Source organism: Mustela erminea, chromosome 5 (genome assembly GCF_009829155.1).
Source record: "Mustela erminea isolate mMusErm1 chromosome 5, mMusErm1.Pri, whole genome shotgun sequence".
Lineage (NCBI taxonomy): Eukaryota > Metazoa > Chordata > Mammalia > Carnivora > Mustelidae > Mustela > Mustela erminea.
The window spans coordinates 28,440,887-28,585,065 of record NC_045618.1 but is presented as its reverse complement, the minus strand read 5'-3'; the positions used below and the strand labels follow the sequence as shown (position 1 = coordinate 28,585,065).

At 38.5% G+C, this 144,179-nt stretch overlaps 2 protein-coding genes across 10 annotated transcripts; both read left to right on the top strand.

Moving 5' to 3' along the window:
• The first annotated feature begins 33,896 nt into the window (after positions 1-33,896).
• UBE2Q2 (ubiquitin conjugating enzyme E2 Q2) lies at positions 33,897-107,581 on the top strand. Of its 5 annotated transcripts, none has more exons than XR_004285632.1 (13): positions 33,897-34,411; positions 44,033-44,134; positions 48,140-48,244; positions 55,989-56,045; positions 60,697-60,837; positions 64,128-64,212; positions 65,717-65,777; positions 66,528-66,618; positions 72,992-73,071; positions 73,628-73,686; positions 97,943-97,991; positions 98,456-98,551; positions 103,847-103,913. XR_004285632.1 is itself a non-coding variant. In XM_032342339.1 (13 exons), the coding sequence occupies exons 1-13, from the start codon at positions 34,223-34,225 to the stop codon at positions 106,009-106,011; spliced, it is 1,134 nt and encodes a 377-aa protein (XP_032198230.1). In that variant the 5' UTR covers positions 33,900-34,222; the 3' UTR covers positions 106,012-107,581. The 5 variants fall into 5 exon arrangements, 4 of the variants coding, with proteins under 4 accessions (XP_032198232.1, XP_032198231.1, XP_032198233.1 ...); XM_032342339.1 differs by lacking the exon at positions 72,992-73,071 and adding an exon at positions 105,980-107,581 and having other exon boundaries at positions 33,900-34,411; XM_032342340.1 differs by lacking the exons at positions 48,140-48,244; positions 72,992-73,071 and adding an exon at positions 105,980-107,581 and having other exon boundaries at positions 33,898-34,411.
• A 3,917-nt stretch (positions 107,582-111,498) lies between these two features.
• FBXO22 (F-box protein 22) lies at positions 111,499-143,823 on the top strand. Of its 5 annotated transcripts, none has more exons than XM_032342334.1 (7): positions 111,499-111,752; positions 112,131-112,269; positions 117,147-117,234; positions 118,122-118,217; positions 121,971-122,135; positions 137,862-138,027; positions 141,116-143,823. In XM_032342334.1, exons 1-7 carry the CDS (start codon positions 111,598-111,600, stop codon positions 141,531-141,533), a joined length of 1,227 nt encoding a protein of 408 aa, XP_032198225.1. In that variant the 5' UTR covers positions 111,499-111,597; the 3' UTR covers positions 141,534-143,823. The 5 variants fall into 5 exon arrangements, with proteins under 5 accessions (XP_032198225.1, XP_032198224.1, XP_032198226.1 ...); XM_032342333.1 differs by having other exon boundaries at positions 117,144-117,234; XM_032342337.1 differs by lacking the exon at positions 111,499-111,752 and adding an exon at positions 111,759-111,948.
• The last annotated feature ends 356 nt before the right edge of the window (positions 143,824-144,179 follow it).

Below are 144,179 nucleotides of genomic sequence, written 5' to 3'. Positions count from 1 at the left end.
CTATCCTCATTACTGGTTGATTCATTGATTGCTGTTCATCTTTGGTGCTTTCAACTACCTGTCTTCCATATTGCTGATCCATTCTTATGCATCCTCCAGTCTACTATTGATTCCTTGTAGTGTGTTTTTCATTTCAGTTATTGTATTATTCAGCTCTGAATTGTTCTTTGTTTATATTTTCTATCTACTTTTTAAAAGTTCTTACCGAGTTAATCCGCTATTCTTTCAAGTGTGGTAAATATCTTTATAATCATTATTTTGAACTCTTCATATAGTTCTCTTATATAGTTCTTTTGTCTTGTTCTTTTCATTTGGAACAATCTAGTTCTAAGAGTAACACTCTATTCAGCAACTATAAGAAAAACATTATAGCCATTGCAACTTTGTTTTTCTCCATTTGTCTTTTAATTTGTTTTTCTGGTGTCTCACCACATACAGAATTCTGCATAACGAAATATATCAAAATGTGGGTATTCTCACTAGTAAAAGTGCTTGTCAACTAAGGAGAAAAAGGCAAGCATGGTAATAAGAAAAATGGGTCCAGGAAATGAAATATAATTCAGAAAAGAAGAAATACAAATGGCTAATGAACACATAAAACAATATTCAATATCACTGAATAAAAAATGCAGACCTAGTGTTAATAGGGTTTAGGAAAATGGGCCTTTCTTACACTGCTGAGAATGTAAATTGGAACAGCTTTTCTGGAGGCAATTTCTATGTGAAGATAGGAGATCTGGAGAAATACCTATCGAAATATCTATCAAAAGCCTTAAATCTGACTGGTAATTTCTAGTAGTTAATTTTAAAGAGCTAATACTGTAAGCCATCAGGGAGATTCAAATCATAACCTCATTGAGATGCCACTTTACACCAGTTCGAATGGCCAAAATTAACAAGACAGTAAACAACATGTGTTGGAGAGGATGTGGAGAAAGGGGAACTCTCTTACACTGTTGGTGGGAATACAAGTTGGTGCAGCACCTTTGGAAAACTGTGTGGAGATTCCTTAAGAAATTAAAAATAGTGCTACCCTATGACCCTGCAAATATACTACTGGGTATTTACCCCAAAGATACAGATGTAGTGAAAAGAAGGACCATCTGTAAATGTTCATAGCAGCTATGGCCACAGTCACCAAACTGTACAAAGAACCAAGAAGCCATTCAGGGGACAAATGGATAAGGAAGATGTGGTCCATATACACTATGGGGTATTATGCCTCCATCAGAAAGGATGAATACCCGACTTTTGTATCAACATGCATGGGACTGCAAGAGATTATGCTGAGTGAAGTAAGTCAAGCAGACAGAGTCAATTATCATATGGTTTCACTTATTTGTGGAGCATAAGAAATAACATGGAGGACATGGGGAGATGGAGAGGAGAAGGGGGTTGGGGGAAATTGGAGGGAGATGAACCATGAGAGACTATGGACTCTGAGGGTTTCGAAGGGGTGAGGGGTGGGAGGTTGGGTGAGCCTGGTGGTGGGTATTATGGAGGGCACGTATTGCATGGAACACTGGGTGTGGTACATAAACAATGAATTCTGGTACACTGAAAATAAATTTAAAAAATAAAAATAAATTAATTTTTAAAAAGAGATAATATTGTATATAAACTACGACTTAACTAAGGAATATTTGTTACAATGTAGTTGATAATATTTTAAAAGCTAAAAACAACAAAAATATTCACAAATAAACTTGGTTTGAGTTATTAAGCAACATTCCCATTATGAAACACCTTCAGAAGAGCCTCAGCTTGAAGCTATAGGACTTATAGCATTCCCTGGTTTCCTACATTTTCCAAATTTGTATAATTTTCCTATGTATAATAAGGTATATAATATATATAACATGGTATAAAGCCCTATAAAATAAATACTTTATTTTAAACATTATATGCAAAGTCTTCTTTTCTAGATGTAGACCAGGGAGCTAGAAGTAATACCTTATCATAGACTAGATTTATAAAAATAGCTACTACCAAGTAGCTTGAGAACATTTTATTCACTTAAGAGGATTCCATATTCCCCACAAAAAATGAAAGTCCCCCACCAACACTTTACTATAATCTATTTGCTTACCCAGGACTTTCCTTGGAAGTATCAAAATAAAATATACTTCTACCTTACTCTGGGATTGTAAAAATCCACATAGAAGTGGTTTGACTCTATGTAGCCTGGGCTACATAGAGTATGGGCTATGTAGCCTGGACTCTATGAGTCCAGTGATCCAGAGAGTATCAGGAAGGAAGGCCTAGGCTCTCAACTGATGTGGGTTCAAATGTCATACCCAAATTCTTCTAAGGAGGTCTCTTAGACAAGTTACTTACTATCTCTGAGCCTCTATGTTATCCATGAAAAAGGTCTAAATCACCTAGACTTGTTGAGAAGCTTAAGAGATAAACACATCTGTAAGGTGACTGCACCATGCTGGGCACCAAGCCAGTTCCAGTCCCTTGCCTGTGTCAACTTCACTCTCCAGTTGCAAAGTTCTCTGATTTTATTTAGTCACCAGCAGCAGTATGTTCCCCATTGAGACTAGACTTCAGTTGTGAGTTTCTTTGCTTTCTTTGATTTGTTCCTCTCTCAGGGCAGCAATATCCCCGATAGCCAAAATACGGAAAGAGCCCAGATGTCCTTCAAAAGATGAATGGATAAAGAAGAGGTAGTGTATATATACACGATGGAATATTACTCAACCATCAAAAACAATGAAATTGTGCCATTTGCAATGAGCTGGATGGAACTAGAGCGTATTATGCTAAATGAAACAAGTCAGACAGAGAAAGACAAATACCATATCGTTGATTGCACTCATATGTGGAATTTGAGAAACCAAACAGATGGACATAGAAGAAGGGAAGGAAAAATAAAATAGGATAAAAATAGAGAGGGAGATAAACTATAAGAGACTCTTAACTATAGGAAACAAACTGAGGATTGCAGGAAGGGAGACGGGTGGCAGGATGGGGTAACAGGGTGATGGGCATTAAGGGGGGCACTTGATAGAATGAGCACTGGGTGTTATGTGCAACTGATGAATCATTAAGCTATACTTCTGAAACTATTAATTAATTAATTGAAATAAAATGAGATGTTTGGACCAATTATCTCCAAAGCTTTTTCTGTGGCTTTAAGGCAATGTATTTCTTTTCAGCTGGAAGAGGGGCTGGCAAAACTACTTCTAGTTTATTTCTAATGTAGGCAACTTAGCCAATGTTGTAAAATGTCCTCACATATTTGAAGGCAGATGATGTCCTCACATATTTGAAGGCAGATGATACCCTGCCTGCTACTGGCACCTCTTTTAGAGGAACAGGCCTTTCTGCCACCATTTTGTGGCACTTCAGAGGGAAAGATCCTTAGCTGCTACCTGCCTTTCTTCAGCTCCATTAAGCATCCTAATTAAGGCCAATTTCAGAAGGCACCAAATGTTCTTTAATTCTGTTTCCACAGATAATTCACATGGGATGTGGCCAGCTTACCTGTTCCCACAATTTCATCACCATTTTATCTGTCCAACAATTTAGAATTTGTAAGTTTTCTCAGAGAAATAATTCCTGGCCATTTGTGGGGTGGGGGTAGAGCAGATAAAGGGTTATGGAGGGGAAAATTATCTCAGGCCATAAAGGGTACCTACACCACGTTGAAAAAACTGTCTTGAAAGAGAGGTATCCCTGCTGGGTGACATCTCTGATGGATTATATTCATCCAGCTGGTGGTGGTGTTCATAAAGGCTTGGCTTGGAGAGATGCCTGAGGAACTGCATAGAAGGTAAGAAGGGTACTTTCTTTTCTGTGGAAGGTTTTTCCAACAGCAGAACAGCTGAAAGGACAGGGAGTAGGAGAAAGTCCTACAAGTCCCAGAAAGAAAATGGTCTGTGGCTGCATAATTGGGGCTGGATTAATCTCATTAGAGCAGGAGAGACTGAAATTCCTGTGATAACAGAACTTCCAGTTTCTGTCAGAGCTCCAAAAGAAAGGATGACTCAAGGGTAGTGGAAATGGCACTGGATTTGTTTTTGACCTTGGAGAGTCACCACCTTTACTACATTTCTCCATCTGTACAAGCAAAGGGTTTGAACTAGATCAAAGTGGCCATATAGGTTTAATCCCATACAGCTGCCTGGAAGGCAGGCAGAAAGGATTTTGAGGTAGATCAGGCAAAGTGTGCCACAGTCAATTAGCAATGTCTGTCATGGGCATGGGTTTGGAGAGTAGTGGCATATGTGCTAGCTGTCTACCATCTCTAGACAAGATGATCTCTACAGTTATTTCAGTTCTAAAATCTATTTTGTTATACCCAATGACATAAACAGACCTGGAGAAAGCCTTGTTAAGTCGGCATCCTATAAAAAACTTGGGTCAGAAGAAGTCAACTATAAATTTATTATGGGTTAATTTTGTAGAAAAATTAGAATGCTGACTGGACAATTTGCACCTAAATTCTCACTTGGGTTAATTAATAAATTAGCATTCTGCTGAATTGCTTTAAAATATAGCTTTCTATAAAGGCAAGCTTCCTTTCTTGTTTGCCTCTTCTGGGTGCCAGAATTTTGAGTGAAATTGCCAGGTGGAGGTCCGCCTGGTCAAGCTTCTGTCTTCAGTAATACCTGGAAGCATTCTTTCTTTCTTTTTTCTTTTTCTGTCTACACCAAATTACCATTTATTTTATTTTTATTATTTTTTATTATGTTATCTTAATCACCATAGAGTATGTCATTAGTTTTTGAAGTAGTGTCCAGGATTCATTGTTTACATAGAAAACCCTGTGCTCCATGTAATACATGTCCTCCTTAATACTCATCACAATAGCCAAACTGTGGAAGGAGCTGAGATGCCCTTCAACAGATGAATGGATAATATATACATTGTAATAGATTCATATATACAATGGAATATCACTCAGCCAACAGAAATGATGACTACCCAACTTTTACATCAACCTGGATAGAACTGGAAGAGTTCTTTAAATCAAGACTTCATGAAAATGACAGCTGGAAGATATTAGCAAATGAAGTTTAAACTTTCATTGCAAATTTAAAAACCGTCTATAATTTACTATAGAGAACCTTGAGAATGAATGTTTCTCCACTTTGGGTGTAGAGAATTGGTCTGATCTAACCCCTGGTTTATGACAAGCTCTCATTATTGGTGCACTTAAAAAAAAAGATTTTATTTATTTATTTGACAGACAGAGATCACAAGTAGGCAGAGAGAAGGGCAGGTGGGGGGGTGCGGAAGCAGAGAGCCCGATGTGGGTCTGGATCCCAGGAACCTGGGATCATGACCTGAACTGAAGGCAGAGGCTTTAACCCACTGAGCCACCCAGGCACACGTATTGGTGTACTTTTATACATTTGTTTATTTTTTAATGCAACTAGCATTGCATTAAATTAGCATTTTTTGAGTATTCACCACTGAAAATGAAAGTAAGGGTCTTTTTTTTTTTTTTAAAGATTTTATTTATTTATTTGGGAGAGAAAGAGAGAATGAGAGAGAGAGAGAGAGAGCATGAGAAGAGAGAGGTCAGTGGGAGAAGCAGACTGTCTGCCGAGCAGGGAGCCTGATGTGGGACTTGATCCCACGACTCCAGGATCATGACCTGTGCTGAAGGCTGTCACTTAACCAACTGAGCCACCCGGGCACACAGAAGGTAGGGTCTTGACAACAACTTGGAGCTACATGGTACTTCCCCATATCCTATCTTCCCATCATTAACCTTGCTTCACACACACACAGGTCATCACTTTCCTGAACCTCATGTTCCTGATCCTCTTTACTTCCTTTTTGTTTGTTTGATTGTGGTATAATGCACATAACAGAAAATTTACTCTCTTAACCATTTCTAAGGTTTAGACAGTTTAGTATTGTTGAGTACATTCACATTATTGTGCAACCAATCCCTAGAACTCCTTTCATCTTGCAAAACAGAAACTCTGAACTCATTAAACAACTCCCCATTTCCACCCACATCCACTCTTCTACTTTCTGTCTACGAATTTTGACTACTCTAGTTACTTCATAAAGGTCATCATGTAAGATTTATGGCTGGCTTATTTACTTAGCATAATGACCTAAAGGGTCATCCATATTGGAGCATGTGTCAGGATTTTTTTTCCTTTTAAAGCCAAACAATATTCCATGGTATGTATATACCATACTTTATTCATCCTTTCATCCATAGTTGGACATGGGTTCCTTTCACCTTTTGCCTGTTGTGAATATGGCTGCTATAAACCTGGATTACAGATATCCCTTCCCCTTGAGTTGTTTTTGATATAGCTTTATTTTATCTTTATATAGTCCTAATATATACATAATTTCCAAGCTATGTAAAATATACTGTATGCATCCTTCTGGGATTTGCTCTTTTCAGTTAAATTATAATTTAATTATAATTCTAATATATTGCTAAAATTCACATGACAACAATGTTTATATCTGGTGTTTATTCTTTTTGACTGTCACTTGACGACACCAAAGGATAAAGATCCCAGGATCTCTTATGCACTGTTTGCTAAGAGTGTAAAATGATACAGCCACTTTGGAAAACAGTTTGGCTTTATCTTATAAGGTTGAATATTCGTATGCCTCACAACTCAACAATTGAATTCTATATCAAAGAGAAATTCTTGCTTATGTAAAATAGAAGATATATACAAGGAATGTTCTAAAAATTCTTCACAATATCCAAAACCTGCCCATCAATTGAAGAGAAGATGAATAAACTGTGGTTCAGTATTAACGTTTTTAATTCTCTTTGAGTTCCTGTAACCATATGATGCAAGTGGCTTACTTGTGATTAGCTTGGGAAGAGGGGAGACTCTTGCAGCAATCAAGCTTATAGTGGCAGTCCTGTCATCCCTAGGTCAACTGCTTCAGCCCAAACCAGGAGTGAAGAGGATGAAGGGCCCCACGGAGCAAACAATGGTCTCTGGGGATGTGGTTAGGTGATTATCTGCATCTTAAGAAATAGCCATCATTTAAGTCAGTCTTTTCAAATGCTTTTGTCTTTGGGCTAAATCCAAGATACACCCTCCCCTACAGCACTGTAGAATTTATTGGGACTACCATTCATAGAATACCTACAATGTGCCTGTTATGTACTAAGCTCTTCATAGGTGTCATTTCACATAATTGTCACCGTCATCCTATAAGAATGCCTGGTGGTAGATGTTTCATACATATAGCTGTTATTATCACTCTGTTCACAGATGAGAAAGCCAAGAATCAACATAGTCAAGCAACTTCATGAAGGCTGTACAGCTGGAGAGCGGCTGAGCTAGGATTAAAAGCTGGGACTACAAAACTGGCACTCCAGTAAAAGAGAAAAACCTCTTGAGGGCTCAGACTAGCTTCCTCCCAACAAATCTTTCTTCAAATGTTCTGACAGTTCAGCCACAGCTCTGCTTTTCATAAGGCAAACAGAACTAGTAGTCCCTTTATTTTAGAGAGAAAAGAATTGTTAGCTAAGCTCTAGGGCATCCCGTTTCAATTCTACATATGTAGAAGGTAACTGCTAGGGCAGCTCCCCAAATCAAAAGTACACTACACAGCTGTCTATGCAGGCACAGTGTGTCTATGTATGGAAAGAGTCTCTAAGAGTGCTTAAGGGCCAGACATCAGCCTCAGTTACAAGGGAAGCTAGGCCTGATGTGGTAGGCACCATTGCAGGAATCTGCCTGGTTTTCCAAAGAGTATATTATTTTGTGTGGTCAAATATGCCCTGAGTAGAAAGGAGTGTGGGTGGGCAGTCTTCTGATTTGAGGTCTCCTGATCTGGGCAAAATCTCCAATCTCCATCTCAGGAAACAAGAGATTCAAATCATGCTCTCCCCACCCTACCCCTGCCCTTCCAACCAGATGTTCACCCCTCTGCTCCTCTTTCATAGACAGCCTAGAGCTGCTGGCAGTCTCTTAGGACCTGTGGCCTGGGGCCTGGCTTAGTCTCTTCTCCAAAGAGCCATCTGCAGGACCAGAGGATGACTGGTTTTGTCCTAACTCATTACCTTTTTCTCATCTTCAATGATTCCTACCAGGACTGTTTATTTTCCTTATCTATCACCAGAATTTCTCATTCTCCAAACATTGCTCACTTGAGCTGACTGAAGCATGCTATTCCTCTTGACACAGATAGCTCTAGGTCCATGGCTGGTGCTTAGAAAAAAATAAAAATTAAAAATTAAAGAAAAATAAAGCATTATGTCAGTTTCATTGATCTGCAGAAGTAAAGAGATCAGCTCAACAGTAAAGTAACTTGATACTATCTGAATCGAGAACCTCACTAGACTAGGGGCTCTGAGTTAAAATACCAGCATGAAGTGTCTATTCATGTCTTCACAGACACTTCTCCAAAGAAGGCATACAAATGGCTAACACACACATGAAAAAATGTTCATCTTCACTAGCCATCAGGGAGATTCAAATCAAAACCACATTGAGATACCACCTTACACCAGAAAGGCCAGAATTAACAAGACAGTAAACAACACATGTTAGAGAGGATGTGGAGAAAGGGGAACCCTCTTACACTGTTGGTGGGAATGAAAGTTGGTACATCCACTTTGGAAAACAGTGTGAAGATTCCTTAAGAAATTAAAAATAGAGCTTCCCTATGACACTGCAATTGCACTACTGATTATTTACCCCAAAGATATAGCTGTAGTGAAAAGAAGGACCATCTGTACCCCTATGTTCATAGCAGCAATGGCCACAGTCACCAAACTGTGGAAAGAACCAAGATGCCCTTCAACGGACGAATGGATAAAGAAGATGTGGTCCATATACACTATGGAGTATTATGCCTCCATCAGAAAGGATGAATACCCAACTTTTGTATCAACATGGATGTGACTTTAAGAGATTATGCTGAATGAAATAATTCAAGCAGAGAGAGACAATTATCATATGGTTTAGCTTATTTGTGGAACATAAGGAATAACATGGAGGACATGCGGAGAGGGAGAGAAGAAGGAGGTTGGGGGAAATCGGAGGGAGAGACTGTGGACTCTGAAGAACTAACTGAGGTTTTGGAGGGGAGGAGTGGTGGGAGGTTGTGTGAGCCTGGTGGTGGGTATTATGGAGGGCACATATTGCATGGAGCACTGGGTGTGGTTCATAAACAGTGAATTCTGGAACACTGAAAAGAAATTTTAAAAAATAAATAAAAATTGTAAAAAAAAAAAATTAACAGCATGCACACACATGCATCTCTCCTGGTCTGAGAAAATGGGGATGCTTGGGTGTTGATCTTGGGTACTTTCCTGACTCATTAATGCAAGTGTAGTTGGCATGATATTAATTACAGCTAATAATGCCTCGCCCTGAGTGAGGCAGTATGCTGAAGATTTCCCATAGACTATCTGGTTTAAAAATTTCTGTTTTTCAGAAGAAGAAACTGAGGTTTAAAGCTGTTAAGTTTTTTACAGCTAACAAGTGGTTAAGTTGGGATTTGAACCCAGGCAGTCTAGCTCCACAATCCTGTGTCCTTATCTATTATAATATCCAGCATTAGCAACACACAATTAATGTGACTTTATTTTCAATTATATTTTAAAGGGGTGACTTTGTGTTTGGGGATCATTCTACTTACAAAATCCATTGAACTAGAGATTAACTGAGGATACATAAAAACTAATAAACTCTGAAAAACATAAAGCATGAGTAACATAACATCACTGCAATAGATATAACAGTAAATCGCTTCTTGTGAACATATTTTGCTGACAAACCATGAGCTAATGATCAGCCTTCTTCCCTTGGGATACATACACACACACACACACACACACACACACACACGCACCAAGTTGCTTGTTTGTGCCACCAATAGAAACCCAGGAACTACCGTGGACAAATAGAGGATGAAGCACTACATAAGCAACCCAGATTAGAAAAGCAAGTGTCTGTAGTCAGAAACCAATAGTAATACTATAGCTATCAATCATCAAAATGTCCAAAATGGGAATGAATGTGGCAAAGACAGCAAATTTGTGTCAGATTGTGCAAAAAGACCAAAGGGGAACCACTGTAAGAAGGAAAATTGCTCCATGGGAAAAATTGCTTCAGACTGGGACTTGAGTCTAAGTCTCCCAACTCATTTTCTTACGATTTTATCATAAGCAAAATGGCAATGAGAAAAGCTCATCTAACACAGATGATAGGTCCGGGCATCTTAGGAGTGTGGGTAAGAAAAAACAAAGTATTGAGAAATAGCCAATTTGGAAGATGGAAGTAGCCTGTTTTTTTTTTTTAATTTTTTAAAATTTATTTTAAGCATAACAGTATTCATTATTTTTTCACCACACCCAGTGCTCCATGCAATCCGTGCCCTCTAAAATACCCACCACCTGGTACCCCAACCTTCCACCCCCCCACCACTTCAAACCCCTCAGATTGTTTTTTAGAGTCCATAGTCTAGTCTTTTTACAGTTATTTATCCACACCAAATTCAGCTTTACATAAACTTCTCAAATCATTCAAATTTGCTTTTATGGTAATAACTCCCTTTTCCATTTATAGTTCATCAGTTTATATAATGATTAAATTATCAATTTAATAAGTACAACTCTTTATAAACAAACCTGGAAACAAGCTCAACAACTCAACCCATAGGAACACAAATGTGTTGGCTTACTAAAAGTATAGCTTTTGTTTTTCATAAGTATAACATGCCATCAGCATCAGTATGAAAGTTTTACAGTAGAAATGATGAATATAGTTCAGGCCATCAGGGTAGTTAAAGGGAGGTCAATTAAGAGATCTCCTATATCAACAAATCTCTGTTGAGATGTAGATTTCCTAATGGAAATCTGAATTCAACATATAAAAAGTAAACTATTTTCCCTGTTAAATTCCCAATTCTTTATTTTTTTTAATTTTTTTGCCACTTTTATCCACCCACACTTACCCATGAAATAATTCAGAAATTATCTTTAACTTCTCATGTTCCTTCATTTTTCCTCTTAAGAATAACCCCAATCTATCTCTGTGTTTGCTATCCTACTCTTTTTTTTTTTTCCTGGTTTTTATGCTTTTCGGGCTCTCCACAGAGGAAACAGTGGGAAAGCAAATGTTAGTCTTAGTCCCTTATAGCCCTCATCCCCATTTTCCCAACTCTGGCTTGCTCCCCTACTACTAACAGTGGTTAAGAGCACGGATGCTGGAGACAGACTGCCTGGGTTCCAGCTATTCCCCAAACTCTCTGTACTTCAGTTTCCTCATCTATAAAGTGGGAATAGCAACAGCATCTCTTTGGTAATGTTGCTGGAAGTACTAAATGAATTAATACATATCAAGGACTTAGAACAATGTATGGCACCTCCCTGAGGCTTAACTATTACTCATTATCTCTACTTCTTTCTCTTTCTCTCTCTCTCTCTCTCTCTCTCTATTTCTTTCAGATAGGGAGAGTACATGAGAGTGAGGATGGTGGGTGAGGAGGGGTAGTAAAAGAGGGAGAGAGAGTATCTTAAGCAGGCTCCATGCTCAGTGTGGAGCTGGACACAGGGCTTGGTATGATCCTGAGATCATGACCTGAACTGAAATCAAGAGTCAGGGGCTTAGATGACTGAACCACCCAAGCTGCCTTTCTGCTCCTCTCTTAATCCAGACTTTGGTATTTTCTGCTTTTCTCTGGTGGTTTTTCTCTTTCTCTTCCTTTTTATTTGTTTCAAGCTTTTAAAGTCTAGCTATCATAGTGTAACATTGGTTTCGGAAGTAGAATTTAGTGATGCACCACTTACACATAACACCCAGTGCTCATCACAAGTGCCCTCCTTACGACCCATCACCCATTTAGCCCATCCCCCACCCACCTTCTTCCATCAACCCTCAGTTTTTTCTCTATAGTTAATAGTCTCTTGTAGTTTGTCTCTGTCTCTTTTTTATCTTCCTTCTCCTATGCTCATCTGTTTTGTTTCTTAAATTCCACATATGAATGAACTCATAAGGTATTTGTTTTTCTCTGACTTATTTCACTTAGCATAATAAGCTCTAGCTCCATCCACATCACTGCAAATGGCAAGATTTCATTCTTTGTTATGGCCAAGTAATATTCCATTGTGTTTATATACTACATATTCTTTATCCATTCATCAGTCAATGGACATTTGGGCTCTTTCCATAATTTGACTGTTGTTGATAATGCTGCTATAAACATCAGAGTGCATGTGCTCCTTTGAATCAGTATTTTTGTATTCTTTGGTAAATACCTAATAAAGCAGTTGCTGGATTGTAAGATAGCTGCATTTTTAATTTTGGGGGGAATCTCCATATTGTTTTCCAGAGAGGCTGCACCAGTTTGCATCCCCACCAACAGTGCAAGAGCGTTCCCCTTTCTTCACATTCTCCCCAATATCTGTTCTTTCCTGTGTTGTTAATTTTAGCTATCCTGACAGGTAAGGGGTGGTATCTCATCATAGTTTTGATTTGTATTTCCCTGATTGAGCATCTTTTCATGTCTATGTTAACCATTTGTATGTCTTCTTCAGAAAACTATTCAAGTCTTCTCCCCATTTCTTAACTGGATTATTTGTTTTGGGGATGTTGACTTTGATACATTCTTTATAGGCTTTGGATCCTCCCCATGACTTTTTTTTTAATTTAAATTCAGTTATGCAAGTAGAGTATATCTTTAGTTTCAGATGTAGTGTTCAGTGATTCATCAGTTGCATATAACACCCAGTGCTCATCATATTACATGTTCTCCTTAAAGTTCATCACCCAGTTACCCCATCCCCCCACTCATCTTCCCATCTGCAACCCTCACTTTGTTTCCCAGAGTCAAGAATCTCTCATGGTTTGTCTCCCTCTTTGATTTCTTCTTAGTTTTCCCTCCATTCTCCTATGATCTTCTGTGCTGTTTCTTATATTTCACATATGAGTGAAACCACATGATAATTGTCTTTCTCTGATTGATGTAGCATAATACTCCAGTGCCATCCACATCAATGTAAATAGTAGGTATTCATCCTTTCAAATGGCTGAGTAATATTCTATTATAGATATGAACCACATCTTCACATCTTCTTTATCCATTCATCTGTTGAAGGACATCTTGGCTCCTTCAACAGTTTGGCTATTGTGGGCATTGCTGCTATGAACATTGCGGTTCTATGAACATGGGGGTGCCCCTTTGTTTCACTAGATCTGTATCTTTGGGGTAAATACCTAGTAGTGCAATTGCTGGATCATAGGGTAGCTCTATTTTTGATGTCTTGAGGAACCTCCATAGTGTTTTACAGAGTGGCTGTACCAGCTTGCATTCCCACCAACAGTGTAAGAGGGCTCCCCTTTCTCCACATCCTAACCAACATTTGTTGTTTCCTGTCTTGTTAATTTTAGTCATTCTGACTGGTGTAAGGTGGTATCTCATTGTGGTTTTGACTTGTATTTCCATGATAAGAAATGTTGTGGAGCATTTTTTCACGTGTCTATTGGCAATTTGTATGCAGACAAACTAGATATTTTATTTTATTTTAATTTTAAGTTTTTGATGTAGTGTTCAGTGATTGACTAGTTCATTAGTTGCATATAACACCAAGTGCTCATCACAGCACATGCCCTCCTTAATACCCACCACCCAGCTACCTCATTCCTCCATCCTTCCCCTCTAAAACCCTCTGAAAATTCTGTTTGTTTCCTGGAGTCCAGGGTCTCTCATGGTTTGTCTCTCTCTCTCTGATTTACTCCACCTTCCCCTATGGGCCTCCGTGTTATTCCTTATGTTCCACATGTGAGTGAAACCATATGATAATTGTCTTTCTCTGCTTGACTTATATCACTTAGCATAATACCCTCCAGTTCTATCCATGTCAATGTAAATGGTGGGTATTAACAGAGACTGTAAAAAGAGACCAAGAAGGACACTATTTCATAATTAAAGGGTCTAACAATTGTAATATTTATGTACCCAACATGAGAGCAGCCAATTATATAAACCAAATAATAACCAAAGTAAAGAAGCACATTGATAATAATACATTAACAGTAGGGGACTTAAGCACCTCACTCACAGCAATGGACAGATCATTTAAGCAGAAGATCAACAAAGAAACAAGAGCTTTCAATGACATGCTGCCAGATGGACTTCCAGAGGTATACAGAACCTTCCATCCTAAAACAACAGAATACTCATTCTTCTGGAATGCACATGAAACTTTCTCCAGAACAGATCATATTCTGGGTCACAAATCAGGTCTCAATAGATACCAAAAGACTGAGATTATTCCCTCATATGGGATAACCACATATCCCAAATATGTGATATTTCAGATCACATACTGGGTCATAAATCAGGTCTTAATATATACCAAAAGATTGATAATTTTCCCTGCATATTTTTAGACCACAGTGCTTTGAAACTTGAGCTCTCAATCACTAGAGAAAATTTGGAAGGAATTCTAACAGTTGGAGGTTAAAGAGCATCCTACTAAAGAATGAATGGAGGTTAAAGAGCATACTACTAAAGAATGGATGGGTCAATCAGGAAATTAAAGAAAAATTTAAGAAATTCGTGGAAACTAATGAAAAAGGAAAACACATCTGTTCAAAACCTGATACATCAAAGGTGGTCCTAAAAGGGAAGTACATTGCAATACAAGCCTCTCTCAAAAAATTAGAAAAATCCCTGTGGCTTTTCAGTTCAAGTCTTTCTCAGTCTTTGCTTCTGTAGCATAAATCTAATACCTTTTTTTTTCACAATAAAGTCAAATTCCTTACCCCAGAGTAAGATGCCCCATGACCTGAAGAGTCCCACCTCTCCTACCTCGCCCCTCCATTTTATGTTCCTGTCATTCAGCATATACACCTTTGAATGGGCTGTTCTCTTTGGGCACACTTACCCTCATTCCCTGAGGCCTGACTCCTGGCTAACTGTTGTGCTTTCTTCATTCTTCAGCTCAGACGTCCCATTTCCTAGAAAGCCACTCCATACCTAACTACTACTGGCCCCAAACTAACACCTAGGCTGGGTTAGAAGGACCTTAGATTAGATGTGTGTTCTAATAGGATACCAGTTTTCCTTATATCTTGACACTGATTACACTGCCTTTTGGCTGTGTGTTTGCCTATTACCCCCACAAAGACAATCCACACTTTGAGACACAAACTGTGGCTTTTATCTTTGATCTCAGTGCCCCCCAAAATGTACCTCCCCTGTCCTCCATTTTGCCTTCTGCCCTGGAGGCTGACCTGGAAGGACCACTACTCTAGGGTTCCTTGCCCTCTGGGTTCTGGTTGGTTTGGGTCAATGGGAGAGGCCCCAGCAGGAGACTGGAGGGCAGGGAGTGAGGTCTTGGTGTTTGTTCCTGGCTTCCTCCTTAAAAGATGGCTTCAGGCTGGCTGTACCACTGAAGCTCACAGTCCTCTTCTTTCTCCTCAAACTATCTGGGGTGAAGATTCAGCTTATTTTGCTTCCAGTCAAGTGCATAAAGTTATATTTTAAAAATATAATTGGAATAGACATGGGGGAAAAGATTACAAAACTTAGACATGTTGTTCATTGGGAGTTTGCATTCAGGTAATTAACAGAGAATTAACATGCATAGATTTATTCTGTAATGGTATCTAAACCCAAAATTAGGAAGGATATAGTAACTGTCCATGCTAAATGTTTACACACACTTTGAAATAACAATGTGTATACCAATTTTGAGCTTTTAATGTGACAAACATCTAGCTTTTTGCTTGTTAATTCACCTAATTTAGGTTGGATGGACATCACTGAAACTAACAAGACATGATATGTATATAAACTGTTTCAATGTTGTTTTTTTAAATTGCACTATAGCAGAGAAATCAATCTGAAAAATGTATGTTGACAGGAATAGAAGAAGAGATTCTCAATCTCAATAGGCTCAGGCTATTTCATATTTATTTCTATATGAAATGAGGCAAGTGATGCTATGTTTCAAAAGTCACCAATTCTTTATCAATAGCCATGAACTGTTTATCCCATTAAGTTATAGTTCTGGATCTATAACTTTAACTTTAAGTTTATCTTCACCCCAGATAGTTTGAGGAGAAAGAAGAGGACTGTGAGCTTCAGTGGTACAGCCAGCCTGAAGCCATCTCTAAAGTTTCTTTAACTTTCTTATGTAAGCAGGGCTCTTCTTTTGATGAAAAATAAAACTGAAAATGTTCTATCAAATTTGTAAGACATTTGGTGTTAACCTTTTACGTTTATGAAATATCAGGATTTTAGCAACTCCATTGATCATTGTTAATACAATGTACTATCGTAATTTGTACAAACTCTGTTTTTCCAAGCTAGTATTCCTTCCTTCCGTGAAACTGTTAGGATCGCTAAAAATACTCAGGATACCAACGAAACAACAGGTCTGGCTGATCAGTTCACAATCTGCAAAGGTTGGAACTAAACTGGTGCTTTATTTTACAGAAATGCTAAGACTTCATTCTGTAGATCAAACATTCTTTTTTGAGAGAGAAAGAGAGAGGGAAAGAGAGAAATTGCACACATGTGTGTGAGAGCAGTGGAGGAGGGGCAGAGGGAGAGAGAGAGGGAATCTTAAGTAGGCTCCACACTCAGCATGGAACATGATGCAGGGCTCAATCTCAGGACCCTGAAATCATGACCTGCACCAAAATCATGAGTCAGATGCTTAACTGACTGAGCCATTCAGGTACCCTGTAGTGCAAACATTCTTTTTTTTTTTTTTTTTAAGATTTTATTTATTTGAGGGAGAATGATAATGAGAGAGACAGAGCATGAGAGGGGGAGGGTCAGAGAGAGAAGCAGACTCCCTGCTGAGCAGGGAGCCAGATGTGGGACTGGATCCTGGGGCTGTGGGGACTCTATCCCATCGAGTGGGAACTCGATCTTGGGGCTGCGGGATTATGACATGAGCTGAAGGCAGTCTCTCTACCAACTGAGCCACCCAGGCACCCAATTCAAACATTCTTGACAGAACTTTTCCCTTTGCTAACTGTCATACTTTAGCATATAATTACAGTTGTCCATGATCAGCTTATCATATAGTAAGGAAAATAATCTCAAATTGAAAGCATCAGCTAGTCTTTAGAGAATTAACATTTTTACCATGTCACCTAGCTAGAGTTTGGCTGACTTTACTAATTTACGTATTTCACTTTCTTTATTTAATTAGTTAAATAACAATTAACATTTTTTTTTCATTTTTTAAATTTATTTTCAGCGTAACAGTATTCATTGTTTTTGCACCACACCTAGTGCTCCATGCAATCCGTGTCCTCTCTAATACACACCACCTGGTTCCCCCAATCTCCCACCCCCCGCCCCTTCAAACCCCTCAGATTGTTTTTCAGAGTCCATAGTCTCTCATGGTTCACCTCCCCTTCCAATTTCCCTCTTATAACAATTTATATTGTTATATATCGTGTATATAACAATTATACATATATTATAACAAATGAAAGCAAACAAATTACTATGCTATGTGAGAAGAAATAAAATATTAGCTGTTTAACTTTCTCTAGATAGAATAAAAGCATTTTGACAAATGCCTACACAATATTTATCTATTATCTATCTATCTATCTATCTATCTATCTATCTACCTATCTATGGGAGGAGGAGCATGACTTTCTCCATGAAGGAAGCAGCATGTTGATTTACATTCTGGCACAAGCTTTTTAATCTGAATAAATACCCCAAAATATTTCCTCATCATTTCTGCTGCATCATAGAACATATTCCTACACAAAAGTAAAGTTTCTTTCTTTTTTTTTTAAAAGATTTTATTTATTTGAGAGACAGTAAGTGAAAGAGAGAGAACAGGTTGGAGGAGGGGCAGAGGAAGAGGGAGAAGCAGGCACCCCTCTAAGCAGAGAGCCTCGTTCAGGGCTTGGTCCCAGGACCCTGGGATCATGACCTGAGCCAAAGGCAGCTACTTAACGATTTAGCCATCAAGGCGTCCCTAAAGTTTAGTTTCATATTATAACTTCTGACACTAATCATGTACTTTGATATTATGGCAATGTCAAATTGTTATAAAATTTTCTAAGCATCTACTTTTTAAAATTGCCATACATATCTCTTCGTCAACTAATAGTGTGTGGACCTGCACAGTTCTTCAAATCACATTTTGAGTAATACTGCATATTCTGTCGATTCTAACTTGCAGTAATCGCTGCATCCCTTTGTCTCTTCAATCTAGGTGTGGTAACAGCATAGCTGCTCTAGTTTACTGCACTATTCTGTGTGATTTCCCCCAACTACACCTTCACAAATTATTATTTTGTTAATAAACTTCCTCCTTGAATTATCCTAATCTAAGAATGTCATCTATTTTTCTTGGGAATGTTTTCTGATATACCTCCTAACATAGTACTCTGCCCAAGACAGAGAATATGGATGATACAAGTCATAAATAAATGACCAGATACTGCTTGGGAAAATAAGGTAATGTTTTGCAGGAAGTTGCAAAAAGGTGAGATCCAAAGACACAACATGAACTATGTCTTTTCCTGGGGTATTCTCTCTAGTTCTGGAGGCCTCAGCCAGAGCCATCACTAGCTCATACTGGGCCTTTGTGTGAATTAGGAAAAGGTGCAGGGTCTGGAAGGAAGCAACCACCAAAACACAGGGCTTGAAGCATTGAGGGTGGGCTGGTTTTCAGCTCCCCACAAACCAAGCTTTCTTCACTTGAACGAAACACAAAATCTTTGAAGTTTTTAATTCCAGTTAATTAACATATCGTTACATTAGTTTCAGTTGTAAAATATGTTTCTTAATTTGTCTCTTTCTTTTTCTTTTCCCTTTGCTTATTTCTTAAATTCCACATAGGAGTGAAATCATATGGTATTTGTCTTTCTCTGACTGACTTATTTCACTTGGCATTATACTCTCTGCTTCCACCCATGTTGTTGCAAATGGCAAAATTTCATTTTTCTAAGGCTGAATAATATTCTATTGTAGATAATGCTTCTATAAACTTGGGTGTGCATATATACCCTTGAATTAATATTTTGTATTTTTGTGGTAAAGACCCAGTAGTGCAATTGCTGGGTTGTAAGGTAGTTCTATTTTTAACTTTTTGAGGAACCTCCATACTGTCTTCCAGAATGGCTGCACCAGTTTGCATTCCCACCAGCAGTGCAGAGAATGTTCCCCCTTCTCCACATCCTCACCAATACCTGTTTTTTCTCACCTTGTGATTTTAGCCATTCTTACAGTTGTGAGGTTATATCTCACTGCAGCTGTGTTTTACCTTTCCTTGATGATATGATGTTGAGCATGTTTCTATGTGTCTGTTGGCTATCTGTATGTCTTCTTTGGAGAAATGTCTGTTCATGTCTTCTGCCCACATTTTAAACTAGATTTCTTGTTTTTGGGGTGTTAAGTTTACTAAGTTCTTGATATATTTTGGGTCCAAACCCTTTATTGGATATGTCATTTCCAAATATCTTCTTCCAGTCCACAGGCTGCCTTTTAGTTTTGAGTTGAGTTTCCTTCGTTGAGTTGAGTTGAGTTAGTTGAGTTTCCTTTGCTGTGCAGAAGCTTTTTATTTTTATGTAGTCCCAATAGTTTAGTTTTGCTTTTATTTCCCTTGCCTCAGGAGACATATCTAGAAAAAAGTTGCTGTGGCCCATGTCAGAGATGTTACTGCCCATGTTGTCTTCCAGAGAACAAAGTCTTAATGCAGCTGGTCTACCCTGGGCTGAGCAAGCCCTCAGGTCACTCCATCTTAGAAATGTGATCTATTAAGCATGGTTCTCTGAGAGTGCTTATTACAACTCAGATTTTGTGGGCATGTGATATTTTTGTTGGCAGGGTGATCCTTTTCACACGTTTCCTCCTTAGTTTCCTTAATGTGAGAGGGGAGCCCTTGCTGGCTTAATTCAAATAGGTAGCATTATAGTCCAACTGGGTCAAGGATCTCTCAGGGAATATGCTTGTAGATAGAACTATCTTGCCCCTGAGAGGCATTTGTAACCTCAAACTGCATGGTTTATGACTGAGAGTAGCTCCAGGGAGTGGGATGGGGTGGTATTATGAATGAGCTCTTTCTGGCTAGAACTGGGTACCACTTACAGAGAGGGTGCACTTATCCCTGGGGTGGGTTGGGAAGCAGGGAAGAAATCATTCCAGAGGCAGTGTAGGGAAACTGTACAATTATCAGTGTCTTGTACTTTCAGTCCTTCTTCTTGTAGAGAAGTAATTTTGTTTTTCCCAGAATGCCTGATACACCCACATGCAAGTGAGCCCAAACCTATCTCAGAGTCTCGTGAGAATGAGCCAAAGGTTTGAACTCATTTCTACCATCAGCACCATCCCTTGTTCCCACCTGAGTGGACTTCCCCCTCATGAATGTGTTAGTGGGAATTAGGGGTTTGGGAAGATTTCAGGAATTTGCATTAAATTTTCTCCATAATTCTCAAGTGGGAGAAGGAACATTGTCTAAGGGGAACCAGTTTCCTGTCTTGGCTTGAGGCTTGACACATCTTAAGCTTTCTTCTTGTTTCTCAATTTCCCAAACAGAGCAGTCAGGTGTTGATTTGTGGTGATGACAGTGATACTTATGCTGTGATCAAACCAAAAGTGCTGAATTGGGAGGACCTGGGAAAGGTGATTGGGGAACCTGGGGAAAGGTATTGCTATATCTTTGCAGAGCTCGAGTCAATACAGAGTATGTGGTCACCAAAATTATCACTAGAGAGTAAGACTCACTGGTTTAGAAACTGAAAAAAACCATAGAGATTTCTCTTCATTTTAAAGATTAGGACCCTGAGGTTCAAAGAAACTTATTATTGCTAAAGATTATCCAGGAAATGATGAAACCAGATTCAGAACCCAGGTCTTGTGGCTATCAGTCCAGTGTGATTTCTGCTATGCTATGCTGCTTCTCAAAGTAGCTTTCTTATAATCCACTCATCCGTTTAGTCATCAAACATATGACTGTGCCTAGAACAGTGATATGTAGTTAGGACCACATGCAGTGAACAAAGCAGACATTGTACTCATGGAGCATAAGTGTAGTGAGAAGACATATTAAAATAATTATTAACATTTTTTGGGGGGGTGCCTGGGTGGCTCAGTCATTAAGCATCTGCCTTCAGCTCAGGTCATGATCCCAGGGTCCTGGGATTGAGCCCTGCATCAGGTTCCCTGTGTGGCAGGAAGGCTGCTTCTTCCTCTCCCACTCCCCCTGCTTGTGTTCCCTCTTCTGCTATCTCTCTGTCAAAAAATAAATAAAATCTTTAAAATAATAAATAAAACTAATAAAAATTATTATTAACATTTTTAAAGATTATTTATTTGAGGGGGAGACAGATTGAGAGAGCACAGCAGGGAAGAGAGAGGGAGAGGGAGAGAGAGTCTTAAGCAGTGACCATGCTAAACCTGGAGCCCAGCCTGGGGCTTGATATCACAACTCTGAGATCATTAACTGAGCCCAAACCAAGGGTTGGATGCTTAAGCAACTGTGCCACCCAGGTGCCCCTTAACAAATAATTATTATAAGGTGATCAATGCCAAGAAGAATTAGAGGATGCTATTAAAGCTCATAAACACAGACCTTTCTTAGCACAGATGACAGGGATAGTGGTTAGATCTTGGTTCTTCTTCCCTGGGGAAGTGATATTTAAGCTAAGTCTTAAAAAATGACTAGAGGATAGTGAGGTGAAAAGCCCAGGATATAGGAAGGAAATCCGGGCAGATAGATGTACAAAGGTCCTAAGGCAGTACCAAGAAGGGGTTCTGAAATGACTGAAAGTGGGATGGTAGGCAGAGTTTGACCTTTCAGAGCCTTGTAAGCCATGGTCAGAATTCTAGACTTTAACCTGAGGATAATGGGAAACCAGCAAAGGGCTTTAAACATAGAAGTATTATGATCATATTTGTAAGGGATCACTGAGAAGTCTGCACTGGTGGGGACCAAAAGTGGATCCAAGGAATTGCTTAGAAGACTACTGTGACAGCTCAGGTAAGAGAAGATGGTGGCTGGGACCAAGGCAGTTATAGTGAATGTAGAGAAAAGTGAAGACATCCAAAGATATTGAGAAGGTAGGCCCACAGAATTTGGCATTAAAGGGATGTGAAAAATGAGGAAGAGGTGAAGTATTACAAGTTTGGACACAGGGTGCCTGGGTGGCTCAGTCGCTTGAGCATCAGATTCTTGGTGGCTCAGGTCATGATCTCGTGGGCTGTGGGATTAAGCCCCATGACAGGTTCCATACTCAGCAGGGAGTGTACTTGAAGATTCTTGCCTTCGGCCCTTCCCCCCACACACCTGTACACTCTCTCTCTGTCCTTTCGCTCTCTCTAAAATAAACAAATCATTAAAAAAAAAGAGTTTAGACACATTAAGTTTTAGGGGTCTGAGAGACAAAGGGGAGAAGATACAGAGAAGGCAGCTGGATATACAAGACTATAGTGCAGGAAAAAAACGTCTGCCTTAGAAATAGAAAATTGGGGCTGAGGTCATAGAGACAATAGCTGGAACCCTGGAAGAGATCATTGAGTTTATTCCATTGATCAAGAGTTTATTTCATTGATCAAGAGTTTATTCCATTGCAAAAAATAACCTACAGCTAACATATAACAACTTTTATTTTTGAGGTCTGTTTCTTAGCTTCAAATCCACCCTTCAATACTCTGCTTGGGGTGTTGTGCTTTGGACCATATTTCTCTTTGCCTACAGGGCAGTAGGGGTTGCTTGATGGAGAAGGAAAGGCTGGAGAAAGGAAGAAGGGTTTGTTCTTTTCTTGTTTTTTCCTTCTTATTCCTGTCAGCATTACCCCAGCAGCATTCCTCCATCCCGGTGGTGGCAGTTGGTCTCAAGGGCAGCAAACAATTCCTTTTACAGTATGTATATACTCTCAAATGCAGTCTTGCCACATGCCCTCAAAGACATCAGGCTTCTACTCCCAAATACCAATATCTTCCTCACCATTCTTACCCAAAGGTCATTTTCCCTGAGACTGGTCTCCTTATCGTGTTCCTCATCTATCCATTCAAGGGTATAGCAAAACCGTGGCCAAATGCCTGCACCCTAACTTCTAAAGATGTGAGTTCCCACTCCTATCCTGAAGATGTGGGATTCATACTGAGAGAACTGAGAACTACGGAACCACTCATCACAAACACTCATTCAATCCCCTGCACTAAGAGAGTTGACCAAAATTTTACATGGCTTCAACAGTCTATGGCTGCATCTCTGGGACAACCCAGTCCCCTCTTGAGTTCCTGTCTGGAAAAGCTTAGGGCTGTCAAAGGAATTTACTGTCAATACTAGCCAACAGATGAGGGTCTCTGATCTCCCTTTCCTAGAGGATTTATTAAAAGGCTTGCAGTTGTAAATTCTTCCTCTGTCCCTTCAAGATGCATGTGTATCTCCTACAATTCAGAAGTGTCTTTCATTCCTTTAAAAAGTCATCATTAGGAGGGATAGAGCCTCTGTCTCCCAGCCTATGCGGGAGAAGAGAATCCTAACTTCCACAATTGCCAGCCAAGAGACACAGCTGGTCTAATTAGGTTTATGCTGAACAACCTTTATAATTTTTCAGGAGTCCCTTGCTCTCTCCCTCTTCCTGTTACTTTATTCTCCCTTTAAAATGCCCAGTCAACTCTGCACAAATAGGAGTGGAGCTCAGTATTTTCCCATGCTGTCAGCAGTTACTTAATAAAATCTGTTTAATATCTAGCTGTATTTGCATTTGACATAAACTTCCCAAATATAGAGAGAGGATTTAAGGCATGATTGCAGCAATGAGTAGGGCAAATATCAAAAACAGGGTTTGATGGTTCTTCATTTTTTAAATTGCTTGTTCCTTTTCAGGAAATATACAAAATGACATAATCCAATAAAAGTTATAAAACAAGACTAAAAAGGAAAAATAAAAAAAAAAGTCTTAAGAGGGAGGGAGTGTATTGTTTAAGATATAGGCTAAGCTGATAAAGCAAAGAGACACCAAAATACAATGTTTAAACCAGAATCTTTATTTCTTTGTTATGTAATAGAAGATACATTCAAGAGCTGGAAGAGTGGCTCAGTGTCTTTTGGCTTAGACTCAGTGATAGCTGAGTCTATCACTGAGTCCAAGCTGGATGCCTTGATCTCAGCATCCCCACTAGAGGGAAATGGGAAATGGGGGCGGGGAAGTAGTAGAGTACCTGCCCCATCCTTTTAAGAGTAAGACTTGGAGGTGGCATCTTGGAAGGATGTTTCTTCTCGGCACACCCCGTTGTCCATAACCAGGTTATTTGGCCACACTTACCTAGGAGGAAAGTTGGAAAGATGGTCTCTAGTTAGGTGACTCTATGTCCAAATAAAACTCTTATTTTGAAAGACGGGAATGAATTGGGGTTAGGGTGGTGGGACAGCTAATAATCTGCCACAGAGGGAACATGAATATCCAAAAATAAGAAACCTGCAAACATTTGCAACTCTCTGTCGTGGAGTGTGTTCTGTTGCTCCCAATGTAAGCTGGATGTGCTGGAGTGAGCGCCTCCAGAAGCAGCCCATAACCAATAATGAATGAGGAGCTGGTGAATAGATACACCAGCTTCCTCTCCCCCAGTTGGGATAACTTTGAGGCATATTCTATGTTCCCAGACTAACCTGGAAGGGATAGTACTACAGTTCCCCACGTGGTAACCTGTTTTTCTTCCATGTCTTATTGCCCCAATCCTCTATTAGCACTTCCTGGGATCCCCTTCAAAACAAATTGCCTGCACTGGAATCTTTGTCTCAGAGTTTACTTCTGGGAGAACTCAAGACCAGCTCTGGACTTCCTCGAAATCTAGAGGGAAGCTAAATAATGTAACTGTTATATTTAGAAAGTAGAAAACAGGGAGGCCTGGGTCTCTCAGTTGGTTGGAGGTCTACCTTCAGCTCAGGTAATGGTCTTGGGGTCCGGGGTCCTGGGTTCTGGGTCCTGGAATTGAGCCCCATGTACTTAGGCTCCCTGCTCAGTGGGGAGCCTGCTTCTCCCTTCTCGCTGCTTCCCAATCGTGCTCTCTCTTGCTGTCTTTGTCTTTCTCTTTCTCAAATAAGTGAATAAAATCTTAAAAAAAAATTAGAAAACAAATCAGTCCCTCAATCAAGACGAAATTTTTCTCTCTGTCTGGCTCATCCCTCTCATTCCCCCCCACCACAACCACCAAAAAAACAGTTTTTACCATCCTATTCTCACACTGTCTGGTCTTTTACCATGTTCCTGTTTGTACTGCTTTAAGGAGTAAAAGTTCCTTGACACTTTATTCCTCTAGAGCTAGCAAACTGTCTTGCACAAAGTTGAAATTAAGTGAGTGTTTGAATAACAAAACTCTGAATCTTGTCAAACACATAAAGAACCCCAGACACAGGGTACATGACTGGCCAAATGTTCCATGGAGAGTAACCAGGGAAGCCAGAACTGGCTTCCAGATCTCCTGACCACTCCTCTGATTTTCTACCACAAACACTCATTCTCCTCCCAGGTTTCCTTTTCATCATCCCTGTGTGGAGCCCAAGGCTTTTAGCAGGAGAAACATGTTTGTAAATGTTAAAATTATACCTGTCCTGAGTGAGCTGGGGCCTCGTCTCCTTGGCCCATCAGTTCTTGAAAGACTGTGCTTGTTGCTACTTAATTTTTCATCTTGCAAAATGCACCTAATTGTAACCAAGAAGACAACTATAGATTCTAGGCATTTTGGCGATGCCAAGTCCTAGTATAATTGATTACAGAAAACCCAAACATAGAATCAAATCTGTGTTTCCATAAATTCCTTCTGGAAATAGCACCAGCTCGAAGCACTGGATTGTGGGCAGTGCTCAATTTACCCAGAAGTTACTCTGTAGAAAGGACTAAAGGCTCACTAAAAGACCTGACAGCAAACACTTAAGGCATAAAAAGCTTTCACTCACCTTGGTCTAGGGAGGAGGAATTCATATAAAAGAGGATAAAATAAAAGTGTCAGTTAAATTGATTGTTTGTATCACCTTCTGAGCTGCCTCTATGCCAGGTGTCTTTTTGTGATCAAAAGAAGAGCAGCCACATAGTCACTGGCCCTTTAAAATTTCTTTGCAAAATCCTTCTCTGACTTACCTCTCTCTACCTTAAACATCAGTAAATTAATTTAAAATGATTTCATTACATAAATAACACGTTCAATGAAAATATTTCAGAAAATATAAATAAGCAGTAAGAAAATTGAAGTTGTTTGAAAAGTCACCAAGATATGACCATTGTTAGCATTTTGGTGTGTCCTTCCATATCTGTATACAACTTCATTTTGATAGCAGCATGTTATTCCATTGTGTGGATATACCAACCTTACAGCATATCCAGTTCTAAAACCGTTGGTTCTTTCTTGTCTTTTACTACTATGAAAGAGGTGGAATAAATATTTTATTCAAATCTTTGTTCTTTATTTCATCAATAAATAGCTCTAAAAGGTAAAGATGCTCATTTAAATAATAAATAATAATGTTATTGTAATAACATTGTAATAAATAATAATAATATTATTGTAACACTTAATAAAATTAAGTAATAATTCTATAGTATCATCAAATATTTAATGTTAGATTTCTCTGATTGTCTTATCAATGTATTATGCTTTTAGTTATATTCCTTCAGTTTTGGTAACTAAGTCTTGATAAACATGCTTAATTAGTCCATTAAAAAAAATAAGGTTATTTTGTCTTTTCTCTTTTTTAAGATTTTATTTTTTATTTGACAGAGAGAGGGAGAGATCACAAGTAGGCAGAGAGGCAGGCAGAGAGGAGGGGGGGAAGCAGGCTCCCTGCTGAGCAGAGAGCCCTATGTGGGCCTCAATCCCAGGACCCTGGGATCACGATCTGAGCCAAAGTCAGAGGCTTAACCCACCGAGCCATCCAGGCGCCCCATGCTTAATTAGTTCTTTAGAATAAATGCTGAGATTTGAAATTACTGGATCAAAAGTATGTTATGCCTACATCTAGAAAAATGTTCTTTCCCATCAACCTTAAATATTCTAAAAGAACATTTTGTAGGAATGTGACTGTAGAAGGCATGAGGAGGAAATTTTCTTTTTCTTTTTTTAAATTATTTTTTATTAAAATACAATGTATTAGTTGCTTCAGAGGTACAGGACTGTGACTCATCAGTCACAATTCACAATTCACAGAGCTCACCATAGCACATACTCTCCCCAATGTCCATCACCCAGGCACCCTATCCTTTTCACCTTCCCTCCACTCCAGCAACCCTCAGTTTATTTCCTGAGATTAAGTCTCTTATGGTTTATCTCCTGAGGAGGAAATTTTTCTATTTGAAGCTTTCCTATGCTAGTGACAGAGGGAAGATAATACTCAAAGGCTTCTGGGTATTCATTATGGTAAATTCCAGGCTGATTTCTTTCCTGCCTCCCTTTGTCAGTTTCATCGAGGTCAGGAGGGCTTAACAGCACCTGCTCCTTCTCAATAACTCAGGTGTTCTTAAAGAGTTGGCATCTCTCACCCAGGAGTCAAGAATCTACCTGTAAGATGAGGGAAATCCTGAGGAATCAAGAATCTACCTGTAGAATGAAATAGAGACCTAAAAGGAAGGTCTGTATTTCAATCCAGTATAGTTTCTGTGCCACCCTGCGCTCTCAGTGCTAAGTCATTTTATATTATCTAAAATATTTACATTTATAATTTATATAGAAGCAAAAAAAAAGAAAAGCTGTTTATATAGAAACAGCTATATAGACCTGAGTTCAAATTCTGACATTGTCAGTTATTGGCTATATGAGCTCGGACAAATTATTTCCCTTCTCTGAAAGTCAGTTTTTTGGGCAGTATAATGACAGTTTCCTAAAACTGCTACAGTGATAAAGTTACTTGGCACACAGTAAGTGCTCAATAGGTATTTGTTGTATGAATGAATATTTCCTTATGAGAGTCTTTTTTTTTTTTGAGCTAGAAGAAATCTAAGTGTATATCTTTTTTATTTTAGAAATGTAAAACCTAAGTTCAGAGAAAATATGAAATTTGGCCTTCCAGTCATTCATTCAACAAACATTTATTAAGCACTAAGTCTGTGTCAGGCACAGAAGATATAATAGTAACAGATGGTCATTGTTCTCAAGGTGTAGGGATGACATGTTTTTAAAAGTGCTATACTGAGCTATATGTGTTTTTATAGTTATCTAGCAGTGTGATGTCCAATATGGTAGCCATTAGCCACATGTGGCTCTTTAAATTTAAGTTAGTTACAATGAAATAAAATTAAAATCCAGTTCCTCAGTCACATTAAGCACTTTTCAAGTACTCAGTGGCCACACATGGCTAGTGGCTACTCTATTGGACAGCAAAAGGATCAAACTTTCCATCATTGTAGAAAGTTCTACTAGACAGAACTGCTTTAGACCTTCTCCCCAGAATCACATTCATATGCAGTGTAGTTGCAACTTAGTCTGAAAGCCCCTTATATACAAGCAAGAGGGAAATGATGGGTGTTAGGAATGAAGTTAAAATCAAAGGTAGTTTTAATATAAGCCAGGGTCCAAACTTATGAAAATTTTAGCTTAGAACAGTTTCTCACTGAGTTGGCTGCAGCAGAATAATGAGTCACTTGTTCATTTTAACAGGGATGGGCTCCATATCCTGTGCCTTGTGGGGAGCTCTGTGGTTGTCTGGGCCTATGTGACCACATGCTGATGTGTGCACAATTCAGACAGGGAGATGTCTTCATAGATTCCCTGAGATTTCAGTGAAACTAGATCACTTTTCTCGTTTACGTGTCTTGAATTGAAGACATTTCATGGATTTCACTTCTCACAGGCTATGTCTGCTCAATGATCACTTATTGGGTAGTTTCTATGTCCCAGGAACTGCACTATGTGTTATGGATATGAAGATGCTTAGACAAGTTTATAATCTAGTAGAGGAGACAAAGATGAAACCAGGTAGTCAGAGTCAAGGTGAAACCAAAAAGTAAGTGCTGGGACAGATGAGATACTGGGAAATTGGAGAAAAAGAGATATTAAATTTAATTTAGGAAGTAGAAGAGGTAGATAAAAGAGATGGCATTTGAGAGCAGCCCTGCAGTATATGCTGGGACAGAATAGCATGAAATATGCTATCACTAAGAGTTAATCCATGTTGAAGTCCTTGAAATTAAAATTCTTCCAAAAAAAATTCTTCCATACAAGTTGTGATTTCTCCCACTCCTTCTTTCATACTGAACCTGCTCTGCCTTTCTGGAGTCTTCCACTCTTTTTTTTTTTTTAAACATATTTTTAAAAGATTTTTTATGTATTGACAGAGAGAGATCCCAAGTAGGCAGAGAGGCAGGCAGAGAGAGGAGGAAGCAGGATCCCCTAGCCGGATGCAGGGCTAGATCCCAGGACCCTGGGATCATGACCTGAGCCGAAGGCAGAGGCTTTAACCCACTGAGCCACCCAGGTGCCCTGGGACTTTCATTCTTACGCCATCTGATTCTCATGGTCCTTCATGCACATCTAAGTGGGATTCCTCAGTCAGAGTACTCAAACTATTTTTGTTAGCACTCCCTCGTACTCAGGCTTCTGTATTTCTGTCTTGCCCATCTCCGTCCTTGCCTTGCTGAAATCAAGGTCATTCAGTTTGAGGCCTCTCAACAATCTTTCATTACAACTCAACATTTCTCGGTCTTTCCTTCATTCTCCAGCGAGTAACTCCTTATCCTGTCCTTTCCCTCCTCTTCCAGGACCTAGTTCTTGGTCTTAACTCACCCCTTGGATCTTCAGTTTTCATTGCCTATAAATGACTCTCTTTTTAGGGGCAGATACAGGTTTTGTATTCAGTCTCTGGAGCCCTCTTCAAGAAAAAGAACACAAAATTACAAATACCAACTTAGGAACAAAAGTTAACAGTTGACCCTTCAACAATGTGGGGTTAGAGGTCCTGATCCACCGCACAGTCAAAAATCTGTATACAACAATTTACTCCCCCAAACTTAACTACTAATAACCTATGATTGACCAGATGCCTTACTGATAACATACAAAATTAACAGATATTTTATGTCATATGTATTATACACTGTATTGTTATAATAAAGTAAGACAGAAGAAAGAAAATGTTACTAAGAAAATCCTAAGGAAGAAAAAAATACATTTACAATGCTGTACTGTATTTATCAGAAAAAAATCTGCATGTTTAAAAAACCTGCACAGTTTAAACCTGCATTGTTCAAGATTGAAATTTAATTAGAAGAGGCTTGTGCAAGTGTAAGGGCCCTTGAAGTTTAAGCTTCACAGTAAATCTACCTCTGTCTGCATTATAAACGAAACAAAACAAAACCCTAAAGCCCACCTTCTCTTTTTCTCATCACACTGAAACCTCTCCAAGTAGTAGTCTACATACAGTGTCTGCTCCTATTTCTATTGCAATGGTTTTCTCTAAAACACCACTGACCTTCTAATCGCTAAGGGCCAAAGATTTTTCTTAGTCGTGATCTTTCTTGGTCTTTCCACAGATAACCTGACACACAGGTCATCCTCTTACTTCTCCAATGATTCCTTTATCATTAAATTAATAGTGGTGAGCCTTACTCAATGGCCTGAGTTGACTTCCCTCCCCTGTGACTCAATGGTCATACCCATTACCTATGGCTTCTACTATCATTCTGTGTGGCTGATCTGCAGTTGTATCACTTGTGCTGACTTCTCTTATAAACTCAAGGCCTATAATATAAATTCTCTACCTGAGTTTCCACCATCATCTCAATTTCATCTTCTTCTGGGTGTATCAACAGCATTACTCTCTCCCAGCCACCTGCTCAAGAAATCTCAAAATCACTTTAAACAAAACACCTATCTCTCCCTCTCTTCCTGCATCAACTCTAACATCTATCAGTTCTCTCATGGAAATATCCATAGCATCAGTGTAGTCCTTTCTATTTCCACTGCCACGTTTCCTACTTCAGTGTTTCTCCCTATTGACTTGGACCAATCCAAAAGACTCTAATGTTTGGAGTGGAAGGAACTCAGAGCTGGATGTGACTTGCCCTACTGAATTAATGGCAGGTCAGATCTGGAATCTGGGTTTCCTGCTTTTTCTTGGGGCTACTTCACAGTCCTAAACCTACTGAAATCTGTTTTGTATACATTAATGCCAGGTTAATCTTCTTAAAAGTGATGATTTACCACATGTAATTGTAGTCCCTAGCATGGTATTTCAGGGCCCTGAAATCAGGTATCAGATAATATCTCAACTTTATCTTCTTCTTTCATTGTACTGATATATATATATATAATGTTATACATCAACTGGGCTCTTGGATATTCTCTGAACATGACCATACTTTTATTCAAGTAATTTATGGAATTAATTTCTTCCTTGCTATGTAGTAGGTCAGTAGTTTGATCTAATCAATTATGGTCTGACGTTGTCTTTATTTGTGTGTTTGTAGTAGCATTGTGGTTTTCTCAAAATCCATCCCACACCAGATGATTGAATTACTCCCTCTTCAAGAAAAAGAACACAAAATTACGAATACCAACTTAGGAACAAAAGTTAACAAAAGTTAACAGTTGGCCCTTCAACAATGTGGGGTTAGAGGTCCTGATCCACCACACAGTCAAAAATCTGTATACAACATTTTACTCCCCAAAACTTAACTACTAATAGCCTATGATTGACCAGATGCCTTCCTGATAACACATAAAATTAACAGATGAAAGATCCTATCCATTTACCATGACTGGCTTAGGGATGGGCATGCGATACATTTCTGGCCAATGACACAGAAGGGAAGTCAGTTGGGCAGAATCTTGGGACGGTCCCCATGTCTTAGGAGATATTGAAGAGATAGTCTTTTCTGACTCTGGATATTGACATAGCTGGATGTGACCCACAAGAACAGCTATAGCTACCTTGCTTTCAGACTGACAAAGAAGATGGAGAGAATCTGCGCTATTGATATTATTAAAAATCTAATCAACCAATCCTGGAGCCTGCCCTGACTCTGAACTTCTTATTATGTGAAGTAATACATTTCCTTATTGTCCAAGCCATTTTAAGTCACAGTCTTCTGTTCTCTGGAACAATGTTTTATTTCCAATGCTAGATCTTAAACTTCTTGAATTCAGATTCTATTTCTGACTAGCTCTCTTATGGCTTGACACACAGCAGATGCTCAAAAAATGAGTTTGGGGGCAACTTGGTGGCTCAGTTGGTTACGCATCTGCCTCCGGCTCTGGTCATGATCCCAAGGTCCTGGGATGGAGTCCCACATTGGGATCTCTGTTCAGCAGGGAGACTGTTTCTCTCTCTCCCTCTGCCTGCCCCTCCCCGTTTGTGTGCATGCTTTCTCTGTCAAATAAGTAAATAAGATCTTTTTAAAAAGAAGTTTAAAAAATGATTGTGATTTTGATATTTATGTATTTATTTCTGATAAAACTAGTAAAAGCATTTGCAACTTATAAAGCTCTTTATTTACTCAAAGCAATTTAGAGATAAACAAAAGAAGCTTAGATTAAATAACATGTTCAGGGCATTTTACTTCTCAAAGTCATATAGGCTGAACAGGTTGTTCCCCTTTGTCTGAAATCCTTATCCATGACTACCATGCCTGTTAGGGTCCCAAGAGTACGGGGGGGGGCTGATGGAAAAAGCAAGCAGCAGGCCACTCCAGTGTTTAATCCAGCATTAATGCCAGTATACTACTCTAGTTATTTCTGACTTGGAGCTCAGGCCTGGAACCTGGAACCCCTTCTCCTCTCAGTCCCAATTCATAATGCTATCTCTAGTCCCAGGACCATGAATCCCCATAAATACATCACTTTATATGCAGAGGTGTTTTCCCGGGAAAAAGGATCATGGCTTTTTATTAAATTCTCAGGAAGGTCTGTGACTTCCTTAAAGGTTAAGAAGCACTATGATACAATATCTCAGAAGTAAATGAAAAAAGCTTTAAAAATATTCCTCATTCAGTGGACCTAATAGCTCCCCCTGTTGTTCTATATTATGTCATCCAAGGACCAGTAGATCAGGAACCACTTGTAGATCTTGAAGCAGGAGACATATAGGAAGAGAGAACGCAATACCTCCAATCAAGGCCAGTGCAAAAGGAAAATGCAGAGCCCTTTGTTGAAATGTTATTAAGCGATGTGCCACAGGTTGTATTAAAAGCTGGGCCTTCCTGATAGGAGCATCCATTCAATAACACTGGGTATCTTCAAAAGGCCTCGTTCTAGATGCTGAGGAAACAACTCTGAATAATTCAGACGTTCGTCTTGGGCAGAGACAATTAACAAATAAGAAAAATATCAGACAGTGATAGGTGCTGAGTGAAAAATTTAACATAGGATTATGCGATATAGGGTGACTGGTTGGCTATTTTAGATTGGTGGTCTGGGAGGACCTCTCTAAGATGACATTTGAGCTTAAGACTTTACTTAAAATAGTCCTGCCTCCATGGGAGGTGGAGAGGATTTCCTTAAGCTTGGGAAAGGGGACAAAAGCTCAAGGCAGGAAGGGAAGAGAACCCATGCTTGTGAACCGGTGGCTAGGTGCGGGGTTAGCGAAGATGAAAGTAAGTGAGCCGATTTGCGTCCAAAGCGCTGCCAGCTCTCTGCCACCTCCCATTAGGGCGCCACCCGGGTCAGGTGAGTGGGTGGCTCGCTCAGAGCCCAGCAGAGGAGCCGCCCCCAGGGACTGGCCGGCGTCCGCAGGCGCGCCGACGTGGCTAGCGCAATAGGCCGCGCACGTGGCCAGCTCTCAGACTTGGAGGCGGAGGCGCGCAGGGCGTCTCCGGATTCTCCAGGTGATCAGGCCGCCGGGCGCCAAGCGCCCCGAGCCTCGGGTCCGAGGGCCGAGGAAAGAAGCAGATGGGCGGGGCGGAAGAGGGCTGGGTCAAGGCGAGGAGGGGGCGGCCAGGCGGGCCCGCGCGCAGGCCGCGTGCACGCGCCGGAACCGGGGCGCGCCGGGGCGGGGAGGGGATGGGGGCGGGGTGGGGGCAGCCCTTTCCCAGGCTGTAGCGGGGGCGGCGTCGCTGTTGCCCTTTTAAGCCGCGGGGCCGTGGTCTCCTGCCGGCGGAGTCGGTTACGAAGAGAGCAGCCGCCGCCCCCGCCGCTGCCCAGGCCGCCGCACAGCCGCCCGCCGAGGCCTCAGTGCCCCTAGCCATTTTTCAGCCGCGATACGACGCGGGCCTCGGCGGCGGGGAGAGGCGGAGCCGCGAGAGTGCGGCCCCAAGCCGGCCCTGTGGGGCGGTAGCGGCCGTGACGGCGTCTCTGGGCCCGGCTCCCCTTTCGCACCCCTCCTGCCGGAGATGAGGGGAAGATGTCCGTGTCAGGGCTCAAGGCCGAGTTGAAGTTCCTGGCGTCCATCTTCGACAAGAACCACGAGCGATTCCGCATCGTCAGCTGGAAGCTGGACGAGCTGCATTGCCAGTTCCTGCTGCCGCCTCCGGCACCGCCCGGCAGCCCGCACTCGCCGTCTCCGCCGCTTACACTCCACTGCAACATCACGGTGAGGCGCCCGGCCTCAGACCCTCGAAGCCAGACGAGGGCTGAAAGGGGCGCCCGAGTCTCGGGACAAAAGGGAATCGGTCCGGTAGGGGCCCCTTGGCTCCCGGGGCCCCGGGCGGGGCGGATCCGCCCCTTTCCTGGGCTTGGGGCCCTGCCCAGGCCCAGCCTTGCTAGCGCGAGGCTCGGGTGGGAGGAGGCAGGCGGTGCCTTTCTCCGCTCTCCCGCGGGGCTGGGTTTGGGGCTGCTGGCCCTCTCAGCCGCCTTCTCCGGGCTTCGGTGTGGGAGACCGTGGCGGCCCTTGCCCTCGCTAGGTCGCCACGGCTGCCCACAGCCGACCTGCCCCCGGCCGCGGCGAGGCATGTCGTATCTGGCTTTGGAACCCCGGCTGGGAATTAGGAAGGCCCTCAAGTTTTAACGCCTTACTCTTCAGTGAGGTTTCCTTCCTCTTGCTTATTCACCCAGTTGTTTTTAAATTTGTGTTTAAGGAAAAACTGATATTGAAAAAGTTTAGAATGCAGCCTCTGATGCTGTTTGAATTCTCCCCTCCTTGCTGGCTTTGGCTCCTCGCGAACGTGTTTCCGAAAGGCGCTTTGAACGTGGATGGGCAGGTGGTGATACAGGTGTTTGCTTCCACAGCCCCTCTTGTGTGTGAGCCTTTAAAATTATCTGCACCCCAAAGGAGATATTTGTCCGGGTCTCCATACCAGAAAGATTAATTTATGTCACAAAACCAAAGGAGGCAGTGTAAAAGCTCACTCTTTCAATTGGAAGCTCGTTAAAAACCCGAGCCTTGAAGTGTTTAGTTTTTTCATAAATGTGTATGATGAAACCATTCCTGAGGTGAAGTTGACCTAGGGTATTGTTCCACACTGCGGAATAAACTTCTTACAGCAGGAGTCTAGGTGGTAGTTTTATGTTCCCTCCAAACCAAAAGTGTGGTGTCTTTGACTCCTTTTGGTTAAGTCAGTGGGCTACTCAAGTGCCCAAAGTGTTCCTGATCTGGTACCCGAGAGTTTGGAAAGGGGTTGAAGTTATAATAATTGACATTAAAATAATTTCCAGAATATATGGGGGAGCAGTTGTGTATTTTTAGGGGAAAAAAGTACTAGCACTGTACTGAGGAGAGAAGTCATTAATTGAACATCTAAGTGTTCTGTTTTAGGCACTGGTTTTGCAGAACGGGTCAGAGTCATCCCTGTCTTCAGAACTAAATCTTGGGGGAAGAGTTTCATATTACCAAAGGTTACCAAGTTCTGTGGTGTCATTATGAAAGCCAAAGAGAGCAGTTAATTTTGAGTTTGGTGGTTGGGTGGTGCTTCAGAGAAGGCTTTGGTGGGAGGCTGACATTGGAATTGGGCTTTCACACAGGTGAGTAGAATCTTGGGAGTGGAAGCTCATTTCAGGCAGAGGAAACGCTATCCAGAAAAGACACCACTGCTTGAGAAAATGTGGTTCGTTTAGGAGTGGACAAATTTTGAGGATATAGACTGGTAAAGAGAAGATTTTCCAAGAATAGGAAACAGGAATTGGTAGTGAGTATGCAGGGGATTGGCCTGTATGGTGATTGTTCTGGTAGAAATTGGGGTATGGCCAGGAAAAGGAAGGGGTGGTTTGCATAATAGAATACTGAACTGGTAGGCTGTGGGGAGCTACTAAATTATTGAGGTAAGTTGGAAAAATGTGTTTGCCATCTAGCACTAGGGTTAATTCTCAACAGTGTGTGATATTAGGAAATGCATGTATGTCTGGTTTTGGTTAGGTCAGGTGCTGTAGGGTCGTGGCAGTCTGCCAGAACAAAGAATTACCCACTTCAAATGCCAGCAGAGTCCCCATTAAGATCTGTATAGGAGGCCAATAGGAGTCAGCTACACACAGAATACTGTGGGAAGACCTGGATTAGGAAGTGAAGCAAGAAATGAATTAGAGACACCCAGTGAAAGGAGGATGTGGTAGAGACTAGTATAATGGTATTACAGTAGAAACTCCTCAAAGTTATGACAGGTATTATCAGAAGGTAATTATCATGGTGGATGCTCAGTGTATATGAGTGTGTATTAATTTTTTATGGGAAAATATCAAACATATACAAAAGGCGAATAGTGTGGAGAACCTCCATGTAGTCCGCCTCAACAACAATCAACATTTGGCCCACCTTATTTCATCTGTACCCCACCTCAGTGTTTCAAGCTGGTTCCTGACCTGTCACTATAACTATTTCCATGAGTATCTCTAAAAGATAAGACTCTTTAAGCATAGGTAGGTGTTTTGATAAAATCCACGTGGTTTGCTTGTGTCGATACCATTTTCTTAGTGGGAAAGTGCAAAGAAGAAACGGTGTTTGATTACCTGTCCGTTGTGTTTCTGAATTGCTAATCTCTAAAAAGTTATAACTCTTTAAAAAAAAATAATGTTTGATCTGTTCTTTAATTTTTCCTCTTCTTTCCTTATTCCCAGACATTTATTGAGCTCTTCTACATGCCAGGCCGGGTCTTTTCCATTGCTCACCAAGAAGCATACTTAACACAGTTTAAATTTGAGTAAAGGGCACCTCATGAATTGTTTCCTTACACTCATGCATGCCAGTTTCTGGATAATCTTTTAAAGATACTGTACCCCCCTTTTCTTTCAGATTTCTGAATCTGTTTTTCCCATATGGAATGTGCCCCTTACCGCACCCCAGTCTGTCTTTCCATGTCTGATCAATCCTCAAGGCTCTTCTAGGAAGTCTTATTCAGTTCCTGCTGGTATTTATTTCCCCTTCCTCCCTTCTATAATCTTTACTATTTACTGCTTTGGTTATTTGTTCTTATGTTCTATTATAATAGTTTTAGACTTTTTTTTAAGCCTTTTTTTTTTTTTTTTTTGATGGCAGGGGAGCATAGTCTCTAATCATGCTTTTCATCTTCCATTCAGTAAATACTCAGTAAATATTTGTTCTATTTTAGCTGTATTCTGTATGAACGAAAATCTTAACTATTGCGTAAGTTAACTGCCAAGAGTTTGTCAAAAGTGCAGGGGAAACATCAAGAAATATTTTAAATATTTAACAAGTCACTGTATAGGAAATATGTAATTTAACTTTATATGAAAGACCATTTTAAGAAGGAGAAACCAGAACAGACGTTTTACTCTTTAGGTCAGGGGAATTGAGCTAAATCTTTTTCTGTTATATAAATTTATCCGAATCTTAAATATGAAGGGACAGAATGCTATTTTCAACCTCAAGAAGGAGTCTTTTACTATTTGTTTTGTGTGAACTCATGATATGAAGGAGTGTCATGCAAACAGATCTAATTGCCAGTTACTGCTAATATTCAGTTATGCTCACACCTGAAAGCAAAGCAGCTTGTTTTAGTAACCTGTGTGGCCTTATTTGGAGCTAGTATATGCAATCCTTTTAGTCCTTTTGAAATATTTAACATAACTTGGCAACTTCATTTCTCCTTATATGCACTTCTTGACATCTGGCAATTCTTGGTAGGCAATCCGTATTTCAGAGTGAACAGTCACCCCCCCCCCCCAACCTTGTAAATTAGCTGGTAAACAGATAAAATTTTGTACTAATTTTATTGTTTGTGTAACATAAACCAGTACTCTTTTGTATGAGTGGCTATTTGCCAGGCTACTTGTGGTAGCACATTTTTTTATTTTGCTAATTAAATTTCTCTTGGTCATAATCAGAGTCCCCTTTCCCCTCCCCACCTCACCACCAACAGCCAGAATAATAAATGTTAGAGCTTTGAGCTTAGGTGAGAGAAAAGGGTTTATACTATACTTGGTAGTTGGGACTTTAAGCAAATCACTTTTTCTGTTGTGTTTTTCTATAAAGTCGATAATACATTTTGTCCTGCATGAAAGCTTTTAAAGGAAAGCTCTTTAAAATAATAATGTTCTCTACAAATATGAAATTGATGGTGTCATTTGTGGCTGAATATAGAATAGAAATTCTTTCTAACAGCTTTTCCTGAGAAATAAATCAGTGCTGTTAATTTCTTAATTTTTCATGTTACTAGTCTTGACATTGAATAAACAGTAGCCCCACCAAGGTTATACAACAGAAATCAGGAACCAACTTGGTTAAAGAGCCTGAGACCTTTTCTGCCTTCCTGGGACAGATTACCTTTCCAAACTGTACACCCAGAGAATCATTTGGAAATAGCAGAGCCATCATGTTAAGCACGTCAGTGGTCCTTTCAGGCTGGAGGAATCATTGTTTTCATTCATCTGACCAATTTGTAACGTAGAGTAAAATTCCTCGTTATTATCTATCTATCCTCCTCTACCCCCATTTTTATGCCCATCCTTGAAAGAACAGTTAAATGAAGAGGAGACTTAGGTTTCCATTTTATGAATGGTGTATGTCTTAGTAACTTGATATAGTTTTTTAAATTTCCTGAGACCCGGAAAAGATAGTATTAGATAAATGTCAGCTAGTTGAGGGCTGGGAATTGAAACAGTCATTGACAAATGTAAAGCATTACTGGAGAGCCAGAGTAATGAAGCAGAGTCCCCTTTACCAAAGCCATTGTAACAGTAGTCTGTGTTCTCTTTCTAAAAGATTATCCTGAAAGACAAAGTACACTGAGAATCAAGGAAACTTCCCATTGTTTTCTGCAGATCAGGTGGTTTGAATCTTCTTCAGCACCTTTTTTTTCTCTGCCTCAGTTTAACTAGAAGGATGTTTTGATTTTTCATTCTGCTTCTGTGGGGGTCTGATAATGTTACTTAGTTGTTTACTTGCAAAATGATTAGCGGGGAGCAATCTCTTTTGGTAGCTTTTTTTTTTTACCCCAATATCGGAGCATTTAGGGGCGCCTGGGTGGCTCAGCCAGTTAAGCTCTGCACTCAGCGGGGAGTCTGCTTGAAGATTCTCTCCCTTTGCTTCTTCTGCATCTCACACCTGGGTGCCTGCATGCCCGCTCTCTAACAACAAGTAAATCTTAAAATGAATGAATGTCAGAGCATTTAGATTCTGTCAGTCTCATTTTCCTCCCCACATTTACTGAACAACACTCTGGAAGAATTACAACTGTTATATTTCTGAACCTTGAACAAAAATGTTGCATGCATCTGTATTCATACAGTGATGAAGTCCTTGGAGATGACCACGTTCTATTATTTGGAAAAATAGAGACTGAGCATTCTGGTAGGCAGTTCTGCTGACTGGTGCTTGATACAGATCCACACATTGGTGTCTTAGTGGATTTGTGGAGAAAATAGACACAAAGTTATTTCTGAATAAGACTCTTTTTTTTTTTTAAATTTTAAATAATCCTTTGGACATTAACAGCTAGAGCTAAATCCTTATGCATATAGGTTATGTCCTTTGAAACTTTCTAGAAGTGATGGCCTCCCGTTCTTATTGATGAATTGGTTTCTGGAGCTATAATGATTTACATTGTATAGGAACTTTTTTTCTTCCAGGTAAAAGCTTTTATTGAACAGATTGGTAAAAATGTTAGCACGTGTGCAGTGAAATGGGTGTTCTCACAGTCATGGCAGAAATACAAATATCTGTCACCCTCTAGAAAACAATTTGTTTACATAAACCCTCTCTGTTTTGGCAAGAGAAATAACTGACCACCCCAGGCTGGCCTTATGACTTGGGAGCTCCCAGAAGGAGAATTTTAGTCCTAGAGAAGACCTAGATTTGTCTGGCTGAGCCCATCAGACAGCTAATCACCAGGAGTGGAATGGGCTTATAGAGACCTGTGACCAAGGTTTGGGTCAAGGGACAGATATAGAAAGATGGGAAGGAATTAGGGAAGCTAGTTCCAATGGAACCACGTAGGTTAATATATAATGGTGAAGGGATGTTTCTTCCAAGGAAGACATTCTGGGCCGGGCTATGGAAGGTGTAGAGAAGGCAGCTATTCTAAAACTTTTGGAGTCAAAACTTTTATACTGTTTAAAATTGAGGGGCACCTGGGTGACCCAGTTGCTTAAGCATCTGACTCTTAGTTTGGCTCAGGCCCTGATCTCAGTGTGTGAGAATGAGCCCACGCTCAGCATAGGGTCTGCTTAAAACTGATTCTCTCTCTGCCCCTTACCCCCTGTAAAATAAATCTGCCCCCCCCCCCGAAAAAAAAGTGTGCTAAGGGCCAAGGAGCTTTTTTTAAAATTTATTTTTATTAACATAAAATGTATTATTTGCCCCAGGGGTACAGGTCTGTGAATCATCAGGCTTACACATTTCACAGCACTCACCATAGCACATACCCTCCCCAATGTCCATAACCCAACCACCCTATCTCTACCCCTCCAACCCCCCAGCAATCCTCAGTTTTGTGAGATTAAGAGTCTTTTATGGTTTGTCTCCCTCCCGATCCCATCTTGTTTCATTTTTTCCTTCCCTACCCCCCATGTCCACCCCCCAACCCTGCCTCTCAAATTCCTCGTATCAGAGAGATCATATGATAGTTGTCTTTCTCTGATTGACTTATTTTGATCAGTATAATACCCTCTAGTTCCATCCACGTCGTTGCAAATGGCAAGATTTCATTTCTTTTGATGGCTGCATAGTATTCCATTGTATATATATACCACATCTTCTTTATCCATTCATCTGTTGATGGACATCTAGGTTCTTTCCATAATTTGGTTACTGTGGACATTGCTGCTGTAAACATTTAGGTGCACGTGCCCCTTTAGATCACTACATTTATATATTTATGGTAAATACCCAGTAGTGCAATTGCTGGGTCATAGGATAGCTCTGTTTTCAACTTTTTGAGGAAATTCCATGCTGTTTTCTAGAGTGCAAGAATGCAGCTTGCATTCCCACCAACAGTGTAGGAGGGTTCCCCTTTCTCTGCATCCTTGCCTGCATCTCTCGTTTCTGACTTGTTAATTTTGGCCATTCTGACTGGTGTGAGATGGTATCTCATTGTGGTTTTGATTTGTATTTCCCTGATGCCGAGTGATGCAGAACACTTTTTCATGTGTCTGTTGGCCATCTGGATTTCTCTTTATGTCTTCTGCCCATTTCTTGTTTGGATTATTTGTTCTTTGGGTGTTGAGTTTTCCCCAATGTCTATAACCCCACCACCCTCTCCCTACCCCCCTCCCCCGTACCCCCCCCCCAGTTTGTTTTGTGACATCAAGGGTCTTATGGTTTGTCTCCCTCTCAATCCCATCTTGTTGCATTTATTCTTTTCCTACCCCTCAAGCCCCCCACGTTGCATCTCCACTTCCTCATATCAGGGAGATCATATGATAGTTGTCTTTCTCCGATTGACTCATTTCGCTAAGCATAATACCGTCTAGTTCCATTGTTCTCTTTTGTTTTTTGGAACTAGGGTCTAGATGGTATGTTCCCAAACTAGGCTGAAGAATTTGAAGAAGAAAATGCAATACTTGATAAATAGTTTTCCTTAAGAACAGGATTGGTTTTGAAGATAGTTTTTCGTTTAGTCTGTGAATAGGTTTGGGACACACTGAAAAGTAGAGGAATGAGACTACAAAATAAACTATTATTGAATAGACCTAATGATGTCCTTCAGTACAGTTTTTTTTTTTTTAATTGTTGTTGTTCTTTAAAAAACATTTGGTGAAGTGCTTCAAAGAAAGTTTCTTTGGCAGCTATATTGTAATTGAGATTATAGTTCTCAAAGCAATGCTTCTTTAATACTGTGTTTCTTCAAAATTGTTTTTCCATAACCAGAACCTAATTATTTGGCAGCTAATATATAATAATAATGACTTTTTCCTAATCTATAATAGAAAACAGTAGAGAGTAAATGTCTATTAATAGTAAAGCATGTAAGGCTTTTTTCTGTTAACCTTTAAAAATCAACACATGTAATTTTGCTTTTAAAAATATGTGACTATAGCATTTCTTGAGAGTACTCAGTTTGCGATCGAATAAAATACTAGTATTTTATGGGGTTTGAATTAGTTGTATATTGCTCTATAACAAATGTAGTAGCTTAGAACAGCAACATTATCTCACAGTTTCTGTTGGTCAGGAATCTGTGCATGGCTTACCAGGGTTCCTTGGCTCTGCGACTCTCACCAGGCAGTAAAGATGTTGACTAGTGCTACAGTCATCAAAAAGTGAAACTGGGAGAGAATCTTCCTCCATCCTCATTCGTGTAGTTTTGGTATTACAGGCCTCCTGTCTGAGGGTGGCAGGTGGTCAGAGGCCTCTCTCCATCTCTTGCCACGTAGCTGTGGGCTTCTCCATAGGGAGATGGCTTCAATGAGGGGGTGGGGGTAAGATGAATGAAAGAGCAGGAGAGGGTGAGCAACAAAGAAGTTATTATCTTTTTTTTTTTTTTAAGATTTTATTTATTTGTTTGACAGATGGATCACAAGTAGGCAGAGAGGTGGGGGGGGGGGAGCAGGCTCCCTGCTGAGCAGAGAGCCTGATGTGAGGCTGCATCCCAGGACCCTGGGATCATGACCTGAGCCGAAGGCAGAGGCTTTAAAACCACTGAGCCACCCGTGAGCCCCTAGAAGTTCTTATCTTTTTGTAACCTAATCTTAGGAGTCACATCCCATCATTGACTGTTTTTGTCTGTTAGAAGTGAGTCTGGGGAGAGAATTATACAAGGCAGTGAATACCAGGTTAGGATGCTTGGGACCATTTTAGAGGTTGCCCATCACAGTGTTCAGGAACATCATTGACCCCTGAGGTGTAGCACGCAGATAGTGGCTGTACAAGGAGGATGCCTCTTTCCAAAGCCCAGCTTCTGTGGCGAGTGAAACCTGTATATACCATATGGTCACTATATGGCTGTTTGTTCTGACTTCTAACACCAGCGATATTGAAGAAATAATCCTAATCTCAGTTAAGGAATCTTTTCCTTTAGAAACTACATCCCTCCCTACAATTTGAGAAGGGTTGGAAATTATTAGGAAAAAGGCAAAATTTAATGGGATTGATTTTGCAGGGGGCAATTTTCTAATGGAGAAAAATCTCAAAGTAACTTCTGTAATTACTTAGAACAGGGAGTATAGGGAGTAAGAAGATTTTTAAAAAATCATTTTAGCATTTGTAAGGATTTAAAAATATATGCCTAAATTATACTCCTTTGCTTCACCTTTAAAAATTGAGGTAGATCTCATCTAGATAAAGTTTAGAAATGTAGCTTTATTATATTAAAAGGCAAAGGTGGTATGGTTTAAATTTATAAATTATACTTCAAGGTTGTGAGGTGGTTGTTTTAATTTTTTTGCTTTTATTTTTGAGGGATTTATCCAGGCCATGATTGACCCTTCTTTGTAAAGGAAGGAAGCACATCTTTCCTGGTACTTGAGTACCATTTTTTTTTTTTCCCCAGCTTGTGATAAAACCTAACTTTTGCAGTGTTTCTCTTCTATTTTAAAATGCTACTACTTATTGGATAAACTACTTTTTTTTTTTTTTGCTTGATTTTTAAATGTATAAATTGTGTAACATGGAGCAGGTAAAATTACATCATACACTGTTTAAAAAAAAAAAAATCTAGAAAAAAAAAGAACAACTTTTCTCCATGCCTAGATTTTAATGGGTTGCTTTTCTTCACCCTGATATATTTTACTTAAATCCGTTGTCATCTTGTCATTTGATGGTATGTTAACTTGCATTTCCAGATTAGTCCATATGTAAATATGTTTAACATAGGTGTCTCTGTAACAGGAATCTTACCCATCTTCTTCACCAATATGGTTTGTGGACTCTGATGACCCAAATCTGACATCAGTGCTGGAACGTCTAGAAGATACTAAGAACAACAATTCGGTGAGAAAACAACCCAACCTACTATCCCCCATCCCCCACATTGTATGTAGAACTTAAGTGTTGAGAGGTAATATGATATAAAAAAGCCTAACTAATGATTATTTGATAATCTTAAAGGAGCTCAAGACCAGTTTTGTCTGATTTTTGCCTTGAATTCTGTACTACCTTATTTATCTTTATTCCCCGTATGCTAAACCTTAATTTAGATGAGGAGTTAGGTCGTCTCTTTTCAACGAATTCTCACTTTAAACCTACCAGACATTTTTAGTAGGGAACACTAGCCAAGGTTGAAGATAGAAAAAGAAAAAAAGACTGAGATGGATGTGAGGGGAAATAATGCTAGAATGACATCAATGCTTGTGGTAAGGAACGGGTTTCTCTCTCACAAGTCTGTAACTGCAGTAATAACTAACCATAGGTATACAAAGAAAATGTGTGTTTTTTTTGTTTTTTGTTTTTTTAATATATGAAGAAGTATAACTTTCCATTTTATAAAAAAATTTTAGAAATCTTTTTTCTTTGATGATAAAACTAAGCAACTACTGTGAGAGTACTTAGTAAAATAAAGGGAAATAATATTTTTGCCTGATATAACCACTATTGACATGGTAGTTATTTTCTATCAGTATTTTTTCCCTTGCTAGTAAAATACATGGACTCTAATATGTTTAAATAGTTGAGGTTGTATTCTGTATAGTTTCATATCCTTCTTTAAAATTAAGCTAGAATGGAAGATTTGACTACTGTATTCCTAGATGGCAGACTCCATATTACAAACATGTCTGTTACCTTCGTAGTGTTATGTTAGTTTATAAATTGAATGCAGTTAATCCCAACAGTCTTATTTTTGGAGCTTGACAAAATGACGCTAAAGTTGGTTTTAAAAAGTAATAATAAAAAAAAGTTGAAAAAAGTAATGAGAGACTTGTCCAATTAGATATTAAATAAAAATATTATGTACTGGTACTGGACTGGACAGGTAAAGATAATAGAAGTTTAAAAACAAAGTCATGCTATTGAGAATTCAGAATAAGTTAAAATACTCTATAAAGAAAGAGTGGATTATTCTATAAATATCATTGGGAGAACTGACCATCTGGGAAGTTAGAATCTAACAACAGAAGAAATCTGTTTGAGGAGTATTTTAAGAGTAGAGGTTGGTCTGGAGAGCCATGAAGGTTAGAGGTAAAAATAAAAAGCTAGACAGATTCACATTTCCAGCAGAGGAGTGACAGGACAGGAAAAGATGGCCCTCTTAAAAAAGATGGCTGTCTTACTGCTGTCTCCTTTTAGGAGGTTAATTCTAAAAAGATCTAAAGGTAAAAGTTTTGTAATAGTAGAATTGACTGGGTTATTTTTCAGTGTCTAATATTTTTCATCAAAAAATGCTCTTAAAATGAAATGACATAGGACATAAAATTGGGTCTCATTTTATTTTTAAAAAATTAATATATTTACATAAAAGAAGAAAACCAGATTACCCTGTATTCTTATAGTCTCTGCCAGTTATTCTATCACCTAATTTCTTGACAGAATAAGTTGTATTTCCTCACCTTTGCTTTACTTAATTCATTATAATCTGGATCCTGCTTTCATTGTTGCACTTAAATTTTTTATGTCTAGTTGCCAAATCCAAGGAATCCTTTTTTAACCCTAAAATTGACCTCTCTGCAAGAGTTTGATAGTGGTGATTATTCCCTTGTTGAAATATTCCTCCACTTAACAGACATTTACTACCTAAAGTCTCTAATCAAAAGCAGGTTAAATAAAAACTACTGTGTATAGAATAGTTTTATGATAGAATATTACATTGTAGTTAAAAAGAATGCCACTGATCTTTTCATAAGAATGTATATAACTTTCCAAGATATGCAAGTGAAAAGGCAAGGCATAGAATATTGTTTATAATCTGGCCCCTGCTGTAAAAATTAAAAAAAAAAAATCCGTATCTGTTTTTTTTTTAAATGCATACATTCTCCTTCTGGGTCTGTACAGAAGGTACACCTGTGCTGTTATTAGAGAAACAGAGAGAAGTTTGTTATTTTATTTTATTTTTCTAATTTACTGGCTTCTATGCCAAGCTCTGTAATAAGTGATGGGTACAAAAGTCAAGTCCTGTCCTCATCCTCTGGAAACTAATAATCTTAGGAGAACTTCCATCAGGTTATTGTCTCCTGTTTTTATCTCTTCCTAACCCTGAGGTCTTCCCTGAGCTCTTGTCCCTTAGTCTGCCTCTTTTCATTCCATGCTTTCTCTGAGAAATCTCTTTTACTACTATTACTTAAATCATGGTTTATATCCAGGGATTCCTAAATCTGTTTCTTTAGCTAAAATATATCCCCTGAGTTTCAAATGCATACATCTACATCTACAGGATACATACATGTATCCTGTAGATCCAGGGACTCTCATTTGGATGTGCCATGGCTGTTCAAAATGATTATATCTAAATTTAACCTTCCCTACCTTGTGGCACTCCAGCACGCCAGTTTCTCTTCAGTAATTCTCTGTGATTGTGAGTGGGACAAGATGAAATAATGAAGCTTGTCACCCATGGCTGAACTAGGGAACTAAAAGTTCTTTTTTATACCTTTATTTCCTGACACCTCCCTTCTCCAGACCTAGTAAGTTTCTAATACCTATCCATCTACCTTCTAGATATTTCTTAAATCTTTTCCCACTATCTTAGTTTCTTCTACCCTTTAAATGCTTTTGGGGAAGAGGGAGCGTAGAGTTGAAATTCCTGGAAAGCTATACAACCCTATTTTTCTTGTCGCTTGGTCTGACTTTGCCACGTGCTGCCTCTGCTGCAGCATTCCCATGGCTCTTCCTTTGTCATGGGTTGGAGTGTCTGGGTCTGTGTCCAGGTCACCATTTGTCATCTTCATTATATTCTTGAAACAAAACAGAGCTTATTGGAGGGGTAGATCCATGGTGCCTTTTAAGCTTGAGGATTTTTTAAATCCTGATTTACTGCTCAGCTTTCCTAATTTCTGCTTGTTCTTTTGGCTACTTTGGAAAGTCTTACTGTTTTCTTTTTACCCATTCTAACTCTGTTTCTGTTTTCTTAGTCCTCCGTAAACCTGCTTTTTCATCTCTTTTCCTGATCAGAGACATCTGGGAAACTGTCCCTGACCAGGTGAAGTAAGTTACCTTATTAGTTCTGGGTAAGGTCTACTAAGTATTGAACATTGTTCTGAAAGCGTAATTCCTAAACACATACATTGAAAACAGCTTTTTTTTTTTTTCAACAGTAAAAAACATGCTCGTGAACATAACTTACCTTGATTCTTTGCTTAAAGTAAATATGCTTACAAAACAATTTGGTTGTAAAAATGGGAACTTAATGAATTACTCCTTTCAGTTTTCTTAGTGCTTTTTTCACTTTTTTTTTTTTTTAACATTTGGGCAGATGCTGAAGAACCTACAAGTGCCAACTCTTTTCACAGGTTTCATCTTATCTTTACCATTATAAGAAGTTTTTAATTTCCTTAGTTTACAGATGGGGGCCCTCAAACTCAGGGAATTAGTTGCTGTATCCAAGGTCTTTTAGATTCCAGGAGTATGTCTATTAGACCACGTTTGCCTCTTACTTTTAAATGAATGACTGGAATGTATAATTTTATAACTCGTGTAACAACACTGCCTGTATTTTTTTGTCGTCTCATTAATGTAAATGTATTCTTGTCTGAAGTCATAAGTTTCCTAAGAAAAGGAGTTGGCAACTGAAAATTCGACAATGTCTGGAGCTCTCCTTCCTCAGCCTTTTTATTGTCATTCTGCTAGGTATTAGTTATAGGGATTGTACTCAAGCCATAGTGACTTTCTTATACTAGCAGCCCCTAAAAATATTTCTTAAAGACTGTTATTTTATCTGTAGGCTGTAATTGAGCATTAACAAACTTTTTTCATTTCCTACTGGATTGGTTACAGTAGTCATAGCATTATTCATGTCTTCTAAGGGCTCTTTAACATAATGCTTATTTACTGAAATGTGTTTTGTAGCTTCGTCAGCAATTGAAGTGGTTGATATGTGAACTCTGCAGATTATATAACCTTCCTAAGCACCTGGATGTTGAGATGCTAGATCAACCAATACCCACGGGTCAGGTAAAGTAAAAATTCTCTAGTGTTCAAGAGCTAAAATAAATTGTCTCAAGCAAAAGTAAAAACTAGGATGATTTTCCTTCTTATTTAGAAGTTTAGTCTTGTTGGATTGTTTGTTTTATTTAGATACTAAAAATAACCTATTTACTCTTTGGAGCTGCTGGTATTTACTATGACAGGGAAACAACTGCCTCCCTCCCCACTACCACCTTTTTGTTGTTGACATTCCTGATTTCCATAACTGTTCCTTCAATTGTTTCTCTTTGCTTATTCATTTACCTTCACCTGGAATGTCATCTCCTTTTAAGCCTATCTGGATTTCTTAAGGCTTAACCCAAATGTTACTTCCTTTAGCAGCAGAAGTGCCCACTAGCTCACCACCACGTCTAACTTTGTGATTTCCAGCTTTACCTATTTAGGGCATAATTTATGGACTTTGTGCTATAAATAAGGATTTAGCTCTTATACAACCCACCTTCCCCCCTCTCCCATCTTAAAACACCATTATACTTAGTCATATGAATAATCATTGTTTATTATTAGGACTTTGTAGTGTAGCATTTTCTATTGTGATGTTTCTTGTAGAATTCTTTGTTTTGCAGTGTCCTCCTTTTTATAATAATCCTTAGTTTAAAAAGTGATGTTCTGTACCTTTTCTGTGAGCTCTTGCCTCTTCTGTGGTCTTCCTGTGGTTCTTTTGCACCAGTCTTGGCAGGTTGTCTCTGGACTGGCTGTGTAGGTGTTACCTTGAGATTTTTTCTCCTCTGCTAGTGTGGATCTGTTGTTACCTGATCTCATGTCCTCTTTCTTGCTTACCCTTTCTCATTTTGCCTGTGTACATCCTCATGTAAAATTCTAGTGTGGAATAGTACATTTTCTCAGTTCTAACATCTAAAAATATGACCAGACCACCATACTTTTGAATCTTGTTCTGCTGCTTATTAGTTGTATGACCTTGTGGTAATTACCCAAGTACTATGTGCATCAGTTTCTTGTTTGTAAAGTGGAGGAAACAGTAGTACCTATATTTGGGGAGGAGCTGTGAAGATTAAATGAGTTAGTACATGTAAGTCATTTAGAGCAATGCATGGATTATAGTAAATGCCCAATAAATGTTAATTGTTATTATATTTCACTGTTGCATTTGATTGACAGATTGAATATATAATTCTGGGTTGAAAATAATTTTCCCTCAGAATTTCAAAGACTGTGCTGCTGTCCTTTAGCCAGTGGTGTTGTTTAAGCCTGATGCATTCTAAGTCTTACTCATCTGTGTGTGACTTGGGACACTTTAAAGAGTTTGTCTTGGTGTTCTCAGATATCACAATGGTGTGTTTTTAGTTGTGGATTTTTGTGTTTTTCATTGTTGCTGGACTCTCAGTATGGATGGGTCATTTCAAATGTGGGCTCCTTTATCTTTCTCCTCAGGTAAGTGTTCTTGTATTTTTTTTTTTTTTCTGTGAAAACTCCCTCCTTTCCATTTTCTTTATTTGTTCATTTTTAGAATGCCTCCTAATTGTCTTTTAGACCTCCTTTGCTGGAGCCATTGTATCTTTTATACTATCTCCATATTCTCTTTTTTAATTTCAAATTCTGGAAGTTTTTCCTTCAATTTTTAAAAATTGGAGAGCATAACTTTTTTGGTTGTGTTTTGATTATTTACTGCTGCTTAACCACTTACCCCAAACTTAATTTATTGTATTTCTCACAATTGTGTGGGCTGGTTAGGCTTAGCTGGACAGTTTTGTTTTGTTTTTTCTTGCTGGGCTCACTGCACATTCAGATAGTGGCTGCACCACGATGTGCAAAATGCTTATTTACTCTGCACTTTTCCCCTGGCATCTCATCTTCTTCTTGGATGGACCTCTTTTTGTGGCTTCTCCTTCTTCCAAAAGTTAGGCCAGATTCTTAATTTTTGGCTGCCAAGAGCACAAAAGTAGAAGCCGCCAGGGGTTCTTAAGACTTAGATCTGTACCTGGCTCAGTGTCCTTTCTGCCACATTTACTGGTTAAAGCAAGTCATGGGGCCAGCCCAGATTGACTTTGGGAGGGACCATATAAGGGGATGAATGCTGGGGAATGTGGGTCAAGGTCATCTCCAATGATGTCCCATAAATTCTGAGACCCCTTTCTTGTTCTGATTATTCTTTATTCATAGCATTCTGTTTTTGATTTATAGATGTAATCATAAGTGTCCTTAAGATTTTTAAAGATTTTATTTATTTGAGACCGAGTGAGAGAGAGCACAGGTAGGGTGAAGGGGCAGAGAGAGAGAGGGAGAAGCAGGCATGACCTGAATTGAAGGCAGGCACATAACTGACTGAGCCACCCAAGTACCCCTCTATTTTCTCTTCAGTAAGTTTTTTTTTTCCTTGTTTATATTGGTCTTGTTTTTCTTTTTGAAACTGTTCCTCAAATATCAATTCTATGTTATTCATATTTTTATTTTTTTCTTCCTTTCTTACTCATATTTGAGCAAGGTACTAAAAAGATAATTGAGAGTTCTTTGTGGCCAAGACTTGCCAACTGATAGCTTTTAAGAGGAATTTAAGCTGACTTCCAACCCCCACCCCCCAGTTTCTATTTTCCCGTGTAATAAAAAATGGGAGCTGGAACTACTTGGTTTCTTTGGACATGAAATTTTCTAATCTCCTGCTTGAGGTAGATGTCTCAGCCTGGTTTCTGCTTAAGAACAGGGGGCAGAGGGACACCTGGGTGGCTTAGTCAGTTAACCATCTGCCTTTGGCTTGGGTCATGATCCTAGGGTCCTGGGATCGAGTCCCATGTTGGGCTCCTTGCTCAGTGGGAGCCTGCTTCTCCCTCGGCTTGCTGATCCCCCTGCTTGTGCTCCTTCTCTTCCCCCCCCCCCCCATCTCTTTCTGACAAATAAAACAAAATCTTAAAAGGATGAAGGTTGAACACTGTATTTTGGGGACTGGATGTGTTCTGTGTACAGGCTTTTGGTTGATCTGTTTTCAATTCTATCCAGTATTCCTGCTGTCTAGTGTACCCAGTGTCTTAGAGTCTAGAGGCTCTCCAGGGTGCTAGGAGACAAATTACTCTCCTATAATCCCCTAACCTACTTTACTTATTTGCTCTATTAATTACCATTCTTCCATTTAGTGGCATTTACTAGCATGCATGAATTGTCTTTTCTGCTGGTAGCCTTATTTCCTTTTTTTATTATCATTGTGTGTTGTATAGTGTTTATTCACTATAATTCTAATGGAGCTTCAGGAAAGAGAGAAGATGGGAGAAGCGTATATATACACTATGTTCAATTTGCCCGCTCTGGGATGTCTGCAGCTTGTGTTTCTCAATTATATATCATGGACATGGTGTGTGTAGATCTACCTTGTTTTTCATAATTGTGCATGTGTAGAGACATAATTTGAATTACATGAAAAAATTGCTAATTGTGAATTCATTCTTATATTCATAATAAATACTGAGCACCTGCATAGGTGGTAGCTGCAGGGACACAATGGATATCATAATACTTTATTTTTGGCTTTTTCTACTTTAAGCGAGATTGTAATGTAGTTTGATTTGCTTGCTTATTTCCTTTTAGGCTCTTGTTTCATTTCAGTGTCAGAGTTAGTAGTCTCCTAAAATGACTTGGTAAAATTGTGTATTTTTTTTCCTAAAGTCTAGGGCAGTTTATTTATTTTTAAAGATTGTATTTATTGAGAGAGAGCTAGAGAGACCACAAGCAGGGGGTAGGGGGAGAAGGAGAAACAGACTCCCTGCTGAGCAGGGAGCCCTCTGCAGGACTCAATTCTGGGACCCTGGGATCATGACCTGAGCCAAAGGCAGATACTTAACCGACTGAGCCACCCAAGTGCCCCCAAAGTCTAGGACAGTTTAAGTAAAATTACAGCTGGGTCCAGTTTTGCCTCTCAGGAGACATCTGGAAATATCTGGAGATAATTTTGGCTGTCACAGCTGGCTGGCGGGAATGCTATGGGCATTTTGTGGGTAGAAGGGATGTTACTAAATGTCCTACAATGTCCAGTGAGTCCTGCATGACAAAGAATTATCTAGCCCGAAATAGCAGTACTTCCAAGGTTGAGAAACCATGGTTTAAATAAAATCTGAGCCTGATCCATTTTTCTCTTTTTCCAAGTATTAGTCTTCATTTTTCGCATTTCTCAATTTTAGTAGTTTTAGATTCTTAAAAAAAACAAACAAAAAAAATCACTTCATCTGTACTTTTGAACCTATGGCTATGAAGCTCTTTTCATTTCTCAAGTTGTTTTCTTTGTCATGATTACTTGTCAGAAGCTTGTCTGATTTATATTGGCCTTTTGATAGAAACTAGTCCTTTTATTTTTTTAAATCTAATTTTCTTTTTCATTTTTGTGTGAGTCTTAACCTTTTTTTTCTTTTGCTTTTGTAGTTTATTGGACCACTGTGATAAATTGCTTTAACAAACATGTGAGAGGTATACGTTTCCTTCTGTGTGCTGTTTAACTTCATTGCATAGGTTTTAAGATTTAGTATATTTATTTTCTAAATAGTTTGTATATCCTGTGATTTGATTCCATCCATATTTTGTTCGTATTATTTTGTTATATTTCACAAGAAGTTGTATAGGTGTTGAAAATATATGAACATTAGTGTAATAAGTAGTTACAGTGAATACCTGGGAATTATCACCCAGCCCTGACCCAAGTGAAGAAACAGAATATTGTTAGCACTGGAAACCTTTTGGACGTGCCTTCTAGATAATCATTTCTTTCTATGCTAAACTTTTCCTTTTCCCTTGTTATTAACATATTTATTTGCATTTCTCAACAATATGATTTAGTGTTGACCGTTTTTAAGCTTCATATTAAGAGTCATACTATATGTGTGTTCTTTGTCTTTTGCTTAACAATTGCATGTTAAATTTATTCATATGTGTGGCTATAGTTCTTTTCATTGCTATATGTATTCCATTCTTTGAACCTACCATAACAGATTCCTCCATTTGAGTTTGCTATTAGGAACAGTGTGGGGCGCCTCATTGGTGCCTTTGGTTAAGCGTCTTGGTTTTGGCTCAGGTCTTGATTTCATGGTTGTGAGGTTGAGCCCCATGTCAGCCTCTGTGCTCAGAGCGGAGTTGGGTTGACATTCTCTCTCTCCCTTTATCTCTGTTTCTCTCGGTTTTTGCTTGTGATCTCTCTCATTCTCTTGCTGAAAGAAATAAATCTATCTTTAAAAAAAGAAAAAAGAAAAAAAAAAAGCATATGTATGCTACCATGACCATTTTTCTCCAGTTTTGTGGGATACCTATGTGAGCATTTTTCTGGGCACATAACATAGAAGTTGGTTTACTGGAGCATGAGGGTCAATTTCTTCTTAAAACTAAGAGTTCTTTAGAAAAAGTTTTTGACCTTCTGAGGTGGACTTTTGGTTATTTTTAGTTTTTCACTCTTTATGATATGGCTTGTGACTTCTCAGCTCAATTTTCAGCAATTGCTTAAACTTAACCATTGGTGTTATTATGTCTTTGCTTATTGCTGTATCTTATATTCCTTGGTTGCTTCCTACCTCTGAAAATGTATCCCTCAATGACGTCTCTATTTTTATTTCTAGAAAGGATTTCTGGGACTGTGCATGGAGAGTGTTCCTTGAATACTTGGTGTCTTTGGTGTCTGTTTTAATTATTCATTGAACACCTATCCATCTGACTCTTTGCAAAGTACTCTATAGAGGTGCTGAGGATCCAGTGGCAAAGGATATGGTACCTGTCCCAGTGGAACTAGACATTGACTTCATAACTCAGTCTCTTCTAGGTTCTTTATACTTTTATCTTCTAATATTTATTGTAACACCAGTGAAAAGCCTGATGTCTGGTTCTTCTTTTCCTCTATTTTTTTTTTTTCCTGGAAGTTATATGGTTTTTTTCTCTGTGAAGTATAGGGTTTTACTTTTCAACATTCCTTTGGGTCATTCAGAGCCACTTAGTATTCTGAAGTCTTTCTTTTTTTTTTTTTTTTTTTTTAAAGATTTTATTTATTTGACAGAGAGAAAAATCACAAGTAGGCAGAGAGGCAGGCAAAGAGAGAGGGGGAAGCAGGCTCCCTGCTGAGCAGACAGCCTGATGCGGGGCTTGATCCCAGGACCCTGGGATCATGACCTGAGCCGAAGGCAGAGGCTTAACCCACTTAGCCACCCAGGCACCCCTGAAGTCTTTCTTTAGCTTGACAACCTTTGTCTCTTACTTCTTTCCCTCAGTCTTATGGGTAGATAGCAAATGAATATTAGTTCTGGGTATTCCTATCTCCCATTTCCCATAACTCTTCTCTATCAATACCCCTTCCTCTCCCCACCCCCTGTCTCCTTTTCTCCACATTCTAAGGGAATGTTACAGTTTGGTCATCTTCTTAATCATAAGTGTTTTGTTCATTCAAATCCATTGTGCTCTCTGATTCTTCTACTAGGTTTCTTTTCCCCCTTATCTTTTTTTTGGTGAGGCAGGGGATATCTTTTTCATTTCCCAGAACTGTCTTTTCCTTTGCGTGGTTATCTTTTTTTATATTGTGTGGATACAGTATCTTTTCAAGTACTGCTAAGGATGCCAATTAGATTTTTAAAAATTTTCTTCATTAATAATGCTTTAGTTTGCTTGTTTGACTTGGTGATTTTTTTTCAGATTGCCAGTTTTCTTCAAGTATCTGGTGATACTTGGTTATCTGTTCATTTACAGATGAGATATACCATTAATCACATTATCAATGGTTGCTGTGAATGCCCTCAGTAATTGTCACTCTTCTCTGCTGTGGCCTCCCCCCCCCCACCCCCGGTTTGTACACCTATGCTCTGGCAATGGCATATGAATGGAGAGGTACTGGCAAGCAGACTTTCCAGTTTGAGTTCAAGGAAGAGATGAGTGAGTTAGATTTTGCTGCTGTTTTGACCTGTATTTCCAAAATGTGTCTTTTCTCTCTGGTTCTGATACCTATACTAAGAGGCCATCAAGTAAGGCCTCCTATATAAGAAAGTGATGCTTACCAGCTGTAGTTGGAACAAATACAGCCAGCATATCTAGAAGGAAAAGAAAAATCCTACTGTATGTGTTCTGTTGTGAACTCTGTTCTGGTTCAGATAACTTGTCTTTTTGAACTCTGCCAAAATTAGGTATGAAGGCCTTTCCTAAAACCCCATCAGATATTTGTGAGTGAGTGGACAATTGTGTATTTGTAAGGATGTTTTCTGTGGTAAATGACATGTTTTAAAAAAGAAAAATGGCTCTTCAATGAAATGGTGATCATTTTATAATTGTATAGTTTTGTGAAATGTCTACTGCTTCATGACACGTTTTACCTTTTAAAATGTAAAAGATTAGGCTTTTCAAAGTTAAGGAAGGATTAGGCTTTTCAAAGTTAAAGTAAAAGGTTTGGGATATTTGTTTTAAGTGAAAGGAGCCATTGACTTTATATACATAGCCATATGTGTAAAACGTTTTCTTATTTTAAATTAGAATATTTAAAATTTTTTTCCAGTTATGTGTTATTGGACTAATTGCCGTTGTTTATACTCAAGGCATCTGTCACGTTGAATTGTTCAAATTTTTTTTTAAAAAAAGCTGATAAATATTATTTGTCACATCAAACCTGGATTTAAAAGTAAATATTCAACTTTAATAAATTCTGTTAGTGGAACTATAGTGACAGATGACTGATAGTTTGTCCCTGAAGTCTTCTAATTCCTCGATATGTGCTTATTCTGTGTAGCCCTAGCAAATTCTTTTTCTTTTTCAGAATGGGACCACAGAAGAAGTGACTTCAGAAGAGGAGGAAGAGGAAGAGATGGCTGAAGTAGGTATTTATGTAAGAATCACATTTTATAAATACTGTATCTTTTTTTTCCTGTATTTTCATTTTTAAATATTTTAGTAATTGTCTAATCTTCTTTATTTTGAAATTGAATATAATTTCTAAAATCTGTCTTCATTTTTAATTCATGATATATATATATTTTTTTCTTTAATTTTAATTTTTTATTTTTTTATAAACATATATTTTTATCCCCAGGGGTACAGGTCTGTGAATCACCAGGTTTACCACTTCACAGCACTCACCAAAGCACATACCCTCCCCAATGTCCATAATCCCACCCCCTTCTCCCAATCATGATATATTTTTGAGCAAAATGTTTGATTTCCTAGAAAATCTCTTAACATTTTAGCATAAGATTATATTTACATTTAATAGTAATAAATACTTAATCCATTTTTGGTTATTTTTAAGAAGAGGATCTAGTAAGTTTCGAAAATTCAGAATTTAAGACTCAAAATGGATGAAAGGCCTCAATGTGAGAAAGGAATCCATCAAAATCCTTGAGGAGAGCACAGGCATCAACCTCTTTGACCTCAGCCACAGTGACTTCTTCCTAGAAACACACCAAAGGCAAGGGAAGCAAAGGCAAAAATGAACTATTTGGACTTCATCAAGATGAAAAGCTTTTGCACAACAAAGGAAATAGTCAACAAAACCAAAAGACAGCTGACAGAATGGGAGAAGATACTTGCAAATGACATATCAGATTAAAGGTCTAGTATCCAAAATCTATAAAGAACTTACCAAACTCAACACCCAAAGAACAAATAATGCAATAAAGAAATGGGCAGATGACATGAACAGACATTTCTGAAAAGAAGACATCCAGATGGCCAACAGACATATGAAAAAGTGCTCCACGTCATTCGGCATTAGGGAAATACAAATCAAAACCACAGTGAGATACCACCTCACACCAGTCAGAATGGCTAAAATTAAGAAGTCAGGAAATGACAGATGCTGGTGAGCATATGGAGAAAGGGGAACCCTCCTACACTGTTGGTGGGAATGCAAGCTGGTGCAGCCATTCTGGAGAAAGAGCATGGAGTTTCCTCAAAAAGTTGAAAATAGAGCTATTCTATGACACAGTGATCAAATGACGTGAATGGAACTAGAGGGTATTATGCTGAGTGAAATAAGTCAATCAGAGGAAGACCATTATCATATGATCTCCCTGATATGAGGAATTTGAGAGGCAAAGTTGGGGGTATGGGGGGTAGGGAAGAAAAAAATGAAACAAGATGGGATCGGGAGGGAGAAAAACCATGAGACTCTTAATCTTACAAAACAAACTGAGGGTTGCCAGGGGGAGTTGGGCATGGAGAGGGTGGTCGGGTTATGGACACTGGGGAGGGTATGTGCTATGATGAGTGTTGTGAAGTTTTAAGCCTGATGATTCACGGACCTGTACCCCTGGAGCAAATAATACATTATATGTTAATTAAAGAAAAGTAAAAAAGAACGATCATAGTCAGAAGCCTAAGGAGACATGACAAATATTATGTGGTGTCCTGGAAGGGATCCTAGAATAGGATATTAGGTAAAAACTAAGAAAAAAATGAATGAAGTATGGATTTTAGTTAAAAAAAGAAAAAAATTCTGAATTTAAATAAAAGGAGAATTTGAGAACATTTCAGGGACTACTCACTAGAAGTAGTGAAGCTATTTCATGTTTAAAAATCATCTAAGAATTTGGTAGGGCAGATTCTAAGACCTTGACTTTAGGCCAGTTTAGTTTCCAGGCACTGATATAATTATGGAAGTTTTCAGGCTCTGAAGCTTTGTTTTTAAATTTGTGTCTTTTCACTGACCATGTAAAAGGTATTTCAGTTGCACAGTCTTGATTTTAAAACCTTCTTACTGTTTAGGATCTTAGAATTAATTCAAGTTATTATCTTATTTTCTTGATCTGCAAAATCTTAAATCTAAATACACTCCTTAGAATGCCTTAAAACTAAAGAAGTAGTTGTGGTTTGTTTTGTGTCTGGGAGCAAAATAATTTTTTTAAAAGATTTTATTTATTTATTTGACAGACCATGCACATACACACACAAGGAGAGCATAAGCGGAGGGAGGGGGAGAGGGAGAGGGAGGAGCAGACTCCCCACCAAAGCAGGGAGCCTAAAACAGGGCTGAGTCCCAGGACCCTGAAATCATGATTTGAACTGAGGGCAGATGCTTAACTGACCAAACTACCCAGGCACACCCAAGATAATTCTTAGCATTGTCTAATTTGTATGACTTTTGGGGGATAGTTTGTTTTTAAAATTTTCATGCACTGTAATTTAGGTTGAATAAGCTGCAGGAAAACATTAAGCCTTTTCCACTGGTTTGGTGTCCAGTGAAGCAGACGTTCTATTCAGAGTTTATGTACTTCTCATTGTTTTCCTTTGCAAGAAGATATAAAGAAGGGACAGCAACATTTAGGGAAATCTGGAAAGATAGGAGCCTGGATTTCAGAGAAGTCAGGTTAAGATAGGAGAAAGGAAGATAATCTAGGTAAACTAAAATAATGGTAAAAAAAGGCACAGAGCAACCTTTGGGTATGGTGTGTTTAGGTGCATTGGGGCTATCTTTTGGGGAGATTAAGATTGATGTGTTGGAAAGGCAAGGTTGGCCAGAAAAGCAGATGGCTTAAAGTCTTGAATTAGAGACAAATATGTTTATAGTGGTGTGATTGTTCAGGAAAGGCTTTAAGTAGAGAATAGTGTGCTGAGTGTCATTTTACAAAGATAATCTTCACAGAACAGAATTCATCATTAATATTCAGGTAGAGAAGATTTAAGGATAGGAATGTGGCTGAGTTTGAAGGTGGAGGAGGAGGAGCAGGAGAGACCAAGGACTTTTATGAGAACTCTGAAGTGCGGGATGGAACATTGGGGCTGAAAGTTACAAATCAGGGGAGGGAGCTCCATGAAACTTGGAGTCATGGATAGGGTCTGAATAAGAAAGAAATGCAGTAGGGGTTGAAGAGATGAGATTCTGAAGAAAAAGACCATGTGGTCTGGATGGTCTACAAATCGCAGTGAATGAGTTCCCTTAAAAAATGGAGATAGTAAGTATCTAGGACTCCTTTAGAGATTTTGATGATTGAAGTAAAGAAAAGTTAATAGAAAAAGGTTAGGATTTTAAAAGTTCTGCATAGATTTCTTTAAATACGAGTAGATGATATGGAGAAGAAGGAAGGAGAATGATGTAGGGATTAAAGATGTTAAGCAAGGGCTATTATTCAAATTCCTAGTCTAACTTTTTTCCTAATTATAAAAATCAGTTAGGTGCTTGTGACAGTAAACTTGGAAAGGAAGGAAAAGCACTGAATGTCTCTAGAGATTATTATTTCAGTATATGTCCTTCTAGCCTCCTTTTTTGTGCTTATTTTAGCGTGACTGAGATTCTTTGTATTCAGTTTTGTATTCTTTGTTTTACATTGTGTTTTTTCCCATTTAATACATTTTATGTCACCTTTAAATTATTGTCATTTCGTTCATAAAACAGAATTATGAGCTCTTCCTGTTTTTTCTCATTAAGTCTGTACATTTACAGCACATCTGAATTCAGATTATCCACATTTCAAGTGCTTAGCAGCTGCAAGAAACAAGGGTCTGCCTGGTGGATAGCACAGCTTTAACTCGTATAGGCCCTGTAGTTGCCCAGGGACACCCAGTCCCCCAGCTCACCCCACAGTTGTGGTGAGGTCCACCCCTGGTGGGTTCTCAGGTTTGGGTTGGGGCTGCTGGTCTGCCTCACCCCCAGGCAGCAGCCAGAAGCAGCCATGAGACCCAGTTGAGCACAGAACCTGGCACCCATAGGGGCCAGCCTTCTCCACTCTCTGCAGCCATCCTCACCACCCTTTGGTTTCATTATTTGATACAGAAGAAACAATTATGCTGTATGCATTTTAACAGTCTTCTAATATTCCATGGAATTGAATTACCTGCTCTGGGTATTTGTTCTGTTTTGTTTTTAAGATTTTTACTTATTTTGAGACCCAGAGAGCCCAAGTGAGTGTAAGTGCAAGTGGGAGAGAGGGGCAGATGGGAGAGGGAGAGGGAAAGAATCTCAAACAGACTCCACGCTGAGGAAAGAGCCTGCCACTGGGCTCCATCTCACGACCCTGAGGTTATGACCTGAGCTGAGCTGAGACCAAGAGACTAATGCTTCCCTCCCCCACCCAAGAGACGGATGCTTAACAACTGAGCCACCCAAGCGCCCCTCTGCTCTATTTTCGCACATGCAGTTTTGTGTATGTGTGTGTGGGGGGGGTTGTGGCTATACAGTTTAAATAGGCATCTTTATGCCTAAATTAGATTAAATTAGTTCCTTACAATAGATTTCTAGAAGTCAAGTTACTGGAACAAAGTATAAATAAGGTTCTTTATACCTAATGCTAAACTGTTACAAAAGATTGTTTTAATAGATTTTTTTTTGTAGTAGTTAATGATGTTACAAATCTATTAAATATGTTTTACTCAGTTTCTAGCTTTTAAACACAATGTAGGATATAAAAGGAGGGATCCTGGACTGAATGTAAATGCCTTTTTCCCTTCCCCATTCTCTTTTCTGTTCCCTGTCGAATCAAGAATAATTTAAGTTTTGCGTAAGTTTCAATAAGCTACTATTTTTCATGTAGGATATCGAAGACTTGGATCACTATGAAATGAAGGAAGAAGAGCCTATTAGTGGAAAAAAGTCAGAGGATGAAGGAATTGAAAAAGAAAACTTGGCAATACTAGAGAAAATTAGGAAGACTCAAAGGCAAGACCATCTCAATGTAAGTATGTGCAAATATCTAGAACCTGCACTTTTGGGATTGAGTAATTATAGGTAATAATATAACACTAGGCAATTCATTTAGATAACAGTCTAAACTGCCCCCCTCCACCCTTGCCTATGTTGTGGATTCAACCATGTTTTGTTTCCCTGGTGGCTTGTTGTTTTTGTTGTTAAAGTGTCTCATCTGTTCATAGCTTTCTGCCATGCTCATCTGCTTTTCATGTGCTGGAATTAACCTGCTGTTCACCGTGTATACCTCCTTTCCAGTATTTATACTGCTTACCCTTCTGTGAGATCTGTATATTTAAATTTAGTGTCTTCTACAGTGTCAAGTTTAAATTCTTCACCACCAAACTGCAATTTGGTCTGTTGTGCTCTAACCAAACCAAAAGCATTTTTTTCTTTTGACTTAACATAACTTTTAGGTGAAGTGACATGGGGCGTGAAATGAACATTTAGTCTGGTAATAAACATAGCTGTGTGGCTTCAGTTTCCTCAGCTTTAAAATATAGAGAATATATACCTTTTGGATGATTGCTCAGAAGAATAAATGAGAGTGATGCTTATAAAATGCCTAAAGTGGGGACATTTTTGTTTCAACACTTCCTTCTTACTTCAAGCTGCCTTGTTTTAGAGCTCTTTATGAAACACATGACATCTGAGGACCTTTGTCTGGGTGTAGGTTCTCAAAAACCAGGAATGAATTATTATGTAGGGAGATGCCAGGTGTTGAAAGCAGATAGATTACTCTCTCTTCTTCAGTCTTACTATATTAATTTAATTGGCAAAGGTTTTTTTTTTTCAGAGAGCAAAGAAATTTAGCTCTTCCCTTATCTTGATTATTTAAAAGAAAAAGTTTGTGCATTTAAATTAATGATTTCTGTACTTTTTCTCGTGATTGCTTTCAGTTTGTATATTATAGTCAAAATGAATACAAATTATTGAATGTTTTCATGTGAGGGACACTAAGTACTTTAAACTTTACGTACCTTCCCATTTAACCTTTATAGCTACTTTATAAAATATTGTTCCTATTTATAGGTGTGAAACTGTAGTTTAAACCAGTTAAAGTAATATACTCAAGGTCACAAAGCTAGGAAGTAATAGCTTCGTGAACCTTTGCCACCCATCCCCAAAGTGTAGTGCAGCCATTAACATTTTAAATTTCACAGGACCAGGGGCACCCAAGGGGCTCAGTTGGTTAAGCCACTGCTTTCGGCTCGGGTCATGATCCCGGAATCCCAGGATCGAGTCCATCGGGCTCCCAGCTCCGCAGGGAATCTGCTTCTCCCTCTGACCTTACCCCTCGCATGTTCTCTCTCACTCTCTCTCTTAACAAATAAATAAAATCTTAAAAAAAAAAATTCACATGACCAGTTCTTTTTTAAATAAAGGAATTCTGAATGTTTTTGTCCTACAAGAAATAGCTGGCATTCATATTTAGTCCTAGGATAAGACATTGGTGCATTTTCATTTTTAGAGAAATCCCAACATGGAAAAGAACTGAAACTAGTTGCATGCAGGTGAACATGTTCTTTCTCAGTTTCTTAATATGTAAAGTAGACCTTCAGTATAACATTCTTGCTTAGAGTCTGACTAATGAAACCCTGTTTTAGTTGATAGGGTAAAATGGCAAGGGCCTTCTCGTATTTTCAAAAATTGATGGTGATACTATATCCCTATAAGAATAGCTAAAATTAAAAAAGAATTAAGGAATGGCCAAAATCAGGAACACCGACAACATTTGGTGTTGTCACAAGGATGTGAAGCAGTAGGAACTCTTACTCCTTGCTCATGGGAATGCAAAATGGTACAGTCACTTTTGAAGACAGTCTGGCAGAGTCTTAGAAAACTGAACATGATTTTTACCATGTATTCCAGCAGTTGCAGTCTTTGGTATACCCACATGAATTGAAGACTTATGTCTAGACAATCACCTCCATACAGATGTTTAGAGCAACTTTACTCATAATTGCGATACCTTGGAAGGAACCAGGGTATTCTTCAGTAGGTGAATGGATAAACTGTTATATCCCAACAATATGGGATGTATTCCCTGCTAAAAAAGGAAGTGAGCTGGGGCACCTGGGTGGCTCAGTGGGTTAAAGCCTCTGCCTTCGGCTCAGGTCATGATCCCAGGGTCCTGGGATCGAGCCCCGCATCGGGCTCTCTGCTCGGCAGATAGCCTGCTTCCCTCTCTCTCTCTGCCTGCTTCTCTGCCTACTTGTGATCTCTGTCTGTCAAATAAAGAAATAAAATCTTAAAAAAAAAAAGTGCATTATCAAACCATGAAAAGACATGGGGGAACTTTAAATCCATATTACTAAGTAAAAGAAGCCAATCCGATGAAAAAGCTACACAGCTGTGTATTTCCAACTATGTCACTTTCTGGAAAAGGCAAAACTATGGAGACATCAAAAAGATCAGTGCCCACCAGGGTGGGGTGGAGGGATAAATATGCAGGGGACAGAGGATTTTTAGGGCAATGAACATACTCTGTATGATACTATAATGATGGGTAGGTGTTGTTACACATTTTCCAAACCCATTTAGTGTACAGCACCAAAGGTGAACCTTAAGGTGATTTATGGATTTCACTGGTAATGATGTGTCAGTGTAGGTTTATCAGTTTAAAAAAACATACTGTCTGGTGAGGGATATTGATAATACTGTGTTGTGGCAGCAGTTATATGGGAAATCTCTGTACCTTTCTCTCAACTTTTCTGTGAATCTAAAAATGCTCTAAAAAATAAAATCCTAAAGAGAAAAAAATTAATAGTTTAAAAAATCAGTGTAGGGATGTCTGGGTGGCTCAGTGGGTTAAAGCCTCTGCCTTCGGCTTAGGCCATGGTCCCAGGGTCCTGGGATCGAGACCCACATCAGGCTCTCTGCTCCATGGGGAATCTGCTTCCTCCTCTCTCTCTCTATCTATATGCGTCTCTGCCTACTTATGATCTCTGCCTGTCAAATAAATCTTTAAAAAATAAATCAGTGTAGTTTGAGATAGATTTAGGCTATTGTAGGAACCATGGTAATCTAGACATGTTGGTTAGACATATTTTTTTTTCAGATGATAAGAAACAGTAAATGAGCCAGACTTGTCCCCCATTTTATATTTCTGTTGAAACTTCATAATCCTCAAAATAATTAAACATCTTTGTTTTTTTATGTTGAGTTGTGATTTGTTTTTATAATCTCATTGTAAACTTTCCTTTCTGGTTTATATATCTCAAATCTTTAGTTATCTGACTTTGTAGATTCTGGTAAACAGCAATTTTTATGTTGCAGGGTGCAGTCTCTGGGTCTGTGCAAGCTTCAGATAGACTTATGAAAGAGCTCAGGGACATATACAGATCACAGAGTTATAAAGCAGGTAAGGACCTCTGGATCTCTACTCTGTTGTCCTTATGCTGTTTTCAAAATTTCAGATAGTAAACTTTAGTTCTAATATAACTGGATAGAAACAGAGACGGTTATTAACTTTATTTTAGAGAAGTGAAATGCAGATTTAATCAAGTTATTAACAGATGTGGAACGTAAAATAGGATGAGTTTACTTGTTCTTTGGGTTTTTGAAAATTGTTTTTATGGATACCTCATGATTTTTTTATCTTCTTGATAACAGGGATTAACTCATGATTTTTAGATTCTGGGAAAAGTATGAGTTATATCTGCTTTGAAAAGTAAATAAGATACATATATTTTTGTATGAACAAAGAACTGTTGCCGAGTTGATTTTTATTATTTTTCCTTATTTTTTAAAAACAAAATCAACTTTTATTGTATAGGTAGTTATAGTATCACTTCAAAAATACGTGTTTTTTTTTAATTTATTTCATAGTTTGACTTTGAGTGTTCTTTCTTAGTAAGACTTAAATATTGTGAAACCTCTCTAATTGAAGTAAAATTCCGTCTTATTGTCAGATTCTAACTGTACTAAAATAAGGGAAAGAGCCAAATTTTAATATATTTGAAAAGGCACCTTTGTGATCCTCTCAGTAATTCTGAGTGACCAAATCTAAACCATTAGAATCTACTTAAAATAAAAAGTAAAAAAATTTTCTGCTTTCGAGTGCAAGGTAAGCCAGACTTGATTCTGAATTATTAGAAGTTTTGGCATCCTGTTTTTCATATTAGAAGTCTAAAAGTTTATCTGTAGAAACCTCATCAAGTGCAGTTATATATTTAAATATGGGTTTACTTTTAAATGTTAAATAATTACTTGCTTGTTATAGCATTGTTGGTAGTAGCAAAAAATTAAAAATTAATAATTAGATATAGGTGGAATTGTTTAAATTATGGTATATCCATAAATAAATTGCCATAGAGTTATTAAAAAGATTGACAATAGTCTTCCTATCTACTAAATTGGAAAGATGCCCTGGAAAGTTGAAGGAAGGTTATAAAACTCTGTGGAGGGATTCCATTTTTATAGAAATATTTGCATATGCATAAAAGAGAAGTGTTAAAGTACATAGGATTTTGCGTAATTTTTCCCCTCCCACGCACAGTTTCTCAACTCATTAAAGAATCATCTTCATCGATGGCTTTATATAGCTTAGTTCTGTGTTTTAATACCAAAATTTCCAGATGTTGATGGTAACTTAGTGTGTTCATTTATACTGAAGTAGTAGTTATAAGATCAAATAAAGAATAACCTAGAGGCCCCTGGGGGGCTCAGTTGGTTAACCATCTGACACTTGATTTTGGTGAGCCAGAATGAACTCTAGGTAATGGGATTGAGTCCCATATCAGGCTCCATGCCCAGCTTGGAATTTCCTCTCTTTCCCTCTGCCTTCCCCCAACCCCTCTCTTAAAAAAAATAAATAAATAAATAAATAAAGGAAAAAAGTAATCTGCGTTTCTATATCTTTACAGGGATTTATTCAGTGGAACTCATAAATGACAGTTTATATGACTGGCATGTTAAACTGCAGAAGTAAGTGACTCTTAGATGCTTACCCAGTCTTTGTAATGATAGACTATCACAATGGAAATTTTTTCTCCCTACTTTGATACCTAATATGCTATGGTTTTTACTTAGAACTTTAGACTGTGTTTCTATAGAAATAGTTCTCAGATTGTTAAAATAAGCTGTTTCTTGGGCTTAAATAAGTAAAGTCAGAAAGAGGAAAAGAAGGACCAGCTGTGGGATAAACTGGCTCATGGAGTTCGTGAGATAATTGGGAACTACAGAAACAAAAGTGTGCTTAATAACCTGATTGGCCATGATAACCAGTTTATATTTGGAATGAGGAACTTAAGTAGGCCTGAATATGTAGAATAGTTACAGACAGATTTAGATTTTGTTAGTGATTTCACTTTTTCTGGTCTTGTCTGTGATAAATTTCTCTCCTTGAATCCCTTGGCCAGTATTATAGTTTTAGAGACATTTTCTTTTTGAATTCTTGAGAAAATATATGTGCATATGACTTTCCTTTAGAATGGCTGCTAACTTCAAATCCCTTATGGGAATGGATGTAAAATCCTGTGACCTTTTTGGACATTTAATCCCAAGGAGTCGGAGGCTATTGCGATTTATTTACCCAGGGACCATAGAGCAATGTTATGTTTGAAACTTACCCAAGGGACTCTGTTTTAGCTCTTGAACTGGTTCATTTTTCTGGTTAGTAAGAAAAAAATCTCTTGATTTTTTAATTTGAATTGTTTTTTACTTTGTAATTCTTAGGGTTGATCCTGATAGTCCTTTGCACAGTGATCTTCAGATCTTAAAAGAAAAAGAAGGCATAGAATATATTTTGCTTAACTTCTCTTTTAAGGTAAGAAAATGTTAAGCGGATTCCATATGTTTCTAATGGGAATGTATATTTTTATATTGCTTTGGAAAACAATTTGTTGTTACTTCGTCAAGTAGAAGGTATTCATTCCCTGTGGTTCAGGAATTCTCTGCATAGTGTATACCCCACAGGAAATGAGTACTTAAGTACACCAGGAGACCTATATAAAACTGTTCAGAGCAGTGTTATTTATAATAGCACCAAAGAGAAAATAACCGAAGTGTCCATTAGAATGGAGAATTGTGGTGTTCATATAAAAAGGAAAAGGTGGAAAATGTGGGTGAATCTTAAACACAGTGTTGAGCTGAAGAAACCAGATCCCAAAACATGTTTCTACAATTTCTTTTATATAGAGCTCAAAAATAGGTGAAACTAAATTTATATTGTTTAGGGCGTGCATCTCAGTGGAAGCTCTATCCCCACTAGTCAGGTGAAAACTGGTCCTTGGAGTGAAAAAATTCTTATATATTACAATGGTCTATGGCTCTTTAAGAGACCACATTACGTAAACAGTTAATGCAGTATGTCTGTGTTAGAGATAGATGAAAAAAAATTTCTAAAATATTTCTTTTTTTAAAAAATTTTTTAAAGATTTTATTTATTTATTTGACTGAGAGAGATCACAAGGAGGCAGAGCAGCAGGCAAAGAGAGAGAGAGAGGAAAGCAGGCTCCCTGCTGAGCAGAGAGACTGACACGGGGCTTGATCCCAGGAACCTGAGATCATGACCTGAGCTGAAGGCAGACGATCAACCAACTGAGCCAGCCAGGTGCCCCGAATTTCTGAACTATTTCTAAAAAGCTTTCTTAGTAGAGCAAAAATGGAAAGGCTGAGAAACACAGATTTATGGATCCAAACCTGGGTAGGTTCAAGAAAAGCAAAGGCATGGTTTCCATAAGTTGAGGAGAGGGTGTACATCTAGGTGAGAGGGAGGGAGTTGTGAGCTCTGAAAGGGACATCTGGGGATTTCTTGGAAACTGGCTGTAGTCTGATTCTTGACCAGAGTGCTGGTTACATGGATGCATATTTTAGAATATATAATGGTTTACAGGGAGCTGGAGAGGGAGAAGCAGTCTCCCGGATACGGGGCTCGATCCCAGGACTGTGATCATGACCTGAGCCGAAAGCAGACGCTTAAGGCCTGAGTCAACCAGGGGCCCCTCAATAGTTTTTTTTGAATGTTAAGAGTAAAGGTTGAAAAATAACGATGGTATTTTGATAAAATGCAATGATGTAATATGAAATGAGGATAAATGTATTCCTTTTAAAACTCTTGTTTCAAAAAAAAAAAGCAGGTGTTTCTTTCTTTTTTTTTTTTTTTTAAAGCAGGTGTTTCTAAGGAGTTTTGTATTTGAATTATATGGAACTTCTTTTTGCTGTGTTCTTTTAAATTGGGAAGAAAAAAATTATGTAGCAATTGCCTTACAGATACGTCTATTTTTCCTATTTTAGTTAGGTAGATGTCAGTGCATTAGGGACTCTGGAAGGCTTGAGGACATGGAAGGATCTAAAATATAATCCCGTTTTTCAAGAGCCTGCAGTTTTTCTTGGGGAGAAGTCTGTGATGAAGTCTATACTGCTTCAGAGACCATGATGAAGAGTCTGGGATTTTAACTTTTATACAGTAAAGAACCAGTAGAGGTTTTTAGGTAGGTTTTAGGTAATTGATTATCTTTTTTTAAAACAATAATTATGTCTCAGCATCAGAATAGAGTTTGGATAAGATAGATTTCTGAGACTAGTTGGGGCTTTGATTTTGATCTGGGCAAGGAGTAATGTGCTGGAATACATGAGAGTAGACAGATATGAGGGGTTTTTGAGGAAAAAAGCAAAGACATGAAAGAATATACTTTAAAAAAGGCTAATTTTCTGAAAACTTTTTACTTAGCTTTTGTGTGTATATATTTTTGTTTGTTGATATATTCTTATTTATGATTGAACTTTGTTCAAATAACAAAAATGTCAAATGTCTGTATTTTCCCTATATTTTGTTATTGTAGAAACTTTTGTGGTTATCATTTGGGTTGTCTTCCTAGAGAGTGAGTCTAGTATATATTTACTGAAGTTGCTAATGTGACTGTATTTTTACTGATTCATATGGTGAAAAACCAGGATAGTAGCTTAAAAAAAAAAATATATATATATATATATATATATATGGAATGTTTTAACTCAGCAGTCTTAACAGTTTTATTAAATCATATACCCATTTGTCCAATATCAAGCCTAAGAAATAGAACCTTACATCTGAAAGTGATGTAAATTGTGTCAGTTATACTAAAAAAAATTAGGGTCTATTTCTTTTTTTCCCACCAGGGCCTTTGAAAGCCCCCTGTGTGTCCCTTCCCTCTCACTTTCTTCTCAAGAGGTATCTTTAAGGGAATATGAAATCTTGACCAGGAAACTGAAAGACTTGTGGCTGCGCTTAATGTTTTCATGATATTTTCCTACTCTAGGCAGAACTTCAGGGAGGGGATGATCTGGGAGGTAAATGGCTGAAATTCTGTTGCATTTATCTTTCTGGAACATGACTCCTGATACCAGAAAGAAGGGCCATTGCTAGGGCTGGAATATTTCTTAAGAGGGCTGAGAAAAATGTGATTGCTCTGAACTAAGTGACCTTGGCAAACTGAACTACTAACTTATTAAGTATCAGGATTCACAGAATTGGAGGATAGCAGATATGAGTCAGAACAGTGATTTACAGGAAGGAGCATGAACAGTATTTATGGCCTCAGATGTGCATGGTGACAACTTGAAAGTCATGAGTAATAAGAAAATGGAACCCGAGATACAGTATAACACAAGGTTGGGGATAGGGGCAGGAGGGAATGGAGACCTATTAGATTCATCAGCAGCCTGGAAACTATTATGCTATGCTCTTACGGAAATGGTGGTCTGGTTTTTCAAGCCATGTCTGAATTACTGAACTGAATTCTGAGGTAGTATTTTTTTTTAATTTATTTTTTATTTATTTTCAGCATAACAGTATTCATTATTTTTGCACCACACCCAGTGCTCCATGCAATCTGTGCCCTCTATAATACCCACCACCTGGTACCCCAACCTCCTACCCCCTGCCACTTCAAAACCCCCAGATTGTTTTTCAGAGTCCATAGTCTCTGATGGTTCACCTCCCCTTCCAATTTCCCCCAACTCTGAGGTAGTATTTTAAAAAGGGTTTATTTAGACAACTTGGGTTCATTTAGAAAATAGTGGCAAGGATTTGAAAGAGATTTCCATGTCCTCTGATAGCTGGTTAAATTTTAGATTTAGAGAGAAGAACATAGGGGTTCATGAGAGCTTGTTTTTAACTATTTAAAGGGCTGTGTATGTGTATGTTTTTTTTTTAGATTATTTATTATTATTATTATTGTTATTTTCTTTTTTTTGAGAGAGAGAGAGTGAGCAAACACAAGCTAGGGGAGCAGCAGTGGGAGAGGGAGAAACAGACTCCCTGCTGAGCAGGGAGCCTGATATGGGGGCTTGATCCCAGGACTGTGGAATCATGACCTGAGCTGAAGGCAGAGGCTTAAGTGACTGAGCCACCCAGGTGCCCCTCGTTTTTGTTTTTGATTAACACAAAGCATGATATGAAAACTAGTAAGTCAGACTTTAAAGAAGCAATTTTCAGCTCAGTATAAAGGAAGTGATAGCTATGTAGAGCCATTCAGTGAGTTTTTCAAGAGTAGAATGTTCCTCATTATTAAACTTTTCTTGAGAGGCAGAGATGTTGAATTAAAAACTTCATGATATCCTTGTAAACCTTGAGATTCTCAGTTTCTGCATTAGTGTACCCAGATAACTCAAATGTCTTTTTTTTTTAATATTTTATTTATTTATTTGACAGAGAGAGAGAGATATCACAAGTAGGCAGAGAGGCAGGCAGAGAGAGGGGGGAAGCAGGCTCCCTGCTGAGCAGAGAGCCCCATGTGGGGCTCGATCCCAGGACCCTGAGATCATGACCTGAGCCGAAGGCAGAGGCTTAACCCACTGAACCACCCAGGTGCCCCTCAAATGTCTGTTTTAACAGTCATCCTCATCCTCCCCACGATAACCCTTTAAGGAACTCTTATTTCTATAAAATATTAATTACTGAGTTCCTTGGTGCAGTTTATGTTTATGGAGCAGAGTCTCTAGGTTTTGATGTGGAGGAGTTACTCTGAAGAATTACTTAAAATGAAGGTAGTTCTCCTGGTCGTATAATCAATTTAAAAAGGCTTATCTTTTGGGATCACATATTTAAAGATCTAAAGAGTAGGAGATTAAATGAAGTTGTACTTTACTAAGCTTTGCATCTATACCCTTAATTATATCTGTTAAGTAGCTCACCTTTTATCTACAGTTTATTTGAAAGTAGGTTTAGTAATTGTCATTAAGTTGGCATCTTGTGTGGGTAGGTTCTCCCTTGCAGTAGAAATCTAAGATTACCTGATTTAACCATCAGAAGTATGCTTTTTATCTGCCTTTCCTGTTAGAATTGCATTTTCATAGTTTATATGTTCTTTAGAATCTTATTTGAGGATGGGTGGAAGTAGGGAGTTAAAGTAAGTTACTGGAATTATGCTGCTTATTCTTCTGGTTCAAACTATATTTTTGTGTTTATTGGAAATAAGTGGATGAGACAGATATTTGTTTACCTCCCTTAGCCTCAGATTCGTTTGAGACAATTAGTTCTTCCTTTTTATTTGACCATAGATATTGAAGGTAATTTCTCTTAGACTTCCTGCCATGTCTTTATTAGAGGCAGTGTGCTTTTTCCTTACCCGACTGCTGTAGGGAAATGAGGGGCAGCCTTCTTGGCTTCCTGACTACCAAGAGACAAACCTCTAATGCTCTTGGCCACCTTGGCTACCATTGTTGATTTAGTTCATAAAAAGAAAAATCTCTGTTCTTCAGGGAATCTTCTTCTAGGACTGAGGATTTGAAAAAGAGAATTGTTCTTGGTAGCCTGAGAATTAGTTGAGGTTTCTTTTCTCTTCTCTTCATATGTTTTTATCAAGTCTGATGATCTTTGTCTTTTAATTAGAACAGTTAGTCTATTTGCATTTAATATTATTTGACATTTGGATTTCAATCCCATCTCCTAAGTGCTTTTTACTTTTCTTGTTATTCCATTTTCCTTTTTCTCATATTTTGGATTTTTTTTAATTGTTCCAGTTTCTCACCTCTTTTAGCTTAGTACTTGGGTGTTCTCTTACTCTTCTTAACTGCCTAGCAGCTACAGTGTATATCCTTGTCAAAGTGTAATGTAAATTTAATTTGTATTTTACCTTTTCCTCATCAATGAGAAGACTTAGAATGTGGATTCCCTGTCAAATAATGTGCTTTCATGCATTTTCTGTACTTACCTAGAAGCTATACATCATTGTTCAGTAATTAGTCAGTATTCAGTCACAATTGCATATTTGCTCTTTTCATGGTCTTTATTCTTCATATTTCCATCTAGAGTCCTATTTCTTCTGTCTGAAGAATATTCTTTATTTCCTTTAGCTTGGATCTCCTGACAAGAAAACAACTTTATTGTGAAATCATTTTTTTGAAAGTATCTGAATTGGGTATAGATTTTTAGGTTAGAAATTTCTTTTAGCAACTCAAAAACTTACCATTCCCTCATTGGGGCTTCCATTATTTCTGTTGAAATATTCATAGTGCCTACACCTTGTGATGTCTTTCAATTTTGGAAAATTCTCAAGACGTTCTCTTTAAATATTGCTTCAGTCCCATTCTCTTATGTCATTTTAGGACTCTATATATGATAAGCCTTTCTAATACATTCCCCTGTGTCTTGTCATTTTCTGCATTTTCTACCTTTTTCTTTTGGCTTCATTCTGGATGTCTTTTTGGCCTATTTTTCTGTACACTGAATTTCTCTTCCACTAAGTCTCTACTTGTGGTTCAGTTCGTCTGTTAAGTTAGTGATTTCAGTCATTACATTTCTAAGTTTCAGAATTTTTGTATGGTTCATTTTTATAATTTTAGTCCTTTGCCAGGGTTTTCAATCTTGTCTTTTCTTTGCCTGTACATATTCAGCATAGCTATTTTAAAAGCTATGTCTGCTAACTCTATTTAATCTTGAACTCTTACAGTTTTTGTGTCATTTGCTTCTCATTTCCTGGACATGTTTGTCTTAAGTCTTGTGTAACTGCCTATTTTTAGGAATAGACATTTTAAGTGAAAAATTAGCTAATTTTGGAAGCCTTAGATGGTATTCTTCTCCAGAGAGGGTTTATATTTGTCCTTGTCTGTCTTGGGCACTAGCAGTCCAGGATCAGTGAATCCATTCAGGGATTTAGGTGATGTAAAGTTGGACTTCATTCCTTGTCAGTTAGGTCAATTTGTCATTTGTCCTTCAGGGTCCCAACCTAAAGTGTGGGAGACTTGTCAAGGCCTCTCCTTGGTGGACCCCAGCTCCAATTTTTACCTCCCCAGCCCTGTAAGTGTGAGTCTGTGTTCTACTGAGCTTCTTGACTTCTTACCTTCCTTTTCTGTAATTGAAAGAAAACCTAAGGTTTGGGGGTTGGGGGAGAGGCCTGGCTCTCTCTGGGATTCTCTTTTTCTTCCTGATCTTAGCTCTGTAATTGTTAAATTTTAAAAAAATTGTTAAAATTGTTAAATTCTATCCACCTCTTCTAATTGTCAACCAGAGGATTGCTCTAAGTTATCTAGTATATCATTATTGGAATGGTCCCTATATATAGTTTTATTGGAAATGGAACACCCCTTCATATTTTTTATAACTGTTTGGCCATGATTTTTTTTTCTTTTCTTTTCTTTTTTCTTTTTTCTTTCTTTCTTTCCTTTTTTTTTTTTTTTTTTTTTTTTGCTGTGGTTTTTACTTCATTTTATTTTTGGTACTATTTTTACTTTTATGACCCTCATCATCAGATAATAAATGCACACATTCTTTGTAGACTATTTTAAAATCTTGGAAATAATATAGTATTAAGGGGTTTCTTCAAATTAGTTAAACTTTCCCATTTGCATTTTAGGATAACTTTCCATTTGATCCTCCATTTGTTCGAGTGGTGTTACCTGTTCTCTCAGGAGGGTAAGTTTAAGTAACTATTTTCTTTGATAGTGTATGTAAGAATCATTTGGAGGATTAGTTAAGTGCTGGGAGTTAAGTTAGTTAAGTTAGTTAAGTTAGTTAAGTGCTCAGCTTTACCCCAGGGTTACTGATTCACTCAGTCTGGGTGGGAAAAGCTGAGAGTATGCATTTCTACAATTCTAAGATGGTCTCAGGTGAAGCCGATATTGCTCATATGGGAACCATCATTTGAGAACTGTTATGTTGTTTATCAGTAGAAGTTTTTAATGTCCCCTATTTGTATACATTTCATCATAAAAAATCAAATGTTTTTCAAATATAAATTGTGACTGATGGCTTAGAGAAAGATTTGAGAATGATTCTCACAAGCCTATGATCCCTGGAATAATCACAGAAAAATCTCATGGGCTCCTTCTCCCTGCTCATTGAGCTACAATGCAAGGTGGATAGAATTCTTATAGAAGAGTTGTATGAAATTGTGCTGACAAAATATCTTATCATTATGTTGACAGGGTTTTTTGGTGTTTTGTTTTAATTTTCTTTTTTCCTGGTAAGCAAGCTATTAGCTTGTTCAGGAACAGGAAAATACAGGAAAGAGAATGTTTTAGAAAGAAACATGGGTAAGCAAGCTATTAGCTTTTTCAGGAACAGGAAAATACAGGAAAGAGAATGTTTTAGAAAGAAACATGGGTAACAGTAGAAGATAGATTGTGTTCACAAAGCCTGGAAGAATGCAGGACTAGTTAATAGGTGAGGCCCTGTCTTGGGGCACCAGAATGTCTCACTGGATTGAATGTTGGACTTGAATTCAGCTCAGGTCATGATTTCAGGTCATAAGATCAAGCTCTGCCTTTGGCTCTGTATGCACTCAACGCAGAGTTTGCTTTTTCTCTCCCTCTCCCCCTAACCCTGCTTACATAGGCTGCCCCTCTTTCTCTCTCTCTCTCTCTCTCTCTCTCTCGCAAATAAATCAATCTTTAAAAAAAAAAAAGAGAGAGAGTTGATGGCCCTGTCTTAGAGTGAAGTGAGGACGATCTAAATTGGTACAGCGGGAATGGAAATATGAATGGAAGGGGTAATGTGAAGCAGAATCAGAGTGACTTGGTCTTCACAGTCAACTGTTAAGTGATGAGGAGGATTTACTGGCTAGCTTGGGAAGAACTAAAAAATGTGAAGGACTGATAAAACAGAGTTTTGCAATCTCAGACTCAGGCTAGAGCATATCCACTGAGTGACTCTGATCAGATTATTGAGCAGTTTTTGTCCCGTGTATTTTATATTCTCCATCTTCTAGCTATTATTCTTCTGTTCCTTATCATAGCCATACCTTTTTTAAAAAAAATAATAGCTTCATTGTGATACAATTCACATACGTCAAAACTCACCCTATGAAAGTACAGTTCAGTGTTTTTTTTTTCATATATTCATAGAGTTTTGTAACCGTTGCTGCTATCCAATTTCAGAACATTTTCCTCATTCCCCAAAAGAAACCCCATACCCATTAGCAGTCATTCGTCCTTCCTCCTCAAACTCCCCACCCCACTGACAACCACTAATTTCCTTTCTGTCTCTAAGGATTTTCCTGTTTTTGTATATTTCATGTACATGTGAAGTGGAAATTAATATAATTTCATGTAAGTGGAACAATATGAAATGTAGCCTTCTGTGGCTGGCTTCTTTCACTTAGCAAAATGTTTTTAAAGTTCATGTATATTGTAACATATATTAATACTTCCATTTTATGGATGAATATTCCATTGTATGGCTAAACCACATTTTATTTATTTGTGGACATTTATTGTTTCTGCCTCTATCATGTATAATGCTGCTATGAACATTCACATGCATGTTTTTATCTGCATGGAGATCTTAATTTCTCTTTCATATATATCTGTGTGGAATTAGTAGGTCCTCTGGTAACTGTTGAACTTTTTGATGAAATGCCTGACTCTTTTCCAAGGTGGCTGCACCATTTATACTCTTACAACAGTGTTTATGTAATCACACTCTTCACTTCTTATTCACTCTTTAGCCACTGTCCCCTGGCATTAGCAGTTAATATTCCTCCCAAACCACTGTTGCCAACAGGGATTTCCATGTTGGTAAAACCAGGTGTCCCTTTTCTGGCTTTATTATATTTGATTATCTGATTTCTCAGCAAGATCTAAACACTTTTCTCTTGGCCACTGGCTGCATCCTCTCAGTCTCTTTAGCTGGTACCTCCTGTTCACCTAACTTCTACATGTTGGAGTTCTTCAGAATTTGATACTAGGTCCTTTTTCTTTTCTCTTCCTTCCATTCCTGTGGCTTTTTTTTTTTAATTGAAATTTTTTAGAAAATTGTATGTTCACATGCAGCTGTAAGAAATTAAGTAAAGATTCCTTATATACTTCGCCAGTATAATGTTTTACAAAACTGTAGTGTAATATCACAATGAGAGTGTGATAAAATCCATAGAACTTAGATTTTCCCAGTTTTTCTTATAACTCATTTGTGTATATGTATGAAGTTCTGCATAACTTGATCACCTGTGTAGGTTTGTGTATCCACCACCACAGTGAAGATACTGAAGTTCCAAATACATAGGAATCCTCCTTCTTGTCTTCTCAAACCATGCCCATCTCCTCTTAAACACCCAGTTCCCCTAACTCCTGGCAACAGCTAATCTTTCCTGCATTTTTTTTTTAAAGAATTATTTATTTATTTATTTATTTATTTATTTATTTATTTGACAGACAGAGATCACAAGTAGGCAGAAAGGCAGGCAGAGAGAGGAAGGGAAGCAGGCTCCCTGCTGAGGAGAGAGCCCGACGCGGGGCTCGATCCAGGACCCCGAGATCATGACCTGAGCCGAAGGCAGCGGCTTAACCCACTGAGCCACCCAGGCGCCCCTCTTTCCTGCATTTTTAATGTTTTGTCATTTCAAAAAACATAGCTACATAAATGGGATCCCACATTTTGGGATTCCAACTTCTAGGAATTAGTATTTTTAACTCATCCTGATTCCTGGAGATTCATCTACTTATATGACTAGTTTGTTCATTTTTATTCTGTGGTGTACCACATACTACAGTTTAACCAGACACTTCTTGAAGGACTTCCAGCCTGATTCTAGTGTTTGGTTATTACAAATAAAGCTGTGAGTGCTTCTATACACATTTTTGTATGAATGTGTTTTGCTTTCTCATGTGTTTTGCTTTTGCATGTCCAGGATTACAGTGGCTGAGTCCTATAGTTATTGTAGCGTATTGAATTATTAAAGAAATTGTTAAACTGTTTTCCGTAGTGGTTTACTATTTTATATTCCAACAAGGAATGTATAAGTGATTTAGTTTCTCTACATCCAGCACTTGGTTGTTCCATTTGTTTTTATTTTAGCCATTCTGATTAGTGATACCTCACTGTGGTTCCCTTTTTTTAAAAAAAAAATAGCATTATTAGGCTATCTAGAATCAACTTTTTTTTTTTTATTAACCTATAATGTATTATTTGTTTCAGGGGTACAAGTTTGTACCAACCTCCTTCACTCTAGGAACCCTCAGTTTGTTTCCTGAGATTAAGAGTCTCTTGTGGTTTATCTCCCTCTCTAGTTTCTTCTTATTTCATTTTTTCCTTTCTTCCCCTATTATCCTCTGCCATGTTTTTCAAATTCCACATATCAGTGAGATTGCATGATAATTTTCTCTGATTGACTTACTTTGCTTAGCATAATGCCCTCTAGTTCTACCCTAATCATTGCAAATGGCAGGATTTTATTTTTTATGGCTGCATAATATTCCATTGTGTAGGTCCCTGGGTATACACAATATGTGAGCCACCCAGGCACCCCATTCAGGGACATTAATACCCCCCTCACCGCAATGGACAGATCATCTAAGCAAAAGATCGACAAGGAAATAGGGCTTTAAATGACACACTGGACTAGATGGACTTCACAGACAGATTCAGACCATTCCTTCCCAAAGCTACAGAACATATATTCTTCTCTAGCACACATGGAACATTCTCCTCACTGGATCACATCCTGGGTCACAAATCAGGTCTCAACCAGTATCAGAAGATGGGGATTATTCTCTGCATATTTTCAGACCACAATGCTTTGAAAGTGGAGCTCAGTCATAAGAGGAATGTTGGAAATAACTCCGATACATGGAGGCCAAAGAGCATCCTACTAAAGAATGAATGGGTCAACCAGGCAATTAAAGGAGAATTTTTAAAATTCATGGAAACAAATGAAAATGAAAACACAACTCTTCAAAAGCCTTTGGGATGCAGTAAAAGAGGTCTGAAGGTTGAGGAATATAGCACTTCAAGCCTTTCTCAAGAAATAATAAAGGTCTCAAATACAAACTTAACCCTACACCTAACGTAGCTGGAGAAAGAACAGCAAATAAAGCCTAAACCAACTAGAAGAGAAATAATAAAAATCAGAAAAGAAATCAATCAAATAGAAACCAAAAGAACAGCAGAACAGATCAACGAAACTAGGAGCTGATCCATTGAAGGAATTAATAAGATTGGTAAATCCCTGACCAGACTTATCAAAAAAAAAAAAAAAAGAGAGAGAGAGAGAGAGAGAGAGAGAAAGGACCCAAATATATAAAATCATGAATTAAAGAGGAGACATCACAACAAACACCAAGGAGAAATACAAAGAAGTATAAGAACCTATATGAGCAACTATATGCCAAGAAATTAGGCAATCTGGAAGAAATGGATGCATTGCTAGAGACATATAAACTATCAAAACTGAAACAAGAAGAAACAGAAAACCTCAACACACCTATAACCAACAAGGAAATTCAAGCAGTAATCAAAAATTTCACAACAAACAAGAGCCCAAGGCCAGATGGCTTCCCAGGGAAATTCTACCATTTAAAGAAGAATGAATATCTATTCTGAAACTGTTCCAAAAAACAGAAATGGAAGGAAAGCGTCCAGACTCTATGAGGCCAGCATTATCTTGATTATAAAACCAAAGACCCTACCAAAAAGGAGAATTACAGACCAATATCCCTGATGAACATGGATTCCAAAATTCTCACCAAGATACTAGCCAACAGGATCCAACAGTACATTAACAGGATTATTTGTCATGACCAAGTGGGATTTATTCCTGGACTGCAAAGGTGGTTCAACATTCACAAATTAATCAATATGATACACCACATTAATAAAAGAAAGAACATGGGCGCCTGGGTGGCTCAGTGGGTTAAGCCGCTGCCTTCGGCTCAGGTCATGATCTCAGGGTCCTGGGATCGAGTCCCGCATCAGGCTCTCTGCTCAGCAGGGAGCCTGCTTCCTCCTCTCTCTCTCTGCCTGCCTCTCTGCCTACTTGTGATCTCTCTGTGTCAAATAAATAAATAAAAATCTTAAAAAAAAAAAAAAAAATAATAATAAAAGAAAGAACAAAAACCATATGATCCTCTCAACTGATACAGTAAAAACAAATGCAAAACCAATGCTTTTGACAAAGTATAGCATCCTTTCTTGAGACAAAGTATAGCATTCTTTCTTGATTAAAAGTCTTCACAGTGTAGAGATAGAGGGTACATACTTCAGTATCATAAAAGCCATCTATGCAAAACCCACAGTGAATTATTTGCAATGGGGAAAACTGAGAGCTTTTACCCTAAGGTCAGAAACACAGCAGGGATGTCCACTATCACCACTGCTGTTCAACACAGTACTACAAGTACCAGCCTCAGGAATCAGACAACAAAAAGAAATAAAAGGCATCTAAATTGGCAAAGAACAAGTCAAACTCTCACTCTTTGCAGATGTTATGATACTTTATGTGGAAAACCCAAAAGACTACATACCAAAACTGCTAGGACTCACACAGGAATTCAGCAAAGTGACACAATATAAAAGCAATGCACGAAAATCAGCTGCATTTCTATACACTAACAACGAGACAGAAGAAAGAGAAATTAAGGATTTGATTCTATTTACAATTGTGCACCCAAAACAGTAAGATACATAGGAATAAATCTAACTACAGAGGCAAAGGATTTGTACTCAGAAAACTACAGAGTACTCATGAAAGAAATTAAGACACCAAGAAATGGAAAAATGTTCCATGCTCATGGGTTGGAAGAACAAATATTGTGAAAATGTCTATGCTACCTAGATAATCTACACAGTCAATGCAATCGCTATCAAAATACCATCAACTTTTTTCATGGAAATGGAACAAATCATCCTAAAATTTGTATGGAACCAGAAAAGAACCTCAACAGTCAGAGGTATGTTGATAAAACCAAAATTCATGGCATCAAAATTCCAGACTTCAAGCTGTATTACAAATCATCAAGACGGTATGGTATTGGCCCAAGAACAGATACATAAATCAATGGAACAGAACAGAGAACTGAGCTATACAACCTCATCTCTGTGGTCAACTAATCTTCAACAAAGCAGGAAAGAAGATCCAATAGAAAAAAGACAGTCTCTTCTACAAATGGTTTTGGGAAAATTGGACAGTTACATGCAGAATACTGAAACTCCCCATTTCCTTTCACCATACACACACAAAAAAAGACTCAAAATGTATGAAAGACCTAAATATGAGCAGGAATCCATCAAAATCCTAGAGGATAACACAGACAGCAACCTCTTCAAACTCAGTCACAGAAAGTTCTTCCTAGATGTATCTCCAAAGTCAAGGGAAGCAAGGGCAAAAATGAACTCCTGGGACTTCATCAAGATCAAAAGCTTTTGCACAGCAAAGGAAACAGTCAACAAAACCAAAAGATAACCAACAGAATGGGAGAAGATATCTGCAAATGACAGATAAAGGACTAGTATCCAAAATCTTAAAGAACTTGTCAAACTCAAGACCCAAGGAATAAATAATCCAATTAAGAAATGGACAGAAGACATGAACAGACATTTCTGCTTAGAAGACATCCGAATCACCAAAAGACACATGAAAAATGTTCCACATCACTAGCCATCAGGAAAACTCAAATCAAAACCAGAGTGAGATACCACCTCCCATCAGTCAGAATGGCTAAAATTAACAAGTCAGGAAACAGTAGATGTAGGAAAGGACGCAGAGAAAGAGGAACCCTCCTACACAGTTGGTGGGAATGCAAGCTGGTGCAGCCACTCTGGAAAGTAGTATGGAGATCCCTCAACGAGTTTAAAATACAGCTACCCTATGACCCAACAATTGCACTACTGGGTAATCACCCCAAAGATATAAATGTAGTAATCCAAAGGTGCACCTGTACCCCAGTGTTATAGCACTAATGTCCACAATAGCCAAACTATGGAAAGAGCCTAGATGCCTGTTGACAGATGAATGGATAAAGATGTGGGGTGTGTGTGTGTGTGTGTGTGTGTGTGTGTGTGTGTACACAGTGTGTGTGTGTGTATATATATACACACACACACACATATATATGTGTTGACAGATGAATGGATAAAGATGTGATATATGTGTGTGTGTGTGTGTGGTGTGTGTGTGTACAATTCTCTATTTTTAAGCATCTGCCTTCGGGTCAGGTCATGATCACAGGGTCCTGGGATGGAGCCCCATATCGGACTCCCTGCTCAGCGGGAAGCCTGCTTTCCCTCTCCTACCCCCCTTGCTTGTGTTCCTGCTCTCGCTGCCTCTCTCTGTCAAATAAATAAATAAAATCTTTAAAAAAAAAAAGTTCCCTCCTGTTATTGTATTATTGTCCGTGTGTTTCTTTGATTTTGTTATTAATTGGCTTATATAATTGGCTATTCCCATGTTAGGGGCAATGAATATTTACAGTTGATAGACCCTTTATGTATGCTAGAGTGTCCTTCCTCATCTCTTACTACAGTCTTTGATTAAAAATCTAATTTGTCTGATATAAGGGTCACCAGCCCAGCTTTCTTTTGATGTCCATTAGCATCGTGCTAATCATAAATGGTTTTTACCCCCTCACTTTGAATCTGGAAGTGTCTTTGAGTCTAGAATGAGTCTCTTGCGGACAGCATATTGATGGGTCTTGCTTTTTTATCCAGTCTGATACCCTGTGTCTTTTGATTGGGGCAGTTAGCCCATTTACATTCAGGGTAACTATTGAGAGAGATGAATTTAGTGCCATGGTATTGTCTGTAAGGTGACCGTTTTCTGTATATGGTCTCTGTTCCTTTCTGGTCTGTGGTACTTTGGGGCTCTCACTTTGCTTAGAGGACCCCTTTCAATATTTTTTGTAGGGCTGGTTTGGTGATTTGCAAATTCTTTTAGTTTCTATTTGTCCTGGAAGCGTTTTATCTCTCCTATTTTCAGTGACAGTCTAGCTGGATAAAGTATTCTTGGCTGCATGTTTTGCTCATTTAGTACCCTGAATATATCATGCCAGTCCTTTCTGGCCTGCGAGGTCTCTGTGGATAGGTCTGCTGCCAATCTAATGTTTCTGACATTGTAGCTTACAGACCTCGTGTCCTGAGCTGCTTTCAGGATTTTCTGTCTGTCTCTGAGATTTGTAAGTTTTGCTATTAGATGTCAGGGTGTTGACCTATTTTTATTGATTTTGAGGGGAGTTCTCTGTGCCTCCTGGATTTTGATGCCTGTTCCCTTCCCCAGAGTAGGGTAGTTCACCACTATAATCTGTTCCAATATACCTTCTGCCCGTCTCTTTCTTCATCATCGGGGATTCCAATTATTCTGTTTTGCTTTATGGTATCTCTTATCTCTCAAATTCTCCCATTGCATCTAGTAGTTGTTTATCTGTCTTTTTCTCAGCTTCTTGATTCTGCGTCATTTGGTGTTCTGTACCACTAATTCTCTCTTCTGCCTCATTTTTCCTAGCTAGAGCCTCCATTTTCAATTCCACCTTATAAATAACCTTTTTGATTTCTACTTGGTTAGATTTTTGTTCTCCAGAAAGGGATTCTCTAATGTCTTCTCTGCTTTTTTCCAAGCCCAGCTAGTTTCTTCATAATTGTTATTCTGAACCCTAATTCCGACATCTTACTAATGTCCATATTGATGAGGTCCCTGGCAGTCAGTACTGACTCTTGTTCTGTTTTTTGAGGTGAGTTTTTCCATTTTGTCATTTTGTTGAAGAACAGATGAACAAGAGAACAAAATCCTGAAAGGGTAACAACAACCTTAGAGAAATATACATTAAATAAAACAGAAGAGACTTGCAACCGGGTGGAAAAGAAAACAGAGAAAAGAGGGGAAAAAAGAACACGATCAGGCTGGTGAATAGAATAGACCATACTAGATTTTGGGTCTGTTTTGGTCTGTTAGAAGAATTTGCATCCCAAAATTTTAAAGAAAATCTACATATATACAACAATCAGGTTAAATACAATGAATACATGGCATGTGACTGTAACAATGAAAATTAAAGATTTTTAAGAAAGGAATTGATAAGAAGTTGGTTGAAAAAGGACAGAACAATTCCAAAAGAAAAATAAGGAAGTAGAAAATTTAAGAAATTAAAGTTGAAAGACTAAAGAATCATGGGAAAAAAGCCATAATTCTATATACTGAATTCCCCTAGAGCTGGAGTGTGTAGTTCTTCTTGATGGGTAAACTTGATCTTGGCTGGATGTTCTTGCTGATGTTCTGGGGGAGGGGCCTGTTGCAGTAATTCCCAAATGTCTTTGCCCCAGGTAGAATTGCAGCACCCTTGCCAGTGGCCAGGCTGAGTAACCTGTTCTAGTTTGCTCTCTGTGGCTTTCGTTCCCTGAAAGCTTTCCTCACAGCTTTAGAGGAAGAGAGTGAAAATGGTGGCCTCCCAATCTCTGCCCTGGAGGAGCCAAAAGCTTTAGACCCCACTCCTCAGTGCACCCTCAGAGAAAAGCAGCCAGTCACTCCTGTCTCCCTGGTCTTCACCCACACTCCATGCTCACCATGCCTGTGACCGAGCATTTCTTTCTCTGGCATATGACCTTGTTCGGAGACTCCAAACCCAGCAGATTCCTGCAGTGGTCTCCCATGCTGCTCTTCCTGGGGAGGAAGGTGGGTCTGCCCGGTTTTACCATTTGTTGGGTCGCTGCTCGAAGAGCAGTGGTCCAGCTGTGCCGTGGATCACGATTTATGGCGACCCCAAACTGAGAGTCCGCTTCTTGGCTCACTGTTTGCAGCCAGCTTCCCCTCTCTTATACCTTGGAGCCCTGCTCCACTCAAGCACCCTTAGTCTTTCTGTGACCCTGAGGGTCCTGAGACCACATTGTCTCAGCAAGGGTGTCTCCCCTCCCCAGCTCTGCCAGCCACAGGAGCAATTTTGTGCTCTGCTGCTCTGTCACTTGATGGGAGCTGGCTGATGGCAGACTCCCTCTCCCCTTGGTCTACCTTCCCATTTATCGACTCGGATTCACTTCTCCACACCCTCCTACCTTGCAGAAAGTAGTCGCTTTTCTGTTGATAGAGTTGCTGCTATTCTTTTTTTTTTTTTTTTTTAAGATATTATTTATTTGTTTGACAGATCACAAGTAGGCAGAGGCAGGCAGAGAGGGAAGGGGAAGCAGACTCCCTGCTGAGTAGAGAGCCCAATGCAGGGCTCAGTCCCAGGATCCTGAGATCATGACCTGAGCTGGAGGCAGATACCCAACCCACTGAACCACCTTGGTACCCCAGTTGCTGCTATTCTTTTCTTCGTTCTCCACTTGAATTCATTAGGTGTTCAGAATGGTTTGATAGTTATCTAGCTGAATTACTGGAACCAGAAGAAATTTAGGTCTCTTCCTCCTTCAGCTTTAGAATCACCTCATTGTGGTTTCTTTTTTTTTTTTTTTTAATTTCTTTTCAGCGTAACAGTATTCATTGTTTTGCACCACACCCAATGCTCCATGCAATACGCGCCCTCCTTAATACCCACTACCTGGCTCCCCCAACCTCCCACCCTCCACCCCTTCAAAACCCTCAGGTTGTTTTTCAAGAGTCCATAGTCTCTCATGGTTCGACTCCCCTACCAATTTCCAACAACTCCCTTCTCCTCTGCATCTCCCCATATCCTTTTGCTATGCTCCACAAATAAGTGAAACCATATGATAATTGACTCTCTCTGCTTGACTTATTGACTCAGCATAATCTCTTCCAGGCCTGTCCATGTTGCTACAAAAGTTGGATATTCATCCTTAGTGTATATGGACCACATCTTCCTTATCCATTCATCCGTTGAAGGGCATCTTGGTTCTTTCCACAATTTGGCGACCGTGGCCATTGCTGCTATAAACATTGGGGTACAGATGGCCCTTCTTTTCATGACATCTGTATCTTTGGGGTAAATACCCAGTAGTGCAATTGCAGGGTCATAGGGAAGCTCTATTTTTAATTAATTAATCTATTTATTTATTTATTTTTTCCCGCATAACAGTGTTCATTGTTTTTGCATCACACCCAGTGCTCCATGCAATCCTTGCCCTCTTTAATACCCACCAACAGGCTCAGCCAACCTCCCACCCCTCACCCCTTCGAAATCCTCTTTTCACTATGTCTGTATCTTTGGGGTAAATACCCAGTAGTGCAATTGCAGGGTCATAGGGAAGCTCTATTTTTAATTTCTTAAGGAATCTCCACACTGTTCTCCAAAGTGGCTGCACCAACTTGCATTCCCAGCAGTGGAAGAGGGTTCCTCTTTCTTCACATCCTCTCCAACACACGTTGTTTTGTCTTGCTAATTTGGGCCATTCTAACTGGTGTAAGGTGATATCTCAGTGTGGTTTTAATTTGAATCTCCCTGATGGCTAGTGATGATGAACATTTTTTCATGTGTCTGATAGCCATTTGTATGTCTTCATTGGAGAAGTGTCTGTCCATATCTTCTGCCCATTTTATTTTTTAAATTTTTTCTATTTATTTGTTTTCAGAAAAACAGTATTCATTATTTTTTCAGCACACCCAGTGCTCCATGCAATCTGTGCCCTCTATAATACCCACCACCTGGTACCCCACCCTCCCACACCCCCGCCACTTCAAACCCCTCAGATTGTTTTTCAGAGTCCATAGTCTCTTATGATTCACCTCCCCTTCCAATTTACCCCAACTCCTTTCTCCTCTCTAACACCCCTTGTCCTCCATGATATTTGTTATGCTCCACAAATAAGTGAAACCATATGATAATTGACTCTCTCTGCTTGACTTATTTCACTCAGCATAATCTCTTCCAGTCCCCTCCATGTTGCTACAAAAGTTGGGTATTCATCCTTTCTGATGGAGGCATTATACTCCATAGTGTATATGGACCACATCTTCCTTATCCATTCATCCATTGAAGGGCATCTTGGTTCTTTCCACAGTTTGGTGACCGTGGCCATTGCTGCTATAAACATTGGGGTACAGATGGCCCTTCTTTTCATGACATCTGTATCTTTGGGGTAAATACCCAGGAGTGCAATGGCAGGGTCATAGGGAAGTTCTGTTTTTAATTTCTTGAGGAATCTCCACACTGTTCTCCAAAGAGGCTGCACCAACTTGCATTCCCACCAACAGTGGAAGAGGTTTCCCCTTTCTCCACATCATCTCCAACACATGTTGTTTCCTGTTTTGTTAATTTTGGCCATTCTAACTGGTGTAAGGTGATATCTCAATTTGGTTTTAATTTGAATCTCCCTGAGGGCTAATGATGATGAACATTGTTTCATGTGTCTGATAGCCATTTGTATGTCTTTATTGGAGAAGTGTCTGTCCATATCTTCTGCCCATTTTTTGATATGATTGTCTGTTTTGTGTGTGTTGAGTTTGAGGAGTTCTTTATAGATCCTGGATATCAACCTTTTGTCTGTACTGTCATTTGCAAATATCTTCTCCCATTCTGTGGGTTGCCTCTTTGTTTTGTTGATTGTTTCCTTTGCTGTGCAGAAGCTTTTGATCTTGATGAAGTCCTAAAAGTTCATTTTTGCTTTTTTTCTTTGCCTTTGGAGACATATCTTGAAAGAATTCCTGTGGCTGATATCGAAGAGGTTACTGCCTGTGTTCTTCTCTAGGAATCTGATGGATTCCTGTCTCATGTTGAGGTCTTTTATCTATTTCGAGTTTATCTTTGTGTATGGTGTAAGAGAATGGTCGAGTTTCATTCTTCTACATATAGCTGTCCAGTTTTTCCAGCACCATTTATTGAAGGGACTGTCTTTTTTCCACTGTATATTTTTTCCTGCTTTGTCGAAGATTATTTGACCATAGAGTTGAGGGTCCATATCTGGGCTCTCTACTGTGTTCCACTGGTCTGTGTGTCTGTTTTTATGCCAGTACCATGCTGTCTTGGCGATCACAGCTTTGTAGTAAAGCTTGAAATCAGGTAACGTGATGCCCCCAGTTTTATTTTCCTTTTTCAACATTTCCTTAGCAATTCAGGGTATCTTCTGACTCCATACAAATTTTAGGATTGTTTGCTCCAGCTCTTTGAAAAATGCCAGTGGAATTTTGATTGGAATGGCATTAAAAGTATGGATTGCTCTAGGGAGTATAGACATTTTAACAATGTTTATTCTACCAATCCAAGAGCATGGACTGGTCTTTCATCTCTTTGTGTCTTCTTCAATTTCTTTCATGAGTGTTCTGTAGTTCCTCGAGTACAGATCCTTTACCTCTTTGGGTAGGTTTATTCCCAGGTATCTTAATGGTTCTTGGTGCTATAGTAAATGGAATTGATTCTCTAATTTCCCCTTCTGTATTTTCACTGTTAGTGTGTAAGAAAGCCACTGATTTCTGTACATTGATTTTGTATCCTGCCACGTTAGTGTATTGCTGTATGAGTTCTAATAGTTTGAGGGTCGAGTCTTTTGGGTTTTCCATATAAAGTATCATGTCATCTGTGAAGAGAGAGAGTTTTCCTTCTGCATTGCCAATTTGGATACCTCTTATTTCTCTTTGTTGTCTGATTGCTGTTGCTAGGCCTTCTAATATTATGTTGAACAAGAGTGGTGAGAGTGGACATCCTTTTCGTGTTCCTGATCTCAACAGGAAGGCTGCGAGCTTTTTCCCATTGAGGGTGATATTTACTGTGGGTCTTTCATAGATAGATTTGATGAAGTTCAGGAATGTTCCCTCTAACCCTGTACTTTAAGCGCTTTAATCAGGAATGGATGCTGGATTTTGTCAAATGCTTCTTCATCAATTGAGAGGACCATGTGATTCTTATCTTTTCTCTTATTGATTTGTTCTATCACATTGATTGATTTGTGAATGTTGAACCATCCTTGTAACCCAGGGATGAATCCCACCTGGTCATGGTGGATAATCTTTTTAATTGTAACACTTTTTAAAAATATATTTTTTATTTATTTTTTGAGGGAGAGAGCGTTGCGTGTGAGCAGGTGGGGGAAGGACTGAGAGGGAGGGAGAAGCAGACTCCGTTAGCTTCCAGGTGTTTGAGTTCCTTCCAAACTTTTCCTTGTGATTGAGCTCCAGTTTCAAAGCATTGTTATCTGAGAATATGCAGGGAATAATCTCAGTCTTCCGATATCAATCCAACGTTCCCACTCCGCTTTACCTGCCCACTGGCGTCTTCTGCCCCTTTAGAGATCCAGACATGTATAATTCTGATCTCGGGCTGATTTCATGGGTGATCGGAGTTCTTTGGTAGGTAATCAGCTCATTTTAGGGTACAGGTTGAAATGGCGCCTCCTCCTACTTCCCCACCATCTGTCTCCTCCCCGCCTCATTCTGGTTTTAATCACATTTCCCTAATGCATATTTCCTAATATTAAATACTTTTCATGTTTTATTTGACAGTTTCATATACTCTTTCATGAAATATCCATCCATGTCTCTTGCCGATTTTCTAATTGGATTGTTTTTCTGTTGTTGAATTTTGAAAAGATTTTAAAATAATGGTCTGCATTGTAGTCCTTTGTTGTATATGTGGTTTTTAATTTCTTCCAGTATGTACCTTCATTTTATCCTTCTAATAGTCTTTTAGAGAGCAAAGCTTTTTAGTGTATCTATTTAAATTTATGTGTAGTTGATGAAAGATATTATTAGTTTTAGGTGTACAACCTAGTGATTTGCCAGTTTTAAACATTACAAAATGCATACTGTGATAACTGCCGTTACCATCTGTCACCAAAGTTATTAAAATACTATTGACCATATTCCCTATGCTGTACTTTCATCCCTGAGATTTTAGTTTATACCTGGAAGTTTGTACCTGTTCATCCTCTTCACCTATTCTCCCCCACACCCCGTGCCACTTTCCTCCCATCCCCTGGCTTGGCAGCCAAAAATTTGTTGTCTGTGCAGAAAAATGAAATTGGACTATTTCCTTATACCACACACAAAAATAGACTCAAAATGGATGAAGGACCTCAATGTGAGAAAGGAATCCATCAAAATCCTTGAGGAGAACACAGGCAGCAATCTCTCTGACCTCAACCGCAGCAACTTTTCCTAGGAACATTGCCAAGGACAATAGAAGCAAGGGCAAAAATGAACTATTGGAATTTCATCAAGATCAAAAGCTTTTGCACAGCAAAGGAAACAGTTAACAAAACCAAAAGACAACTGACAGAATGGGAGAAGATATTTGCAAACGACATATCAGATAAAGAGCTAGGATCCAAAATCTATAAAGAGCTTAGCAAACTCAACACCCAAAGAACAAATACTCCAATCAAGAAATGGGCAGAGGACATGAACAGACATTTCTGAAAAGAAGACATCCAGATGGCCAAGAGACACATGAAAAAATGCAACAGACACATGAAAAATCACTCGGCATCAGGGAAATACAAATCAAAACCACAATGAGATACCACCTCACACCAGTCAGAATGGCTAAAATTAACAAGTCAGGAAATGACAGATGCTGTCGAGGATGCAGAGAGCGGGGAACCCTCCTACACTATTGGTGGGAATGCAAGCTGGTGCAACCACTCTGGAAAACAGTGTGGAGTTTCCTCAAAAAGTTGAAAATAGAGCTACCCTATGACCCAGCGATTGCACTATTAGGTATATATCCTAAAGATACAAACGTGGTGCTCCAAAGGGGTACATGCGCCCGAATGTTTATAGCAGCAATCTCCACAATAGCCAAACTATGGAAAGAACCTAGATATCCATCAACAGATGAATGGATAAAGAAGAGTTTTTATATATACACAATGGAATACTATGAAGCCATCAAAAGAAATGAAATCTTGCCATTTGCGACGACGTGGATGGAACTAGAGGGTATTATGCTTAGTGAAATAAATCAATCAGAGAAAGACAACTATCATATGATCTCCCAGATATGAGGAAGTGGAGATGCAGTGTGGGGAGTTTGGGGGGATAGGAAAAGAAAAAATGAAAGAAGATGGGATTGGGAGGGAGACAAACCATAAAAGACTCAATCTCAAAAAACAGACTGAGGGTTGCTTGGGGGAGGGCGTTTGGGAGAGGGTGTTGGGATATGGATATTGGGGAGGGTATGTGCTATGATGAGTGCTGTGAAATGTGTAAACCTGGCGATTCACAGACCTGTACCCCTAGCGATAAAAATACGTTACATGTTTGAATTAAAAAATAAATAAAATTATTTTAAAAATTTGTTGTCTGTATTTTTTTGCTGTTTGTTTATTTGCTTTATTTTTCAGATTCCACATATAAGTGAAATCATATGGTATTCGTCTTTCTCTGTCTTACTTCACTTAGCATAATACCCCAGGTCTATCCTTATTGTAACAAATGGTAGGATCCCATTCATTTTTAAAGCTGAGTAATAGCCCATTGTGTGTGTGTGTGTGTCACATGCACGTGCACGTATAGCCCTCACTTCTTTATCCATTCATCTATCAATAGACACTTAGATTAATTCTGTATTTTGGCTATTATAAGTAATACTGCAATAAACATATTTTCAATTTAGTATTCTCATTTTCTTTGGGTAAAAACCCAGAAGTAGAATTACTAGATCATATGGTACTTCTCTTTTCAGTTTTTTGAGGAACCTCTATACTATTTTCCATAGGGACTACGTCATCAATTTACGTTCCCATCAACAGCGTAAGAGGGTTCTCTTTCTCTATATCCTGGCAAAGACTTTTTGTTTCTTGCCTTTTTGATATGAGTCATCCTGACCAGTGCGAGTAGATGTATCACTGTGGTTTAGATTTGTATTTTCCTGATGATTAGTATAGAGCATCTTTTCATATGTCTGTTGGCCATCTCTAGGTCTTCTTTGGAAAAAATGTCTGTTCCGGTTCTCCACTGATTTTTAAATTGGATTATTGGGTTTTTTGGCCTTGAGTTGCACGAGTTCTTTATATATTTTGGATATTAACCCCTTATTGGATGTATCATTTTGTGAATATTTTTTCCTGTATACTGGTTGCCTTTTTGTTTATTGATGGTTTCCTTTGCTGTGCAAAAGCTTTTTAGTTTGATGTAGTCCCCATTGTTAGTTTTGCTTTTGTTTTCTTTGCTTGGGAGACAGCCAGAAAAATATTGCTGAGGATGATTTATGAGTTTATTGCCTATGTTTTCTTCTAGCAGTTTTTTTTTTTATTATCAAAAATTCTTCTAGCAGTTTTATGGTTTCAGGTCTTACAATTAGGTCTTTAATCCGTTTGAGTTTCTTTTTGTGTATGATGTAAGAAATGGTCCAGTTTCATTCTTTTGCATGTAGCTAGCTATCCAGTTTTCCTGAAGCTGTTTATTGAAGAAATGGTCTTTCTTCCCCATTGTGTATTCTTGTCTTTGTCATAGATTAATTGACCATGTATGTGTGGGTTTATTTCTGAGCTCTCTATTCTGTTCCATTGATCTGGGTGTCTCTTTTTGTGCCAGTACCATACTGTTTTCATTACTATAGCTTTATAGCATAGTTTGAAATGTGTAATTGTGATTCCTCCAGCTTTGTGGTTCTTTCTTGAGATTCCTTTGACTATTCTGGGTCTTCTGTTGTTCCACACAAATCTTAAGAATTTTTGTTCTAGTTCTGTGAAAAACACTATTGGTATTTTGATGGCGATTGCACTGCATCTATGGATTGTTTGTGGATAATACGGGCATTTAAACAATATTCTTCCAGTTCATGAGTATATCTTACCATTTATTTGTGTCATCTTCTATTTCTTTCACCAGTGTCTTAGAATTTTGGAGTACAGGTCTTTTACCGCCTTGGTTAAATTTATTCCTAGGTATTTTATTCTTTTGGATACAATTGTAAATGGGATCATTCTCTTAATTTCTCTTTCTTCTATTTCATTACTAGTATATGGAAACACAACAGATTTTTTTTTTATATCTTGTGTCTTGCAAAAAATGTTTTAGCTTTGATGAGGTTCAGTTTATAGGTGTTTTTCCTTTTATGAATTATGCTTTTGGTGTCAAATTTAAGAACTCTTTGCCTTGTCCTAGATCCTGATGATTTTCTCCTGTTTTGTGTTTTCTCAAAGTTTTATGGTTTTACATTTTATAGGTAAGTCTGAATCATTTTGAGTTAACTTTTGTATAAGGTATGAGATTTAAGTCAGAGAGTTTTGTGTAAAGGTCCACTTAGTCTAGTAGCATTTTTGAAAAAGCTCCCATGGCTTTCAAAATATCTCCTATGTCAGTGACTCCCAGGTTTCATACATCATGTTTTATGTCTTTTCTGCTCCCAGTATCTGCCTGCCTTGACACCTGTACTTGAATGTCTCGTACATAGGCATCTCTAACTCTATAGCATGAAACCATGAAGTCTTCTTTCCAGTCTCCTTTCCTGGTCCCCATCTCAGTTATTGAACATAGGAGTTCTTCTTTATACCCTCCATTCCCACATCGGTCCTCTGATTCTCCTTCTCAGCGAGTTCCCAGATCCAGTTACTTGTCTCCATTTCTGTTGCTACTACTATCAGTTCTCACATGGCCCACTTCAGAGGATTTCTGACCAGACTCCTGCTTATGTTCCTTCCCTCATGTAAGCTTTTAAAGTGATCTTTTGTAAGTGTGTGTTTGATTATATTGCTCTCCTGCTTAAACTCTTCCATGTCTTTCCATTGTTTGCTCTTACAGGTTGGTGCCCTTACCATGTTCTACAGGCTGTCTGTGATCTTGTCCTTGGCTTTCTTTCTCATCCTCTTGTACTACTCTGCTTTCAAAGTGGGTGCCCCACTGAATGTCTTTCAGCCCCCAGTACCCAGCAAACTCTTCTTTTCCTTATAACCTTTTTTAAACATACATTCCTCTGCTTAGAATTTTACTCCCACCCACCCTTTTAACTCCTACAAATCTCAACTTGTGCATTACTCATACAGATGCTGTTTCTGACTACCACATTTTTTAACACACCCCCCCCCAGTTATTCCTTCTCCTAGAACTTTGAGTCCCCCTTCCCTGCTTTGTATTATTCGTTTAACATCTGTAATCTTAACTAGAAGGTACACATCATAATGCACAGTGTCCTGTCAGTTTTCTTCAGTGTATACTCTGGCTCAGTTTGCAGTATATAAATGTGTAGTAAATATTTGTGAGTCAATGAATGAGATAGAGAATTACAGTAAGTTAGGAAGATATACACAATTTAGGGTAATCTGTAATTCCCAGGCTTGGTTTACTTTTCCTATAATATTTTTGGATTTTAGGGGCGCCTGGGTGGCTCAGTGGATTAAGCCGCTGCCTTCGGCTCGGGTCATGATCTCAGTGTCCTGGGATCGAGCCCCGCATCGGGCTCTTTGCTCGGCGGGAGCCTGCTTCTCTCTCTCTCTCTGCCTGACTCTCCGCCTACTTGTGATTTCTCTCTCTGTCAAATGAATAAATAAAATCTTTAAAAAAAAAAATATTTTTGGATTTTATGTATTTGAGAGTGAGCTAGTGCATGAGTAGAGAGGGTGGGGCAGAGGGACAAGCAGATTCCCTGCTCAGCCCCAGGACCCTGAGATCACCACCTGAGCCAAAGTCAGATGCTTAACTGACTAAGCCACCCAGGTACACTCCTGCCCCGTCCCACCAAGGCTTGGTATTTTTATGAGCTATTTTAATGAGCTATCAGTACTTTGATCTTTCTTGCCTAGTTCAAATCAGAGTATAGTAACTTGAGAGAGAATCATAAAGATTATTTCTTTTTTATCTCATTAATACATTTTGAGTGGCTATTTGTAGACAACTGAAAATGCTTTCTTTATTGGTTGATATAATACCAATTATTATTTGTGTCCCAGTCGTCCATGAAGAGAGTATTTCTATTTCTAGATGACCATGGATTATTTCTGTCTGTATTAAGGGAACATGTCTTTAATAGTCTGGTTTTAAGTGCTGGCAGTTTCTTTTATTCCTATCTAAAGGCTCTGTTCTTATAATCTATAGTTTATTTCCTTACCTGAAGAAAGGGGAGGGTCATGACCGTTTTACATGGCTTGGGTAAGCCTTCCTTTTTTTTTTTTTAATTTTAATGTGATTATAGTCTAGAATTTGGCTATAATATAAACATTTTACATTTCCCATCTCTTTTTCAGGATCACTTAATCATGTTGTATAAATACTTTATTACTGATGAATGGTTTCTCTTGTCCCCTCAAAAGTGCAGTTTAAATGATCATGCTAGCTTGTGGATGGGGCAGTTAGCTAGCAAACATTCTTGCAAGAATTTCCTAGTATAATGAAGATTATGAATGGCCTGAAGAGGCTCAGGTTTAGGGATAAAGTTTTGCTATACAACTTTGGAAACTGAAGCTATTTTTTGTTTGTTTGGTTGGGGTTTTTTATTTGTTTTGTTCATTTGTTTTTTGTTTTGATTTATTATTCTTAAAGGTGTTATTATTTTTTTTTTCAATTTAACTCATTTAATGCAGCACCCAGGTATTATAATCAGTGCAAATGAGCCCAGAAAAAGAAAAAAAAAAATTCACTGACACACACATTCACAATCAGGAGTTCTGAAATTAATTTGATAGTGGAGGCACAACTTGTCAATATTAAGTTATAATATAATATTTGATGTCAACTTTTCTAAAAGTGGAGAATCAAATGTACCTTTATGAAATAACATCAGTTGTATTTTCATGACAAAAATCTGTATTGTGATTGACAAGGAACAGTTTTCTAAAATTAAGTTATCTCTCCCCAGATTTTTATGAAATAACCTAGATAATCAACAATAATCAAAAATGCATCTTAGAAGCATTTAATTCTCAGAGATTCTGCCAAACACCTCATAGGGCTTCATTCAAGGAATGTCTTTAATCTGTTTTATGCATTTCTAAAACCATAATATTTTTTCTTGAAACACATTACTTTGCTGAAGCAAAATATTTAGTATTTTACTTGATGGGAATGTTATTACATCTACGTTACATGTGCAATTAAGATCATCCCATTCAGCAACCACATATGTCTTTTTATTATTACATGTCAAAGGTGTTATTTTTAAGTAATCTCTAAACCCAGCACTGGGCTCAAACTTATAGCCCCCCAAGATGAAGAGCCGCACACTTCACTGACTGAGCCAGCCAGGTACCTCACAGCTGAAGTTTTTTTTTTTTTTTTAATTTTTAATTTTTAATTTTTTATAAACATATAATATATTTTTATCCCCAGGGGTACAGGTCTGTGAATTGCCAGGTTTACACACTTCACAGCACTAACCAAAGCACATACCCTCCCCAATGTCCATAACCCAACCCCCCTTCTCCCAACCCCCCCTTCCCCCAGCAACCCTCAGTTTGTTTTGTGAGATTAAGAGTCACTTATGGTTTGTCTCCCTCCCAATCCCATCTTGTTTCATTTATCCTTCTCCTACCCACGTAAGCCCCCATGTTGCATCATCACTTCCTCATATCAGGGAGATCATATGATAGTTGTCCTTCTCTGCTTGACTTATTTCGCTAAGCATGATATGCTCTAGTTCCATCCACGTTGTCGCAAATGGCAAGATTTCATTTCTTTTATGGCTGCATAGTATTCCATTGTGTATATATACCACATCTTCTTTATCCATTCATCTGTTGATGGACATCTAGGTTCTTTCCATAGTTTGGCTATTGTGGACATTGCTGCTATAAACATTCGGGTGCACGTGCCCCTTCGGATCACTACGTTTCTATCTTTAGGGTAAATACCCAGTAGTGCAATTGCTGGGTCATGGGGCAGTTCTGTTTTCAACATTTTGAGGAACCTCCATGCTGTTTTCCAGAGTGGTTGCACCAGCTTGCATTCCCACCAGCAGTGTAGGAGGGTTCCCCTTTCTCCGCATCCTCGCCAGCACAGCTGAAGTTTTTTTAAGTTGAAAATATTACTGTGCTTGTGTTTGTGGCACATTATCTTTAAATGATCCTTAAATTTTTTTATTCTACTATCCTTGAATTGTCTTAATATTTAGCAAGAACTATTTGAAGACAAAGAGCAATAAGGGTTTGGAGCATATATTAATAAAATGAATGTGATTCAGTGTGGAAGTAAAATCAATCACTCCTTTTAGGTTAGGTATATGTGCTGCTAATAGATGTTAAGGAAAATTTTATTTACCTCACTTTTTATGTAGGTACGAGAACTGGTTTTTTTTTGTTTAGACATCCAACAGACATTTGCGTAGTTATGGCTTTGTATAAAATGTACTTTCTTTTGGCTCATGAGTACAAAAACTTGCCTCCTTCCCACCTGAAAGACTCTCCATCCCCAGAATGAAGAGTGGAATGTTAAAAATTGGGGGAAACCGGAGGGGGAGATGAAGCTTGAGAGACTGTGGACTCTGAGAAACAAACTGAGGGTTTTGGAAGGGAGGGGCATGGGGGAATGGGTAAGCCTGGTGCTGGGTATTAAGGAGGGCATGTATAACAGGGAGCACTGGGTGTGGTGCATAAACAATGAATCTTGGAAACTGAAAAAATAAAATTATGTTAAAAAAAAAAAAAAAAGAAAGGTGGTACTTGGATAATTTGTAACCTAGGCTGGTCCACATAACTCCTTTTCTTAAGATCAGCCCCTGAGTACCTGTCTATATTTAGCATTTCTGTAGTGTAAGGATCAAGAATAGTGTTAACTCATTAACAGATTATTAGAATTTGAACAGTTTTGTGGAGAAACCAAAACCCAGATCAAAACATGGATCTTCTAATTCTGTTAAAGCAGCAAGTGCTTTATTTAAAGCCACTATATACAAGATACTCTTTGAGCCTAGTGGGAAAGTCAAATGACTGGATATAGATTTCTGTGTTTTAGAGATCTAGGAGAATATACAAGGAAGTTTAAAATCTCCTGATTCTCCACCTAAATTTAGTGTTTTGAAGTGTTTTTCTTTCCCTCTTATAAACATTATCTGTGGAAGTTCCCAGAGTTTGGTGCAGTCCCGTAAGGGAGACACTTGCTTAAATTCTCCAGGATGTGGGAATTATTGAATAATTTCCATTATCAAATAATTGCACTATGACTAATAATAATGATCTACAGTAGAAGTTTTTAGATTCCTTATTTTTCTGTGGTTTGGTTTAGTCAACACAAGGATGCATTTGGGTAGCCAGATTGCAAAACTTACAGGCTAGAATTGTCTTGTCAAGTTTTATTGGAGGAAAAGAGGACATTTGGAATAGTAGGGAGCCAGAGGAATGTTAAGCAAGGGAAAGGCCTGGGCAAAGTCCCAGAGGACAAAAAAAGTTTGTAATGGACTCAGTGTTCACTTAGATCTAATCAGACTTGTGGTCTTAGCTTGTGTATTTTCGAGATTTATCATCTTTCTTCTATAATTTCCTTTGCCTTGATTTTCTTTTAGGCATGTATTTCATATATTTTGAAGCTTAAAATAACATTAAAGGAGAAATGAAATTATTTTGTTTGAGAAAGGGTTAAAAAGTTGAATAATCTTGATCTATATAAGGATTTCCTAAAAGAGATCTGGGAAATTCCCAAAATTTGTCTGGTTCAAAGAACAGTTCTCAGGATTAGAGAAATTGAGGAGTCCTAGAGAGAGGCTCTATATGATCATAAATAACGATTTGATCCTCACAAAAGTGTGAATAAAAGCAATTTAACCATCAAATACCGTATTCTGTTTATTATTATAGATACGGTGAAGTTGGTGCTATTGACTAACATGATGGTAGAGAAATTTTCAGATGAATATAACATTCCTATTCTCTGGAATATTTAGGGCTACAGTCCTAGTTTCTGATGTCCTTAGAGTCTTTGGTATTCTGTTTCTAAGAACCATTATTTAAAAAAAAAAATTAAGACTGTAATAAAGGGCTGACATTAGAAATTTTTAACTACCCTTTTATTCTTAGAGCCGTAACTAACCACTGTTCTCATTTTTGCATATTATCTTCTAACCTTTACTTGTATGCATACTTCTTAGTGGTGGTCCTTTAAAAATTAAGAAGGAACATTGAGATCTAGAGAATTAAATATGATTTCTTTTCTCTTTTTAAGGTATGTGTTGGGCGGTGGAGCACTATGTATGGAACTTCTCACAAAACAGGTGACTATTTTCTTATGGTACTCATATTTTTTCAGTCTCAATGGAGTGTTTTGGTGATGTAAATTAGATTTTGAAGTGGAAAAGCTCTGATGTAATACCACCTACTTAAAAAAATTTTTTTGAAGAGCACCTACTTTTAGTAATGAAAAGCTACTTAGGGCAAACCAATAAAATGACACGGTACTTGGTTCTTAATCTATGCAAGTGTGTGCACTTAATCTATGCAAGAACAGTTTCTCTATAAGGTTATAATTTGCTTATGTTTGATACTTAGAACATAGGGGGATTTTTTTTTTTTATATAAGATTTCAGGAACAGTCAAACTTTACTTTTTTCTTTTGTATACAGACTTCTTAACATGGTCTTGCTGTTGTCAAGCTGTTATGTGCCATTTTATTAAGTTTTCCAAAGTGGAAATCAAAAGTACCATTGTGTGTTACGAAAGTGTTTTCTTCTTCCTATAGGGCTGGAGCAGTGCCTACTCAATAGAATCAGTTATCATGCAGATCAATGCCACATTAGTCAAAGGCAAAGCCAGAGTGCAGTTTGGAGCAAATAAGGTACTTTTATTAAGAAGATCACATATTTTCTGTTACCTTATGAGGCTTTTTCTTCTTTTAGTCTTTGTTATTCTTACTATAGGTAAAAATGTCTATAATTTTAAATCTAATATTGGTATGAACATACTAATAAGTTAAAAATTATATTTATGTTGAAGTTTCCCGAAATTGAGATCATGTTATAGTAGTTAATTTCCAGTGAGCATTTATATGCTGGGCTCTGATCTAAACTTCTTACTTGTAGGTACTATTTCAATCCTTTTGCTGACCTTAGATATTATTATTGTCCTCATTTTGTAGATGATAAAACTGAAGCACATGTAAGTTAGATAACTTGTGTAAGGTGACAGCTGGCAGAATGAGGATTGGAACCAGTCTGGTGTTATTACTTTTATATATATACTCTTACCCATGGAGTTCTGTTCTTTATTCACTATGTCAGAAACCTCTTTCCAGGTCTAATTGTAGTTATCTGTAAACAGTTAAATGGACCAAGGATAAGACTCTAAAGTTAGTATATTTTGCAAAAATATTTGTTGATGGAAATTATCCTGACTTAACTTATTAAAAAATTTGGATGTTCCTAAAGGTCTGTGTGAATTTTGTGCTAGATGCCTATCCAAATAATATTAAATTTAAATGTGTATTTATAACTGTATTGCACATCAGAACATGAGTTCACTACAATCTTCGCTCACAGAAGAAGCAAAAAATTTAAAAGGCTATTATGAAAATCATTTATTTGGTATAGTACTATATAATAATGGTTTTACTTGAGCTCTTTTAATGGCTATTTCTTCACACTGAAATAAAATAACATTTTTAGACGATCTAGTGAATTGCTTAACTACATTTAACTAGAATTTCTTAATAATGTACATATTTTATGTGTATTAAACATGTCAGTAGAGTGATTATATAGTAAGACATCAAATTTTTACACTCTGGTGAGTGATCCCATTCAGATGAGAGATCTGGCTTTTAGTTTTTTCTTTAAGGGAGATGGGGAGGTGCTACCTGTACTGTCTTTTATTTATAAATGAGTGAGGTTGGTAAGCCAAATGTGAGACCTTTACGTAATCCTGAAATTCTCCAAGGAGGCTAAAATGCTCTCAAGTTGGTTGTATCCACAGTTCTTATCAGAAGCAGACATAAATACTCTTCTGAGGAAAGCTTTTCTGATTTAGACCTACAGCATTCTTAAAAGTTAAGATCAAGCACATGTGAATCATGAAGGATCACAAGCAAACAAGCCAGTGTACACGAGAATGGGTAGAAACAATAAATGAGATATATATTCCCAAAGACTTTAGTTTTGAAATAATCAGACACACAGAATAGAGACTTCAGATATTATAGTTATGAGAAAATGAATAGTTATGTGAAAAACATAATGTAGAGAAAAAGAAAAAAGAATCCTAAAATTGTTCCAACAATGAGACCATCAGGAATAATGAGACAATCTGAAAAAGAATGAAATAGAATTTACAGAAATGAAAATATAGTTGAAATCAGAAACAATAGATGGGTATCAGAAGGGAGAATTAATTGGTTAGAAGAAATAAATCATAATGTCATACAGAAAAGAACATGAGAATAGACATTATGGTAGAAGTTGAGAGGTGACGATCAAATTGAGGTCTAAAATGTCTTATTGGAACTCCAGGCAGAGATAATAAAATTATGTTAAAAATCAAGAGAAATAGAAACCAGAAAGTAAGGTGGTAAAGGCAGGTCACAAGTATAAATGGACTGAAGTTACCAGTTAGATTGAGTTAATAAAACAAAATCTAGCAGTTTCTAGTAAGTATGTTTAAATTGTGAGGCTAGAGGGGCATGTGCATGGCTCAGTCGTTTGGGTGTCTGCCTTCAGCTCAGGTCATGATCGCAGGGTCCTGGGCTCAAGCCCGCTATCACATTCCCTGCTCAGGGAAGAGCCTGTTTCTCCCTCTTCCTCTGCTCTTCCTCCACTTAATGTTCTCTCTCTTTTTTACATGCTTTCTCTCTCTCTCAAATAAATAAAATCTTTTTTAAAAAATTGTGAGGCTAGAAAAAGATTGAGAAGTTTTTGTTGTTGTTTTAAGGAGAGAAGCTGATAAATATATGCCAGTATACACTAAAAAAAAAAAAAAAATGACATGGCTATATAGTATCTAAGTAGAATTTTCGAGCAGGAAGCATTAGAGACTCCCTAATGATCAAAGTCCATCACTAGGAGGATGTAATAATTACTTACTTTACTTAAAAAAATAGCATCAAAATATAGGTTAAAAATGTGATAAAACTAATATAGTAATAATAATCTGTTTACTCTACTTAAAAGTGGTGAAACCAGAGGAGAAATTGACAAAGTCACCATCATAATGAGAGATTTTAATGTACCTTGTTCATGGTAAGTTAAATATGTGAAAGACGTAGAAGATTTGAACAACAAATTAAGCTAGGTCAAATGGATGATTGTAGGACTCTATGCCCAATAGTTAGGCACTACATCTTTCCCAAGCATTTATGAAATATGGGAAAAATCATAAATTCATATTTAAAAATAAGCCATAGAATTTGAATATAATGCAATTAAGGTTAAAACTCAGCAATGGAAAGTTAATTTAAAAAATCCACATTAATTTGGAAATTAAACACAATTGTAAATCATGGTTAAAAAAAAAAAATCTATGAATGCCTTTAGCTCAGGTCATGATCCCAGGGTCCTGGGATCGAGGCTTGCCACCAGCTCCCTGCTCAGCAGGGAGTCTGCTTCTCTCTCTCCCACTCTACCTGCTTGTGTTCCCTCTCTAGCTATCTATCTCTGTCAAATAAAAAAAGAAAATCTTTTAAAAAATCATACAAAAATTTAAAAATACTTAGAACTGAACCATAATGGAAATACTAAAATTTTCTTTCTGTCCCTCTTTCCTTCTCTTTCATCTCTCTCTCTGTCTGGAACATTCATGAAACTAATACTGGTCAATGAAGAAAACTTCAAATTTTGAAAGTAGAAAAAAGACAGGTGTCATTCTCGAATCCTAATTAAATTAAAAACTATAATAACAAAATCGGAAAACAAATGTTCCTTTTGTGGAATTACAAAACTGAAATAGCCCTTAATGGGGCTTTGAAAATGAAAACTGCAGAATAGCTAGAGAACAGCAATAGTGAAATCACTGCATACTGGAAATTAAATGAGAGCTCAGAGGGAATACTCCTTGCTCTAAAATCCATTAAAAAAAAAAGAATAAAAATGAACCAAGACTCTAGCTCAGTGTTAGAAAGGACAGTCAAGTAAGCTGGAAGAAAGTAGAAAGAAGGGGTTAATAAGGTCAGTGAAGTAGAAAACAGAAGGGGCTAACTCCCTGTTTAGGGGAAAGTCTCTGCCTTGGCAGTCTCTTTAAACTAGTAATTGAAGATCATGCTATTGACAACTGAGAGTGGGGAAGGCTAATGTTCTTATTTTTCTCTTCCTATCTTGTAAGTGGGCGGTAGGGTTAGGAAGTGACTGCTTCTTGATCATTTGCAAGTTTCAGTTTATATGTATTTTGTCATATATAATCTATTTTTATTGTATTTTTGTCCTTTGAACATGTAGACCAACTAAAAAACACTACTTTTCATTAGCTTGGAGATAGCATTATGGCATGTTTTATGTTTTTCAGATACATTATAGGAGGGTTTTACTATTTTTAAAGAGCTCTTAGAAACTGAAAAAGGCTACACTCTAGAAAAAGAAAAAGTTACAAAACATCCATTTGCAGAAATAGAAATGAATGGCTTCTGAACATTTGGAGATAAATAAACTCAGCCTCCCTCAGAGATAGAAATGCAATCAAACCCACACTATGTTCATCTTCCACCTCTGATTTTGTCACAAATAACAAAGGTTTATAAGAGCACTCTGGTGAAGCCATGTAGAGGCGTTCTCACACATAGCAGGTAGGCAAGCCCATTTATACAGTCTTGTAGAGAGCTATCTTAGCAACACCTCAAGATTACAAAGGCATGTATGTCTTGGCCCAGCAGTTTTGAAACTCAAGGACTTTTAACCAGTGCTTTGGAAATACTTCTGCAGAGTTGCTCACGGTTACATTGTAGCAAACAACCTAAATGTCCACCATTTGGGGATTAATAAAATGTTTGACTCTCCATTCAGTGGAATATTTCATGATTTAAAAAAACAGATGAACAAAACATAAGTGACTCTTAATCTCACAAAACAAACTGAGGGTTGCTGGGGGGAGGGGGTTTGGGAGAAGGGGGTGGGATTATGGACATTGGGGAGGGTATGTGCTTTGGTGAGTGCTGTGAAGTGTGTAAACCTGGTGATTCACAGACCTGTACCCCTGGGGATAAAAATATATGTTTATAAAAAATAAAAAATTAATTAAAAAAAAAAAAAACAGATGAAGCTTTTTGCACACTGATGGGGGAACAAGGTCCAAGATATGTTAAGTAAGAAAAGGGGTAGAACAATATCTGTAGCATGCTACCTACCATTTGTTGGGAGGAAAAGCAGGGTATGGTGTCTAATAACAATAAGCTATACATGATTAATATAATCTTAAGTAGATACAAGAAACTCTTTAGTACAAGAGGACTCCTTTAGTAATGCCTCAGTGCCACTTATGATATTAGATTTTTAACTGAAGATGTCATTGATGGGGTTGCTTGGGTGGCTTAGTGGGTTAAAGCCTCTGCCTTCAGCTCAGGTCATGATCCCAGGGTCCTGGGATCGAGCCCTGCATCGGGCTCCCTGTTTGGCAGCGAGCCTGCTTCCGTTCCTCTCTCTCTGCCTACTTGTGATCTCTGTCTGTCAAATAAATAATAATAAATAAAATCTTAAAAAAAAAAAAAGATGTCATTGATACACATAGTCCTTAAAGCTTAAGGTTACCTTACCTGAAGGTCAGATTTTGTTTTTGGTTTTGTTTTTTTGTTGTTGTTGTTTTTTGGGTGGAAGTTACAAGGAAGAGAGCGTTTTATTCATGTCCAAATAGCGTTCTTTACCTTGATTCATCAGTGGAAAGGGGTACTAGAACTATAAAGCTTTATACTTGTCCAGTGGTAAGAGGATTTATAAAAATGAATTAAGTGTAAATAGATTTTTATTGTGGTACAACTTTGGTTTTGTTCCCCTAAAGTGGTAGAGAATAATGGAATTGAGAAGTGAAAATTATTTTTGAAATGGAAATATAATTCAGTTTCATGTGTTCTTTTAAGCATAGTGGTGATGCATCCATAAGTTATTTGCAGTGATTTTCATCTACTTATAGTTTTTATTTAAAATGTATAATTCTCTTTCAGAATCAGTATAATCTGGCAAGAGCCCAACAGTCCTATAATTCCATTGTACAGATACATGAGAAAAATGGTACGTTTAATTCAATAAGTATTTATTACCATTTATAGAAGTTTTATATAAGATATTATTGATAACTTACCCTGTTTATTTTTGTTTTTGCTTTAATTTCTTAAAGTACTAAAAAAAAAAATTCTTAAAGTACTATTACCACAGTGAAAAAGTTTAACTTAACTTGAGGATGCACACAAAACTCTTTGTATCCTAAATACTTGGACTGAGAACCTGAGTCAGAGTCAAGATTTTTCAGTAGATTAGTGAATGGATCACTTTACTCATTTGAAATGTATGATATTAGGGTAGGAGCTGAGTTAAAGGCAATTGTACAGGTGGAGTTCTTGCTGATACTGAGTAAATGTAATCAGGATCCTGAACCAGCTGTTTCTGAAACATCTTCAGACTACTTAATGCTCTTTGATGGTTACACACATTTATTTATTCAAGTAAAAATAGTTTTTTTTTAAATTTTTAAAATTTATTTCCAGTGTAACAGTATTCATTGTTTTTGCACCACACCCAATGCTCCATGCAATCCGTGCCCTCCATAATACCCACCACCTGGTACCCCAACCTCCCATCCCCCGCCCCTTCAAAACCCTCAGACTGTTTTTCAGAGTTCATAGTCTCTCATGGTAAAAATAGTTGTAATTTCAGTATGTATACATACACTTAAGAGTATTTGAGTTGTAAGTTTTAAAAACTTAAAATATCTGTCATAAACTTTATTCTGCTTTAAATTTTGCTTGTATTCACAATGCATGTTTTCAGTTATTGTCTCAAACAGTGAGGTGGATTTGGAATTAGAAGACTGATTTTTCAAGTGCCATTTGTGTTACTCATTAGCTCTGCATCTCTGAGCAAGTCCCATTACCTCTCAGCCTCTGTTTCCTCATCTCTAAAAAAACATATCGGTCTTGCCAAACTTGTGAGGAAAAAGAATAGTGCATTTGCATGGTGCTTTGTAACTAAGTGCTGACAACAAGATATTGATTATAGCCATGGTAGTAAAACTGGTGCTTTTTTGTGCAGAGTAAATAAATAAGAACTAGTTTTCTTTAAGGAGAGTATTTACAGTAAAGTGTTCTTTACTAGAAATGTGGTAGCTTGTGACTTAATATCTGTGCTTTCTACTCACTTTTATTTTAATTACAAAGCAAACTCTACTTTTTCAGTGACTATTTCTGAAAGAATAATACTTGAAACAGTTCAGGCCTCTGAAGAAGGAAATGATAAAACCTGAGGGCAAGACTGGGTTTTCATAATAATAATTCACAGCACACTAAATTAGTAGATCCACAGGTACTTGTATAGTACTTCGTAACCATGTGGATGCTCCACATTTCTTGGTATATTCATACTGTTCAAATGGCCGTTTCATTGCTAAGCAGTACTTCATTTAATTAGCCTTTCTATAGAAAGCTTAGATTTTTGTTGTCTGGGCATTTTTTCTTCTCTTTTATTTATTTTTTGTTGAAGCAAACATTGTGGTCAGCATTCAAAAATGTTTATGGAAATGTATTTTAGAAAGCGTGGGTGTGTATAAGCTTAGCTTTGGGCAAAGAACAGTAGATTCAGAATCAGGAAATGGGTTCTAGGTTGGTTTTTGCTGCTAGCTCTGATCCTAGGCATAGTCACTGCACTTGCTGAGATGACTTCCTCACTGCTGAAATGGTATCATTGCATTACTGACAATCAACATTCTTCTTACTTTAAAATGCCAGCATTTGGTTTGAGGGATAGTTATTTTTAGTGAGGTTTATTTTTACACAATTGAAATAGAAGATAAAACCTAGCTTGTAGACTATTGTTCCATGCTATCATCTTTAGCTAGAAATTCGATTACTATAGAAATTTTATGTTGAGAACTCAAATACAGATTATTCATAGAAAATAACTTTTATATTGTGCACATATTGAAATGCTATATTACCAACTCAAGTGTAAGTTTAATTTTTACAACAGGTTTAAACAAGGAAAATATGAGTAGAGAAAGTAGAAAGTAGCTATAACCTTAAATGAAATGCCATTTCTCCTAGTTGATTTAAGGTATTTTAACTTTTTTTCCCATTGTGTTTCAGGCTGGTACACCCCTCCAAAGGAAGATGGCTAAATATGTTGACTGCCGTATGTGGACCAATGTTGCTTTAAAGAAAATCTTTCCAACATGCAGACACAAGCTTTGAGTGCCCCTTTAACAGCAGTACCGAAGACATTAGCTAATAGATAATTTTAGTGGATAATCTGTCAATTGATATCCTGTATGAGTTATGGCCTTTTCATTTTGATCATTTTAGGTATCTTGGACTGAGCAGTGGGGCCTTTACTGTATTTTTTGTGATAAATACACATACTGGCCACTCATGATCTCCTTTTCTTGAAAAATCTGTTAAGCAGACAAGTCAGCATCAGGTTACAGAAGTTGTGACCATATGGTAACTCTCCCATATTGAGCTCATATGTTATGAGGACTTGCAATACACGGTTCCATTTAGAGTCAATAAAAGTTTAATTGATGTTTAATATTGGTTTAGAAAATTTAAGGTCTTCTAAATCACAGTAGCTTTTTCAAGTTAAAACCATTTTTTGATACTGCCAAAATAATGACAGGAAGCCTAGTCATTAAATTGTTAAACATTTTTATGGCTAGGTGAAGAGATGAATTGTTTCCTGAAGATATGCTCTTAATTGACTTGTACTCTTTAGGCAAAGCAAAGCAAGGCTGTGTAAATTAAGTAATAATTTCCACTGGGGCATCAGAGTCTTGCTGGGCTGAATCTCCTTCTTGTTCAGTATTTCTTATGAAGAACTGCAGTATAGAGCTTGAAGTTATTTAAAATACTAAATCATTTTATTTTATGTTTCCATTTTATTAACGGGATGTTGCAATCATTTTTAAACTAATAAACTTGTAAGGTGATTGGCACAAAGAATCCTTGGGCAAAAGCTGCCCAGGGACGTACAGAAAGTTATCTAATTTGGAGACTCTTAAATTTTTGCTATTGTCATAACCATGGCTTTTGCATTGAAAGACTAATAGGAACTCTACATGTGTTCATTCTTTTATAAAACCTGACTCAAATCAGTGTACCTCCATTTTATTGCCTTCCCTGAATCAATCCTGTTTGGTTGATGATAGATTTTTTTTGTATACCCAAGTTTGATTTAAAAGTAAATTCTAGTTATTAAGCACTTTTAAAATGAAGTCCAGAAGCACATTTTCTGCACAAACAAGTTAGAAAATTCAAAAGTGTTTCCTATGCATTTGCTCTAAGTTTCAATTTTTAACTTTGTAAACCACATCAGAGAAACTTGGCACTTCTGCATTATTGTGTGTGTTTAATTTCTTTTTGTTCTATTTTGGTTAAGAGAACAATAGAAAAATTTTCCGGAATTTTTGTTTACTTGGTTACATTTGTATAAAGTTCTGATTGCCAGTTGCTGAGATAATAAGTGACCAGGCAGAATTCTTTAAAGCATTAAAGCTCCTTAAACCTAAGGCTAAATCTTGAATACATTATTGAATTCTTTAATATCCTGATGGTTAACAGATTGACAGCTGCACATTTGGCATGCTTTGTTTTTTGGGGGTTTTATTTTTCATTGCAGATTTATTTGGCAATGTACAGTAAATTTTGTAAACTTGCATCAAGTTTATGAATAAAGAACCATTTAAAAAATAACTTTGTTACTTTTCCCTCATAAGAGATAATAGAAATACAAACACCTGAAGCCAAGAGTGAATTTTTTAAAAATAGGATTTATATATGGTGGGATGGGGTGAGGAGAGGGTTGAGAGGAACAGAGGCAGATTGATTTAACAAGAGAAAGCTAGAGAACCTGGAAATGGTGTGCAAAGACTTGGTATACTCAGGTTTTCCTCAACCTTTTCCCTCTCCCACTCTCATTCCTTAATATAAATCCAAGTGCTGCTTTCTCCATAGTTGTCCCTATTTTCCTCAGTTATTATAGTCTGCTCCTTCCTTAGTATTCCCTTGGCCTTACTCGAAAGTATCAAGTTATCTCACAAGAAGTCCTGAAGTCAGAAAACTCCAGGCCTGATACATCTGGCCTCTGCTATGCTACTTTGAGATTTTTCCATGTTGGCTTCATCTTTGTATTTAATGTTATGTCTGGATGTTGTAACTGTGTTACTCTGTCCAGAGGTAGATAATGGTCTTGTCTTTTAGAAGCCTCCCTTGCCTGCCCAAGCATATTGTTCTTCACTTTTCCTTGGCTAGAACTGGGGCTTGTGTCCACCCCTAAACTAATGGCTGATGAAAAGAATAAATCATGATTAGTTTGGACAAGTGGTTCTCAGTGTATGTTTGGGGAGCTCAGGAGACCCCTAGTGCCGGGGGGAGGTTTTTAAGGTAAAAATTATTTTGCTGAAGCATTATTTGCTATTTTCACACAAGTGTACAGTGGACTTTTCCAGAGGCCACACAGTGTGATGGTACAACAAGTGGAATTCCAAAGCAGATCCACCTGTCTTCTGTTAAGCCAGAAATTAGAGGTGTGCAAAATGTAAAGTGATGCCACAACTCTTCACTATTGGGTGAAGGGGGGGCATAGTTAATTTCTTTTAAATTTTATTTTATTTTTCCAGTGTTCCAAGATTCATTGTTTATGTACGACACCCAGTGCTCCATGCAATATGTACCCCCCACAGTACCCACCACCAGGCTCACCTAACCCTCCACCCACCTCTCCTCCAAAACCCTCAGTTTGTTTCTCAGAGTCCAGTCTCTCATGGTTCATCTCCCCCTCTGATTTCCCCTAATTCACTCTTCCTTTCCTTCTAATGTCCTCCATGTTATTCCTTATGCTCCACAAGTAAGTTAAACCATATATTAATTGCCTCTTTGCTTGACTTATTTCACTGAGCATAATCTCCTGCATTCCCGTCCATGCTGATACAAAAATTGGGTATTCATCCTTTCTGATGGAGGCATAATATTCCGTTGTATATGTGGACTTTATCTTCTTTATCCATTTGTCTGTTGAAGGGCATCTTGGCTCTTTCCACAGTTTGGTGATTGCGGCCATTGCTTCTATGAACATTGGAGTACAGATGGCCCTTCTTTTCACTATATCTGTATCTTTGGGGTAAATACCCAGAAGTGCAATTGCAGGGTACTAGGGTAGCTCTGTTTTTAATTTCTTAAGGAATCTCCACACTGTTTTCCAAAGCGGCTGCACCAACTTGATTCCCACCAACAGTGTAAGAGGGTTCCCTTTTCGCCACATCCTCTCCAACACTTGTTTCTTGTCTTCTTAATTTTGGCCATTCTAAATGGTGGAAGGTGGTATCTCATTGTGGTTTTGATTTGAATCTCCCTGATGGCTAATGATGAGGAACATTTTTTCATGTCTTTTAGCCATTTTGTATGCCTTCTTTTGGGGCATAGTTATTTTTTCACGAAAAATTTATTTTGTCAATCTTTGTTAATCTGGATTTACTATTTTATGTGAATTATATAAAATGTTTTGATTTTTAATATGGCAAATATTAATGGACGTAACCCACATAAACAAGCTCTTTGGGGTTGTCTTATTTAATATAAGAGTCTTGAGGCCACAATGTTTGAGATCCACTAGTTTAGATCAATTAAGTGTTTACCTTCAAGAGGTGGGGATCTGGGCACCTGGGTGGTTCAGTCAGTTAAGAGACAGCTTTCAGCTTAGGTGATGATCCCTGCCTCCTGGGATCTAGTGCCACATCGGGCTTCTTGCTCAACGGGGAGCCTGCTTCTCACTCTCCCTCTGCCTGCTGCTCCCCTTGCTTGCTCGCTCTCACTCTCTTTCTCTGTCAAATAAATGAAAGTCTTTAAAAAAGAAAAAGATGGAGATCAAATCTGGGCTTTGTTAGTAAGGAAGCAGCAGGAGAAATGGATGTTAAATAGGGATACAGCAGTGTATGCTGTGCTTACATTCCTTCTATCTGGTTCTCAACCTGAGCTTGTATCAGAATCACAAGAAAGCACAAGTCACAGACTGTTAAAAGTTAAACTCAGACTGTTGGGCCCTGACCCCAGATTCTGATTCAGTAGGCCTGGAGTTGAGAATGTGCCAAAACCCAACAGACAAAAGATGCTCAATGTTAACCATCAGGGAAATGCAAAATAAAACCGCAGTGAGATAATTACTTTATTCCTGTCAGAATGGCTCTAATTACAAGCACAAGAAATGACAAGTGTGTTGCAGAAAATGGAACAATTATGCACTGTTGGTGGGAATGTAAATTGGTACAACCACTGTGGAAAACAGTATGGACGTTCCTCAAAAAATTAAAAATAGAATTACCATCTGATCTAGTAATTCCACTACTGGGTATTATGCATTCTTTATACAAAGAAAATGAAAACACTAATTTGAAAAGATACGCACCCTTGTTTATTGCAGTGTTTATTCACAATAGCCAGGATAGGGAAGCAACCCAAGAGTCCATTGATAGAGGAATGGATAAAGAAACGGTATTTATATACAGTAGAATATTATTCAGTCAGAAAACAAGAAACTTTTTGCCATTTGCAACAATATGGTTGGACCTAGAGGCCATAAAGCTAAATAAGTCAGAAAGACAAGGACCATGTGATTTTACTCATGTTGGAATTTAAGCAAAAGGAACAAATTTTAAAAAGACTCAAATACAGAGAACTGGTGGTTGCCAGAGGTGAGGTGGGTCATAGGGAGATAGGTGGTGAACATTAAAGAGTACACTGATCTTGGTGACCACTGAGTAACATAGAGAATTCTTAAATCATAAACCTGAAACCAATATAACAGTTAATTGTATTTCAATAATCCTTTTAAGCTAAGAGCGTCTGGGTGGCACAGTCATTTGTCCATTTGCCCTCAGTTTTGGTCCTGATCTCAGCGTCCCAGGATCCAGCTGGAGTCCAGCCCAGCTCCTTGCTCAGCGGGGATTCTGCTTCTCCCTCTGCCCCTGTCACTGCTTGTGCGCACTGTCAAGTTAACTTTTTTGAAAAAAAAAAAAAAAAAAAAATATATATATATATATATATATATATATATACATATACATATATATATAAAGCGTAAACTTCATAATTCCCTTGTGACTCTGATGGTACTATGAGGAACTAGTGTAGTTTGGTGCCAGTTTTCACAGCAGTGGTAGGTGGTATTTATGTCGTCTCACACAAGGCGTGAGGGCGACATTCACTAGATGTTGAATATAGGTGGTCATCTCCACACACAGCCAGTTATTCTTAAAGCAGATACTCCCCGTTCAAAGATTGGGCTCACGTTATTAACAGACATTTGTACTGTACAAACGGACAAATAGTACCCAGTCTCCTCCTACAACTCAAGAAGCAGAGAAAGCTCTGTGCCGACAAGGAATACAGCGCTGCAAGTACAATGAGAGCACAGAAGGAGGATCTGTGCCCGCAGGAAGCGTGGAAAGTACCGGGAGGATCATCTATGCCCGCGGGAAGCATGGAAAGTACCGGGAGGATCAACAGAAGCGAAGCGCCAGCCCGCCCTCCCCAAGATCGACGCAGGAAACCGCGGGGCCTGGAGTCACGTGGGTGGAGCTCACCTCTCGGTCTCCCCCAACCGGCCGGAAGTGGAGCGCGCGCGCCTGCTCAGTGCGTGCTGGCTGGGAGGTCCTGAGCTGGCCTCACGGTTCCTTCCGAGTTGCCGTAGTGTTTGCTCGGCGGGTTGGTGAGGAATGGAGGTGGTGGGTGGCTGTGGTGATCATGGTGGTGGTGATCGCCAAGGCTCCTCCGCGGACCCACAGAGTACCTTTGTGCTGGGTAACCTAGCGGAGGTGGTGGAGCGTGTCCTCACCTTCCTGCCCGCCAAGGCGTTGCTGCGGGTGGCCGGGTGAGGAGAGAGGAGGCGGGAAGCTTAGTTCGGGACATGCTTCGGGCTTGCCCTGGCTGGCTGGGCGGGCAGACAGCATCGGGACCCACGGTTGTCCCACGGCTCCCTTTTCTTCCCCCGAAGTGAGGCCCCCACCCGCGAGGTACGCCTGCCGTACCCCTGTGCCTGTCTCGGGGACTCTTCCTGCAGGGGCGAGGTGCGCCCTAAGGTTTTCTCCGGCCCAGGTTGTCCCTCCGAATCTACGTCCCCAACGCCACCCGCTCTGGGATTTTTGATCCCGCAAGAGTCTCTCTCCTGCTGGGCTAACGGGAGTTAACGTGAGCGGCTGGAGAAGGAAATGAACGTCCCTTCACAAGCTTTGTGCGTTTGTGCCCCCAGCGTGTGCCGCTTATGGAGGGAGTGTGTTCGTCGAGTGTTGCGGACGCATCGGAGTGTGACTTGGATCTCCGCGGGGTTGGCGGATGCTGGCCACTTGGGGGAGCATTGCTTGGTCCGCGTGGTAGCGGAGGAGATTGAGGCAAGTAAGCCGTATCGTGCACAGTTCCTTGCGGGGTTGTTGGGTCAGGCTTTGCGAACTCAGTCTTTTTCTTTTGAATCCCTGTTTTGTGTGTGACCCTATTCTTTCTGAATTACGGAACATTTTCTCGTGACATGAAAAGATTTTATAAACACATCAGGATGTGCCATGATTTGTTTGACCGTTCTTCAGTTCTTAGGCATTTTGTGTATACAGATTTTTACTACTATAATAACGCTGTGGAGGACCTTCTCTTTACCTTCTTCCTTTGAAGCAGGTATTATTGTCACTGTTGGGCAGGGAAGGCATGCTGGGTTTCTTTTTGCTTAGCGTCACATTAAAAAGCCAAGAACCAATGCTTAAACCTAAATATTTCAGCCGCTGGTCCTCTACTCTTTGATATTGTATCTCTGGTACCCCAATTTCAAAAGATGGGCAAAGCCTGGGGAGGTAATAACTTGAACTGTGGAATCAGAGGAGCAGCTTTCTTGAGCACAGGTGACTGTGTGGCTGTGGTATCTCATTTGCCAGTGGGACAGAGCTGTTCTAGAGTAAACAATCAGTCTGATGTTCTTTCACTTCCTTATACTTGAGTATGCGGTACATACAAACAAGAATATTCTACATCTTCACAATGCAATCATCAGAGTCAGGAAATTCTTATTGATATATTTCTGCCATCCATTCCTCAGAATCCTTTCAGACGTTGCCAGTTGTCCCAGTACTGTTCCTCATAACAAAATAATTCGGATTAGAATCTTTTGTTGTTTTTGTCATTTAAGGTTTTTGGGGTTTTTTTAAAGATTTTATTTATTTATTTGAGAGAGCAGTCCAGGGGTGAGGGACAAGCAGACTTCACGCTAAGTGCAGGCGCCCCTGTCATTTCTTTAATTTTTCCTGTGGAACAGTTTCTCAAGTTTTCCTTGGCTTTCCCAACTTTGACAAGTATGTAAATTACAGGCTGGTTATTTTGTAGAACATGTTTCTTGGGTTATGTATTTTTGGCAGGAATATCACAGAAGTGATGCTGTGCTCTTCTAGTTTCATCCTATCAGGTAGCATATAATTTTAATTTCTGTCCCATTAACTGGTGTTAGTGTTAGTACCTTTGATAATTTGATTAAGGTGCTGTGTGCCAGATGTCACTCCTGTAAAATCACTCTTTTCCACTATAATTAGTAAGTATTTTGTGAGGAGATACTTGGAAATTACATAATTATCCTGTTTCAATTCTTTTCGTTTATTTCTGTATAGATTCTTAAGTCTCTTATTTTATTCAATGGAATATAATCTCTAACTATCAGTCTTTATTTTGGTATCCGAATTGTCCCCAGTTTGGCTATCAGGAGCCCTGTCAGCTAGTTTCACGGTCTTTTAGAGATGAGCCCATCACTTTTGGGCACCTCCTTGCTTTCTGGTGCAAGATATTCTTACTTCATTTTATCTTTTATCTGCTTTAATCCTGGAATCAGCCATTTCTTTAAAAAGCTCTGCTTCCTTTTAGTGGAGAAAGGTATTTCACGGTATTTAAAAGCCAAGATCTGGACAATTTGCTACTGTTGAAGGGTTTGCTGCTCCAGAGCCCGGTGGAACAGAGCCAAGGAGTGTGTGTGTGTGTGTGTGTGTGTGTGTACACCATTACATACATACACCTTTATAACTATATTCTTACATATATGGAAATTCATGAGTTTGTATAAGTACATCCAATTCCAGTGCAACACAGGATTCTTTCCAGTTTTCTCTTAGGTTGTATTTATACAGTGAGAAACCTGGCTCTCATCATTCTTAATATGTTTAGATATTAGACAAATGCCCCATAAGTGACCAGTCTTCTGCTTCTATCTTCCTTGTGTGGATTTTCTCCTTTTTCTTTTTGGGCTCTAGGATTCAGACCCAGAGTAGGCAGTATCCAAAGGTAGTCTCGCAGAAAACTTCCTTTGCATTTTGGCCCAAATCCTGCCCAGTCTTGTTCTAGAAGTTGTCATTTGGAGAAATTCAAAATGCAGATGGACTTCTATAAAGATGTTCTTTGCAGCATCATTTATTATAAGGGAAATTGAAAATAACCTACTGTTTAGAAATAAAGTCACTTAATGATGAAGTGCAAGATATATTAGTGACAGATGTTCATGTCATAAGTGAAGAAGGCAGATTATGAAATTATATTTAATATCATCCCAGTTATTGAAAACAAAGAATAGAAAAGAAGCTAAAATGTTAGCAAAAGTTTCCTCTCAGGGTAGAATTGTATGACTTTTTTTTTTAATGTTTTAAATTTTTACCATAGCAAGTATTATTTTTATATAGTTTTAAAAGTTTATACAATAGGGGTGCCTGGGTGGCTCAGTGGGTTAAAGCCTCTGTCTTCAGCTTGGGTCATGATCTTAGGGTCCTGGGATTCCGGCTCTCTGCTCAGCGGGGAGCCTGCTTCCCCCTCTTTCTCTGCCTGCCTCTCTGCCTACTTATGATCTCTGCCTGTCAAATAAATAAATAAATAAATTTTTAAAAAATTTATACACTATAATGGCTGTTCTAGCCAGATTTTTTTTTTAAAGATTTTATTTTTATTTATTTGACAGAGATCACAAGTAGGCAGAGAGGCAGGCAGAGAGAGAGAGGGGGAAACAGGTTCCCTGCTGAGCAGAGAGCCCGATGTGGGGCTTGATCCCAGGGCCCTGGGATCATGACCTGAGCAGAAGGCAGAGGCTTTAACCCACTGAGCCACCCAGGCGCCCCTAGCCGGACAGATTTAGATATGAACTCATCTTTAGTGCATATTAGCTGCCAGTCTCTGAAAAAGTTACCTAATTCCTCTGAGCTTCATGTTCTATCTCCATAAAATGAAAAGACAGTAAGAATTTTTCTCATACCCTTAAAGAGTTGTTCTAAGGTTTAAATAATAGAAAGGCGATGCATCTAATATATTACCTGCAGTACCAGAGATATTATTTTCAGTAAGTGAAGTAATTATCTGTTATCAGTGTTATTATTAAAATTCATATGGTAATACCCTTAAAGAAGTTTATTCATTATAGTAAAAGCTAGTGTGAAACATGGAAACCTTATCCAAATCATACTGGTTTTTTTGTGTTTGCCAAATTACCTAGTGGACATGATACTATTATAGCCATAAAGAAAGTTGTTTTTTTATTAGGAAGGTTTTAAAGTCCACTAAAATTTTTATAAAATGTCTTGCCATTTGAATGGTGGAATGAGGTTATAGTTGTCTCACATTGTGCTTTAAGAACATTTTCTTTTGAGGATTGTCATTGTCAGCACTTCTGATGAGAATTAGGAAGACTGGGTAATTGCTTTTCATTGGGTACTGGAAAAGACAGAATCATAAAACCTCAGGATTAGACTTCCTATCTTGTTACTCCTTATACCAGATATCACAAACTCAAATGACTCCAAGGTTAGGCAGATAACTAAGTTGGTTTAGGGTAACATACAGAGCAGTAAAGCCGTGGCATACCAGGGAGTGCTTGCCTGCATTTAGCCCCCATCAAGAGAAATGCAGTCAAAGTGTTAAAATGTCTATAGTTTTTCAAAAGAATCTGGAAGTCCACATTTTCTGTAAATATTATGTGGAATTTTAAATAATTGCTAACCAAATTATATTCTTCAAAAATTCTGTGTGAGCCATGGGAACTAGATCTATAGATATCAGGCGTGGAGCCACCACAGGGTTATCATTCTGTTTTAGTATCTTTTTTGAGTTTGTCTGTATGGAATCTGCTCTGAAACATCTTGGCATTCCTCCAAATTATAGTGGATTAACTTTTTTTTTTTTTTTAAAGATTTTATTTATTTATTTGACACAGAGAGAGATCACAAGTAGGCAGAGAGACAGGCAGAGAGAGAGAGAGTGGGAAGCAGGCTGCTCGCGGAGCAGGAAGCCCGATGCGGGGCTCGATCCCAGGACGCTGGGATCATGACCTGAGCCGAAGGCAGAGGCTTAACCCACTGAGCCACCCAGGCGCCCCTGGATTAACTTTTTTTCCCATTTAATCACATTGAGGCTTTGCTTTATGTGAGTACTTTATTCCATTTTGACAGTAAAAATCTTTGAAAATAACCAGCTTAGGAAAAAAAAATATGTTCATCCTTTTGTTTAATTCAGCCACTTTGCCACTTGTCTGTAATGTGACATTTAGTGAAAACAGGAGTCTGAATAAGCCCAGCTCATAAGTGTAGGTAAGGTACAAGTACAAATGACAGATGTAAAGTATGTCACATATGAGGTTCAGGGTACTGAAGGAGCCTAAGAAAAGGTTTTGTAGGGGAGGTGGCATTTTAAGTGGTCTCTTGGGGGAAATAATCTTAAGTACGAAACAGGGAGAGCTGTAGGAGAATCTATACAGTAGTGTGTGTCTGGGTTATAGTAAGCAAAAAGGTCCCTGGAGGGAACTAGATGGTAAGGTGGAAATGAAGGCCTGGGCTGTTTCATTTGGTAGGCAGCGAAAAGTGGAATGGTACAGTTTGTATGCCTTCCCTTTGTTGCTGAGGTTTTTCTGTGATTGTGATGCCTATCCAAATAAAGCAAGTAGCACGTTTTGCTGACATTTAATGTTTTTGCACCTTTTGCTGGCATTTAATGTTTTTGTCTAAGAGTTTAAGCTATGAAAATGAATGAGGCTGGAATGAGTTGGACTTGAAGAAGAAAAAAAATAGATGCTCAAAAGAATGACCTGAAAAGGTAGAAGCATGAATGAAAAATGAATGGGAAGTTGTTGGACTCAGAATGCTAATATTGAGCTAAGGCGGGGGTATGCCAACAAGAGTTTGGACTAGGGCTAAACTTTAAGGGACCGTGAGAGCACTCATGTATTTGTGTGATCTAATTCCGTTTTTGTTTTTGTTTTTCTTAGCAGAATGTTCACATCTTACCACAGACAGTTCTTTACATGGCTGATTCAGAAACTTTCATTAGTCTGGAAGAGTGTCGTGGCCACAAGAGAGGTAAATATTAAAAGAAAAGGTTTGGGGATTTGTTTGTTCCTTATGCACCTCTGGAGTTAAATATTGTCCTAGTCCTGAGAGTTACTGACTTTCTGAGGCTCTGGTCCTTCTCCCTATAGCATGCATGAATATATTGTTTTTGAAACTTGAGGGACCTTTTCTGATTCAAAGAAAGTTACGTTTCTCATTTTGAAATACTTTAATCCTCCAGGCACTTTTTATTATTAAAACAGGATGTATATTTTGGCTTTTGAAGCCTTTTATTGTGTGATAGGGACCCATTTAGGGACACCAAAGTTATACTGTGCCTTCTTTTTGATGCTGCTGAGAAGAAGTAGACCAAGTGTGCCAGGCTGGGCACACTGAGGCCCAGAGCTAGACCTGGGTTATCACTGTCTAATTTGAATCCAGGTGACTTGTTTATGCAGTGAAAAAGTCATGCTCTCTAATATCAGCTAAAAAGAGTACAACAAGAAGTTAAAATTTTGCTGCTGTTGCTAAATTTAATAACAGGAGGACAAAAACAGTATATAAACCAAGCAAGAAAGGCAATTTAGTGGTGCTAAGGGTCACATTTAGAATTTAAACTAAAAAACAGGCCCCAAATGGGAAAATATTTGTTTTCATCAAAGTTTTTAAGCTTTTTTTTTTCCTTAAGTATGCTCCACATGGGGCTTGAACTCACGACCCTGAGATTCAGACCCGAACTGATATCAGGAGTCGGATGTGTAACTGACTGAGCCACCCAGGTGCCGCATTGACTTTCTTATAAAGCATTCTGGTATAAATAACTTAAATTTTGTTCAGTGTTTGCTTTTTTCCCCCATACAATCAGATTTGACCTAAAATTAATAACATTTAATAATTTTGCTACTATATTATTACAGCAAGGAAAAGAACTACTATGGAAGCAGCATTTGCCCTTGAGAAGCTATTCCCAAAACAGTGCCAAGTCCTTGGGATTGTGACCCCAGGAATTGTAGGTGAGAGAAAATACCAATTTGATGATTTCCTGCCTTGCATTAATGTGAAGCACTATAGATTGGTGAATTACTTGTAGCTTAAAAGCACATTTTTATTTTTGGCCATCCAAAATGCCATAAAGTTAGCTGGGATCAGGAGCTACAGTAGACCTTCCTAGGAAACTTCTGTTTCTCTTCTTGGAGACCATGGTTTGAAGTCTATAGTGTGAAATTATACTTCTTCCCAAGTATGCTGCTGGTGAATTTGTACTAGTTTTTATTATTGTTGATTCTTTTCTATAGCTCATGGGGGAGAGATACTCTGTTGAGGCAGTCATGGTACAGTGGTTCAGGTGCCAGGATTAGAATCCCAGCTGTACTTAGTATCTCTCTGTATGACTTTGGGCAACTTACCTAACTTCAGAGGACTTCAGTGTCCCCATACATGAAATGGAGATGATTGATAATCCATCTTTGGAAAGTTATGAAGAGGAATTAACACATGAAGAGTAGAGTAGAGATGTGCAGAAATCAATGTGTAAATGTTAGCTATTAGGATTTTCTTTGTTCCGCTCAGTGGTACTCCATACTTGGCATTTTTAATCTTCACTGAGAGACTTTTGATCTGAATTTGAGTCTCTTATATGGTGAAGTACAAAGGATTTCAAGTGTTTACAGATGAATAAGGGTAAATACATGTTGATACGGACTATTTAATCTTTCCCTTTATCAGCCCCCCCATACTATTACATCTGCCTATCACTACACATTTTGTTTCTCACTGGATTAAAAAAATGGTAACAGTAACCATGTTTTTTTTAGTTTTTGAATTTTCCTTAAATGAGTGATCTAGGTTTTGCCATTACTAGTTGTTAGCAAATGCTTATATAGAAAAGTAGCTTCACCATTTTCTTAGGCCTCTCCACCTCACCCACTTTTGCTTTTTCAAAGCATAATCACATTTCAGCTGGGGGTTGGAGAGGGAGGGTAGACTTGGGGAGGACCCCATTGTGAGGGTGGGAGGTCTACCTTAAGCCTTCCTTTTTTGCTTACCTTACCTTGAAAGAGTTCTAACTTTGACTGTTCCAAGTTTCCTTATGATCTTGGTGTCAGGATTAGATGCCATTTCCGTTGCCGCTGGTGTTTTCTTGGACACACTTACTGGTTTTGGTTCCCCTGAAGCCAAGTGCTTTCTTTGAGCCAGTTCTATGCATTTCCCAACAACGCTTCGACCAAGATGGTTGGATTCCTTTTTCTTAGGCTACAGTTTAGTGATTGTTTCTAAAACAGCTGTTGGCTGCTGGCACATCTTCCTTCTTTAGGTTCAAAACACTTAAGGTCTGAGAAAAAGTGTTCATTCTTATATGTGCGGAGGTCATCATCCTTTTGAGGTGAACTTTACCTCCAGTGACATGCACAATTTAATGAGTTTTGACAAATGAATACTCTATACTACACCCCAGTCAAAATAGAGAATATTTCCATTACCTCAGGAATTTCGTTCATGTCCTTTTCCTGTTGATCTCTGCCTGCAAAGGAAATCCCAGTTCTGATTTCTGCGACCATAGATTAGTTTGCGTTTTGTTGAATGTCATATAAATGGAACCATACAGTATATACTCTTTTATGTCTTGGCTTTTTTAGTTGGAATAAATATTTTTTAACAACATATTTTTGGGATTATGTTACTCTGTGTATCAGTAATTCTTTTAAGAATTTATTAAGTATTATTCTGTTACATCAATAGACTATTTTTCCACTCTTTGATGGAGATTTGGATTGTTTCACATTCCTGGCTATCACAAATGATGCTGTTGTGAACATTTTTTTTTTTTTTTTAAGATTTTATTTGAGAGAGAGTGTGAGCATGAGCCAGGGGGAGGGACAGAGGGACAAGCAGACTCCCCGCTGAACAGGGAGCCCATGGGGCTTGTCCCAGGACCCTGAAATCAAGAGTCAACTGGTTAACAGACTGAGCCACACAGGGACCCCATGTTTTGAACATTCTTATGTTAAGTCTTCTTTTGGACCTGGTTTTGTTCTACTTGGAAGAGGTGGAATTGCTGGATTTTATAAGAAACTGCCAAACTCTTTTCCAGAGTTGTTCCATTTTATACTCACCAGGGATGAATGAGGGTTTCAGAAGCTCGCGGTTGCATATCTTCACTAACTAACACTTAGTGTCTTCAGATGAGTCTTTTCATTGTAGCCATTGTAGTGGGTATGAGGAGGCTTCTTTTGGTGGTTTTAATTTGAATTCCTCCAATGATTTTAATTATGTTGAGCACCTTTTCAGATGTTTTGGCTATTTGTATGTCTGTTTCTGTGACGTATCCAAGTCTTTCAGTGAATTTTTTTTTAATTGGGTTGTTTTTATTTTTGAGTTGTTTATATAAATTCTAATTTACAAGTATAGGTTTTGTAAATATTTTCTCCCAGTCTGTTGCTCACTTTCATTCTCTCAACAGTGTCTTTCATGACCAGTGAACATTTATTTTGGTGAAATCCAGTTTATTTATGTTTTTTCTTTTCTGGTGTTTTATGTCTTCTCCAAGAAATCTTTGCCTATTTCAGAGTGACAAAGATATTCTTTTATGTCTTTCTCTATAAGCTGTGTAGTTTTAGCTCTTATATTTAGTTCTGTGACTTAACTTGAATTAATCTTTGTATATGGCATAAGGTAGGGTTCAAGGTTTTTTGTTGTTGTTGATGTTTTTCATATGTTCATCCAATTATTTCATCAACCTTTGTTGAAGATTTTTTTTTCCTCTAATTGCCTTGGCACCTTTGTCAAAAATAATTGACTGCATGTTTTAGGTCTGTTTGTGGATTTAATTCTGTTGCATTGGTATATTTGTCTATCATTAAGCCAATGCCATATTACTGTAGGTCCTGATATTCTTTTTTAAAAATTGATTAGTGTAGGTTTTGTTGTTCTTTTTAAAAATTGTTTTGGCTATCTAGGTTCTTTGCATGTCCACATATATTTTAGAATCAGCCTGTCCATTTCTCCCTTTTTAAAAAATTCTGTGATAAAAGTACTTTGTGTGTATGTGTGCATATGTATCTGGGTGTATATGTACGTGTATGTATGTGTGTTTTATATATATATGTGTATGTATATATATATATGTATACTTTATACAATTATCAGTATTTTTAGGATAACTTTTTAAAAGTAGAATTGCCCTGATGTATTTTTTACCTCCCAACTTCTTATTTAGAAAAACTTCAACAAATCTTCAAAATTGAAGAATGATAGAATAGTAAACATCCATTTTCCTTTTCTAGATTCACCAGTTTAAAAAAACTTTGCAACAGTTGCTTTTTTTCTGTTTGTAAAAACATTTCCTTCTGAACCATTTGAAAGTAGATTGCAGACATTATGACATTATCCCTAAAATTTGAAGGCTGAGAAACTTATATTCAACTTTTAGCTTGTTGATTATCTTGGTTATCCACACTGTAGTTTTCTAGATGAGGCTAGATACATATCAAATGAACTGTTACCAAATGAAACTTCACTTTTTATTAAATCTTTTCTTGAGGGGTGCCTGGGTGGCTTAGTTGGTTAAGTGTCTGCCTTTGGCTCAGAACATGATCTCAGGGTCCTGGAATCAAGCCCCGCATCGGGCTCCCTGCTTAGTAGGGAGCCTGCTTCCCCTCTTTCTCTCTGCCTGCCTCACTGCCTGTCTCTCTGTCAAATAAATAAATAAAATCTTTTTATAAATAAATAAATAAGTATGTTCATGAAACTGTTTAACTTTTCCCTAGTGACTCCAATGGGATCAGCTAACAATCGACCTCAGGAAATAGAAATTGGAGAGTCTGGTTTTGCCCTATTATTCCCTCAAATTGAAGGAATTAAAATACAACCCTTTCATTTTATTAAGGACCCAAAGAATTTAACACTAGAAAGACATCAACTCACTGAAGTAGGTAAGTCACTGTAATTTACCGTTAATTGCCCAAATTTTTGATTGTTTGTTCCTTTGAGAGAGTCTAAATTAAGTATACAGGTTACTAGAGATGTGGATAATTCACACTAGTGATAAGCAAAGGCTACTGCAGTACACTCTTGGTAAAATTGATTTGCTTATTTATTTATTTACCTATTTTTGATGGGCTGAACAATTTTTTTTTTACTTTTTAGTTTTAAAAAGAATTTTTAATTTCCTTTTAAAATTATTTTACTTATGTTAAAGCCTGAAAGAACCAGAGATGAAAAATTTTTCAAAAATACTCTTGATAATAAGTGTGTTTGTATTTAATTCTGAATTTTGAAGCACTTCTTTCTCTTTGAATATTTAATCATTTGCCCTACTTTTGTTTTCTGAAAAGTTTTTCAAACCATTGTTTTACAGTAATAAAAAGCATTTATTGTTAAAAAAAACTTTAAAAGATAGAGTTAACATAAAAGATATTAGAAATTAGATCAAATTAGAAATTAGAAAGATGGGATAAGGTATAGTGATGGGATAAGGCATAAAAAATATTCAGTGGTGACCTTTTTATACATCAGTCAGCCAGCCTGTAGAGATAAGTCTCCATTATTTGAAATGGCACTGAATCCTGCAGTAGTAAAAAATTATGTAGCAGCGAAGAGAAAATTTGTGATTGGTGTACTGATAAGAGAAAAAGGGAGTTGACACACTGAGACTGACTTATATAACTGTCCTTTACAGTGCAAAAGAAAGACTTAAAGTGGTTAGTGGGGGATGGGAGGAAAAACGCAGAAGGAGGAGTCATTGGCTGCAAAGATGAGCAGCTGGCAGCAGCAGGCCTCAGTAACGTGGAAGAAAGTTGTCAGGTACAGGTATAGGTAAAGCATGGGAAGTTTCAGCCACTTGTCTGGGGTGAGGTAGGGTACTCTAGCTGGTAAGAACGCAGTCTTGTAGCTACCCTAGTTCTGCTACTTTCGAACTTTCTAGTTTAAGACAAGTTTCTTAACTTTCCTCAGGCTCTGTTTCCCATCTATAAAGTGGAATTAGCTAATTCTAAATTAGTTGTAAGGATTAGATGAAATGACTTATGTAAAGCACTTAGCAAAATACCTTGCTCTGTAGTTGGTAGGCTAACATTGGCCTCTGTACCTTAGGAAGGCTTCGTAGTGGGTTACAGTGATCCATCTGCAGTGTGGCCTTGTGGTATGTGGAAGAATAGACTGGGCAGGGGTCAGGAAAAGGACATTCAGTGAAAGGGCGGCAAAGGTCTCGGGTATTCTTACCATCCCATTCAGAAGCATCATCTCAGAGGAACATGCACATGTCTTGGCTGATGGGGACAATGATAATTAATACTGAGACATCATAAGCTGGGTCCTGAGTTCCATGCTATTTCTAATCCCCATGGTGGCTTTGCCAGTTAGAAATTGTCACAGGATGTTGTCGGTGAAGAAAATAAACTCTTAACAAGAGGAGAGAGCAAAGGCTCTTTGACTACTGCATGATACATGAGCAGAAGAACAGAGTTAACCTGTGTTGTTAAAGTGACTCGAAATCAAGGATGCCACACATTCTCTAAGGAAAACTTCAGATTGTGCCTTTTAAACTGACCTACCATTAACTTCAAAGGCAGAAAGAATTTTAGGTGGAAATGTGACTGTATAGCCAAACCAGAGAGACTTTGCCATATTATAATGAGACTTTTTGGAAGGCTGGGTCAAGTTAACAGTGCTCAGCAAACCAGATCTCTCTTAGATTGGTGGTTAGAAATTTGTGGGTCTGAAACTCAAGAGCGAGTTGAGGTTAGAGTTGTTGGTTTGAGGAAGCCATTTACATATATCCTGGTAGGCTGGCTGCAAAGAGTATCCAAGACTGCTATTACAGATTTTGGGAAATATTCCAGCAGCAAATTTAGAACTAGGAAGGAAGAAGAGATACAGTTTGATGCTGACAAGAGGATGGGTATGTTCATTGGGTTCATGATGGAGAACTATATGTTAATTTCACTCAGCTTATTGAAAGGTGCATAAGGTTAGAAAAATTAATTGGATGCAGATTCTATCTCAGTGGTATTCCAGGAAGGGTTTGGCAGATAGATATGTAATTATAACCCAAGTGAGAAAGTTAGGTGGGCCTATCTACAAAAGAGGTCTGGATAGATTGCTGTAAGTATTGCCAGCAGGCAGGAGAATGAGGAGGCTTAGTGGGGCAAGTAGCATTTAAGGTTTTGAAGGATGAGAAACATGAAAGATAAGAGTGGTAACAGACTGGGCTAAACAATGAGCAGAAACCTAGGCACAGAACCAGGTAATGAGAGCACATATGGGGATAGTAAACATTTCACTTTTGTAAACAAAATATGGGGCACAGTGAGGCCAGGCTAGGGAGTGTACTTAGTAAATGGCAACATTTAAGCAGAAATGTTCTGGTAGCAAGTGTGACCCTCCAGATTGGGGAGATACTAAAGGCAGGGAGACTAGTTAGGAACCCCCTGCAAGAGTCTAGGCAAGAAATAATACCAGAGCATGAAGAGTAGGAAATTGATTGGAGAACATTAGCAGATGATTAGGTATGTGAGAGAAGGGAGACTAGGTGACTCAGTGATGACTTTGAGTTTTGTACTTAAGAGAGTAGGGTGCTGATGGTACAGAGAACAGAAATCAAGAACACTGAGGCAGAAGGAGCAGGATTGGGAAAAATTGGACTCCATTAGACAGGCTTGTTTGGCTTTTAATTTAGTGTTCTTACTGAAGGTCATATTGCCAGACCTGTGTCTTTTTTCTTCAGAAGTGAGTATGGTACCTCCTGAGCACATATTCTCTCCTCTGTCCCACACTACCTTGGGCATGGTGATGAAGGTCCTGATCAAAGCACTGCTTGAAGCTGGAAGCCTAGTTTTGTCATTTTACAAGAAAGAGCCAAAATCTTGAGTGAAATAAACCATCCATTTTGTGATAGAATAGTTAATGGATTTCTGAGACCTTGTTTGCATTATAGTGCGAAGTATAGGAATCACAAAACTGAAGGGAAAAGCAGCCACGTGTTTATTCTGTACTGTGAAGTGTTCTTATTGGCATCCTTTCCAGAACTCTTTGCTGTCAACAATTTTGTCTTATTCCAAAGCATCCTTTTTATCCTGTTGATGGTATTCCGGAAATTGAAGCTTTGCTTCAACTGGGGTGATAATCTTTATTCTTTCATATACTATTGGACATCCAGATTTCCTGTATTCTGAATTTGGGTCATTATCTTTTTTTTTTTTTTTTTAAAGATTTTCTTTATTTATTTGACAGACACAGATTACAAGTAGGCAGAGAAGCAGGCAGAGAGAGAGGAGGAAGCAGGCTCCCTGCCAAGCAGAGAGCCTGATGTGGGGCTTGATCCCAGGACCCGGGGATCATGCCCTGAGCCGACAGCAGAGGCCTTAACCCACTGAGACACCCAGGCACCCCGGGTCATTATCTTTTACATGCTCAAGAAGATGGAGGAATCTGAGGTGGGCAGGGAGTCAGTGGTTGGAGGCTACGCCTGGGATGTGCCTTCTCCACAGAGTCCTGGCGTGCATTCCTGCACCAAATACTTGGGACAGCTCTTCTGTGTTCTGTAATATCAAAAAGCACCTTGTTCATGGTAGGATCTCACAGGGGTTAGCAGACTTTTTCTGTAAAGGGCCAGATTTTGCCAGGCTTACAGTCTTATTTGCATCTGTCAGCTCTGTCATTGGAATACAAAGGCAGCTATAGACAATACATAAATAAACGGCTGGATTCCAGTAAAACTAAAGTTTACAAAAATGCAATGAGGGGGCATATTTGGTGCGTGGGTTGTAGTTTGTCTTTCTCTGCCTTATAGTTTTTGGCCACAGTGATTAGAAGATCTGTGAAGACTCACAGTAAGCAATGAAATGGCTCAGTTCACGCATGAAGTTGGCAGTACCTCTGAAGAAAGGGACCTTCTCATTTGAGAATTCTAGTTCTTCTAGACCTTGTGTATAGGGGATGTCATAGTCTGACCCAGGATCATAGTATATATGATTTCATATACACAGGTTCTATATTCTTTTTGAACTTACCAAAAGTGGCACATTTTAAAAATGAGGCATAGCTTGTTCTAAGGTCTGTGTGTTCTTAAAGACTGTATTAAAAATTGTCTCGGGTGGTGGGGGCAGCTGGGTGGCTCAGTCAATTAAGCATCTGCCTTTGGCTCATGTCATGATCCCAGGGTCCTGGGGTCACCCTTTGTGGGGCTCCAACTACCTGCTTCTCCCTTTCCCCTCACTCATGTTCTCTTTCTCTCTCTGTCTCAAATAAATAACATCTTTAAAAAAAAAAATCTGTGGATTGAAAAAAATATATATATGGATGGGCCAGCACTTAATTCTTGAGAAGGGCAGAAACACCTCACCAGAGCATCAGAAAAAGTCATTGTTTGTTCATTTAGGAACTGTTGGCATGCATGCCATATGCCAGTCACTGTATGTATGGGATTCTAGAAATACATTAATTTCCTGCCTTCTGGAGCTTCCAGTTTGGCAGAACAGACCGTTTTTGAATAAAGTACTACAGATTCGAAATGTATACCAAGTAGAAGCACAGAGGTGCTAGAAAACATATAACCACAGAACTTAAAAATCTAGTGTGGGGTGTTGGAAAAGTGACATTTGCACAGAGCCCTAAGAAGAAGTGAACTAGAGAAGGGAGGAGTCCCTCAGATGGGTAGGAGTATTATAGGTGGTCTTTACCTTTTTTCTAGGTTACTGACAAAAATAGAGCAATGTAGCCTAAGATCAAGAACAGGAAATAGAAGGGGCCTGGTAATGCACCTTCAGGATTGAAATGCTGTGGATTCATATGCTCATTTGTGAAACAAAGAAATCTAGTGTGTCTGGAGAAGTGGGGATAGCAAGGAGTGGGAGAGTGTGATGTGAGGTGAAGCTGTAGAGGCAAAGAGGGACCATGTCATGCCCATAAAACAGTAAGGATTTTATATACTTAAGGGCAGTGGGAAGCCAGGATTCTAAACAAGAGTGACAGAATCAGATAGGTCTTTTTGTAATACCCCTCTGGCTGCCATCTGGCCATCAATTTGGAGGATTATGAGAGCAGATGTAGGAAAAACAGGAAGCTGTTGTAGTAGTTAAGGTAAGAGTTGATGGCGGGTGGAGGTGAAGACACAGATGGATTCACGACAGAGTTTTGAGGTGAATCATTGGGATGTGGTGACTGATTAAAATGTTGGGTTTTGAGAATGAGGGGCGTGGCCTCCATGTCATCCAGGTTTCTGGCCAGCATAGTTGCACAATAGCATCTCCTGAGGGAAGGGAGACAGACTGGACTGGATATGTTGGATTTGAGATGGGGACACTGATTAGACAGTTGAATGTATAGTTTTGGAATTCAGGAGAGTGGTCAGGACTAAAGATATAAAATTGGGAATCACTATATAATTAATGGTAACTGAAGCAAATAGGAACCATCTCAGTAACGGGAGGAGCAAGAGGAGAGAGGAGGGAAGCTCGGCAGTTTCTGTTGCTTGTGCAGGGTTGATTGAGTGATGTAACACTGTAACTGAACTTGAAAGATTGACTGGTTGGGGTGCATTATGTTAAACACAACCCAAAGAAGTGTTGACAGCAGGGAACTTTTTAATTACTTGTTACAAGTAGCTCCCAAAGTACTGGCTCCCTGTAGGTTGGTACAGGAGGATTTTATTCATTGTATTAGTGGGGGGAGGGGCTTGCATATACATTGAGGAACTTACACATATTCTGTTACTTTTAGGCCTTTTGGTTCAGTTGCCCATGCCTAGCATGTCAGCATGCTGTGCATACATCTTATTGTTCAAAAAATGGCAGAAAACTCTGCCCATAGGAGGAGATCTTAAAATTACAATGAGCTAAAGTTAACTTCAGGACAAATTGGGGGCTCCCGTACAGGTCCTCAGCCTGGCTTACTGGAGGTCAACCCCCGAACCGGTGTCTCCTTGATGAGAACTGATGGCAGAACAGAACACATAATCTTCCTTGCTTTTTTTTTTTTTTTAAATCTTCCGTGCTTTTGTCCCTTCTCTCCTCCTTCCTGCTGATAGCTTTCCTCTAAGTAACTCCCTGTTGAATCCTAGCTAATAATACCGTGATGTCCTCTCTCGTGCTTATGTTGAGAACTTTATTTATACTTCTCAATGAGGAAGTTGTTCAGCAGCTTTCCTTTGAAACAATTCATTTCCTTTTCTTTGAAACAGTTCATTTCCAAATAAAATCTTACTTTTCTTTGAAACAGTTTATTTTCAAATAAAATCTTACATGGGGTATCAACATAAAAATAAAGCAAATAAAGCAGAGCAGAACTGCTTAGTTTGAAGGGAGGATGGAATGTCTATAACTGTGGCTGCTTCACATCTCCTCTGTCTCCCCCTGGGCACCTTTGAACCCAGCAGAGCATATTGTAATAAAGGGAGGAGACTCCTACCTTAACGTGGTCTGCATTTCTTTCCTAAAGGCTTCAAGTTGTTCAGTAAAGTGGCTCTAAGTATGAAAGCAGTACCTGGCAGCCTATGACCCCCATCCTTCTACAGACAGAAGAGCTGGAGAAGGCAGCCTGTGGACTGCTGATTGCTTTTCCATAAGCTTGAGCTTAAGAGCCAGGACTTTTTTTCCTTCCTGGAGAATGCTTGAGGTGGGTAGCTGGTACATCATACACTGCTTCACACCTGTGATTCTTTCTCTTTTATGAACACTTCGTTCTGACACTCTCCTGGGCAAAACTCAACCTGTAAGAGTGCCCCTGGGGCCCAGTGGTTTTTCTAGGTTTCAGTTTTATTTGTAGACATTGACATTAGAAAAGATCTTCCACTCATTTTTACATTTTAGGTACCCCATGTAAGATTTGATCATGGTATTGTTAGCTGTATCTTCTAACAATGGTGGACATCCCTACCATGTTCCTGACCTTAGGGGGAAAGCTCTCAGTTTTTCCCCATTGCAAATGACTAACAAGTCTTTTACGATATTGAGGTTTGTACCCTCTATCTCTACACTGTGAAGAGTTTTAATCAAGAAAGGATGCTATGCTTTGTCAAAAGCATCGGTTTTGCATTTGCTTTTTCTGCATCAGTTGAGAGGATCATGTGGTTCTTGGTCTTTCTTTTATTAATGTGGTGTATCACACTGATTGATTTGTGAATGTTGAACCACCCTTGCAGTCCAGGAATAAATCCCACTTGGTCATGGCAAATAATCCTTTTAATGTACTATTGGATCCTGTTGACTAGTATCTTGGTGAGAATTTTGGCATCCAACTTCATCAGGGATATTGGGTTTGTAATTCTCCTTTTTGGTAGGGTCTTTGGTTTTGGGATCAGGGTAATACTGGCCTCATAGAGTTTGGAGGCTTTCGTTCCGTTTCTACTTTTTCGAACAGTTACAGAATGTAACTGCTAAAATGGTTTAAATAGTTGGTAGAAGTCCCCTGGGAAACCATCTGGCCCTGGGCTCTTGTTTGTTTTGAGATTTTCGACTACTGCTTCAATATCCTTGCTGGTTATGGGTCTGTTCAGGTTTTTTATTTCTTTCTAGTTCAGTTTTGGTACTTTATAATTTCTAGGAATGCATCCATTTCTTCCAGATTGCCTGATTTGTTGGAGTATAGTTGCTCATAACAGGTTCTTAAAATGGTCTGTATTTCTTTGGTGTTGGTTGTGATCTCTCCATTTCATATATTTGGGTCCTTTCTCTTTTCTTTTTGATAAGTCTGTTCAAGGGTTTACCAATCTTATTAATTCCTTCAATGAATCAGCTCCTAGTTTCATTGATCTGTTCCACTGTTCTTTTGGTTTCTATTTCATTGATTTCTGCTCTGATCTTTATTATTTCTCTTCTTCTAGTTGGTTTAGACTTTATTTGCTATTCCTTCTCCACCTCCATTAAGTGTAGAGTTAGGTTATGTATTTGAGACCTTTCATGTTTCTTCAGAAGGGCTTGTTAATGCTATGTCCAAAGGGGGAAGTATGTAGCACTAACAAGTCTTTCTCAATGAAATGAAAACCCAACTCTTCAAAGCCTTTTACTGCATCCCAAAGGCTTTGAAGAGTTGGGTTTTCATTTTCATTTGTTTCCATGAATTTTAAAAATTCTCCTTTAATTGCCTGGTTGACCCATTCATTCTTTAGTAGGATGCTCTTTGGCCTTTGTGTATCGGAGTTATTTCCAACATTCCTCTTATGACTGAGCTCCACTTTCAAAGCATTGTGGCCCGAAAATATGCAGGGAATAATCCCCATCTTCTGATACTGGTTGAGACCTGATTTGTGACCCAGGATGTGATCTAGTGAGGAGAATTCCATGTGTGCTAGAGAGGAATATATGTTCTGTAGCTTTGGGAAGGAATGGTCTGAATCTGTCTGTGAAGTCCATCTAGTCCAGTGTGTCATTTAAAGCCCTATTTCCTTGTCGATCTTTTGCTTAGATGATCTGTCCATTGCGGTGAGGGGGGTATTAATGTCCCCGAATGGGGTGCCTGGGTGGCTCAGTCATTAAGCGTCTGCCTTCGGGTCAGGTCATGATCGCAGGGTCCTGGGATGGAGCCCCATATCGGATTCCCTGCTCAGCGGGAAGCCTGCTTTCCCTCTCCTACCCCCCTTGCTTGTGTTCCTGCTCTCGCTGCCTGTCTCTGTCAAATAAATAAATAAAATCTTTAAAAAAAAAAAAAAGTTCCCTCCTGTTATTGTATTATTGTCCGTGTGTTTCTTTGATTTTGTTATTAATTGGCTTATATAATTGGCTATTCCCATGTTAGGGGCAATGAATATTTACAGTTGATAGACCCTTTATGTATGCTAGAGTGTCCTTCCTCATCTCTTACTACAGTCTTTGATTAAAAATCTAATTTGTCTGATATAAGGGTCACCAGCCCAGCTTTCTTTTGATGTCCATTAGCATCGTGCTAATCATAAATGGTTTTTACCCCCTCACTTTGAATCTGGAAGTGTCTTTGAGTCTAGAATGAGTCTCTTGCGGACAGCATATTGATGGGTCTTGCTTTTTTATCCAGTCTGATACCCTGTGTCTTTTGATTGGGGCAGTTAGCCCATTTACATTCAGGGTAACTATTGAGAGAGATGAATTTAGTGCCATGGTATTGTCTGTTAGGTGACCGTTTTCTGTATATGGTCTCTGTTCCTTTCTGGTCTGTGGTACTTTGGGGCTCTCACTTTGCTTAGAGGACTCCTTTCAATATTTTTTGTAGGGCTGGTTTGGTGATTTGCAAATTCTTTTAGTTTCTGTTTGTCCTGGAAGCGTTTTATCTCTCCTTCTATTTTCAATGACAGCCTAGCTGGATAAAGTATTCTTGGCTGCATGTTTTGCTCATTTAGTACCCTGAATATATCTTGCCAGTCCTTTCTGGCCTGTGAGGTCTCTTTGGATAGGTCTGCTTCCAATCTAATGTTTCTGACATTGTAGCTTACAGACCTCGTGTCCTGAGTTGCTTTCAGAATTTTCTGTCTGTCTCTGAGATTTGTAAGTTTTGCTATTAGATGTCAGGGTGTTGACCTATTTTTATTGATTTTGAGGGGAGTTCTCTGTGCCTCCTGGATTTTGATGCCTGTTCCCTTCCCCAGAGTAGGGTAGTTCACCACTATAATCTGTTCCAATATACCTTCTGCCCGTCTCTTTCTTCATCATCGGGGATTCCAATTATTCTGTTTTGCTTTATGGTATCTCTTATCTCTCAAATGCTCCCATTGCATCTAGTAGTTGTTTATCTGCCTTTTTCTCAGCTTCTTGATTCTCTGTCATTTGGTGTTCTGTACCACTAATTCTCTCTTCTGCCTCATTTTCCCTAGCTAGAGCCTCCATTTTCAATTCTACCTTATAAATAACCTTTTTGATTTCTACTTGGTTAGATTTTTGTTCTCCAGAAAGGGATTCTCTAATGTCTTCTCTGCTTTTTTCCAAGCCTAGCTAGTTTCTTCATAATTGTTATTCTGAACCCTAATTCCAACATCTTACTAATGTCCATATTGATGAGGTCCCTGGCAGTCAGTACTGACTCTTGTTCTGTTTTTTGAGGTGAGTTTTTCCATTTTGTCATTTTGTTGAAGAACAGATGAACAAGAGAACAAAATCCTGAAAGGGTAACAACAACCTTAGAGAAATATACATTAAATAAAACAGAAGAGACTTGCAACCGGGTGGAAAAGAAAACAGAAAAGAGGGGAAAAAAGAACACGATCAGACTGGTGAATAGAATAGACTAGATTTTGGGTCTGTTTTGGTCTGTTAGAAGAATTTGCATCCCAAAATTTTAAAGAAAATCTACATATATACAACAATCAGGTTAAATACAATGAATGCATGGCATGTGACTGTAACAATGAAAATTAAAGATTTTTAAGAAAGGAATTGATAAGAAGTTGGTTGAAAAAGGACAGAACAATTCCAAAAGAAAAATAAGGAAGTAGAAAATTTAAGAAATTAAAGTTGAAAGACTAAAGAATCATGGGGAAAAAGCCATAATTCTATATACTGAATTCCCCTAGAGCTGGAGTGTGTAGTTCTTCTTGATGGGTAAACTTGGTCTTGGCTGGATGTTCTTGCTGATGTTCTGGGGGAGGGGTCTGTTGCAGTGATTCTCAAATGTCTTTGCCCCAAGTGGAATTGCACTGCCCTTGCCAGAGGCCAGGCTGAGTCATCTGCTTGGGTTTGCTCTCTGTGGCTTTTGTTCCCTGAAAGCTTTCCCTGCAGCTTTAGAAGACAAGAATGAAAATGGCGGCCTCCCAATCTCCGGTCCTAGAGGAGCTGAGAGCTCGGGCCCTCACTCCTCTGTGCACCCTTAGAAGAAAGCTGTCATTCATGCCTGTCTCACCTGTCTCCCTGCTCTCCAGCCATATTCCGTGCTCACCCAGCAGATTCCTGCAGCAGCACTCCCATGCCACTCCTCCCAGGGGACGAAAGGGAGTGTCCCTGGATCTGCCATTTGTTGGGTCCCTCCTCGAAGAGCAGTGACCTGACTGTGCTGTGGATTATGGTTTATGGCAACCCCAAGCTGAAAGCCCACTCCTGGGCTCATTCTTTGCAGCCAGCTTCCCTACACTGATATTTGGGAGTTCTGTCCCACTCAGGTATCCCTGGTCTTTCTGTGAGCCCAAGGGTCCTGAGACCACACTGTCCCAGCAAGTGTTCCATCCCCCTGCCACCTGCTTAGCCACTGGAGCAGACTTCTAACTGTTCTGATTTTGTCCTCTGTTGCTCTGTCACTTGCTGGGAGCTGGCTGATGGAGGCTTTCTCCCCCCGCAGTGTTTCTTCCCAAATACTGCCTCATTCACTTCTCCACACCTTCTACCTTGCAGAAAATGGTTCATAGAGTTGCTGTTATTCTTTTCTTCATCCTTTAGTTGAGTTTATAGGAGTTCAGAATGGTTAAAAAGCTATTGAGCTGAATTCCTGGGACCAGATGAAATTCCCGAGACTCTGTCAAAGGACTAAGTTTTTAAATTATATGGAGATTTCATAGAGAATCTTGAGGGAGTGATGCAAGTGATCTGATGCAAAGCAGAGAAAAATGGTGCTAAAACCTAACTGATGGTACTTACTTTTAGACGCTGCCCAGCTTACAAAAAAAATCTTAAGGGACAGGAAGGTGGTGTCAGTGTTCTGTTATGCTTTCCTGCCCTTGTGGTAAACTTCATTTAGAATGGCAGCAGAGGGCCAGAAAATTCAGACTGTAAGAGGGCAGTGGGGGCTTTCTCCCAGGCTATAGTATTGGCAGAACAGTCCTCAGCCCACCATGCCTCCCACCTCCAGTCCCTGTGCCACAGGCTCCATGTTTGTGGAGTGGAAGTTTCCTCCCACATACACAGTGACATAGTTTCTTATTGCATAACATCAGAGATAAGGCGCATCTCATTTGACTTTTGAGTCAAAAGTCAGAACAACACAGGAAACCCCCAATCACTTTTGAGGATAGGATGCACGGCTTCTTTTCCCTACCTCTAAATTTGGTGTTTACTTTAAATTCATTTAGTTCAAGGGAAAATGTTGCCTTAAACTTCATCATTTCATTATTTGGTGAAACAAACCTAACTATGGTCGAGGCCTCAGTTTAAGCAGATTAGAATTTCTTAGCTATGCTGTGGGGGTACCAGGCACCAGAGTAGTTGCTACTTTTATGACATTATCTTATCTAAACCAAAACAACCCTTGAGACCTGCTCCTGTCTCAGCTTTAGAGGAAGGATCTGAACTTGGTAAAGTCCAGTAACTTGCTCAAAGTTATACAGCTGCAAGTGGTTGAGCCTGAGTTCTGAACCTGCTCTTACTCCAAAGCCCACTTCCTTACTGTGCTGACTTAATACGTGCCAACCCTAGTATGAAAAAGATGAAAATCCCAGGAAAGAAAGTTGTGGGGAAGAGAGAATCCAGCTTCAGTCCATGAATTATTTATGGTATTAGCCTCATTTTAAGTAGATGTTTTCTTTGAAGTATGTTTCCTACATGCATTTAGATTCCATCAATTTCAAACAGATCATAAAATAGTTGTCTCAGGAGTGGTTTCTCCAGGGGCACCGGATGGCTCAGTTGTTAAGCATCTGCCTTCAGTCTGAACATGCAGACCTAAAGTATTTCCAAGGAGTCCTGGCTTATCTTCAGAATAGTTCTTTTTTGGCTTTCCTGAATTTCCAGATTTCTCTGAATCTGACTTGGGTCTTGGTATCTGAATTTTATTTTATTTTATTTTTTAATTTCCTTTTAGCCTTCTAGTAGATCATAGCCATAATGAATTTATATTCTGCCTTACTTGAAATGAATTTAAGGCAGCTTACACAGGTATATACATACAGCCAGTGGAGGAGCTCTGAATTGAGGGACATGTGTAGGAAGAACACAGTGAAACCAGGGTTGAGGACAGTTCAAGAAATTTATACCATCAATACTTGCTAGAGGTGGTCCAAAGGTTTGGCTGAGCCAGAGCAAAAAAAGCCCAGCCCTTCATATTTTTTTGAGAATGGAGATGAATTGTACTAGATTCAAGAAGTTTCTTATGTCACTCTCTGAGCACCAGTGGCATCACCCCAAGTGAGACTTCATAAAAGCAGTTATAGAGGCCAAACCAGTGAGGCCTGCTCATTGAGCTTTCTGCTGTATCTAAGAATGTTTAGACCCACTACAGGAATGGATGGCCCACATGTTTTTTAGGCACTCACTCTGCTGTGACTTAGATCTCACAGCTGGATTTCAAGTAACAGTGAACTGGAGACTGGGCTGGATGGTCATCTGCCCAACAAGTGGCTGAGCTGGGGAAGTGGCTAACGTGCTTTCTTGGAAGTTGAAAGATCTAAGAGGCTTGTCCTGGGTAGAGGGCCATCGTTTCCCCCACAGAGGTAAACTGAGACAAGGCTGAAGGCAGTGCCAAGACTGACCTCAAAAAGAGTTCGCTGGTCTTCTCAGCCAAGTGTTCTTTAGGCATTTCAGTTTTGAGTGTCAGGGGGTTTGAGTTGTTCCTTCCTTCTGTTGCATATCTGAAGCTCCAGATGGTCTTTTGGGCAAATACAGATCTAATCTGCTCTGTCAGCCAGCCATCCAGAGCTAAGGTGGATTTGTTCTTTAAAAGTTGGGGTAGGGGAAAGTGATGGTAGTTTCTCAGTTTGGGTGTGTGTCTCAGTTGTAGAGCAATACCACTGGAGGAAGATGTAGAAAGCACTGCCTATGTGTTTGTTAAATAAATGAGGGTGGCAGATGAGAATGCTTATTAGACAATTATAAAAGAGGGTCTAGAGGTTAGAAAACAGTAGGGAAGGCAGAGATTTAGAAGGTTTAGGTTTCTGAAACTTAAAAGTCTGAGAGGAGGTGTGCATTTTAATCTAGAGCCTACCATGTTACTCTCCTGGGCTGGTCATTTTTCTGGGAATAGCAGCCTTACTTGTAAGTAAGACTAGACAGTTGATTCCACAACCCTCTTCCAACTCTGGAAATTCATTTTAGAAAAGAAAAAACATTGGGACGCCTGGGTGGCTCAGTGGGTTAAGCTGCTGCCTTCAGCTCAGGTCATGATCTCAGGGTCCTGGGATCGAGTCCCGCATCGGGCTCTCTGGCTCAGCAGGGAGCCTGCTTCCCTCTCTCTCTCTCTGCCTGCCTCTCCATCTACTTGTGATTTCTCTCTGTCAAATAAATAAATAAAATCTTTAAAAAAAAAAAGAAAAAACATTCTCTCCAAATGTACTGCTCTGGTCTTTGTGGGGAAAAAAGATCTTTTAGTAATGGTTTAGGGTATATGGAATCATGAAAGTACTGGATTTGTATATTAATATCCTTTTCATTCTCCAGATCAGTGATTTATTACATAGAGAATTAAAAGTGGACCAGAGGAGTTTTCCCTTGATAAGTCATTATTTGGTGTAATTAGTCATTCCCGCGCACCACACCTCCTTTTCCTTAAGTGAGCCTTATTTCTGATGACCTTCATTGTAGGTCTGTCAAGATTCAAGTCATGTGGCTGACTCAGTGGAAACAGGAGTATGAGTTAGGTATTGGCTTTTTTTTTTTTTCTGTCCAATTATGAGTTTGATAATGCCAGAAATTTTCAAATTGATAGTCTTAAAGTGCCCAGAGGCTCAGGTGAAAGCTGGGGAGTTTGTTGGTGGGGGGTGGAGGAGTACAGCAGTTCTCTTTTTGGGCTATATTGCCCCCTAATGGAAGCTGCTTTTTGTCCATATGCTGCAGAATTGAACATTTTCCTGCTTTGGAAAGAGTTTGAAATCCCATCGTCACTCCCACCCCCTCTCCTAGAAAAGGTGCATTGGGCCTATATATTTTCGTGATGTATCAGTTTCCTGGGGCTGCTGAAACAAATGACCACAGACGTGGGATCTTAAAACCACAGAAATGGATTCTGTCACAGTCCGAGAGTATGAAATCAAGGTGTTGAAAGGGCTGCACTCCCTCTGGAGGCTTTAGGGTGCATCTCCTTTACCTCTTCCGCCTTCTGGTGGGTATTGATATTCCTTATGGTTTCATCACTTCAGTTTCTGCTTCAGTGGTCACATTGCCTCCTCTTATGTCTGTGTCTCTTATATATCTCTTCTAAGGACATTTATCATAGTATTTGTGGATCCTGCCCGGATAATAACAGGTGATCTCATCTCAAGATCCTTAATCACATCTGCAGAGAACCTTTTCCCAAATGGGTTCACATTCATCGGCCCCAGAGATGTGATGTGGATACATTTCTGGGGTGACTACCATTAAACACACTACCTGTGGTTGGCACCTTTTCTTTTTTTCTTCCAGATCTTTATATTATCACTGCTGCTAACTCTGCTCTGTGTAAACATTGATCCCTTTCATTCCAGGTGGTGGCCTGTATAGAGATGGCTTATATCGTGGGTATAATGGCTTATATATGGCTTATATCCACCACAGGTGCTGCTCAGTCCCACAGCTGCTTCCTTATTTGTGTTGAGTGTGGGTTGTATTATTTTCAGTAGCCATTTTGTTCTTTTTAATGGGGATAATGAATGGCAGCAAACATTTTGAGCAGGGTTAAAGTTTGTAAAGAAAATAAAAAAGGAAACAGGATAGCTTCAACACTATATTGCACATAACTAGAAGTGCAAGTCATTAGCAGAAACATTTCATTTTGTAAAAATGTAGAAAATAAGATTGTAATAAAATTTGATATACTTGTTTTAAGGCTATCTTTAATTGTTGCTCTTCTTTCCTCTGCAGGTCTTTTAGATAACCCTGAGCTTCGTGTGGTCCTGGTATTTGGCTATAATTGCTGTAAGGTGGGAGCCAGTAATTACCTGCAGCGAGTCGTCAGCACTTTTAGTGATATGAACGTCATCTTGGCTGGAGGCCAAGTAGACAACCTGGCATCGCTGACCTCTGACAGGTATATCTCATGTGCTTCTGATTTCTCCTATGCATGACCAGAAATGTTCTCAGGTTTTCTTACCTTGGGTTTTTCAAATACATGTTTACAGAATTGCTGAGCTAATAGTTCATTCCATTTTATAATACTCCACATAATTCTGCTTACAGTTAAAGAATGAAATTTTCATGTTGTCTTCTAATAACTTACTCTGAATTGGATTCGTCTTCTCAAAACTGATTTTCAGCAATATCTACTGGTATTTCCCGACAGCTCTGTACTCTATACAACCACACTATATTGTGCTTTATAACTTTATATTTTCTTTAGTGATCACTTCCTCTGTAGTTCTGTTTTCTCCTCTAAAGGAAACACATGCTTAAACAGTGAATCTTCATGGTAAAACGTCTTAGAGCCTCTGATATGCACAGTGCTATGGAAATCTTCTAGAGAGGGAATGACAGTTCTCAAATCTGTTCTGTGGAGCATCTTGGACACCTATTGGTATGAATTGGCACACATTTTGGGAAATACTAGATCTTTTTGAAAGCCTTCTTGATTTTGTTACTAAGGCTTTTTTGCTTTTGAAGATGAAAAATATTTGCTTCAGCTATCTTGGGAGCTATTACTCCCTTTGCATTTTGAATAAGAGTTTGTAGTATTTTTTGAGTTTGAGCTAATTAAGTGGACATGAATATCCAAAAGCAAGAAAATGAAAACCACGTTTCCCCAGATGCTTCCTGCAAATAAACTACTATTCATTTCTCACTATATTTGTGTTTAGTACTTGGATACTAGAGTAGTGAAATGGCAACAGATGTTAAGAGATCAGTCTTTAAATCAGTATAAATCATCCTGGTTATAATTTCCCTTCTGGAAGTCTCTACCAATGGATCAACTACAGCTGGTCAGGGATCAGGGAAAGCAAATACAGATGACTCTTGAACAATGCAGGGGATAGGAGTGCCGATCCCTGCACAATTGAAAATCCATGTATAACTTGTAACTCCCCAAAAACTTAACTACTGATAACCTACTGTTGACCAGAAGCCTTACTGATAACATGGTCAGTTAACACATATATATATATATATATATATATATTCTTACAAGAAAAGCTAAGAAAAGACAATGTTATTAAAATTATTTACAGTACTGTACTTGTCAAGAAAAATCCACATGTAAATGGACGCAAGCTCTTCAAGGGTCACCTGTAGCTAAGTTGAGGTCCCTGGACTGTTGGTGAGGAAGATGGAAGGAAAGCAAGTGCTCTGAATTCTGCTTCGAATTCTTAGAATATCAGACATTGGATTTCATACATAAATACACCTAATTCTCAGTAATTACTTGTGGATTATCTCTCCTCTTACCTGATTTTCTGTGTCTTTGCTTGTACCTCTAAATCGTATAAAATGGGGCAGTGATGATTTAATACTTCATTTACCTTTGAAATGCCAGTCTCAAACCAGACATACAGAGTCTGAGATGTGAGCCTGTTAGCATGGTCAGGTGTCTGTTCATCATTTTTTTATACCTGTTGTGGGAAACAGCCCTCAAGAATTGTTAACCCTTTACATGACATGTTAATTTTAGTGTGGTCTTCCCATTGTCAGTGGGTAAGAGAAGCCATTGCGTAAATCAAAGCTCCATTTTAATAGTGTCCAGATACCACCTTGCCAGAAAAACAAAAGGTAAATCATTCTTTAAGGCAGGATATTGACAGTATATGTTGCAGTGGTATGCCAAAGAGGAGATGTAATAAAGGAGCAGTGGAGGACTTCAGAAGGTGGATTCACCTCAGAAACAGGTTTTGCTACTAAGCTAGTCTTATTATCTTAGTCACTTAAGCTTTTTGAGTTAAGTTTCTTATTAGCCCAGTGAATCTTGCCCATTTCATTAACTAATGTGTTGGTAAACATGATAGAAATACAAGGTATTTGTTTTTCCCCTGTAGGTGTTCACTGTATTGTGCTTTATAACTTTGACACTTTATATTTTCTTTAGTAAGGATAAAATATTTCCTTAAAAAAAACATGCAAACATAAACAAAACATGTTTTTACCTTTAGGTTAAGCTGAATTCTATGCTGAAAGTAATAAATAAGCCACAGGAATGGAATCTCATATCTTTATGGGCCAAACAATATAAAGCTGAAACTTCTGGGGTTTCATGTTCTTTTTCTTTTTTTCTTTCTTTTTTTTCTTTGAAGATTTTATTATTTGTTTATTTGACACAGAGAGAGAGAGAGAGATCACAAGCAGGCAGAGCAACAGGCAGAGAGAGAGGGGGAAGCAGGCTCCCTGCTGAGCAGAGAGCCTGACGTGGGGCTTGATCCCAGGACCCGGAGATCACAACCCGAGTCGAAGGCAGAGGCTTAACCCACTGAGTCACCCAGGTGCCCCTGGAGTTACATGTTCTTAATAAAATTATCATCCATGATTAAATAATATATCTTTTTTAGAATGTGACAGCTGAGGGTGGGGGGAGAAAGATACCAAGACATGTAAATAATACCAGAAAGCTTTATTTAATTGATACTGTCATGCATATGAATAAAACTTTTAAGATTCATTTTAAGAAAGTGAGAAAGTTTTAAGAACACTTTATATCTAAGACCAGGATGGTTTTCAGAAATCTTTGTGGAGATGCATTTGGCCCTTGAATTTGTGACTAAAAACATAGTTCCTTCTTCACAGATCTGCTTCCCTGCATTCTTTTAAATGTATTTGTAGTTTAATTTTTAATCCCTATTACATTGCTTCTATCTGGGAAGGTGAGCCTCAGATGAGGTATAGGTCTTAAAGTCAGCAGCTCCAAACAAGTGAATCAGGAGTTTTCTTTTACACTTTAAATTATAGCGTGCCTGGGTGGCTCAGTGGGCTAAGCCTCTGCCTTTGGTTCGGGTCATGATCCCAGAGTCCTGGGATTGAGTTCCACATCGGGCTCTCTGCTTGGCAGGGAAGCCTGCTTCCTCCTCTCTCTCTCTCTCTCTCTCTCTCTCTGCCTACTTGTGATCTCTCTCTGTCAAATAAATAAGTAAAATCTTTAAAAAATATATTATATATTTTGTTTTATGATGTATCACTACACTATTCTAATTTAATTACAGACACCCTCTGGATATTGATGCCACTGGTGTGGTTGGACTGTCATTTAGTGGACACCGAATCCAGAGTGCCACTGTGCTACTCAACGAGGATGTCAACGATGAGAAGACCGTTGAGGCTGCAGTGCAGCGCCTTAAAGCTGCCAACATTCCAGAACGGAATACCATTGGCTTCATGTTTGCATGTGTTGGCAGGGGCTTTCAGTATTATAGAGCCAAGGGCAATGTTGAGGCTGATGCATTTAGGAAGTTTTTTCCTAGTGTTCCTTTATTTGGCTTCTTTGGAAATGGAGAAATTGGCTGTGATCGCATAGTCACTGGGAACTTTATATTGAAGAAGTGTAATAAGGTGAAGGATGATGACTTGTTTCACAGCTATACAACAATAATGGTACTGATTCATCTCGGGTCATCGAAATAAAGTCTCCTGTAAAGTGGCTTTCACAATGTATAATTTTCAGGCTCCACCTTTCCTAGACAATGGAAACTGGGATATGTGTATTTCAAAAAGAAAAAAAAATAAGAGTAATAACTTTATATGTATCAGTTTTGTAACTTTGACTCTAAAGATTATATTAGGGGTAGTTTTACCAAGTTAGATGAAGGGCAGCTTTGTATGTAACGTAACAGAAACAGAATTGAGAGCTTTTGCATCATGAGGCACAGCCCTGATTACGGCTGTATTGTACCTAATGCTGTGTAATTTGACTTTATAGTCTTCTGCATAGGAAGACTGAAAGAAAATTCGTCAGTAGGATGGAGATTTAAGACATTCCATGGCTACCTCTGCATTGTTAGATATTTTAGCAAAATCATGAAAACATTTTTTCTCCCTTAATGAAGGAGGAAAGAAAATACATAGATACCTTGAGAAATCTTTCTCTGCTTTACAATTCTACTGATTTTTTTCAGAAGCTGTAAAAATTTTTTAATGAGTTTTTACTTATTTGATAAAAATTAAGTAACTATTTTTGTTCTACTACTCTAAAATTGCTTAGTCAAATAAGTTGCCAAGACTAATCAGTATTTTGTTACTTTATAAGGAAGAAATTTTCCTTTTCCCTCGATGAAGAAACTGTAAGAGAAAATCCTTTTCTTCACCAAGTTCTATATAGCTAACTGGCAGACCAGACCATTACATCACCTTATTTTGGTTTTATACCAATAAAACATACCATGGAAACTCACTCAGACAGTGTTTTGTATGTCATTGCTTTTGGTGAGTGAATGATGGAAGTAAACAATTCTTTTGAAATGAAAACCCAGAATAGTAGTTGTCAGGTAGTAAATCCTGCCATGTTTCCAGAAGAATGATTTGTAAGCTTATATTTTTAACTACATTAATATCTATATGTTCAGAGAACACCAATTTTTCCCAGTAACCTTTCTTCGCATAGTGATAGAACCTTTGATTTTCAGCTAGGCACATGCCTGCCATAACAAAGACTACATTTCCCAGTATCCCTTACCATTGACTGGTTTTTGTTGTTGTTGTTTGTTTGTTTGTTTGTTTGCCCCTTCTGGAGCTTGTTGCTTGGAAGTGGATCTGGTAGTGAGACATCTTGAACTCTCCAGAAGAGGCAATACTTGGGGAAGAGAATCACACAGAAGAAGGGTTCTGGGTTGCTGTACAATTTAGTTTAAGTGCTACCATACGTGGCTTGGATTGCGTGTTTCCAGACAGTCTTACAAGACCGAAGTTAACATCAATCTTTTCTCAGCCACCACTCTTCATTATAACCGATATTTATATTAACTTATTTTACCTAATACAGTAGATGTCTAATGTATGCCACTTTTGTAGTGGTCAGTGGTTCTAATAGAGCAGTAGAAAACCTGCAAGGTAAAGTGAAATGAAAAGTATTAACCTTCCTGCTTTTCTGTTTTTAATCACTTTCCTCAGTTTTTACATTAAAAGGTTTTCTCTCTTGCTGTATATGTATGTGATAAAAATACTTAAATGTTTATTGTGTGGTTATCCTAAATCTTAATTCCTAAAGAAAGTCCGAACAAAAGTTTTAGAGCTTTATGTCTGTGAATATTAATATCTAGCCTTTGTTTCGTTGTTAAACTTTTCTATTATTTGACATTGGTTACCCATTATCAAATAGAAAATACTCCAAATTCAAGTCTTTGGATATGCTTACATAGCACATAAGGAAAATGCTTTGTAAATTTTCCTTGTCTCTGATATTAACAAGAGTTGTTTGAATAAGAGGAAAAAGGATTTGAAAAACTAAAAATATGAACAAAATGAGTATGATGATTGAACAGATTATTTTATTTTTCAAATTAATACTCAGAATGTTTTGTTACTTCTCAAAGGGGAGTCTGCTGCAGGATCCTTTAAGTATGATATTTGATGTTGTGGGATCCCTTTGTATATCCGAGCTTTGCAAGGAGCTTGATAGAACAGTAAATTTATTTGACTACAAGGTTGTAATTTTGGTGCAGAATAGAAAGGGGAGAAATTGACTCAGTAGAAACGAATTTAATATTGATGAAAACAAAAGCCATCTACACTGCCTCTAGAGGTCTTGATGTTGGATGAAGGGGAACAGGAATTTACCCAAAGTTAAAATGAAATAATTATAATTTTGAGGACCTATGTTAAACAAAAACAAGCATTAAAGGCTAATTTTTTCAGCTAAAAACACATTAAATTCCTAGAAATGGCAACTTTCTTAACAGTCATTTCTGAAACTGGAGAACAGATCATACATGATACAATACATGAGCATAAGAGAAGGAAAGATTATACTCTTACTGTCTTCATACACTGAACCACCTTCTCTCAAGTGATGATCAAACAGGATGGTTTTTTTTTTTTTAAAGATTTTATTTATTTATTTGACAGAGATCACAAGTAGGCAGAGAGGCAGGCAGAGAGAGAGAGAGGAGGAAGCAGGCTCCCTGTTGAGCAGAGAGCCCAATGCGGGACTCGATCCCAGGACCCTGAGATCATGACCTGAGCCGAAGGCAGCGGCTTAACCCACTGAGCCACCCAGGCGCCCAAACAGGATGGTTTTTTTAATCAAGACATTTAAAATACTCCTTTTTATGGTCT

Excerpts from the sequence above, each read along its gene's own strand:
- FBXO22 (XM_032342333.1), top strand. The coding sequence starts at position 111,598 with ATGGAGGTGGTGGGTGGCTGTGGTGATCATGGTGGTGGTGATCGCCAA. Across the intron at positions 112,270-117,143 it reads TGGTAGCGGAGGAGATTGAG|CAGAATGTTCACATCTTACC; the intron begins GCAAGTAAGCCG and ends TGTTTTTCTTAG. Across the intron at positions 122,136-137,861 it reads ACATCAACTCACTGAAGTAG|GTCTTTTAGATAACCCTGAG; the intron begins GTAAGTCACTGT and ends TTTCCTCTGCAG.
- UBE2Q2 (XM_032342339.1), top strand. The coding sequence starts at position 34,223 with ATGTCCGTGTCAGGGCTCAAGGCCGAGTTGAAGTTCCTGGCGTCCATC. Across the intron at positions 73,687-97,942 it reads TTACCTGTTCTCTCAGGAGG|GTATGTGTTGGGCGGTGGAG; the intron begins GTAAGTTTAAGT and ends TCTCTTTTTAAG. Across the intron at positions 103,914-105,979 it reads ACAGATACATGAGAAAAATG|GCTGGTACACCCCTCCAAAG; the intron begins GTACGTTTAATT and ends ATTGTGTTTCAG.